The sequence below is a fragment of the Dryobates pubescens genome, chromosome 28 (assembly GCF_014839835.1).
Source record: "Dryobates pubescens isolate bDryPub1 chromosome 28, bDryPub1.pri, whole genome shotgun sequence".
Lineage (NCBI taxonomy): Eukaryota > Metazoa > Chordata > Aves > Piciformes > Picidae > Dryobates > Dryobates pubescens.
In genome coordinates this window covers 5,972,627-6,091,643 of record NC_071639.1, presented here as the reverse complement: position 1 = coordinate 6,091,643, position 119,017 = coordinate 5,972,627, and the positions used below count along the sequence as shown (strand labels likewise).

The 119,017-nt window shown below is 44.6% G+C and overlaps 3 protein-coding genes across 4 annotated transcripts; all 3 read left to right on the top strand.

Annotated features, from left to right (window-relative positions):
• The first annotated feature begins 19,421 nt into the window (after window positions 1–19,421).
• On the top strand, window positions 19,422–68,259 carry PKIB (cAMP-dependent protein kinase inhibitor beta). 2 transcript variants are annotated; one of them, XM_054174045.1, is made up of 3 exons: window positions 19,422–19,558; window positions 63,929–64,103; window positions 67,386–68,259. In XM_054174045.1, the coding sequence occupies exons 2-3, from the start codon at window positions 63,956–63,958 to the stop codon at window positions 67,469–67,471; spliced, it is 234 nt and encodes a 77-aa protein (XP_054030020.1). In that variant the 5' UTR covers window positions 19,422–19,558; window positions 63,929–63,955; the 3' UTR covers window positions 67,472–68,259. The 2 variants fall into 2 exon arrangements, with proteins under 2 accessions (XP_054030020.1, XP_054030019.1); XM_054174044.1 differs by lacking the exon at window positions 19,422–19,558 and adding an exon at window positions 19,588–19,737.
• Window positions 68,260–84,096: 15,837 nt separating this feature from the next.
• FABP7 (fatty acid binding protein 7) lies at window positions 84,097–87,576 on the top strand. Its single transcript, XM_009909527.2, has 4 exons — window positions 84,097–84,195; window positions 85,071–85,243; window positions 85,834–85,935; window positions 87,318–87,576. The coding sequence occupies exons 1-4, from the start codon at window positions 84,123–84,125 to the stop codon at window positions 87,366–87,368; spliced, it is 399 nt and encodes a 132-aa protein (XP_009907829.1). The 5' UTR covers window positions 84,097–84,122; the 3' UTR covers window positions 87,369–87,576.
• Window positions 87,577–90,084: 2,508 nt separating this feature from the next.
• Window positions 90,085–105,529, top strand: SMPDL3A (sphingomyelin phosphodiesterase acid like 3A). The gene is made up of 8 exons (XM_054174118.1): window positions 90,085–90,265; window positions 91,698–91,911; window positions 93,303–93,447; window positions 97,151–97,247; window positions 99,035–99,213; window positions 101,737–101,917; window positions 103,767–103,891; window positions 105,052–105,529. The coding sequence occupies exons 1-8, from the start codon at window positions 90,160–90,162 to the stop codon at window positions 105,361–105,363; spliced, it is 1,359 nt and encodes a 452-aa protein (XP_054030093.1). The 5' UTR covers window positions 90,085–90,159; the 3' UTR covers window positions 105,364–105,529.
• The last annotated feature ends 13,488 nt before the right edge of the window (window positions 105,530–119,017 follow it).

Sequence of the window (119,017 nt, the reverse complement as noted above, 5' to 3'; positions counted from 1 at the left end):
GGCCTCTATTGACTGCAGGGAGGCTGGGCAAGATGACTTTTGACAGTCCCATCCAACCTGATGCAATCTGTGATTCATCAAGTCCAACCATTATCTACTAAGCCTGGTGCTAAAGCATGTCCCTCAGCACCACGTCTCTATCTATGCTAAATCTGTCATTTATAGTTTGTTTTAAAGGCAACCCTATTTTCAAAATCAGACATGAAAAGAAAAAGCTAAGAAAGATCTCTTGCAGGCAGAAGGTTTAAGGATCTGATTGTTGTCCAGTGAGAGAGAATGTGAATAATTAACAAGCTGGTTATAGCTGTTAGTTTGAAAGGGAAGTTCACACATGTAATAAACTGAATGCTGAAATAAAATGCAGCATGCCTGTCACTACAAAAAACACCTTTAGAATAGAATTAACCAGGTTGGAAAAGACCTTTGAGATCATTGAGTCCAACCTGTCATCCAACACTAATCAACTAAACCATGGCACCAAGCATGCCATCCAGTCTCTTCCTAAACACCAAAGGTGAAGAAAGCTTTGGAAAGCCTCTAAAAAAGTAAAAGGTACTAAAGTGGAAGTACTTGAGAGTGGGAGATGGAATTGATGCATCTGCTCCTTGGCTAAACAATCTGCTTACCAGTGGCCAGCAGACTCCTTGGTCTGTTCTCAATAAGCATATCTTGGTCCTGCACAGAGACAGCAGCCAAAGTGCAGCTGAGCTCTGATGTGAGCATGGACATGGGAGTCTGAGCCTCAGCCTGGACCATCTTCCCCCACAAGGCTCACTGTCACATAACAGGACCTTCCTCCAAGTTAGGCAGGGTAATGAAAGTCGATTTGCATCTGCAGCAAGGAAGAGAAAAGCCATGGGGAGAGGAAGGCAGACAGTGCTGCTCTCTTCTGCTCCCTGTCACAGGAGCACAAGGCCAGGGCTGACAGCGAAGGAGGATTTGATACCTGTGTCCCATGTCTCCTTAGAAGGGCAATGTAGGGAATAATGTTTGGGCCCCTTTTAGTTGGCCAGTAGGTTCACGACAGTAATCCTTAATGATCACTTTTCCTTATGCGCTAATTTGAGCCAGTAAAGTGTGCTGTGTTCATTTTCTGTATTGCATCACCACAATAGGTCCTGCAGGCTCAGCATCAGTGCACAGCACATCTTTTCCAAAGATGACTTTTCATTAGTTATTGATTTTTTCTGCCTCAATGCACTTTTCCCTTACAAAAACCTCTGAAAGACAAGGCAGACTATTGCTGTCCAGACCAACCTGAACTCTTTTCTTCCAAAATATTAAACCATATCATTGTTCTCTGATTATTTCATTCTCTTTGCTTTCTTATTTGGATCATCTGCTGAGAAAATATCCTGAAGTATTATGTGTGCTTCACTGAACCAAGTCCTCCTGCTTCTTCATTACTCATCTAAGAAATGGTGAGAGAGAAACTACTACAGGAATTTATCTTCTGGAGATTGATTTCACTTTCTAGCCATACAGCATGTGTGACAGCTTTAAATCATATTGTGAAATCTCAATTGCATTACTTTGGGAATCTGGAGGTCTATTCTGACTGTTCATACACCACTGAGGAAACACTTCTGACTTTGCTAACCTTCAGCCATGATGGTAAATACTTTCCTTTGTACTGGTAAATACTTTCCTTTGTACTGGAGTTTCTTTTAACTAGTTGCTGTCAATCTGTTTGCAACTGGAAAAGCCTCTTGCAGTGCTGCTAGGTTTGAGTCCTTTCTTTATTTTCACTGTGGTGCTTCGGTTTTGCTCAATTTGAAGGGAGGGTGGACTCCTTCATACTCAAGACGCCTGTCTCAGCTTCCCCAGCATGATCTCCTGCTTCCTTGTGAGCCTCTTGAGTTTGTGTCAATATGAAAGCCATACTTGGCCATTATTTGACTATTTCTTTGAATCTGTTTTAGAAAACAACAGGATCCCAAATAGCTGAAGTAATTTTAGGTTGGGTTTTTTTTAGTCCTTTGTGTAGGGAGCCTCTTACTGAAAACTACATTTTTGTCAGATGCATATTGGAAAAGGGTTTTTTCCAGACTAGAGACCACCTGTCTGTTTCCATGCTCTGCAAAGCAACTTCCATCAGCTTCTTCAGTGAACACCAGGTCTGCAGAGAGCCCAGAGCTGCATTGTGGGGGATCACAAGCACTGCTACACACACTTTAACCTGCAGCAGAAAAGTCCTGCAGACTATTTTGTCTCTTGCATCCTTAGACCACTGAAAGAAAGGGCAAACTAGACAGAACAAGATACACTGAACAGACTTATGCTTCAGGCAAGGCTTTTCCAAACCATAGTTTTCTGTTAGTGGTTCATGACACTGGTCAACAGCATGAGGGAGAATCCTGAAAATCAGTGTGGATGGGAGGTTGGACAAGTTGTCTGCCTGCCTCACACTGAGTGAGGCTGCACTTCTTGCCATAAATTCCTGCCCTCAGTAATTGAGTTGCCTTTAATTGTATTTGTTCTGTGAAAGAATAAGCAAGTAGGAGGCTGGAAACACAATGCAAATGCTGTACTACATGGTGCACACAAACCCTACAGCTTGCAGGAAACACCCAGTATGCGTAGGGTGACCATGCATGTAGCACATGGACCATAAGCCCAGCAGTTCTCCATATAGTTAGGCAGTGCCCATGTATGCATTAGGAATGTGCACTGTGTAAGGAGAAGTTAAAACATGTGAAAAGAATTGAATCTGATGTTTTCTGTCCACCTCCAGTTGTGTAGAAGCCAAGAGCATGTCTCTCAGGGACCGAGGGCATTGCTTCATGAAGCATTCAGCGCTACAGTACAGCGTCATCACACCTTTCATCATGGAAAGACTACCTTACATTCACAAACCTCCAAAAAGAAGCACCTCCAGGCCTTCCCACACACGATTTCCAAGCACACACACACAAAAAAAGAGAGAAAATGTATAAGGAATAAAGAGCAAATTAAGTTTCACAGAATGCATTGTGGTGGAAGGAACACTCAAAGGTCATCTTGTCCAACCCACCTGCAGTCAGCAGGGACACCTCCAACTAGATCAGGCTGCCCAGGGCCACATCAAATCTGATCTTGAATGTCTCCAGAGATGGAGTCTCAACCACATCCCTGGGTTCCATGCTCATTGTAAAGAACTTCCTCCTTATGTCCAACCTAAACCTACCCTGTGCCACTTTCAAACCATTGCTCCTCTATCACCACAAGCTCTTCTAAACAGTCCCTCCCCAGCTGTCCTGTAGGTCCCCTTCAGATAGTGAAATGTAGCTTTAAGGTCATCCTGGAGTCTTCCCTAGTCTGAACCTAAACCTCTCTCTGTAGTACAATGTCAAAATCATACAAAGCGTTGGCACAAAATTTGGAAGGAGCAAAATGTTCAGCCTTCAAAACTCAAAGGAGAAAAGCGAGGATGCATTTTGTTTTCTGGGTATAGATCTGAAAATCATCTCCCCCAGAGGGCAGTGCAGCTTAAAGAATGGAAATGGATCCCTGGCATGTTTAGCTGGAGATGGGCAATTTGAAGATGTGGGTTTTATATCTCAAGAGTGTTAAGAGAAAAAATAGCCTACAGGGATGTATTTTCTGGAATAAATCTGTATATGCAGCACAACTCTACATTGCACTCACTTGAAGCCATATTTAATTGAAATGGGCAGAAGTGTCCCCCTTTCCTCCTCCCCCTTTCTTCCCCCTCTTAATCCTCTAAATGAAATGTAATATTGAAATAATACCTGTGATATCAGATTATGATACCCAAGGTTGTCTCTACTGTGAGTGAAGTGGAGCCCAAAAGATTAAGGTTCTTGTTTCCAGTGGGCTGTGCAGAGTCTCAGAGCTACCAGAAACGAAATTAAATTCAGAGGCCATATTTAAGGACTGACCTAGATGGCAATCTAATGCTGATTCAAATAAATAGATAAGACTATAGAATAAATAGATTGTAGGATAACTGTTTCTCTTTATCTCTCTCTTACAAGTTGTTTTTCTATTCTAACAATCCCTGTAGATCGAAACCAAAGAATGCAATGTATTCAAAACAGTAAAGCATTAAGCGTGTTTACAACATTATGTCTTTTCAGCCTCCCCAAAATACATTGCTGACTAGAAACTGATTGACAGCATGCATCATTTCTTGGTTTTGGGGTGGGTTTTTTGTGTGTGTAAAGGTGCATGGTTTTAATCTTTGGAAAAGAGTGAATAATCTGAAACTGTTTTGTGCAGCCCCCGTCACGAAGTGAAAACCAAAAACTCGTTGGCTTGTGCAAATTGTTGTCGCTCCACTCATGGCAAGAGAAGATTAAATGCAGATTGGGTCATGAGCATTATTAACGTTCCTATTAAGCCTCATCACAGTCATTGCAAGCCAGAGAGAAAAACTAATTCCTACCTCAGTTGCTATTATTGCTTGGGGGGGGGGGGGGGAACCGCCCTGCGAGGGTAAATTAATGAGACAGTTCCACATCGCCACATAATGCTCCGTGTTCTTAACAGGAAAAGACAGAAATATTTGTAATAACATCAACCCCTTTCAATTTGTACAGCATAGCATGGTTCAGTGTTTCTAAATAATTGCCATTTTGGAGACTGCTGCTAGCACTGTACCAGTGTGTGATGGATGGCTTTAAAATCCGGTACTGACAACTCACTGTCTATCCTCATCTTCTCTAGTGGTCCAGTCGTGAGCAGCTTTGTGTTTGTATTATGCATAGAATCATAGAATCAATAAGGTTGGAAAAGACCTCAAAGATCCTCAAGTCCAACCTGTCACCCAGCACCTCATGACTACTAAACCCTGGCACCAAGTGCCATATCCAGTCCCCTCTTGAACACCTCCAGGGATGGTGACTCCGCCGCCTCCCTGGGCAGCACATTCCAATGGCTAACAGCTCTCTCTGTGAAGAACTTTCTCCTCACCTCCAGCCTAAACTTCCCCTGGCACAGCTTGAGACTGTGTCCTCTTGTTCTGGTGCTGGGTGCCTGGGAGAAGAGATCAACCCCCTCCTGGCTACAACCTCCCTTCAGGTAGTTGTAGACAGCAATAAGGTCTCCCCTGAGCCTCCTCTTCTCCAGGCTGAACAATCCCAGCTCCTTCAGCCTCTCCTCATAGGGCTTGTGCTTGAGGCTCTCACCTTCATCTTGGGGATAAGTCTAAAGAAACCTGTGGAATTCATCAAGGAATAGCTTTTTTCTCCCCCCTTATTTTTCACCAGGCAGTGAGATTTTTAGAAGATCTGGGTCACAGAATGGTGGCAGGTGGAAAGGACCTCTGGAGATCAGCTAGTCCAGCCCCAGCAGGTTCACCTAGATCAGGTTGCACAGGCAATTAAGTTGTGCCAGGAAAGGCTTAGATTGGACATGAGGAAAAACTCCTTTACTGAGAGAGTGGTCATGTGTTGGAACAAGCTGCCCAGGGAGGTGGTGGGCTCACCATCCCTGGAGCTGTGCAAGAAGCATGCAGATGTGGCTCTTCAGGACATGGTTTAGTGGTCATGGTAGTTGGGTTACAGTTGGACTCAGTGATCTTAAAGATCTTTTCCAGCCTTAGAGATTCTGTGAAAACTCCTAGAGAAAGTTAATATATTTTTCAGAAGATATTTTAATTAGTTTTATATTTACTTATTTCCTAGCTGAAGGAGTGTTGTTAGAGCCACACTGGTAGACACCAGCTGTTACTGCTCTGTATGATTAGTAACCATCCTTTGATTGTCAAAGTCGGCGAGGACAAATCTCCCTCAGTTACAGGTTTTGGCAAAACAAAGTTTGCCAGTCAGGAGTGGCAATGCTGACATTCTGATCTTCATAAAACACAATCCTGAGGAGATGAAGCTGCAGGATTTTGTATTTGCTCCCTGAAAACACTTAACCTGTTGCAGCAAGAGGAAAGCAACAGCTAGGGATCATTTTGCTATCAGAGCCGATGTCAGGCACTGTGGCTAATTTCACAGAAATGAGTAACATTGGTGGGAACAGATGCTGTTCGCTGGCTATTTTAAACAAATTAAAGCATGCAATTGCCGAGCTGCTAGCTGTTGTGTAACCGGCGCTGGCAGCTGTCCCAGAAGACAGGGGGCAGCAAACGTGATGCCAGTTTTTACCAAGGCTTTAGGGCACCTGCGCAGCTCTGCCTCCCGGGAACTCAGGCTTCACAACCCTAGTAGCATTCTTGCAGAAAATTAGCCAGCGTCTGAATGAAGGTGATTTGGCTTCTGCAGTGTACCTGGATTGCTAAAAAGCCTTACACAAGGTCCTTACTAAGAGCTTTCAGAGCAGCTAATCAGTCATGAAATGACAAAAGAGGCTTCCTTTTTTTCGATTAATAGCTGCTAGCAAGATCCATCAAGGGCTATTAAACATAATTCTCCAGTTGCAGCCTCTATTCAGGAAATCTTTAAAACGGTAATTGCTGGAACCAGGATGGCAGAGCTGTCACCACCTGCTTGTCCCTCACTTACCTCTTTCCTCTGGCATCTACTACTGGGTGCTGTCAGGAGCATAATGCTGGGCAGCAAGACTTTTACCCTGATCTAATGCAGATTCACACTGTTCAAAGCTAAAAGTTATTGCCCAGTGCATAATGTAACAATCCAGATTTTTCCTCTTTTTCTCCTCCCCCCCTTTTTTTTTTGTGATAAAAAGTGTCTTCCTTACATAACAATTTTATTCTAACATAGACCCAAGTTTCCACATCAGCAGCTGTTTTTTCTGGAAGATATCAAACTTGGAAAATTTCAGCCCTTGTTGTCAGCTGTTTGAATAGCTGTAGGCTAATGTAGCAGAATCCTGTCCTTCCCCTTGGCTTTTAGAAGATTTTGGAGCAAGGAACTTAGTTCTTGCAGTTTGAGAAGCTGCAGTGAGACCTCTGTAAAGGTCTGGGAGACCAACAGGAACAGGTCAGCTGGCCTTCAACCCAAGAGCTGCATTAGAATAGAAATAGAACAGAATGGAATGGAATGGAACGGAATGGAACGGAATGGAATGGAATGGAATGGAATAGACCAAGTTGGAAAAGACCTTTGAGATTTGTGCAGGGAAGGCACATGTGGAGTTTGTGCATATGTGTTTTAGTAGCTTACATGGCCACGAGCACTGCAGTACTGAACACAAGGAAAGGTCAGACTACAACATGCAACTCTGCGTCTGTGTAAACTCATATAGGGAGAGCAACACTATTCCAAGTCAACTTCTGTAAATGTAAGCATTCTCCCTCACTACAGCTTCTTTCCCATTGTGACCATATGCATGCTAGTTCAGCTGGAGAAGCAAGGAATCCTCTCCCTTAAACAAAGCTGTTCTTTATCTGAGTACCAAGCAGGTCTGTACCATCTCCTGGGGAGCTAGAATGGTTCACTGCTGGGCTTTGAGCACAACAAACTGCCTGTGTGCAAGTAGTAGTGAAAACCACCACAGGTACACTAACCACTGTATTCAAAGAAGGAAATCAATGTTTATTTTCAGAATCTTTTGACTTCATACAGAAGCAATTTTTAAATAGAAAAAGAATCAATGTTTTCAGGGATGAATGCCTAAATTAATATGCAATTATGCCCTTTACAGTCCCATGTAATTCAGCTGAGCTTCCTGACTCTCTGGACCATTCAGGCCACCTACAAATCAAGCCTAATTTTAGGTCCCTATTTCAGAAAAAAAAAAAAACCAAACACTAAAAAACCTACCAAGAACCAACCCCAAAAATACACACAAACCCTCTCAACAACAACAACAACAACAAAAACCCCCAAACAACAAAAAAAGGCACAAACAACAGAAAACCCCCAAACAACAACAAAACCACAAACAAACAAAAAAACCAACCACAAAAAAAAACCAAACCCAGAACTTGAAAGAATGCTTAGAGCCAAAATTAATCTTCAACTATGGCTTATTTGTTGTGATGAGCAACTTAATGTGGCAGAAACCAAGGTGAAACTGTTTTAACAGCACAAAAGAGCGGGAAAAAAAACCCCAACACACTGAAAACCAAAAACCTCTTTCTGCCACTTTTCCTCACTGACCTGACAGGCTGGGTTTTCAGTGCTAAATCTGAGTTGCATCATTCCTGCACTGGAGTAACAAATGGCATTGGAGCAGTCACTTTGTGGTAAGGATGCAAGAGCATCATTGCACAGGAGCAATGTAAGTCAATATTTGTCACCTTCCATAGAGCAAGGACAATTTTGTCTTTGGGTTTTAGACTTAGAGGAGCAGCTCTATTGAAAACACATTCAAGTGAGCAAACACTGCATCGATTCTAAATGTCACAGCAAACAAGCATTTCAGTGACAGCCTCCAAATCATTTGGTTATGAATTTGGAAGACCAGCCAGCTCTGCATATTGTGAACTGTCCTTTGGTTTGTCTGGAACTCTGAAGAGGGAATCATGTTTTGTAGAGGACAGTTGAAGGAAACATACCCTTCAGGGACTGTGAGAGTGGGGAAAAAAACCTCTATGTAGTGATGATCTGCAAATTTTGGGTAAACCCCAAGGTTTTTTTTTACTGTTGCTAAATTGTTGTGGCAGGAACTTCACAATGAATTTGAATTATGGAAAGATCCCATGCATCATTTCTGTAGGCATGGAACTTTTGTGTGAATCACTAGTGCTGTTTTCACAATCCTGGAAAGTCTGCAAGCAGAGGTGCTGCTGTGTCACACCAATAATGTAGGCATAAGTTGGAGATACATCCATTCATTGCTTCTGTATGGATATAGGTTTTCTAATTGGTATCATCTGACTACATTCATGAGCTACATGCATACACAAATATGATTCTTGGTGCACCTGTTTTGGTAGCTTTGGTTGGACACCCACATTTTAATTACCACAGGAAGAGAAAGATTTCAGTTCTGCTTCCTAAAAGGTCATCTTTCTTCCCAGTTAACTCTTCACTGATGGTCTCTCTGTTGGCTAGATTCTTGCTCAGACTGCTTGCCTCAGAATTGATCACCTCTCAGATATGTACATCCTTAATTCCTTCTTCCACTGTCTCATTACCTGGTATAATGTTTTGGAGTTCCAAATCCACAGTGATCATTCTCATAATGACTTTTTGAATTATTAATATTCCCATTTTGCAGAAGCCCAGAGAGCCTTGTGCAAGGTTATTTAGGAGGGTAAGCCTGTATCTTCGAATCCATCATCTATGCCCTGATTATGTTCTCTCCTCAAGCTTTCTGAGGAACAAAACTTTTGCTTTCCTGGTATTCTCAGGCAAATATCATTCTGGTTGAGACTAATAAACACAAAGTTAAGAACTTTGATCTTCAAGGCTGCTTAAATTGTAGATTCATCTGGTGACTAGGTGAGGAGTCTTTTTTTTTCAGGGGACAAAGTCTTTTTAAAGCAGAGACTATTTAATGAGGGAGCAAGAATAAGACTATAGGTGATCAGACAGACTGCCTGACAGCTGAATTAGAAAGATTAATTCTCCAGTAATGTTAGAGAGGCACTTTTGAGAAACTTCCTAAAAGAAAAGAATTCACTGATTTCACTGGGTGGTGAATACATAGAAACAGTCTGTTTAGTAAAGCCAACTTGTCACCCTCCAAAGAGCTGATTCATTCTGAGAGGCTCTTTCATGAAACATCTTCTCCTGGCTTTTTTTGTTGTTGTGGCTGTTGTTGTTTTTCTTTTTAAGACAAAATGTCCTTTCATCCCTCTTCAGAACTGGGTTTTTTTCCTGCTTTTCAGTATCCATGTGCTCTCTCCCTGGAGATTTCTCTTGAGCCAGCCGTGAAATGAGTACCCCTCAGAAAGACGTAGTGCGAGTTCATTACTGCTTGCATCATCCATGACATCAAGATCTCCACACCTGAATTGTTAACTCAGGGTCAAGTTCATTCTGTTCTCTGGTGTGTGTGTATGTTTTTTGTAATTCAAAATGACTTGCATTGAGTGGCATCTATATTTGGAACTTTTTTGTCCAGATTACTCAGATGCCAAACTAAAATGACAGCTAGAGCCAAATTAATAGGTAGTCAGGTGCTTGAATGCCTGTAATTATTTTAGTTCTCTGATCACCTTGTGATTTTCATTTGTCTTTTGTCTCTGTACTGATTCGTGCTTCATTCCTTATTAATGTGTCTCAGGGCTTGTTTGCTCTTCTAGCTGTTGCAGCCCCTGGTTTATATCCTTTTGTAAGCTCCAGCTCCTTTATGCAGTGCTCCCCAGTTAGCAAGTATGAGGAAGAGCCTCACTTTTTAACAAGGTAACTTTTGTAACAAAGATAAGCTGGATACCTTCAGGTGGCATTTATGTAGCTGGGACTGGCATTCTGAAAAGAGCAGGGCTCCAAATCCCTGGGAATTTGTACAGCATGACCCCGCAGCCAGTTGTGCAAAACAACTGAGGAGCTGATGCACCATTTCGTGAAGCTAAAATTGACCATCTGTGAAGCAGATGTAGGGAACAGAAGACCCCTTTAACTCAGTGTTGCTGCTAGTGCACTCACATACAGAAAACTCAGTCTAGCTGCCTGTAGTTCAGTATTTCAGTTACAGCATCACAGTTACATGTTTTAGGGCTGGAAGACATTCCACAAAGCTCTGGAGAAGCTTGTGAGCACTGCCACAGAGGGTTTTCTGAGCCTGCACAGTGAAGCTTCTCTTCAGAAGTCTAGCAAGTCATGTTTGAGACTCTGTCTTGCCTTTGCAGTCTTTCTGAGCATTGACTGTGAGTTCTGCTGCTGTGCTTTAGCACTTCTAAACAAGGAAGTATGTCTTTTTATTGATCTGAAGAGGAGATAATTCCTCCCCAGCTGGGTGAAACATGGAAACATAACCTGGGGAATGACTGTGGACACATTCCAATTCTGTACTATTTTTTGGACCTTATCTTTTCTCCCTTATTTTGCATTTTCACCTCAGCTAGCTTCAGTTGTGAGGGTTGGAGTGTTTGTTTCAGAGGTATGCCTTTACTTAGTGTGATGCTTTGTGAAAGAGTCAGCTAAGCATTAATCATCATTTATCCTGTCATTTTGGCTGTGTCTGACATGTATTAAACTGTACCTCAGGATATACACATCTGTCAATGACAGTCATTTGTTAATGGAATGTGACTTTTAATGAACTTCTCACCCAGCAGCCTATGCCAGGGATTTATGAACAACTGTATTTGGTACAAGTGCTTTTGTAATTTTTGGTAGCAAGGATCAAATAAATGTGCAGAGACACTGTAACAGCCACTGCAGTGTGCAGACTTGCAGGTGTTTTGCCTGTTAATCCCCACAGGTACCAGATCCACCAAAGATACAAATGCTTTGATCAATGCCAACTCCTAATGACAGGTGACATACAGCCACTCCCAAATGTGTCATCTGAACGTGGCCATTCATCAACAGCAGGCATCACAGTGAGTAGGCTCCTCCGTGGTAGTATCACCAGTGTGAGTTTTCTTCCCTCTCAGTTCTTTGGAGAGAAGGTTGCTGTTGATGGCAAGTGTGCCTTTGGTCTCCATGGAGGTGACACAGGAACAGCTAGCTGTCCCTTGGAAAGCAGGAACAGGCTTCAAAGGGTAGTGCATGCTTTTAATGTGAAAGAAGTGAGGATGACCAAAATGACAGGACACAAGTCAATTGGATGTGTATCTGCAATGCAAAAATGAACTTTACAGTGGGAATGGACCCTTCCCTGATTCTTTTGGTTCTGTTTCTATTACAGACTTGTCTGTAACAGCTAGCTCAAGAGATGCCTCTTGCTTTATCTCAGTTTCTGATTGCCATTGTTTATATTCTTTGGAAGAAATGGAGATCAAATACAGAACAGGATGAGGGAAGCTCTGGAAATTAGCTATGTATACAGGGACTTGGCAAGAGCAGTAATAGATGCAAAGGAAAACTGCAAAAAGAAGGAAAATCATCTAAATGAAGGCAACTCACAATATGAATATCAAAAGAGAACTAGTGTGGAAATGGAAATACAGCACACTTGGAATTAATGTACACTCATTCTAGGCCTGGCATGATTCATACAGTGCCAACAGGCTGTACAATTTGCATCAGTATCCATGTTTCAATACAGTTTTGTAACCAGGCTATTTAAATGCTCTAATCCTTTTATGAATGTCTGTGGGAGCCTGGGGATGAGGAAGGGCAGGAGGCAAGAGCTGTGTACCTGCAGGGCACATCTCACATGCAACCTGTCAGGGCCAACTCTGGGCTGAAAAAGCAACATCTCTGCTCAGACCCTGGCTTTGTCATTCTGATACAAACACACAATTCAGTTGCAGATCCTCTGGGCAGACATTTCTGAATCTAGGCAATGTAATCTGCTCCCTTCTCCTGAGAATGCTGTAACTCAAAGCCCATACAGAGCTGTCAGTTCTGCTCTAGGCTGCAGCAGGACTTGAAGCCTGATACTGTATCTCAGATGACAAGGCACTTGCATGTGGAAGTTTGCCTCTATTTGGATGCAACCATGTCATCCCATGCTGTAGAAGCTTGATTTTTGCTTCAAACTTGCTTTCAACTTCTGTAGAGTTGATTCTTCATACTAATTCAGAGACTGGTTGCTGGAGGCCAGTACGCTGGAGCCCCCCCTCCTGGTTTTGATCAACGTGAGGGTACAATGGTAACAGGAAAAACACCACAAAGTCATCATTTTGACCCAAACACGAATAACAAGGATGTGTACACTTTAAGAATGAGAATAAACTGAAATTAGATCTGCTGGAATCTCAGCTATGCATCTCCTCCTTGCCATCCTATATGACAAAGCCTGTGTAGATGGAGACATCTCTCAGGTTTGTCTGCTATCAAACACAATAAGCATTACAGTCACTAAAAGTTACAAGTCAATAAGGTAGCTGACTATAGTGGGTTGAAATTTCCCCCACAACATCAAATTTGCCAGACCAGCTCAGCTGGAAGCAAATGAAAGCTGTATTTACAAGCAAAACTACGATGCAATGCAATGACTATATACAAAATATACAATATTTACAGGTATTTACAATGAATAAACAACACAAGGACCTCCCCCTGACCAAAGAGCAGGGGAAACTACTGGCTTCTCCCTCTTTGCCTCACCCTTACCTCCCTGTACAAAAGGGGCAAGAGGCAGAAGCAGACAAGTTAATACCAGTCACAACAAAAGCAAGTGCAGCCAAGGTGGAGCAGAAGCAAGTTAGAATCTCCCAGCCCGAGGAAGCAACAAGAAATTGTTTACATCACTAGCTTAAGTCCCTTATCTTTCCAATCTTTAGCATTATTTTCCTTTTAAACACCCAATAGTGTTTTATTTACATTTTACTACTTCCTGTTCAAGATCTGTGAAAAAAAAATTGAAGGCATAGCCTACAACTACCACACTGACTAACCTCCCCCTGTTATCCAGTGCAACTGTGATAAACCTGCCAAACCTAATGCTGTCACTTAAGAGTAATTGTGCTATGCAAACTAGGTAGGGCTCTGTCCTGGCAGCATTTTAATGACAACATTGGTAAATAAGTAAAGAAAAAATGGAATGTTCCTGCTGCAACACTTTTTCCAGCTGACTTTCTCCCCAAGACAATTTCTGAATGTCTCCAGAGTCTGAGCTTTTCCCCAAGTAGGTACAACATCTGCAGGCCTTAAAGCTGCAAGGAGCTGAAACACAGATGAGGCACTTGCCTCTTTATTTCTGTAGCCTGTTATGAGCCTTGTTGCTTTTGGTCATTTATTAGAGGCCTCACTCATATAAAGAAATGGAAATCTGGATGTTTATGTTTAGTTGCACCTGATGGATATTTATTCCATTATTTGCACCTTTTTACTTGTTTGTGATTTTTGTCTCTGCATCATTCTCTGCTTATGTGGGCAAAGTGTCTTTTAATAATGTGCCACGTGGAACAGGCACTTCCTTTTGTGTGTTTCAAACCGACTGCTTGAGGATTTCATTCACTGCCTCTTGTGTTGTGAGACAGAAGTTACATCTGGACCATTTTCTTTACTATCCCATTATGGGCCTTTATGTAGTTATTAATCCTTTTCATCTCAAGATAGTTAAGATTTTTTTATAAAGGTCTTCACAGATCTTTCCTAAAAGACCTGGACAGAAGCATCAATGGCATTGAAAAGTCCTACATAGACTGGATCATTTACATATGAAGGAGCTTGATGAAGCCTTCACCAGATAGGGAGGAGGCATGGTTTCCTTACACAAAGGGAGGTTCACCGATTAGTTCAGAGTTATTCATGTGTGTCCTGGTTTCAGCTGGGATAGAGTTAATTTGCTTCCTAGGAGCTGGTACAGTGCTGTGGCTTGGCTTTGGTGCGAGAGTAATGTTGATAACACACTGATGTTTTAGTTGTTGCTAAGTAGTACTTGTCCTACATTCAGGAATTTTTTTGTTTTCCCATGCTCTGCCATCAAGCAGGTGCACAGGGAGCTGGGAGGGAGCATGGCCAGGACAGCTGACCTGGACTAGTCACAGGGATCTTCCATCCCATAGGCTGTCATGCCCAGTATATAAACTGGGGAGAGTGGGCTGGGAGGGGTTGATCACTGGGCAAGGAATCTGTCAGTATGTGGTGAGCGATTGAATTGTGCATTGTTTGTCTTCCTTGGGGTTTATTTCTCTATCATTTTGTTCTCTTCCTTGTTATTATCATTGGTGTAGTAGTTATGTTTTACTTTATTTCAATTATAAAACTGGTCTTTTCTCAGCCCATGAGCTTTACTTTTATTCAATTCTCCTCCCCATCCCACCAGGGCAGGAGGAGGAGTGAATGAGTGGCTGCTTGGATCTTAGTTCTCATCTGGGTTTAAACTACAACCATGTGCCAACTAATACTATTCCTTAGGACATTTTAAAGTGGATTTCCTCAAATAAAAATACCCTCTGGAGCCCTTTTCAAGATTTGGTATCTTCTCTTTGGCTGACTTCAAAAACTAGGTGAATAATGAGTTTACACTTCACTTAGTGGAACAGCTGTTCAATATCTGACTTCTCAACCTCTGGGAGAACAGGACTTAGGCCAGCTGATTTTATTATCCATTTTGCTTATCTGACCTATTTATTTTTTTTCCCCTCCAGCCTTTCAGTGTGAGGCAGTTCTTCAGATCTGATTTTTGTAAAGAAAAAGCAAGCTTTTTAGTAGTGAACACTGCAATAAGGAGTTACCACCTCTTCTGTGGCCTGTTTTTTGTGATCCTTCTACTCCTTGGTCATCTCTCAGCTCTGCAAAGCTTAAGGTTTTATCAGTAACTTTTACAATTCCCCTTAGCAAGGTGTTCTTAAAAATCCTTGCTTATAGTTTTAGGCCTGATTTGTTTGGGTTTATGATCTGCCTCCTCTGTACTCAACTTCTACTGTGGGAAAAACAGCTTTTCCCTTCAGATAATGCCTTTTCTTCTACTTAGCTCTGTCATCTTATTTATAGCCCTTTAAGAGCCCTTTTGTGTGTTGTTTTTTTTTACAAGGAATATTCATTTATTCTGGATCTCTTGAGATGATGCTTTTAAGGAGGGCAAAAAGCCAGCTTTCTAAAGCCAGCTCTCTAGACGAAAGGAGACAGCTCAGAAGCCTTTACTCAGGCAAGGTTCTGCCCCTCCAGCTTAAAAAGCAGCCTGAACCTCTGACACAATGCCAGTGGCTGCCCACATCTTATGAAAACCAAATTCAGCACAGGTCTTTTCCCAGTACAGGGGAGGGTCATTGGTAATTGGCAGGAGGTTTGCTAGGTGGCCCATCCAGTGAGATGGCCAAGAGAGAAGGTCCTGCAGCAATTCAGTGCCCCCCAGGTGTGGTCCCCTTCCTCTCCTGGCTGGCACTGCCAGTGCTCACTGTGGCAGGGGCACCACAGAGAGAGCAAAATAATCCTAAAAGTCTGCATTTAGTTTCATTTTTACTTTATTTATATCTTGTTTCTCTCAAAAATTCTAGATGTCAGGTGAAACATGGCAGATGAGCACAGGACTAGCAAGGAGCTGGGCTACTGAATTCTTTCCCTGGCTTCCAGGCATCACAATGCAATATAATCAGCTTTACAAATTTATCAGCTGGAGTTCAAAAGTAGTCATCTACAACATATATTCCTCACTGAGCTGCTGCCTGTGATAGCAGCAATAGATTTAATTAGAAGCTTCTTTGGGATTTCACTTCATATTATGAAAAATCCAACAATATCTAGACTATAACAGAAAGACATGAATGTTATTAAAGTGCAGTAGGGTTTTTCCCCCTGATCCTCCAGATATCTAAAAACATAGAAACTACAGAGCTACAACATGAGAAGTTTCTCAGCAAGCCCTCCAGATATAAAATCTGTTTTGCAGATGACATTGATTTTGCTGTAAGGAGGGAAAAATAGAAAACAAATCAAGGAGACAGCAGTTTATCATAAAGAAAGGGAAGAGAAAGCTTGTTGTGGCTCTAAGTGGGATGTTGCATGTTTCTGTCAAGGCACAGCACACAGCAGAAAATAAGTTTATCCCAGCTGCCTCAAAACAGCTCTCCACAACTGACTGTCACTAAGGTAACTGGTGACAGGTTTGCAGAGAGAATTTTTCTCTCAGTTCCACAGTGGCAGTGTGCACATCCCTGAAGAAGAACTTCTTGCCATACAGTAACCATCTCACTTATGGGTGTTGATGCTTCTTTCCAGGTGTGGAGGCTGCGTCTGATTTAAAATGGGTGTCTGAAGTGCTCCATATCTCACACCACATGTGAAATCCCACCTGCACACAGCGTGCACGGGCAGCGTGAGGAAAAGAGAGCAGCATCTTGCACTGCCTCAGAAGCAATGATACCACTACATCACTCTGAAGGAACAAGCAGGCTGGGTTTGCCCTCAGAAGAGACCTATCTAGGTGGGCTAGAAAGATGTCAAGGCCTTCACATAATCTTTTCTGAAGACACCCTGTGTGTCTTGGCACTGAAGTCTGTAACGGTGTGGTACGCATGGTAGTTGGGTGTATTCTTTCTTTATGCATCTTCACACAAATGAAGCACTGCTGCTGATCATAGAATCTTAGAATCATATTTTGCTTGGAAAAGACTTCTAAGATCATTGAGTCCAACCTGCCACCACCATGTCTTGAAGCACATGTCTACATGGTTTTTGAACACCTCCAGGGACAGTGAGTCCACCACCTCCCTGGGCAGCCTGTTCCAATGCTTGACTACTCTTGCAGTAAAAACATTATTCCTAATTCATGACACAATGCCTCTTGTTCTATCACTTGATAGTGGGGGAAAAGAGACCAATCCCCACCTCACTAGAGCCTCCTTTTAGGCAGTTGTAGACACATGCAGACAATTCCAGTTTCTGCTAGAAAAATGATCTGCTGAATGTAAATCTATACTATAAGTACTAGCTTAATGGGAGAAGGGCAACAAAGCTGGGGAGGGGTTTGGAGCACAAGCCCTATGAGGAGAAGCTGAGGGACCTGGGGTTTCTTAGCCTGGAGAAGAGGAGGCTCAGGGCAGACCTTATTGCTGTCTACAACTACCCGAAGGGAGGTTGTAGCCAGGTGGGGGTTGGTCTCTTCTCCCAGGCAACCAGCACCAGAGCAAGAGGGCACAGTCTCAAGCTGCACCAGGGGAGGTTTAGACTGGATGTTAGGAAGAAATTATTTGTAGAAAGAGTGATTGGCCATTGGAATGTGCTGCCCAGGGAGGTGATGGAGTCCCCATCACTGGAGGTGTTTAGGAAGAGACTGGATGGGGTGCTTGGTGCCATGGTTTAGTTGATTAGATGGTGTTGGACTCAATGATCTCAAAGGTCTCTTCCAACCTGGTTAATTCTATTCTATTCTATTCTATTCTATTCTATTCTATTCCGTTCCATTTTGTTCCATTCTATTCTACTCTATTCTATTCATTCTTCTGAGTAAACCTTTCTCCTAACCCAGAAAGTGGAAGACATCTGCCAGTTATTTTCATCATTAAGCTAAAAATAGAAGTCATAAGGGTTGTTTGAGACATCAAACCATCTGCCCAAATAATAAAATAAGCAGCAAAGAGAGGAATGATTAAAGGAGATATAGTAAATTATATTCTAAGAAAAAGATTTCAGAGGGAGTATTGGCAGGACTCCAAACTACAGCTCTTAGACTTGAAGAGGTCATTTGGAAAGACCTAATAAAAAGGCAAGATAATCAGCCAATTCTAAGCCATCACCTGAGTAATTAGGTGTTTAAATTTCTCATTTTAAATGGGATTACAGCAATAGCATGGCTTAAATAGTCTTAAAAATAGATCCTAAGTATTCGAGATCACACCTGAAAAAAACCCACAACAACAAAAAGTGAGGGATTTTAGGTTTGGGAATGCCAACTGCAGTTTCAAAATGAAATAAAATTCTGAGACTCTCACTCCCCTTCTTTGTCATCATGAACATTGACAGTTTGTAGTAAAAGCAATGAAAAACCCGACTACCATACCCATCTTTCGCTGGATCTGTCCGGTTCTCAGGATATCAGGTACAAGTGGAAAACCCCTTCCCTTGCCATGGGGCTACGACTGGATCTAGGGAAATTAATTGATAAAGGCTCGACTCCATATGGATTTGCTGTTGTGAGGTTTTCAAACCAGTTCAAAGGGATTTCATAATACTGTGTAGAGTCCTTTTGGTACTAAGTGGGGAAAAACAACAGCAACAAAATGTGGTAAAAACCAGTGTTTAAAATGTCTAGATCTTATCAAAAGCTTTCAAAACCAGGCTGATATAATATTGCCCTGTGCATCCAGCTTTAGGGAATGTGCTGATGTCTCCATGCACTCCAAGACACCAGATGTGAACTTCTGTGTTTCCACTGGAATGCAATAACTAAGACAGAGACCTTGCAATATTTTTTTCACGGGGCAACATTTTAAGAGGAAAAATGCACAGACTGCTCATTTCAGGCTCGGGTTGGGCTTTTCCAAGCACCTGCACAAAGGCACATCCCAGAGGTCAGAGCACAGACTTCGTGCAGCTGCCTTTGTGCGGTGTAATAAAGCTTGTCGCCAAAAAAGGGTCACATATGGCTTCATCCAGGTGCCAACTTTCTGTATTGTTTTCACACCAGAATTTGTCAGACACCAGCTGCTTGCGTCGGGCAGGAGCAGGAGGATGTCCTGTGTCATTCTGCTGGTGCAGTTTGAGGGATTGCAGCCAAAAAAAAAAGGGGAAAAAAAAAAAGTGCAACACGAAGAACCGAGACTTAAAATGAGCAAGGCTCCAGGTAAGAGCTGCCGTTTGCCTGCTGTTTGGGGTGAGTGGACTGCAGGATCTGCTCTCTTTAATGCCCTCAGTTTGCAGAGGGACACCCCTCTGCCTTTAGGAAGGCCAAGGAGGACAGGGATCCTCAACGCTTGTTGGAGGTGAGGGGTCGGTGGTAGGTGTTCTCTCCAGGCTGCAGAGGCAAGCTGGACACGGCGGGGAGGGTCAAGCTGTGCCGTCCCACACTCGGTGTGTTGGGGAGTGGTGCCCCACGGCATCGCAAGGGCCAGGCGGGCCGGGCGTGCCGGCGGAGGCGGGAGGTGCGGCTCAGGGCGGGCACGGCAGCCCCGCCGCCTCCAGCCACGGCCGCGGCTCCCGCAGCTGCGTGGGCCGAGGGCAGGGACCCGCCGGCCGCGGGAGCGGCGCCTCTGCACCGGGTGAGTGCGGCGAGAGGGCGGGAGCCAAGCTGGAGGGCGGGCGGAGCGGAGCAGGGCACCGTTCCGCCGGCTGTTGGCTGGACGTCCCCAGGAGCGGAGGCGCGGGGGGAGCCCTCACCCTGTGCCTGCGCTCCCGAGCGGTCCCGGCTAGTCGAGCCCCGCCGGAGCGCAGAGTCCAGGTAACGGGCGCGGCACCCCTGGGTCAGAACCCTGAGTGGCCCTGCAGGGGCCGTTTGTTTTGGGCACCCCTTGGATCGGCTCTTGGGGAGGGGACGGGGAGAAGTTAGAGCAGAGGACGCACAGCCTGGGAGCTGTGGGAGAGGGGAGGTGAAGGCGCTGCTAAGGGCGCTCCACGGGACCCGAGATCCAGTGTTCGACCGTGTGCCAGGTGTCCTGCGTGACCGTGGATATGTCACTAAGTAGTCTGTCCGTGCCTTCCTGTCCTGGGTGCTTCCTTGCGCTTGGACCGAGCGGGTTTGTGTTCGTTGACGTTGGTGGTAACCTTTAGAAAGTGCTCAGGGAAACGGCTGAGAGGTGGCAGAAATTGGCTGCCTCTCATCAGGAAGAAAACTAACACGACTTGTTCTCCGGCAGAAAAGCAATCACGAGTGCTCCAGGTGCAATTGTTATCGATAGCTCCTTTGTGAAATTATGTCTGTACGGTCAAATTAATCAAGAGAGTAAAAACCCCGGCTTTAGTTACATGATGACGGTGCTTAGTTATATTAAAATACATTTCTGCAAAATGTGCGTGAAGTCGGTAATTAAAGTTGCCTGGACAAGATGATGACCAAGTAACACGAAGTTTGTTGATGTTCCTAGAAAATCAGACTGCATCACTGACTTACATCCTTCTGTGATTGCAAGGAGTGTCCTTTACTTTGATTGCTCACAGGGCAGGAGTTTTTCTTTCTGATTAGAACAAAACGTTGGCAGTAAGAGAATTTTTTTCCCCCTTAGTGCAGTTATGAGTGATGCACTTCTGCGCTTGTTAAAAGTTGTTTGTGGACTCTTAAGAGCGAGGCACGAAGTCAAAGGGTATTGAAACTATTCCTGAAGCCCTAGATAAAATGATCTACATCATGCTGTTAGTACAGATACACCCTGCCGAAGGTACAGAGTTCTTCAAGATCTGAACTTTGAAAAGCAGTGAGACTATGGCCATTCCAAGAAAATCTTAGATGCCTGTGGGGGCATTGTGGTCAGAAGTTATGAATGTGAAAATACATAGGGACTATTGATTTCCCCGGCATAACTTCACCTTTTGTAGCTAGCAAAACCCAGTTTGGATTAACTATTTGATTAGAAGAGAGACCTTGAAAACAGCTGAAGGAAAAGTCCATGACGCTTTGTGTATCTTTCCCTCACTGAAGAAGTCAGGGGATGAGAAAGGTCTGGTTGGGATTTTTGTTGTTGTTGTTGGTTTTGCTCGTTTGTTTGGGGGGGTGTGTTATTGTTTTGTGGTTTTATTTCTTTCATTATTAAAATTCTCTTTGAAATGATGAAGTTGAAAATTTGTGTTACAGTGTTTATGAAATGTTACACTGTGGCTGATATAAAAAAACCCTTAGACCAGAGGTGAGGTAAATTGAAGCTTCACTAGGAATAGCCAAAGAACTTCTAAAAGCAGTCACTGTGAGGGTTTAGTTCTGTAGATGAGTTTGGAAATAGATCCTGTGCTAACAGAAACCAGTCTGCTTTGTCTTGGACTTCTCACGAGGGAAACACATTTAATCCAAACGGCATCGCATAGATCAGTGTGTTCTAGAAATGTACATGAACGTCAAAATCAGGACAACTTTTAAAAATACTGCTGCAAACCAGGAGATGCAGAGAGAAAGAGGGACTCAGATCGCGGTGTTCATCTCTCTGGAGGTGCAAAATCGTTCCCCGGTGTCCACTTATTGATCAGTCCTGTTGAAATCTCATTTTCTGTTGCTGTAACGGTGAATGGTTTTAATCGTTGAGAAGGTACCTGCTTCCTTTGATTGCTGAAACCTGAGGTGAAAATCTGTAAGGAATAGTACGTGTGGTGTTCTCCATCAGCTGAGATCACTCATGCGGGAGATCACAAGTTCCTCAAACTCCTGCTGGGCTTTCTGCCGGACTTCATTGATTTCTTTGTCTAGTGCGGATGCTCCAGGACCTTGCTCACTTAACTGGCTTTAGGGGAAGAGTGAGAGAAATTGCTGTGCTCTCCCTCTAAATCTCGACGGCCAAAGAGCCTCTGTGTCACTCTAGCCTGCTCCTTGTTCTCTCCAAATGGTTTTAGGAGCAGTGACAAAATGCAGGGTGTTGTGTTGATGGATTGATTTGTTCCTTTCTGTGGTGTCCAGACTGGCAACTCAGACTCATGGAATTGCCACCAGCACTGAAAAGGGAGAATTACAAAAGTAAATCCAAGCTATCTTGTCTGGGAGAAGTATTTGGACAGTAAAACATCTGTGTTAGAATGGATTAAGATTCTGGCATTTACATTTTTACAAGAGGATCATCCAGATTTTCATTGCAGCCTAAGAGTATGGCTTAGCAGAAATCCTAGAAAGTCAGTGTTTGTGAAAAGCTCCCAAATCTGCCTATCCTCACGTGAAAGAATGTCTTCTGTAGATGACTTAATCATTCTGGGGTTAGAAGTTCTCCTGTTTGAGATTTCTTTTTGCTATTTCTTCCCTTCTGTCCTGACTATATTCCTTGCAACCTGATTTCCTAGGGAGATGAAGCTAAAATAACAATCATGCTATCTGACTGATAGCTCCCCTCATTGCCCTGGAGTAGTATTTTACCCATGGGGATCAATTTCAACCAATATAAACAGAAGACTAGAGAGATCAGAGTGATAAAATTCTTACAAACCTCAAGCCTGCTGGTGACCAGAGAGATGAGAGACATGAGGCTGATGCCCCCACTGAGGGAAGAGCTGTAGCAAGCGATCAGCTTATTAGACATCAGAAAAGTCATGTGAGTGCTCCATAGGATGCTGAGCTGCTTTGCTACAGCCACTCAAAGGCTGGTGATTACATTTTTCAATTTTTCTGCTCCTTGGGAGTGCAGTCTTTGATGCCTTTTCTCCTTCATAGTCTCCTCAAAACAAGCTCTGTTGGTCTGAGATGTTTCTGGTAATGAGCTCTATATAACCGCTGTTGTTCCTCAACTGCATAAACTCACCTCTTGCTTTCCCAGTCCATAATTTAATCCTCCTAGATACTCCTAGTTACCTTGACTGGGTGCAAACAGTGAGTGTGGTCACAGTAAAACCTACCCTCTCCCACTTTCAGTTTCTCTGCACTGCTGGCAATTTTTTACTTAGACTTTAATTTGCTGCTTCCTGCCACTGCCGTTTGCTCTGGTTATGGTCATGTCCAAATGTCCCCTTCTACTTTCTCTACATATTAAGATGCTGTAGCACTCTCCTGGTGTTGTGACAGGAGAAATGTGAGAAAGTACTGGGAGTTTAGCAAGGCCTTTATAAACACCTGATGCTTTTATTGATTTTTCAGTGGTGATTATTGTGCTGATTATTTGTTCTGTTACATAACTGAAGGTAAGAGCTATATTTATGGGTAATTGCTCGTTTGCTCCTCCCTTTCCTTGTCTTTCCACCACAATACTGGTCCTTCCTCTCTGATTCATTACCTCTTAAAAATTGCTTTGGGCTTTTGTTTTCTTTTCTTCTGTTCTGGGTTTGGTTTTTGGTGGGTTTTCAGGGAGCTTTATTGGTGTGGTAACTTGATCTGCCAGGTTTCTTCAGGTTGTAGGAATGATAACAGCTGGACTTGCATTCTGAACATGGATGTATGTATGTAAGTGAAACCAATTTAGTAAAGTGCTTAGTGGCTAATGTTGATTTCTTTTAAAATGCTTGTCTGCATTCAAGTTGTCCAAATCTCTTCTTTACACCTTTTAGAAACTATTATTGAGGCCTGCATTCCTCAGTAAAGCAGAGTGCCATGTTTGTATAGTGATTGTATTTGAATTTATTCTCCCAGTTCATTTTAGCAGAGGGGGAACAAGGTGCACAAGAACATCTTTTTCTCTGGGAACAAGCACATATGTCCTGCCTCATCTTGCTGCTCTTCAATGGAGTCAAGCATTCTTCCTTCCTCTCTGCAAGGACGTATCCTCTCCTGGCAGCCCCACATGCCTCTCCCTGAGCTCTGGGAGTTGCCAATGGGCACACCGGGCTGGATGCCTCCCAGCTGGTTTAAGAGGCAACTCCCACAGCAGTTTCTCACACCCCACCCCTCACCAGCAGTTGCTTTGCTCTCAGAAGTGTGGGATGTGGCAGCATGTGTAGGTGCTACCCAGTCTGTTTCAGTTCAGACAGATCCAAGGGATCTTAAAACCCTGCCAGCAGAAGTGTTTAACTTGACCTGCAGAGTCAGGAGTGGGAGCCCACCACATGGCTTAGCTGCAGCCAAGGCAGTTATCTGACTGCAGCCTAAAAAACCTGCGAGTGAAGGGAGATTACAGTTTTCCCAGCTGGTCAGGTTGGCCCTGCACATGGGAAGACATTTACCTTGAGCAGCCTTTGAGCACAGAGCTGTGTCAGGTGCACCCAGGCTAAGGTATTTGGCTCTTCAGCTAGCTTGCCAGAGCACAGTAAGTGCTGCACAGAGATGACAGAAGCTTTACTGTGGTGGTGTGCACTTGCTCTGGTATGGAGCACACATCTTTCCCTGCTGACACCAAAGGTGGGGACAGTGCCAGGTTATGCTGCAAGGATGCAGCTCTTAATTAAAAGCCTTCCATTTTCTCTGGTGTCCTTAGGAACATTCTAGAGAAGCAATTGCAGATCAGGAAGCACTTCTTGCTTTTTTCTTCTTTAATCCAGATTAAGCAGTATTTGCTGCATGCGTAATGATAGCAACCCATTGCTTTCCTCTCTCTTGGCTTTCCCCATCCTGTCTGCACATTCATTCTGACAGAGGAAGGTGCAGTGGGGTTGGTCGTACACAGTGCTGTTTGTGTTTGGAGAACCTAACACCTGCTGTTGTGGAACAGGGGAATAATCTCTGCTGCTCTCCAGCCTTCATGGGCAAATGGTCAGCCTTTTATTTTAGCCTTTTTCAATTATCTTTGACAACAGTTCTGTGGGAAATGCACCAGTTTGTCCACAGGCTCCTGAGTAACCTCTAACTGTGTTCAGCAGCGCAGCTGCAGAGCTGTTGAAATGCCCTTGGAACATATGCTGCATTCAATGCCTCCTGGGTAGGTACAGCTTCCTTCTCAGCAATGAAAATCCCTCCTTTGGAATCAGCCTTGGATCAGATCAACATCCTGCAACTCAGTTTGTGTAAAGAGAAGCCAGCAGGTCAACAGAAACAAGTATTAAAATTAGAACATCACTGGGGTACACAAGCTGTTCTAACAAGACAAATCCAAATGCCTTCAGATCTCTGGGTGTGGTCTCTGTGATTGTTATTCCTGGTGGAGCAGGCTGAAGGGTTGTTGAAGGATAATGCCACCAGGATACTCTTCACGGTGGTTTGAGTTAGTTGAGAATACAGAACAGCAGTAGCTGTGTGATAGGCTTTGAAAGAAATGGAACCAAGAGAAATGAACATGAGGAGAGCCAGGCTGAAGGTGTGACAGGGGCCTGGGCTTGCCATTGCCAGGACACTTGGAGTAACCACAGAGGTCAGAGGAGCTGAGAGATGGTTCTTGGACTCATCCACCCCAGGAGCTAGAGGAGGACTATGCATCTTCAGTGTGTCCTGTGGCATTGCCCGAGCAGTGCTGCTGTCTCCAGCTGGCCACCATGCTGCATAGGGAAGGGCAGCAGAGCAGCCAGCCCAAGACAGTCCTGTTCCTCCTGTCCCCCAGGGACTGGCATGTGGAGCAGGAGACAGAGAAGCTGAGGGTGGCTGCTGCTCTGCCCCAGCAGAGCTGTCACCTGTTTTGCCTACTGTCCCAGGGGAGCAGGAGCAGATGGGCCAAGAGGATCAGCCAGCCCTCCCAGAACACCTGTTGGAGGGGACTTTTCTCCCACCTGTGAGGCCAGAAGAATCACTGGACAGTAAAAGTAGCCCTTGATGACACCTGACACTCATTGAATCCCACCATTGACCCAGCACTGCCAGGTCACCACTTAAACACAGGCTTTTCCCTGAGGCTAGTGTGGCAGAGGCGCAGGCTGCCCAGACAGGATGTGCCAGCTGGAGTTTTTCCAGCCCTTGTCTGACCTCAGCACTGAGTTTGCTGCAGCAGGGCCAGACCAGGGGCCTCCCAAGCTTCCTGTCCATCCTGAGCTATCCTCCAATCCTATCAACCTAAGTTCAAAGCTGAAAAGTTGCTGCAAAGTCCCTGGTACCATCTATGTGTGAAAATGTAACAGGGAAGAGTGACCCTGCTTTGCCAGACTGAAAGAAGGCCAGTGGCAGTACCCCCAGAAGTAACAAGTAAGTGCTCACAATAGTGGCTTGCAGTCTCTGCCCTACATATCTGGCCAGTATAATCTGGTTTAAGTATGGTTACATTCAAAGCTGTAAAATAGTCTCTTAAGTGTGCTGCATATGCTCTGTTTCAGGCTCCAAGTCTAGCTCAGCTTGCTGCAGCTTTAGTTCACCTAAGCAAAGCTTTGTCCAAGGCCTAATACAGTACCAGAAATAGGCAAGGGTTTCTGCCAACGTGTTTGGCTACAGTTTTAAGATGATATTCATGTTTTGTGTTCAAAAATGAAGGACACTGATCCTATTGCTTTCTTGGAAAGAGGCATCACATGCAGTGGTGTTTTAAAGCAATGCCCCTCAGTGGGGCTGGGGTTCTTCAAGTACATCTGGCTTGCTTTTATTCTTGGGAAGCTCAGGTATTATGAACTCTATGCTACCCTTCACACATTTGCTCTGCATGTCTTCTCAGAAGAGCTGGAGTGCTGTGAAACCTCAAGAGAATGAAGTCTCCAGAGAAGAAAGCCACTCACTAATGTATTATTGAGACTGAGTTGCTTCTGTTTAACCAAAAATAAGTGAAATAAAAGCAATTGCTTCTAAAACATAGACTCACTTAAACATCAAAGCTCCTCTCCACGTTGTCAAAGTTGATTCATAAGCAGTGATTGAGCATGTGTTCCCTGAGTAGTATAAAAGAGCTTGCATTAAGAAGCCAAGAGTGCTTCCAGCCACCTCCTCGCTCTTCCCCAGCATTACTCAGAAACCATCACTAGAAGCACTTGAAAAGCTTCAAAAGAAGTTAAGCATGTCAGGGTTGGAAGAACTTGCATGTGTTTTCTGGAAAAGCTTGAATTGTGGAACTGAACTGAATAAAACTAATTACTAATGGAAGCATCCTCTCGTGGATATGGTTGGAAGCGCTCCACTTAAAGGTGGAAGGCACATAGCACAGAGCCAGAACACGATGTCTTTAGGAAGAAGACTTGCTGAAAAGGCAGTACAAGCTTTTTCTGTTCTGAACTGGTAGTTTTAGAACATCCACCTTGAAAAGAGTGTACAAATTGGCCACACAGTTCTTTATAAGGATACTTCTGTGGTCCTTCTTATCACAGTATATTAAAGCTTGGAAGGGACCTCAGGAGATCATCGGGTCCAACCCCCCTGCCAAAGCAGGATCACTTAGGGTAGTCCACACAGGAATGCATCCAGGTGGGTTTTGAAAGTCTCCAGAGAAGGAGACTCCACAACCTTCCTGGGCAGCCTGTTCCAGTGCTCTGTCACCCTCATTGTAGAGAAGTTTCTCCTCAGGTTGAGGAGAAACCATCTCAGTGCCTCAGTGTTGAGTTTGCACAGCCAGTAGCCTGCTACTGATGCACCAGATATGGCTGAGTGCTCCAAGCTGCTAGAGCAGCTGTTTGGCTCAGAGATGGAAAGGGAAGTGGGAGACTTGGTATCTGGCATCCCAAAGCCTGGATATTTTATTTCTGGATGTTTCTCCAACGTGACAGTTCAAGCTGGACCCATTGAAATACCAGAATAGCTTGTTCACCCAGGGGATTACTTAAAATATCTACAAATTAATAACCTATTCTGCAGTAGCTGTGCTGATTGCTTTCCTTCCCCTCACCCTGCCCCAACAGACAAGGCCACACCTACAGAGATGTGGTGCTAAGGGACATGGTAGCTAGATAATGGTTGGACTCAATGATCTTACAGACCTTTTGCAACCAAAACGGTTCTGTGATTCTGTGATTCTCTCCTTCCAGATTCTCATTGCAGGTAGCTGGAAGTAGCATTTCAGAGTAAAACAGAATGAATGGGATGATGAGTTCCTCACACTGATTTCCCAACAGCCAGTGCATTGCTTCTGTTCTGGCAAGTTTTGAAAGGGAAAGAAATAGTTATCAATTTGTGATACTAATTCGTTTGCCTTCACAGATTATTAAAATACTTCCAAATCACTCCTAGAATCACACTGAAGTAGAGACAATTCCTTGTTCTGAGTATTATGAGGGTGGTGAGACACTGGAATGGGTTGCCCAGAGAGGTTGTGGACCTCTCATCCCTGTAAGCATTTAAGGCCAAGCTGGATGAGGGTTTGAGCAAGCTCATCTAGTGCAGTTCTCCCTCCCCATGGCAGAGGGATTGGAACTAGATGATCTTTAAGGTTCCTTTCAACTCAAGCCATTCTATGAACAATCTTGCCATGGAAACTGAATGTTGTTACAGAAGCTTAGCTATCTTGGATGAGTATACTCAGACATTCAACTGTCTATTCACTGTGCTAATTAAGTGGCTGACTAACAAGCTGTCCTGTGTAGAAAGTTGAATTGTGTCATGTAGAGAGAGAACAAACAAATTTGGATGCCACTTGAGAAAGGAATAGCAATTGATGAAGTGTCTTACAAAGTGGAGAAGAAAGCTTAGCAAATTTACCCATCTGACCTCTTTTGCAAGTCCAGGTGGAGTGATGTCTGCCTCGTGGTTCTGCCTGCTAAAACAGGAAGCCAATTAAAACTTCACACCATAATGAACTTCGAAGCCGATTGTTTCGTTAGCTTTCTGTAAAACCTAGAACCAGCAACTCTATTGCTTCAAATTAAATCAACATTTATCCTCTGGGAGAACTGAAAGCTGAGATTCAGAGATGGACTTTTTAAAAGAGGAAATATTTTTAAGCATGCTGCATGCTTCAATGTTTTAACTTTGTAAGTTCTCTAAGCCTACGTTTTGAAGGGAAACAATAATGTCTTTGTTCAAGTCTGTATCTTGGCCTCTTTTCTCTACCTTATCAGAACTTAGGAAGAAGTGTGTAAGGTTACAAAGAGATCAGTTTCAATTTTGGATGGCACAGAGCCTCTCCACCACCACTCTCCCCATCCTGATGCTGTTGCTTGTTTCCATTTGGTTAAAAGCCATCAAAAAGCTGGGATTTCCAGTTCAGACCTGTCTGTAATTCAGGGTAGGAATGAATGCATGTGTGCCTGCACTATTCCTGAGAGAGAGCTGGTGAGCAGAGATAACAGCCAGCAGACTGCTGTCTCTGGAGCAAAGGACATCTCCCATAATCTCAGTTTCCTAGTTAAGACTTTCCAATGTCAGTATTTCAGAGAAAAGAAAAGTGGGGCTGTCAGCCCGAGCTGCCATCTGATGAGAGTCACATTGGATGCATGAAAAGCAGTGGGTTGGGTAGTTGTGTCTGTGACAAGGGAGCCAGTCCAGCACTTTTAGACTTAGAAAAGCAGGAGCCCATCAAAAGGGGAGCATAATTACCATTTGAAATTAAATTGCTCCCAAAACGGGGATATCCATTCAGATGTCTTACCAGGAGCTGGCAGGGGGATCTGGCTTCCCTCCTCTTGTGCAAATCTGAACTGTTCTGTCAGGCAATCAGCCAGTCTAGACAGTTGAACAAAATACATGCTGGATAAAACCTACTTCTGATTTTCTGCTTCTCATGTTGACCTCCCAAACGTTTTGGGACGAAGGCCTTGATCAGCTCATACATAGAGACATGCTGTTTTGATGGAGGCATTTTTAAGGCTTGATCTCTTAAGAGAGTGTAGGGATCAAAAGCATGAGTGGCATACTGATGGCTCATCACTAAATGGGATGTGATGAGGGGGAAGATGCTCAGCCTGAGGCAGCATGGGAGCTAAAAACAGCTTGGTGGTGTTGGAGCTGTGCTTGCACGGTGCCAGCACAGCCAGTGCCTAACTTGGGAGCGGCTGGAGCTGTTCTGGGTTTGTTCAGAGGAGTGCATCCTCTGCTAGGGGGTGAAACCTGATGCCGAGAAAGGAGATTTATGACATGTTCACGTCTGGTAGCAGTATGGGAGTCTCAAAAATTGTCAAGAAAATAAGCATATGGAGGGTTTAAAAGGCACATGGGCTTATTTTGAGTGAAGAGCAGAGCAGAGGCTCTGTTCCCCATGTTACATCTCTTCAGGAAGCATCTTCACATGTTTCCCTGTAGGTTTGTGTGACTGAATTTAAGGGTGGGAGTGTAAGGGGAAAGGGAAGCTGAGGAGAGAGCTGGGATCTCACAGAGAGGAGCACCAGCTTGTTTGCCAATGGAAGCTGCAGAGGAGCTGCTGCAGGGATGTGTTACATTGTTAATCATGTTTCGGTGGAGAAGCTGCTGCCGCTCGGCAGTAAAAGGCATTCCCAGTGAGAGCTCTGTGGAGTTGTGGATCCTAGGAGAAATGCCACCCTGCCTGAACGCAGCGCTCAGCATCCCCTGGCGAACTGCAACATCTGAAATGCTGCTTCCCTGGATGAAAACAGAGCTTAGCTGTGCTAAACATTGAACAAATGCTTATTGAGAACTCCAATTGGAATGTTTAAACTGTGAACAAAATGCCAGGGGGGGAAAAAAAAACCCACCACTAATTCTGTGGCATCGGCATGCTGCACACTCATTTTCTAAATTAGAGGGGGGAAAACATAACAGTTAATTATTTTGGTGGGTGGGGGTTTTGTTTGTTTGATTGCTGTGTTGGGTTTTTTTTTGTGGGTTTGTTTCCCTCTTCCTCCCCCCTGCCCCCCCCCCCCCCCCCCCCCCCCCCCCCCAGCCTTGTATCATGCTGCATTTGGTAACAAATCGCTGGGAAATAGCTCCTCAACAGCCTGTGCTACTTTCTGGGTGCTTTGTTTGTGGAATGTTCACTTGATCACCTCAGGGAAGGCAGTCACCCGTGGGAGGGAGCAGAGCTGGGGTGAGAGGACAGCGGGTGGCTCAGGATCAAGGTCTGTGGTGTGTGGGAAGGGCTTGAGGACTCCTTGCTGTGCTGTTTGACCACGGGGCTGTGCACCCTGGCTTTGACAATGGGTGTCAAGGATACTGGGCAGAGGAGTGAGATAAAAGGCAGGACTGATCTAAGGAGACCTTGTGAATGCTTTCTTAGCCTCTTGAGGAGAGCAGTGGCTGACTGCATGTGTGTAGGTGACAGCAGTTGTACTCAGTTACCATCTCATGTTTCAGGAGGTGTAGCAGATACCCCAATGCAGGCTACTTTCCTTCTTCAAGGTAGAGGACACTTTGAACAGCCTTTGAAATCTTGGTTTTCCCTCTCCACCCTTGAGAACTGAAGGGATGCTGTAGAAATACCAAGGTTAGAACACGTCCTCTGGCCATAAATTTCCCACAGAAAGACTGCTCCTTGTTCAGCAGTTTAATGCTGGGGCTGGTCCTGATGCTTGGGTTTAATAGAGTTTATTAAAGTATCATAGAATCAATAAGGTTGGAAAAGACCTCAAAGATCATCAAGTCCAACCTGTCACCACAGACCTCATGACTACTAAACCATGGCACCCAGTGCCGCGTCCAATCCCTTTTTGAACACCTCCAGGGATGGTGACTCCACCACCTCCCTGGGCAGCACATTCCAACGGCTAACAGCTCTCTCTGTGAAGAGCTTTTTTCTCACCTCCAGCCTAAACTTCCCCTGGTGCAGCTTGAGACTGTGTCCTCTTGTTCTGGTGCTGGTTGCCTGGGAGAAGAGACCAACCCCCACCTGGCTACAACCTCCTTTCAGGTAGTTGTAGAGAGCAATAAGGTCTCCCCTGAGCCTCCTCTTCTCCAGGCTAAGCAACCCCAGCTCCCTCAGAAGATTTTACTGATGGGTTTGCACTGTTTTGCACTGTGTGTGCAGTACTGAATTGCACTGTGTGAGGCTTCTCCTATTTTGCTGGTAATGACGATTTCATTCTTGTCTCCACAATTCAGGGAGAGCTTTGATGTTGCAGTGTACCAGTGGATCTGTATAACTGGAAAAGATACTGGTAATCAAATGTGGAAATCTGTAGGGAAGGTCATTTTAGTTATCAAATGCCTCTGCCCTTTTCCCATCTACTAACTTGCAGTTTTAATGCTTGTGGTGTAGCACAGATTTGTTACTAATCCTTGCTTTGAATCACCAATGGCTGCTCAGATAATGGAGGAATTGCACAGAGCTTTAGATTGATGGATGGTTCAGATTAAAAACCAAACCAACACAACCAAATGAAAAGAAAAAGCCCCAGCAACCACCAAACAAAAAACCCCCACCAAAACAGCAAACAGATCAAAAGAGCTTTTCTATTACACCTCCAAATTGATAACTTCTAATTCAGAGAGTCATCTAAACCTCTCTTTTTGTCTTTCACAGCTCGATTTTGGAAAGGCATTTTTTGCCATGTAACCCTGATTTTTCACTTGTCTGTTTCTCTGGGACTAAGTAGTGAGAGCAGTTTTCCAGTTAATCCAGAATGAGCTTCAGGAAAGCCTAGATGTTGATGTGTGGCATAGGAGTACCTCCCACGACTGTAGCAAGTACCTCCTTCTCCACATCCAAGACCATGGGATATGCAACTATTTGCCTGATCCTTGTCATATTTCCTCTGTTGAGCGTTCACACTGTTGGCTTTGGCCTCATGCCTCCACCTCAGCTTGGTGGTACCCTGGCCATTTGTGGCATGAGCCTTCCTCCAGCAGCTGCACCATTCTTTGACATTTTCTCCCGCCTGCTGCTGAGTCACATCTGGCTGTTGGAGCAGATCCATGCCAGGGTTTAAGTTGTGATACCCCACACATCCCTTTCATCCCTTTATGCTGTGGGTTGGTGAGGAGGCTTCCACCAGTTGGTTGTGGGGCATTCTGTGTAGGAAGTGTTCCCCTGTGGCTGGAGGCCACCCTTCAGCTGGCACCTGTGAGGAAGGAGTGGATTTTCTCATGAATCCCCTTGCTGGCTCTGCACCATCTGGAGATCTGCACCCAGATCTTTCACATTTTGCTGATTTTGCTGGGATAGTCATAGGGTAGCCATGATATGCAAGCCATTAGCAGTTTGAAGTCAGCCAGGAGCTTAAGCTGGGAAGAATAAAAGTCAGGGCAGCTGCTCCAAGCTGGCTCACAGGTGTATCCCATACCATAAATGTCATACTCATTATAAAGTGGGAAGTTTGCTGAGGACAGGTTTCTCAGGGGTCTTCTGGCTCTTGAGGGTTTTCATCTCTGGAGGGTCTTGCTCATCATTCTGCTCCTGAGAGCTGCTTTCCCACTTACTCTGACTGTTGTGCACTTGCTGGGCTGAGTATAACTCTGTATGCTTTATATGGATACTGCTGTTGATATTAGCTATGCTTTTTCATTAAATCTCTTCATTAAGCCATTAACCTCAGCTCAGGAATCTCCTCTTCAGTGTGAGGGTGGTGAGACTGGAACAGGCTGCCCATGGAGGCTGTGGATGCCTTCTCCCTGGGGGTGTTTAAAGGCAGGTTGGATATGCAGCTGAGTCTAGTTGAGAGGCATCCCTGCCCATGGCAGGGAGGTTGGGGTAGATGATCTCCACGGTCCCTTCCAACCTAAGCCATTCCATGCTTTTCTCTTTTGCCCAGTCCTCTTTCTTGGCTGGGAAGGAGTCACTGGCTGATAGAACAGCTTCTGCAGTTTAGCCACAAATATGGGCTAAATGTAGACCCATGTTCACCTGTCTGCCTCAAACCACTTTTATCCTCTCCCCCCACCCCCTTTTGTTTTTTAATGCTGGAGAAGGAGAGCACAGAGGCCAGGCATACTGGTTTGGGACTCAAGAAAGAGCATTGGCAGCCATCACAATGTCTGTAGAGCAGGCCACTAGAACATGGTTGTGCTTACCAAAGTGTTGGCTTGTCCTCTGATCCATAACACCTCTGCCAATAAAATGAGGTCTGAGGCGAAGCCTTCAAAATGCAGAGCAAGCAACCTGTGTTGCCAGGGAAGTGTCCTGAAAGACCCAAGGAGTCTATGCTCTTGTACTAATGCACACAAGTAACATACTCTGGGTGAAGTTGGGCCAAGTGGTTGGCAATGGAAATTAATTGCTTGTGAAAAAGTTTATGATGCCAGAAAGGCTTCCTGGCGTGTAAAACCTGCTGCACAACGCAAATGTTCTGCTGCTGCACCAGCTGGGCACTTTTGTTTCACTCCATTTGTTTTTCTCTCACAGCCACTGAAACAGTCCAGTTCCATTGCACTATTCCAGGTCACTTAGTAAGCAACCTGAAAAAAAAAAACCCACACTACTTAATCCAGCTCTCCTGGATGTGTGCATTCAGCATATTTTCTTGCTGCATGAAACCTGAGGAAGGGTATTGGTATAGCCTGACTTTGACTTTTATAGTCATGTACAGTTTCAAAGAAAACTTCCAGCTGCACTGGTAAAGGACTTGCTGTGAACTTTCAGCTCATTCTCTGACTAAGGAATTGTGTGCCAGTTTTTGTCCCCAGTCCCCATTTTACAGCCTCCAATTCTGTAGCTGAAAGACTAGAATTCTAGGACAGTAGTTTATTTGTAGGTGTTCCTCCCTTTTGCTTCATCCAGATGTAATTTTCAGGTATATATTTGGTATTTTGACAGCTGCCAGATGTGTGGAAATGCACATCTCTCCAGAATCAAACATGAGCTCATAGAATTCAGTGAGCACACAGTAGGACTGGCTGACCAATGTGTCCTAAGAAGAATGCATGGCATGAAGAGTCTGACCCATAACTATTTGTGGCAGGGTAGCTTTTGTGCTTTGAACAGAGCTGAGGCTACTGTTAAATACCTGCTGTCCTCCCCTCCTTTGTGCTGCCCTGAAGATTCCCTGGAGAAGCAGAAAATTACTGAGGGCAAACAGTGAGAGAAAACTCAAAGGTGTTGTGTGAGAGATTGGCTGTAGAGCCTGGACAGCCCATGGTGGGAAGGGACATGTTTGAATTGCTGTATGAATATTTTTCTTTCTGATGTTGACTAAAACCCCAAAAGGATTTGGCTGAATGCATGAAATGTTGATGCCAATCCCATGTGTCTCTTCACTTCTGTGAGCTGTATCCTACCCTGTTTCCAGTGGGGTTTATGCATTTCTTTGGATGCAAGGCATCTTCAGAAGAACTTTTCAGCAGCTCTTTTAAGAACAGCTTCCTCCCTCAAGTGGTGCTTTTAGCCAGCTTAAACTCACGAATCATCAAAGCCAAAGGAGTGGACCACCCTGGACTTGAGGGGTAGAGTCTTGTAGTGATGCTGGTCTGACTTGTTGAGCTTGACAATGGAATGGAATGGAATGGAATGGAATAGAATAGGCCTTTGAGATCATTGAGTCCAACCTATCATCCAACACCATCTAATCAACTAAACCATGGCACCAAGCACCCTATCAAGTCTCTTCCTAAACACCTCCAGTGATGGCAACTCCACCACCTCCCTGGGCAGCACATTCTGAAGAGTCACTCTCTGAAGAATTTCTTCCTAACATCCAGCCTAAACCTCCCCTGATGCAGCTTGAGACTGTGTCCTCTTGTTCTGGTGCTGGTTGCCTGGGAGAAGAGACCAGCCCCCACCTGGCTCTAACCTCCCTTCAGGTAGTTGTAGAGAGCAATAAGGTCACCCCTGAGCCTCCTCCTCTCCCGGCTAAGCAACCCCAGCTCCCTCAGCCTCTCCTCATAGGGCTTGTGCTCCAAACCTCTCCTCAGCTTTGTTGCCCTCCTCTGGGCATGTTCCAGCAACTCAGAGGGTAAACCAGGGTAAAAGAGGGTGAAAATCTTACTTCCTATACAATTCAGAATGTCTGTTACAGATTGTGCCTGGCTACATTAGCCTCTCAGATGGATCTCTGCAGCCCAGTGGTATGCTGGCTCTGCTTTTTCTTTGGTGGTGTCCTCCACACCAAGGGCAACTAAAAACTCTGCTCATCGCTGTAAGGCTGCGTGGTTGATTGATGTGTGGCCTGGACATACCCTTGTGTGGAGCACTGACGTGAGCTGCGGTCTGAACAAGCCAGTGTGCATTTGTCCTTTTCCTCAGTATGAGTACAGGGAAGATTTAATTCCTGGAATGAAAGGAGCATAATTGAGAGAGAGAGATGGACCAGGAATAATGCCTGGTGAATTAACATCAGAATTATGTTCACTTGTGGGCAGCTAAAAGCTGCATAAGTAGTCTCCCATCATTTCAGTGGTATCCAGAGAAGAGAGAAGAGCAGGATCACCACCAGATTGCCTGAGGTTTGGTTTCACAGCACACTCAATCTGGAGGTGACCTTCAGTTACTATCAATGTGATATCCTTGGATACACAGCGTGCCCAGGCTTCAGTCCTTTGTTGCAGTTCAGGTTTGATCTCAGAGGTACCAGATGTGGTCAGTCACAGCCTGATAGGTTAAAAGAAGTGTTAGCAAATGTGAGGATAGTGCCTGCATGACACAGACCCTTGTGCACAGTTCTTGTTCAGAACTCTTTAGGGGGAAGCAGGAGAAAATACAATAAAAATAGGACATGAAATTGGGGAGGGGGAAAAGTGGTGGATTCAGCAGTGAAGCTGGACATAGGGCAGTAGTTTTTAAACACACTTGCTTCCCTTCAGGCTTATCATCAGGGCTTCAGGCTTATTACCCTTCTGCTATTGACATCAGTTATGCATCTGATTTTTTGTTACTTGCTACATGCAAATCTAAATGCTGTGTTTTCATAGTGTGTAAAATTGTATTCCCCTACTGATAGCACCAAGGAATTTTGCTGGGAGGATTGCAAAGCACTTGGAACAATCCTGTTTGGTGGGTGAAGCTATAAGGGAGTATGCAGAGGTTTGGGTTGAGGTTTAGTGATTCCCTCTTTCCCTCTTCTGCTGCTTGCAGAGATGCTGTTGCTCCAGGCAGAGCTAAGAGGTGCAGTCCTAACCTTCAGAGAACCCCTTGGGCTGCATAGTGCAAGAGCAAAGACTGAGGAAAACCTTTTTTCCACTTTGCTTTTCCTCTCCACCCCTTTAGGGATCAGACATAATTTATTGCCCCTCACCTCCAGCTGTCATTCAGCCTTTGGCAAGCCCTTGTGTGGCAGCAGATTGCTTCAGCTGAACATCAACAAGAGGCCACAAGCTGCAGCTAGGGTGTGCCTGGGCTTCTGACACTTTTCCCTCTAATCACGAGTTTTAAAGAGGAATTTAGTTTTGAAACTGCTGATGTCAGCTCTCACATCTATTCTGCTGCCTTTATCTGCAGCAGATAAAGCACATAAATTGTCATCTCCTGACTGCCCAAGGTCAGGCATTTCTCTGTAGACAAGAGCAGGTGTTGATTCTTTGGGGCATTTGACTTTTAAATTTCCTCTTCATCACCTTGCTTTAAAAAGCACTGCTCCAGGGATTGATTTCTCCTGTTGCTGTCCTTTCAGAAGGACACCCTGCAGCACTTCAGGGCTGCCTCTGTAGCCACCAGTGGAGAGCTGCTGGGCTTCAGGGATGATCAGCATGGAAAAACCTGTGTGTTCATCTCCTTGCTCTGTGAAAGCTCCCATTTAACCCTTCAAGCAGAGTTCAGGACAAGTGGAGGGGTCACAGAGTATCAATAGAAAGACAAAACTGATGATCTTCTGTTCTTTTCTGATTGAGCTTTTTCAATCTTTAGAGTGCCTTTTCATTGTCTAATGCTGCTTTGAAATCAAAACCCTAAACTGAATGAACAGCTAACAGCATCCTTTCCTATTTTCATCAAAAGGCTGTAATGCCTTATTAGCTCAAAATACTCCTGTAATTTTCCACTTTCAGATTCTGCTTTCTACATCTCCCAAATCAGCAGGCACATTTGACTCCTCCATGCCATAGGAGAGACTGGTCCTTCCCTTCTGCAGGGCATTGCTGTGCAGCTAATTGGAGGTGGTCTCACACATCAGCTTCTGGGGGTTGAGGGGGGGTGGAAATCAGAACTGCACATTTTTTTTTTCATAATCTTCTCTTCACTAGAAACTTGATGATGTCCTGCCTTGCCACAGCACCAGGCAGAAAATGCTGGACTAAAAACCTCAGTGTGCTGTGCTTTTCCACTGCTTTGGTGTCCATGAGTGAATGAGTGTTGACTAAACGACTTGGGCTGCTCATAGGTGTGGAAGAGGAGGGAAGCTTTCCATTAGCTTTGAACTGACAGGATGGGGATGTCATATATAGGGGGGCATTTTTACTTTTACATTTTCCTCCAGATCAGAAGAACAGTTGCACAGATTCAGATCAAAAGGCTATCTAGTGTGTAGTGTCTTGCTGCTGAGAGAAGTCAGAAATAAGTCCACATGAAAGTACTTGCCCCTGTAGGTTCACAGAATCACCAAGGTTGGAAGAGACCTCAAAGATCATCAAATCCAACCTGTCACCACAGACCTCATGACTAAACCATGGCACCAAGTGCCACGTCCAGTCCCCTCTTGAACACCTCCAGAGTGGTGACTCCACCACCTCCCTGTGCAGCACATTCCAATGGCGAACGACACTCTCAATGAAGAACTTTCTCCTCACCTTGAGCCTAAACTTCCCCTGGCACAGCTTGAGACTTTGTCCTCTTGTTCTGGTGCTGGTTGCTTGAGAGAAGAGACCAACCCCCTCCTGGCTACAGCCTCCCTTCAGGGAGTTGACAGAATCACAGTATCACCAAGGTTGGAAGAGACCTCAAAGCTCATCAAGTCCAACCTGTCCCCACAGACCTCATGACTAAACCATGGCACCAAGTGCCACGTCCAGTCCCCTCTTGAACACCTCCAGGGGTGTGTCCAGTTCTCAGCAGCTCATGAGTTACTTGAGACAGATGCAGTATCTTTGTGTTTTGTAGCTGTTGATAGATTTTTTGCTTTCTTAATGTATTTATTTTTAAATGACCTTCTCAACATGGTTAATTACCTCCTTGACCTCTCAAATATCTCTTTAGATTGAAGCTGTTTTTCAGACCCAGGATAGATTTAGCACAGATATTCTGAAACTGCTCCCTGAAGCCACCTGCACGACATCAAGCAAGTTGTGTTTTGGAAACAGCTGAGAGTTGATTCTGTAGGCATTTGAAATGTTAAGATCATGTGAGTTGGAAGCAAACCATACATCTGTGGAGGTGTGGGAATCTGCAGGGTGTTGGTTTCTGACAGAGGTCCTGACTGAGGGATACAACATCCAGAGTGAAAATCACTTTCTTCTGAAAGGCAAGCCTCACTGATGCCATGACTCATCTTTCTGTCGAGTGTCACTGCTGTCCCCTCAACATCTCCTTGTCCCTGCCCCAGCTGTAGACATTGTTTTCTTGTCCACTTGAGGTAGAGTCCTTTACAGGGTAAGCAGTTTTGAAGGCAGAAGGATTGGTCATGAGCTATCAGCACACAAAGAAATACTGGGGTGAGAAAAGGTGGTATGTGCAGTGAACACCTTTCAGATCATCTACCTGCTCTTTTGCTTTCAGAAGGTGTATGCAGAGATGTCCCAGAAAAAGGAACAGTCACAGTTCTGGAAGGAACAGAAACAGTCCTGGTAATGTTTAAGGTCCTGCTGAGAAGGAGAGCAGAAGTCCTTAATGTTGTATTTGAAGTTCTGAAGAAATGTGTGTCAACAAAACTTGTCTAATTGAAATGAAAGCCTAATTACAGTAGACCATTTTTACACTGTCTCATTTCAGTTCTTGGAGATCCCACATGAGAAGTGCAGGTATTCAGCAGTTCTGCCAATCAGAAAGTCAGTCAGTAGGTACTTAACAGCCAGGACCATTCAGGGAAAGATGCTTAATCAGACCTCATTAATATAAACAGACTTGGTTATGAAAAAATGTTTGTCTGTTGCTGAAAACAAGCTTGTTTGGGCGGCTCATTCCTGAATGTTTAGAACAGATGTTGAGTTGGAAACACTTATCAATAGGTAATAGAAACACTGGGTATGGAAAAGGTATTTTTCTCTCTGCATCTGTCAAATTTCTTTTGAAAGCTGTAGAATGTCCTTGCTTACCCAAGCTACTTGTAGAGCAAAGAGCTTAGGCAGAAGTTAACCTGCTGTGATCAGCTGTAGACATTTTTATTAACTTGATAAAAGAACTCCTGAAATGTCATTTTTTGTGCATATTTCACTGCAGATAATGCTCATGACACGAGTTGTGTGGCTTAACAGTTTACTGCATGGGATCTGAAATTAAATTAACCTCCTTTATCTGTTCAGATACAGAGCCCACATATCTCTGGGTCTGGGACTGGTGAAAACACGCAAACTGATAAGCTCCATCCATTTTTGGAAGATAAAGTCCTCAAATTTGAATTTACAATGTGGAAGTCAGGCTTGCCAATATCCTTCACGTGCAGCATAGCTTGTATGAGGGGGATTAAATCATTGTGCATCCTCTCAGGTTCAAAGATGCTTTACAGAAGGCAGAATTCACACAGAATCACAGGATCAGCTAGGTTGGAAGAGACCTTCAAGATCATCAAGTCCAACCAGTCACCCAACCCTATCTAATCAACCAGACCATGGCACTAAGTGCCTCACCCAGGCTTTCCTCAGTACTATCACCATTTAAGATCTCTTTTCCCCTCTTCTTTGTCTCAGAGAAGAGCAAAAAGTACTGAGAAAAATAGTACTGAGACTCAGAAAATATAGGTGCCATGGATGTAAGTTTGAATCCAAACAGGAGCTTCATTTTGCCTGCTGGTTCTGCTCTTTTGTTTGCTTTTTATGGACCAAAGTTTTATCATGCATTCAGAACTTGCAGTACTGACAGCTTCTACATCATTGCTGAGTCAGCTGCACAAGGGTGAAAGATTTCTGCTCCTGCTGCCAGCATATGAAGACCTGCAACAGAAGGTAATGAAAATCCTTCTGAAGCTTTTGACCCTCACTGGCTTTTTTTTTTCCTTCCTTTTTATATGGTGACCTCTAGTTTAAAAATGCATGTGGAAAACAAATGGATCATCATTTTCTGGTGGCAAGTATAATGTGGTATGCTGTTCCTTAACTGGGATTTTCCTGGGTGCCTGTGTCCTAAAGCCTTCCAGGCTGAACTGCATGGGTAATTCATTATTCACAACAAAACCCTTTCAGGGTGAGGGTAGACTGAGTTTGTGTGTTTCACTGCACGGATTACCTTACTGTCTTTAAGGATGTGGGAAGAGGGAGGGGGGGTTGAGTTCTTTCCTACAGGCTGACGGAGCACAGGAGGCCACAGGCAGCTTTCTCAATTGCTGTAACAACGCACTTGTGCTTTGCTGCTCTTCCCTTGCCACTTACCTTTGCAAAAGATAAGGGGCATAGTTAAAGTGCAGTCTCTGATCCTTGCCAAAATCAGTGCATCTCTTCTGCGATCGATTCCTATGCTGTTTGAAAAACATAACTGGGCCCTGGTATAGCTTAAAACTGATTGAAATGTCACAGACTTCTTGGGTTTGATTCTGGAGCATTACATTTCTATTGTTGGGGGTCTGTTGCCCTGTCAAACAATAATGGCATTTACTGTGAGACACGTGGCAGAACCACATCTGAATGAATGGCACTTCCACACTATGAAAAGAGGTTAAAGCCTGATTTCTTTGTGTGTAACAAGACTCCATGACTGCTGCTGCATTACAGACAGTACAGATACCTGGTACAGCTGCTAAGAGGTATCTGTATTGTGTGGCAACATGTTGAGGGCAGAAAATAACTGCCACAAACGTTTGCATATCATAATTTCTGGCTTCCAAGCAGCACACATCTATCTCTGCTCCTTGCTTTGCACCTGAGACACACCTGTAGGGTAGAGACCAATATTATAGTAGAATTAGAGGCAACTGGAATGTTTTCCTACCTAAGCAAAGCAAGTACAATACATTCAAAGTGCCATGTATATATATATCTATCTCATAACCAACTAATTATTACACTTTATCTATTACAAAAGAATCTTGGTAGCACTCTTCTTGAGCAGCAATAGTTACAGTTGTTTTTTCTAAGTGGTCATCTAATGATTAGTTAGCCCTGTAGATGACCAGTTCTCTGAGAAAGAGTCCTGAGAGACATTCAAGATCAGGCTTGATGTGGCCCTGGGCAGCCTGATCTAGTTGGAGGTGCCCTGCTGGCTGCAGGGGGGTCGGACAAGATGACCTTTGAGGGTGCTTTCCAACCCCAATTCAATCTGTGAGTTGTGGGAGCATTTTCCTAAGCAATTTTAGTGTACAATCACCCAGATGAGTTCAAACAACCTATGGCAGCAACTGGTGTGCACATAATGTGTTCTGGGGGGTCAGCAGTGAGGGCATTGCAAAGTGGGGCAGGTTCCAGTGACTTCAATGAGCTTAGCAACAAATACCTTATCTCCTTAGACAGTGTCTATTCCTCCATATAGTGTCTGCTGTTGGTTTTAGACATATCTCAAGGTGGTGACAGAATTTCTAAGCATTGCTAGCCTTGTGGCAGTTGAAAATCCAGTGGCATTTACAAATTCTGTGGCTTTCCTGTTCTGAAATCACACCAGACTGTCAGAATAATTTGGACTCGATGATCAGTGCTAGGCCCCATCCTCTTTAACATCTTTATTGATGATATCGATGAGGGCATTGAGTCCATCAGCAGTAAATTTGCTGACAACACCAAGCTGGGGCAGGAGTTGATCTGCTGGAGGATAGAGAGGCTTTGCAGAGGGACCTTGACAGGCTGGACAGATGGGCAGAGTCCAAGGGCAGGAGATTGACCACATCCAAGTGCCAGGTTCTGCACATTGGCCACAACAACCTCATGCAGAGCTACAGGCTGGGGTCAGAGTGGCTGGAGAGCAGCCAGGAAGAGAGGGACCTGGGGGTGCTGATTGATGGTAGGCTGAACATGAGCCTGCAGTGTGCCCAGGCAGCCAAGAGTGCCAATGGCATCCTGGCCTGCATCAGGAACAGTGTGGCCAGCAGGAGCAGCGAGGTCATTGTGCCCCTGTACACTGCACTGGTTAGGCCACACCTTGAGTACTGTGTCCAGTTCTGGGCCTCTCGGTTTAGGAAGCAGGTTGACTTGCTGGAACGAGTCCAGAGAAGGGCAACGAAGCTGGTGAGGGGTTTGGAACACAAGCCCTATGAGGAGAGGCTGAAGGAGCTGGGGTTGCTTACCCTGGAGAGGAGGAAGCTCAGGGGTGCTCTCTACAACTACCTGAAGGGAGGTTGTAGCCAGGTGGAGGTTGGTCTCTTCTCCCAGGCAGCCAGCACCAGAACAAGAGGACACAGTCTCAGGCTGCGTCAGGGGAGGTTTAGGTTGGATGTTAGGAAGAAGTTCTTCATAGAAAGAGAGATTGCCCATTGGAATGGGCTGCCCAGGGAGGTGGTGGAGTCACTGTCATTGGAGGTGTTCAGGAGGAGACTTGATGGGGTGCTTGGTGCCATGGGTTAGTTGTTTAGGTGGTGTTGGATTGGTTGATGGGTTGGATGCGATGATCTTGAAGGTCTCTTCCAACCTGGTCTATTCATTCTATTCTATTCTATTCCATTCCATGCCATTCTATTCCATTCTATCTTTGAGGTCTCTTCCAACCTTGGTGACACTGTGATACTGTAATAAATGATTATAGCTGTGGCTTATTTGAAAAATAGAATACAGAAGGAAGCTGACAAAAGATGGAGGCCATCTGAGCAGAAGCAGTTCTGTTTCAAAGGAAAATTAAGATTTCAAATAAGGAAAGTACTGGTAATTCGGGATAGAATCAAATAGGAAGTATCAAGACTTTCTCAGAAGTACTACTGAGGCTGGTGGAGCTTTGTGCATGAGTTATTTGCTGGGATTATTTTCCTCAAGCTGTAGCAGTGTCCTTGTTGAGATAATGAAATGCAGCAGGCTGTTGAGCAGGCACTGCACAGATAGCTCAAAGGCTGCTGGGGTGGAGGTGAGATCCAAAGGAAAAAAAATCAACCAGCCCACCAAACCCCCTGGAAAAATCGACAGCTTCATCAGCTTTTTGGCTGCTGGATGTGTTTGGAGGGCTGGTGGCAGAATGCATTTCAGGAAGCCACTGTGCCAAGCTAAATGCAGACATCGTTTCCTTAATCATGCTCCTCTTCTTTTCCTCACACAGAGGAGCACAACTCCGACTGACTAAATTGAACTGCAGACTGGGAAAGCAGAAAGGGGGGAAGCAGCTGATGAAATCTGTGGGCTTTAACATTCGAGGGGAGATCTGGTGTCCTGGGAAGGTGGAGGGGCACTGTGGTGGATGTGTTTGTGTTTGGTTTCAGCAAGCAGAGCGTGGCTGTGCTCTCAGAAGTCACAATTAGTTCTCTGGGGTGGGGGAGTGGGAAACGAAACATTATTTACATACCAGTAGTACTTTGTAGTTTGGCACTCTTTTTAGCACAAAATCATGGTCCTTTTAACATTTTCTATCACTTCTACAAGCTGATAAAGGGGGAGAGTCAAATGAGAAGACTATAAGGTAAATTTTCAACAAGAAACCTCCATCTGCAGTTTCCCAGGGGTCTGTTTCTTTAAAAAGATGTTTTCAAGATTGATTGGTATCAGGGGTGCAGTGCCATGTGATTCAGGTGTTACTATGGAGACCACTCTTTTAGGTAGCATGTCAGAGACTGTAATTGTGCTTAAAAAATCCTGTGCACAGCAGGATAGCCTGCATGGAAATCAGCTGTAACCTCCCTCAGACCCAGGTCTGTCTGTGTAAATTTGCTGACTTGTGAGTGCAAACCACTGAAGATTGCATGTGGATGTTTGGGGGAGATTTCTCTCCCCTCTGCCTTTTGTGTGATGAACAGGCAACACTGGCTCTACAGTATCAAAGGCTAAATCCTTTTTGACCATCACCCCTCCCCATCCCCTTTTGAGTTGATGTCTCTGTATCTCAGACCAGGAGAAAATGCTCAGTGGGTGCTCTGCTGATGTCCCAGTATTCCCCTTACCAACTCTGGTCAGTAAGGGGTGGGGAGTGGCCATGTTAAGGTTCAGAACAGGCTAGCCAGGGCAGTGGTGGAGTCCAAATCCCTTGAGGAGGTTCAAAGCTGTGAAAGGAGAAGTTTAGGCTCGAGGTGAGGAGAAAGTTCTCCCCAGAAAGAGTAATTGGCCATTGGAATGTGCTCCCCAGGGAGGTGGTGGAGTCACCTTCCCTGGAGGTGTTCAAAAAAGGATTGGATGTGGCACTTGGAGCCATGGTTCAGTTGTCAGGAGGTGTTAGGTATTAGGTAATAGGTTGGACTTGATGATCTCTGAGGTCTTTTCCACCCTGGTTGTTTCCATGATTCTATGAAAGACTTGTAGCTATAGTGCTGAGGGACATGGTTTGGTGGTGACCTGGCAGTGCTGGGTTAATGGTTGGATGTGATCTAAAATGTCTCTTCCCACCTAAACCATTCTGTGAGTCTATCTGTAGAAGTCAGTGATTCTTAGCACTCTTCAAGAGTTAAGACTACAAAGGTGAGTATTTGGACCTGTTGTGTCCTGATGGTGTCTTTTAAGCCTGCAATTGCTGTTTTGAGAGGTGAGGTCTGATGAAATAAGCACTTTTGGCCCCAGTTGTGTATAGTGCTTCAATAGGTGGTTTTAAGCAGGCAGCTGGGAGAATCAACCACTGGAGTGCTCCTGTGTGTTGGAGCTCTGCAGTGCCATGGTCTGTAGTGCTACAACCCAGAGCTAAAATGGCATTTGATTGTATATTGCACTTCATTGATTTGACATTTCCCATTATTGTATTTGAGTTGTCTTTTGCTAGGGAGTAAGTGGGCTCTAATACAGTAAATAAATGGAACACAGGCAGAGTTAACCATGAGTGTAGTTACCAGTCCTTTAAGCTGACTCTGTCATGTATCAGTGTGTTAAGTATGTTGCCCTTCAGCTTCTTTCAGAAGCCAGAGTTACTCCAGGGTTCAAATTCTTTAACAGAAGTTTCCCATTGACTTTTAATTATATTCATGAATGAATGTGAGATCAAGGAACTGTGAGGAACATTTCCAAAGCTGGAAACAACTGAAGCAGACCCTAATTCAGGCTTGGAGCAGTTGGAAAATTAAATATCAAAAGCAGATAAAGGACAGAAGAAGTCAGACTTTGCCTAGCCCAGAGCACAAACTGGAGACTGGTTAAAGTCTGAGGGGCTGGTTAAACGAGAGCATCTGTCCTTTCAAAGACCATGTTTGTTAATAAAGAAATAACAAGCATCTGGACTGCCTGCTTTGCAGCTAACTGTAGAAACAAGACTAGAAAATGCCAGCCAAAGCTACTACAGGCAGGAGAGTCAAACATTGAATTGTTTGGTGTAACAGTGAGAGCTTCCACAGCTGGTCCCTTGCTTGAGAGAGCTGTGACACAGGAAGTGACTTAACATGCTAAGTATTACCTTGGGTTTTGGTGTGTGTTTACTTCTGTTTTCCTGATTTCATCCTTCTCTGTGGGGAAAGCCTTCCCCTTCTGATTTTGCCTGTGTTCCTCTAAGCAAAAGAAACAGGTGACAGAAAACCATCAGGGAATGACACTTGGTGCCAGCTCTATTTGGAATGACAAAGCATAGCACTGTGATCCAATCGGCATCACAGAGCCATGGTAGAATGGCTCCAGCAATTGGTGTGTTGGATTGGATGGGTACAAGCTCTTCAGGAAGGGCAGGCAGGGAAATGAGGTGAGGCTGTTGCCCTTTATGTCAAAGAACAGCTAGAATACATGGAGCTATACCTGGCAAATGATGATGGGAAGATCAAGTGCCTGTGGGCCAGAGTGAAAGGAAGGGTAGGAGACATGACAGTGGGGGGTTGCTACAGACCACCTGACCAGGAGGACCAAGTGGATGAGGCCCTTCATAGACAGATAGGAGTCACAGCTTGTTCACCTGGTCCTCATGGGGGACTTGAACCACCCCAACATCAATTGGAGACAACACAGCAGAACATAAGCAATCCAGGAGTTTCCTGCAGTGCATTGGTGATAACCTCTTCCTCCAAGCGATAGAGGAACCAGTGAGGAGAGGTTCTGTGCTAGAACTTGTTCTCACCAACAGGGAGGGGCTAGTAGACAATGGTAAGCTCATGGGCAGCCTTGGCTGCAGTGACCATGAGATGGTGGAGTATAAGATCCTAAGGGCAGTGAAGAAGGGAAGCTCAGCAAGCTTGAAACTCTTGACTTCAGAAGATCTGACTTTCACCTCTCCTTTCCAAAGTGTCCACTGCTATATTTGCCTTGGTATCACCAGCAACATGCATCAGGGTACACATGATCCCATGATCCATATGGCTTATGAAGATGTTAATCAGTGTTGGTCCCAGCACGCACCACTTACCAAACCTCTTAAGTGTGAAAGTGTGGTTGCTGAGTCACATTTTGGAAGCTGCAGTAACAGTTCAGAAAACTCTATCCTTTAGTGAGTGGAAACCCTGGAGAGCTGCAAAGATCTATAGTATAAATGCCTTTGAACTTTGAAATAGAAAAGAGAGATCATCAATAGACCTTTTGTATGTGTGTGTTTTCTTCACCTAGGCAATTATAAAGAGCTAGAATCAACACATCAAATGTCAGGTTTGAAAGGGCATGTGAGGAAAGAAAGCATTTGGGGCCATGGATGTGGTTCTGAGCACTGCCTGTACCAACACTTTGTCCAGTAAGACATCAACTGGAGTAAAAACATGGGTTTTGGTCTTCAGGTGAGCAACAGATTTGGAACAAGAGCATTTTAACCTGAGCTAACATTCACAAGTTTATGCTTCCCTGCTGATAGCAGGCATTATTTATTGAAGGGAGGAGGGAGAGAAGGAAAGCAAATAGGTTGGAAAGGGGGTTAATGGGGTTCTAGCCTTACCCAGCATTGTCCCATCTGGGCTGTGTGCACACCAGCATGGTGGCAACCACATGCTTCCTTCCTGCCACTGCAGCACAGGTAGGTGTGACCCTGACAACATTTTTTATCTCTCTTTATTCATCTTCAGATCCTGGTTCTTAATTAGAAACCCATTCTTGCTTTGCCTTGCCAGCTATGCTTGTAAAAGAAATGAAGCACATCTCCTAAGCAATGGCCAAGGACAGTTATGTTATTGAAGTTTCTGCTGGATGGTGTTAATTAAGGAAACCCAATAAAAGAGGCATGATCGACAAGCACAAGAAGAAAACTCGTTTTGCAGATTGCTAAAAGCTTCAGGGAAGATTGCAGTTTCCCCTGTAAATTTATGCTCTTTTCATTTCATCAGTGGCTGCTGCAGAATTGTTGACATGGAGGTTGAGAAGTGTCACACTTGCTTCTGCAGGATTTTGAAATCCAGTACTCTCTCCGTGACAAACCCTTAACTGTTTCAAGATCATAGAATCATAGAATCAATAAGGTTGGAAAAGACCTCAGAGATCATCAAGTCCAACCTGTCACCCAACACCTCATGACTACTAGACCATGGCACTAAGTGCCACATCCAGTCCCCTCTTGAACACCTCCAGGGACAGGGACTCCACCACCTCACTGGACAGCCCATTCCAAGGGCTAACAGCTCCCTCTGGGAAGAACTTTCTCCTCACCTCCAGCCTAAACTTCCCCTGGTACAGCTTGAGACTGTGTCCTCTTGTTCTGGTGCTGGTTGCCTGAGAGAAGAGACCAACCCCCTCCTGGCTACAACCTCCCTTCAGGTAGTTGTAGACAGCAATAAGGGCTCCCCTGAGCCTCCTCTTCTCCAGGCTAAACAATCCCAGCTCCCTCATCCTCTTCTCACAGGGCTGTGCTCAAGGCCTCTCCCCAGCCTTGTTGCCCTTCTCTGGACACGTTCAAGTGTCTCAATGTCCTTCTTAAACTGAGGAGCCCAGATCTGGACACAGGACTCAAGGTGTGGCCTAACCAGTGCTGACTGGTTAGGCAGGGCAGAATGACTTCCCTTCTCCTGCTGGCCACACTATTCTTGATGAATGCCAGGATGCCATTGGCCTTCTTGGCCACCTGGGCACACTGCTGGCTCATGTTCAGCTGCTGTCTACCAGTACCCCCAGGTCCCTTTCTGCCTGGCTGCTCTCCAGCCACTCTGACCCCAGCCTGTAGCACTGCCTGGGGTTGTTGTGGCCAAAGTGCAGCCCCTGGCACTTGGACTTGTTGAATGCCATCATGTTGGACTCTGCCTATCTGTATTATTTTTCTAATAACTTTCTGGAGCAGCATTTTTTCCCCTCTAACTAGTTCCTGTGGAACAAGCAGTGGTTCTCTATGCCCTTTGCAAAGTTTGCACTGGGTGTCATGAAGTTTTATTGCTTAATTTGGAAGTGCAGGGGGAATAATGTTCATCCAAAAGAGAATCTGGAGAAGAAAAGGTTATGCTTGGCAAGTGCTGAACTGTTGGCTAGATTGGGGTAGGCTTTTAGTGTGGTTTCATTCTATGGCCAAATAAATACCTGTGTGATTTGAAGGCTAACTTAATAAAACAAATAATTAAACCTAATTATTTCCTTTTTCCCCCCCTCTTCTTTTTATGTCTAGGTTAAACAATTAAAACAGAGCTGACACTGTACAAACCAGGAATATGCATCTAGGCAAATTAATTTCTGGTTCTGCTACCTGACTTTATGCTCACTCTGCAACTGTCCCATTTTCACTTGAATAACTAAATAATTGGCTGAGGTGAGCAGGTTGTGGTAAGACCCCTACCTCAGTTGCCCTGGTGTACTCCCATGGGTGACTGACCCTTGAGAAATGTCAAGTGGAGACTATCCTAACTGTACAAAACATTGAGTCATTTCCTCAACCAAAAAGTTAATTTCTTCTTCAAGTGTTCCTTTCCTTTTTTTACCCCCTGCTGATGTTCTCGGCACACAAGAAGCTTTTGTTATTTGTATAGCTCCAAATTGTTGCAGCCTTTTGGATGTTTACAAGCAGGGAGGCTTCTCCAGTGGCAATTTGCTTCTCTGCTACTTGTGTGATGGTTGGTTGTTTTTGAGGAGACAGTGGAAGCCAGAGCTACTGGCACATTGCTGGATGTTCCTCTCTGTGACTGAATGGAATAGAATAGGATAGGATAGGATAGGATAGGATAGGATAGGATAGGATAGGAAAGGATAGGATAGGATAGAATTGAATTGAATTGAATTGAATTGAATTGGAGTGGATTGGATTGGATTGGATTGGATTGGATTGGATTGGATTGGATTGACCAGGTTGGAAAAGACCTTCAAGGTCATCAAGTCCAACCTATCACCAAACACCATCTAATCAACCTAACCATGGCACTAAGTGCCTCATCCAGTCTCTTCCTAAACACCTCCAGTGATGGTGACTCCACCACCTCCCTGGGCAGCACGTTCCAATGGCCAAATTGCCCACTGCTGGGGCAGTGGCTTTCTCCTGCAGCTCATTCCCAGCCCCTCTTCAAGAAGGACCATGCTGTGGGGCTGAAAGCATACCTGAACCATGAACTTTAAGGTACTTAGCATTTGGGGGGGGGACAAAACTGGGCATGTTGCCAAGAAGCTATACTAGATGAGCCTCTTCCCTTGCAGGCTGCTCAGTTCTCCATGCAAATCAGCTATCACAGAATTAAGCAGCACAATTATTTCCAGGTAGCTATCTTGTCCAGTGTGAAACTCTGCAGGTGCTGAAATGTTAAGTCTGCTGTGGACATTTTGAAAGCAGATGTGATGAAGCAGTTGGATGTTCCCAAGTCAGATAGCAGAATGCTATTGAACAGACATGGCTTGCTTGCTTACATGGTGTCCAGGCATGTTTGGGGTGACTGCAGCAGCAGTGCTGGTGCAGAGATTCACTTGCCTTTATGGGAAGATGGAGAATTTGGTTCATGACATGATCATTAAGGACTCGATTTTGTAACAGAAATGCCCTGAATGGAAAGGCTGAAGTCCAGAAGTCTTACCTGTAAGGCATGTGCTCCTGTATGTCACTTTGTAGTCTGATTCTTTATTTGAAATATACTCAAGTTTTGTTTCCCTCTTGGCAACAGTTCAGCTTTCCCTTGGCATTTTGTGGTTGTCAGCTGAAAGCCAGACACTGAGATCATGTTCTAGTTGTTTCTGGGTGTCTCTGGTATTCATCAGCCCCTTTCTGCTGTCCTGTAAGTAGCTTTTTTTCTTACCTTCTCGTTTGCTGTATTCAGCTGTTTGTGTTCTCTACCTCTTTTAGGCTGTTAAGAATATTTTAACAGGGTTTCATAAGCGTCTCTCATTCCTAATGAACTTTGGTTAAAGAGCTTTGCTTTGTCTCCATGCTGCCTCAAGCAAATTGAGCTAACAGAGAAGTTCCCCTTTATTTAAACATTTGCAACCTTGCCAATGTTCTCTTGCTTGCTGGACTTTACACTGTGAAAGTTGTCTTTGCCTTTCTAGACTCTCCTTTGAAACAGCAGGGTAGGCATCTTGTTTGCTGTAATAAATGTGGTTACATTAATACCTGAAAAGACCCATAAAGATGCTGCAGGCAGTGGAACATCTCCCTTGTGAGGAAAGGCTGAGGGAGCTGGGACTCTTCAGCTTAGAGAAGAGGAGCCTGAGGGGTACCCTCATCCATGTTTATAATGATGTGCAGGGCAGTGTTGGGAGGATGGAGCCAGGCTCTGCTCAGTGATTCCAATGATAGGACAAGGGGCAACAGGTGCAAGCTGGAGCAGAGGAGGTTTCATGTGAACATATAGAAAACCTTTTTCACTGTGAGGGTGACAGAGCCCTGGAGCAGGCTGCCCAGAGAGGTTGTGGAGTCTCCTTCTCTGGAGACATTCAAAACCCACCTGGATGTGTTCCTGTGTGACCTGCTCTAGGTGATCCTGCTCTGACAGGTGGGTTGGACTAGATGATCCTTTGAGGTCCCTTCCAACCCCTAATATTCTGTGACTGTAGATTATGTGTTCAGATTTTGTTCTTAGGCTGCATCTGTCAGTGCTTTAGGGAGTTCCCTGGTGAGAAGTACAGAAAGGGTTCAGCTTCTCTGTGAGTTCATCTCTTCCTTCTTCAGAGGGGAAGAGTGATTCAGCAGGCAAACCTGTTCCTGTAGCCCTCCAAACACATAAATCTGAGGGACTCTCCAGAGAGTAGTGCTCAAACCTCCAAGGCAGGAACAAATCTTGCTCTTTTTTCCTCCCTTCCTGTGAGAATAAATGAGCAGGGGTTTTGTTGAGGGTTAGCTGCAGAAGTTTCTTTTCTGTCAGCTCTATCCTAAACCTCTGTTTCATTGTACAAATGTGTGGTGGTTTTGTTGATAAGGATCAGAATGTGACCTATAGAGAAGCAAAACGAGTGTAGCATGGCTCTCTGGTTGGTGAAAGGTCATGTCTTTTCAGCTGCAGTCGAGAACATTCAGAAGTACTTCTGCATTTTTTTTGAGTAAAGTGCAAAATCTAAAGCAAACCTTTTTGGGTGCTTGTTTTAAAGTAACCCATGAAAATGTAGCAGAGAAGACCAGAGTTTCCCATGGTGCCTGTAGTCTTTTGTAGCTCTGGAAGAACACAAAAAAAGTCATAGAATCATAGAATCAATAAGGTTGGAAAAGATCTCAAAGATCATCAAGTCCAACCTGTCACCCAACACCTCATGACTACTAAACCATGGCACCAAGTGCCACATCCAATCCCCTCTTGAACACTTCCAGGGATGGTGACTCCACCACCTCCCTGGGCAGCACATTCCAATGGCCAATTAATCTTCCTGGGAAGAACTTTCTCCTCACCTCGAGCCTAAACTTCCCCTGGTGCAGCTTGAGACTGTGTCCTCTTGTTGTGGTGCTGGTTGCCCCCTGAAATCACACCATCTGCAGTTCTCCATGCAATACTCCAGGGAGGAGATGGAAGCTCCACTCATCTCTAGTGCAGAGTGGAGCTTAGAAAGAGGGAATCCACCACCTCTAAGGATCTATCTTTGAGGTCTCTTCCAACCTTGGTGGTGTGTGTGTGTGTGTGTGTATGCTCATCAGGAAAGCATGAAAAGCATCCTTCTTGTTTTTCACCTTTTGAAGATAAAGGGCTTAATGCAGTAGTAAATGCCAGTGCATACAACAAGAAGTGAAAGCTGAGTTCTACAGCAAGAGCAGCATAACCCCCCTCCAAAGATCTGTACTCATCCGTCAGTATCACTTCCAGGGTTTTGGTTTGAAAAGCTCAACTCCAGACTTCCACAAACAAAACTCATGTGGTGTTTCCACTAACCAATACACTTGGGTCTGTGTGCTTCTGGGAAAGATGTGTCATTGTAGAAGGTGTCACTCAAAATGGACTTGGTGTTGATTTTATTTTGTCTAGCAACAGAAGCATCAGTTTGCAAAAACTTTGAGGGACGTTTGATGAGGAGGCTGAAGGGAGACCTCAGGACTCTTTACAACTACCTGAAGGGTGGTTGGAGCGAGGAGGGGGCAGCCTCTTCTTGGTTGCAAGCGACAGGACTAGAGGAAATGGTCGCTGGCTGCACCAGGGGAGGTTTAGGCTGGATGTTAGGACATATTTCTTGACTGGAAGGGTTCTCAGACACTGCAGTGGTCTGTCCAGGGCAGTGGTGGAGTCACCACTGGGGATGTTCAAGCAGTGTGTGCCGCCGGCGCTTAGGGACATGGTTTAGTGTTGACCCTTCAGTGCTGGCTCGAGGGTTGGACTGGCTGATCTTTGAGATCTCTTCCAAGCAGATATATTCTGTGATTCTGTGACAGTGCCTGTGCTTTTCTCCTTCTTTCCCTTTCTGTGGGCAAAATGGGAAACAAATGCACTTATGAAGAATTTGCATAGGGGGAAAAAAAAAAAGAGGGATTAATTTTCACTGCCAGGTGTCAGATAATATAATAATGATAATCAGATAATATAATAATGATAATGATGATAATGATAGTAATAATAATAATAATAATCTTTAGATGTTTTGGTAGCAGGGCATGTTTACTGAAGGATCATTTACCAAAATGGAAAACACTTTTCAAGCTATCTGCCTTAATCAGAGAGATTTTAAACTGAATTCACTTTAAATACAGTAGTGCTATGTGGAAATTATCTCACTGCCAGCCCAGCAGGTGCCTTGGAAGTGACAGTTCGGTGTTTATTCCTGGACAACAGAGAGGCTATATAGGGCAAGGATTTGCTTTTAGAGCTTCCTTTTTTTTTTTTGAGTAATAATTTTCCTCCATTGCCAAGTAAGCTCAGGGAGAACATCAAACAATTTCCTTACTGTATTTTACTAGAATTTTGATCAAAAATAGATCTGTTTTGCCAAACTAGTCTACAACCACGAGGCACTAAGATGGGAAGGTTGCTCCAATGTCTGAGGCTAAGGGCATCAGAAGGTAATAGAGATGATTCATACTTTCATAAAATAGAAGTATATTGAAAGGCTAAAGAAATGAAACCAAATGAATCCCAGGTGTAATTCCCCTGACTTGTTTAGGCTTGTAATTACTATGAATTTCACCTATTAGACCTGTTCTCCTAGGGAAAGAAGAGGCACTCTGCAACAGCATGAAAGTCAGGGAGGTTTATAAATTGCTGTGATCGATGGTATCCTTTCAGCAGAGACAGAGAGGAAACAAATGGAGTCATCTAAAAATAGGAAGGCAAGAGCAAGTCTAGTGCTGCAGAGAAACCCTTCACCTGAAGCGTAAAATTCATCCCAAATAAGTTGCACAGGAAAAGTTCTTCGTGTGTACTGCAGCTAATCGTATAGCCTGTTTCCATTAGTCCTCAAGAGATTGTGGGTTCAGGGTTATTTATTCTTGTTGTTTGTTTATTTGAGACTCTCTTTCATTGGTGCTGTTCAGTGGAACAGGATGGAGCTGGCTTATTCCTGGAAAATTGCAGGACAAGATGCTCTCAGATATTTGTGGCCTCATACTCCCTGTTCTGTGGAAAATTTTGCTGCTTTTGCCCCAGTCTCAGGATTTTCTGGCAGAGGAGTAAATCTGAGATTTGTCTTGCTCTGATGCTTTCTGTCTGTGTGTGCATCACAGAGTCACAGAATATTAGGGCTTGGAAGGAACCTCCAGAGATCATCCAGCCCAACCTGCCTGCCAAAGCAGGGTCACCCAGGGCAGGCCACACAGGAACACATCCAGACTGGGTTTGAAAGTCTCTAGAAAATGAAGTTCCACAACCTCTCTGGGCAGCCTGTTCCAGTGCTCTGACACCCTCCCAGTAAAGAAGTTTCTCCTCATGTTGAGATGGGAATCCACCATCTCTAAGGATGTATGCTCCTCAGGAAAGCATGGCAAGCATCCTTCTGATTTTTCTCCTTTTGAAGATAAAATGCAGTAGTAAATGCCAGTGCATACAAGAAGTAAATGTTTTGAGTTCTACAGCAAGAGCAGCATAACCCCCCAAAGATCTGTACTCACCAGTCAGTATCACTTGCAGGGTTTTGTTTTGAAAAGCTCAACTCCAGACTTCCACAAACATGTGAAAACCCTGCAGCCTCTGACTATCAAGTCACAGACTTTTTGGTGTGGACAAATAATGAGGAACTGTAGCAGCAAGTGTCTTGTCCACTGCAGACAACTTGTAGCTCCAAATCTGAGTGGGACAAATCTGACACAGGGATGTGCTCCTCGAGGTTCAAAGAGCACTTTCCTGGTGCTGTCTGCTGTCTATCTGATCAGATTTCAATGGAAGAAACTGAAGCCTTGCAATTAAAGTTAAGCACTGCATAAGTGCAAGACCAGACTGTAAACCTAAACCATCAGGACATAGAATCACAGAATTATTAGGGTTGGAAGGGACCTCAAGAATCATCCAGTTCCAACCCCACTGCCTTGGGCAGGGTCACCTCACACTAGATCAGGTTGCTCAGAGCCACATCCAGCCTGGCCTTAAAAACCTCCAGGGATGAGGCTTCCTCCACCTCCCTGGGCAACCTGTGCCAGTGTCTCACCACTCTCATAGTGAAGAACTTCTTCCAAACATCCAATCTGAATCTACCCATTCCCATTTTTTTTTTCCACCCCCCTAGTCCTGCCATTCCCTGACATCCTAAAAAGTCCCTCCCCAGCTTTCTTGTAGGCCCCCTTCAGATACTGGAAGGCCACAATAAGGTCTCCTCAGAGCCTGCTCTTCTCCAGACTGAACAGCCCCAACTCTCTCAGTCTGTCCTCATAGGAGAGGTTTCAGTGAATTGAAATTGATTGAATTATTTTTTATTTGAAAGGTGAAGTCTAACATAAATGTGATTGGGAAGTCTTGTGAGTCCAGGTCATTATTTAACATCAATTATAAGCTGAAAGGATGACAGCTTGTCCATCTGTCAGTTTTCATGGTCAGTCATCGTGAGATGGGGCAGATTTTGTTACCTGTGATTCAACTGAAATCAGGGCTACTACCAAGATTGAACAGGTGTGCTCTGGAGTTGTATTAGAGGAAGCATGATGTATGTTGGAGAGTGAAATGAAAATGGAAATCTGTTCTTTCAATATTGAAGAACTATTGTACCTGAAGCAAAAAGACAGATAAAAACACAAATGAAGTAGAAATAATTTGTGTGAAATGGAAAAGAAAAATCTATTGGTAGTAAATATAATGTGTTAGATATAAATATATAGCATACAAGTATATAACATATAAATATATAACATATAAAATGTAAATATATAACATAACTATATAAAATATAGCTATAATATTAAAATATCAATATATAAAATATAGATAGCTATATATAAATAAGTAATACATATATAGAATATATATGGATATATGTGTGTGTGTGTGTGTGTGTGTATATATATATATATATATATATAGTGTCCAGTTCTGGAGCCCCTATTACAAGAGGGATATGGACATGCTGGAACATGTCCAGAGAAGGGCCACAAGGATAATCAGAGGGCTGGAGCACCTCTCCTGTGAGGACAGACTGAAAGAGTTGGGGCTGTTCAGTCTGGAGAAGAGAAGGCTCCGAGGTGACCTCATTGTGGCCTTCCAGTATCTGAAGGGGGCCTACAAGAAGGCTGGGGAGGGACTTCTGAGGGTGTCAGGTAGTGATAGGACTAGGGGGAATGGAATGAAGCTGGAGGTGGGGAGATTCAGGCTGGACATGAGGAAGAAGTTCTTCACTGTGAGAGTGGTGAAGCCCTGGAATGGGTTGTCCAGGGAGGTTGTTGAGGCCCTGTCCCTGGAGGTGTTTAAGACCAGGCTGGATGAGGCTCTGGCCAGCCTGCTGTAGTGTGAGGTGTCCCTGCCCCTGGCAGGGGAGGTAGAACTAGATGATCCTTGTGGTCCCTTCCAACCCTGACTGATTCTATGATTCTATATATAAAATATATATAAAATATAAATACATGTATAAATATGCTGTAGACAAGTGGGGGTTGGTGTCTTCTCCCAGGCAACCAGCACCAGAACAAGAGGACACAGTCTCAAGCTGTGCCAGGGGACGTTTAGGCTGGAGGTGAGGAGAAAGTTCTTCCCAGAAAGAGTGATTGGCCATTGGAATGTGCTGCCCAGGGAGGTGGTGGAGTCACCATCCTTGGAGGTGTTCAAAAAGGGATTGGATGTGGCACTTGGAGCCATGGTTTAGTTAGTCATGAGGTGTTGGGTGACCGGTTGGACTCGATGATCTCTGAGGTCTTTGCCAACCTTATTGATTCCACAATTTTATGAGAATAAAAATAGATAAAATATAAATATACAACATACAAACATACAACATATAAATATATAAAATATAAATATAATATAAAAAGCTATAGAATGTAAACATAATAGATGAAAATATACCTGCAGGGACGTAGGAGTCCAGCTTGTATGAAATATAAAGGCCAAATAAAAAAGTATGAGTTTCAAATATAACATGTACAATAGAAATATAATATGTGCAAGTATGCACAGCAGGGAACTGAGGGTGCAAGATTGAAACTGCAATTTCAGAAGACAGTGCAGAAAAGTCATGTAACACAACTTCTCCAAGTGCAGCTGTCTGTCCTATTGATTTCTCATCTCTGTGAATGTCAAAGCCACCGAGATGTTGAGCACAGCAGAAGGACACTTCAGTGCACCAGGGTGACCTGCAGCTGGGGAGTTAGTTCCATTTTGTTTGTATTAGACTTCATCTGCCAAATGGCTGTTTTCTGGGGCTCCCTTGGAGTCAGCAGCTTACTGTGAATAGCGCAGTGATCTTTACAAAGTGATTGCGAAGAACTTTCCAGTGCCTGCGGTAGCTTAAGGATATGGTGAAGACAAAGATTTTAGGGAGAGAAAATTACTTCTGTTGGTTAGAAAAATGTCCCTGGAAAAAAAAACCACCACCTTTTGGGTAGACCAGCTCTCACTCTAGCCAAGTTGGCTTTATAGAATTATCCTACAATAGTTCTCTTATGTTTGTGAAATAAAAGACCTTTTACTCCCCTTGAACTGAGTTAATAAAGTAATATTTTATTAACTAACTAAACATTTGTTGAGTTGAGCAAACACAATTTTCTTTCCAACATCCTATCCAGTGAAGAATGCCAAATAAAGTATTTTGGATTGAATGTCCAGAAGTGTTAATGAATGAGCCAGAAGAATAGTTCAGGAAACCCAGCTCATTCTCGGAGTAGCAGCAGCAGCTGAAGTGAGAGACAGAGTAACTAACTATGGGGGAAGTAGTTATGCAAAGCATTATGATGAAAGCAAAGAAGGCTGAGACCCCAAGAACCATGTTTGAAGTGTTGAGGTCTACAAAATATCTTACCAGCTCTCCAGAGTGGTCTTTGCTCTTTGTCAACAGGGTGGAAGAGATGCTTGCAACAACAATAAGCACTAGTGAGCCACCTGAAGCTGGCAACTGCTTTAGCTTTCAGGCTGGTGCTGAAGGAAGCTAGTCAGGTAATAAGAACTTGGTGTGTTAGATTTACAAGCTCACTCCTGACAAAGACAATCATAGAATCAATAAGGTTGGAAAAGACCTCAGAGATCATCAAGTCCAACCTATCACCCAGCACCTCATGACTAACTAAACCGTGTCTCCAAGTGCCACGTCCAATCCCTTTTTGAACACCTCCAGGGATGGTGACTCCACCACCTCCCCGGGCAGCACATTCCAGGGGCCAATTACTTTTTCTGGGAAGAACTTTCTCCTCACCTCCAGCCTAAACTTCCCCTGGCACAGCTTGAGACTGTGTCCTCTTGTTCTGGTGCTGGTTGCCTGGAACCACAGCTTGCTGTTTTAAAGAAAATAAAACTGGTTTTTAGTACTACATTAGTACCCTGATTGCTCAGGAAGGAGCTGAGGGTTAAGGTGACTGCTTTGAATGCTATATCCAGACCTCTATGAGAAGGTAGCAATTACTCACTAAGTTTCACTTCAGTTTTCCTCGGTTTGGTTTGGTGTTGTTGGGTTTTGTTGTTTTATTTTTTGTTCAATTTTACTTCTTCAATAAAAGTAAAGCAGAAGAGGATGTGAAAGCATGGCAAGTGCCTAGCAAGGAGATGTGGGTTTCATCTCAGTTGCACAGTGGGAAGCACTTAATTCAATAAGTTTTCTGTTCTCCTTACTTAGAAACTCTTGAATGTGTGGGCTTTTGAAGAAGGTAAAGGTGCTTGGAGAACACTCCTCGCTCACATGTAAATAAAACACAGCTAAGCACAACCAAAAGGGCTAAAGTTCTTTTGGAATAAAGGCAGATGCCGAAATACATCTTACAGAAAGAGACCATCAAGATGCAAAATCAATCAGTCTGAATCTAAAACTCCTGCTTGGCTATTGTGTTTTCCAGGTGTTTGTGAGAGGATTTGATGCTTTCCAGTTTGTTCCTACTGAAGGAACAGTGTTTTGGAAGTGTAGTTTTTCTCCACAGTGCAGACAGGTTATTCATAAGATCTAAGAGAAAAGTTTTTGAGAGGACAGAAGTGCCTGACTAGCAAGGAGTGATGTGTTTGGTCTTCATCTGCTGTGCAGAGTTGCAACAATACCATTGTGAAGAACCTTCTGACATTTCCTGGGGAATAGTTTGTCCTTCCAAGCAGAGCAAAACCAGTGTTTTGTCTCTGTGTTAGACAGCAAAAAGATAAGAAGGAAAAAGGAGCTTTCACAAATACTTATGGTGGTGATTTATCTACTTCCTAACAGAGAGGGTGAGGAAGAGACAGCACTAACAATTTAGCGTCGGCTGTGGCACCTGCTCCAACTGAGCACCATGAAGCATTTTCCCCCCTTGATCCTCCACACAGCTTGTTTCAGGAGACTTATTGTTCTTTTCCTTGGTCATTTATTTAAAGAAACTCTCACCAGCTTCTGTGACTCATTTGCCCCCAAGAGGCTGGCTGTGCTGCCACCAAAAGAAGATTCAAAGATTAACAAACCGGCTGCCTTGCTTAGACAAAATCCCACTGGTAGTTTACCTGCAGTTGCTTTGCCTGAGGATGCTTGAAAGTCTGAGAGATGCAGGAGCTGAGTTTCACTTTTGGTTGTAGCCAGTTTTCACAAGTAGAGGGTTTCCTTCCCCCTGGCACACTTGAGAGGTTTGGTTTGCATTCTGGGTGGTCTAGCTGGGATTTCAGAGGCATATATGAGAAGATTAGCCTAGGACTCCCCAAAATCCCTTAGTGCCCAGTCATGGCTCAGTAGTGAGCTGCAAAGTTAGTCTGGTGCTGGGGTTCTGATGGGGCTAGTCAATAGGATAGGATGCTAGTCAAAGCCTTTAGTCTCTAATTTTAGTAGGTTAGCTTTTCTGGGAGGTCCACCTGCCTTGCTGTTGTTGACTCTCTGCAAACAGTCTGTATCCCTGCTCAACTCTGTTTTCCACCAGGTCCCCTTCTGCTTTTGGGTGGCCTGGTTTTTGGTATGGGGAAAAAAAAAGAAGCAGGCAGGGAAGTACAGAACCTTCTGTTCTGGAAATCTGTCACTATTCTTTTACAGCTGCACACCATTAGTCTGGTGAGCAATGACATGGGAGAAAAATGACAACAGAAGCTGGGAGAAGCAACTGCACGCAGGCATTGGCAAGATGTATCTTTAGCTTGGATAAGGTTACAGCAAAATGAGTTCAGTGAAGCTAAAAGAGATGTTGCCAGCGGGAGGAGGAACTGGGAAACTAGCTGCTGTGCCACTGTCATTGTTATTTACTCTGTGAGGAGGCATGAAAAACACTACACATAACAGATGGGAAAAGATGCCAAAAAGAGAGCTATTTCTTGGTGGATATGTTATGAAAATTAAAGGTAAAAAGAGATGAAGAGAGAACAGATGAAGGAGAATCTCCTTCATCCTTACTTGGATGTAGGCCTTAGAAAATAGTGTTCAAAGAGAGCATCAGAATGAAACTGAAGAAATTCCTTAGAACATGAGAGAATGCAATGCTATTTGATGAACAGCAGCAAACTTTTGCATCTGGTCTGTCATACATTTGGAGGTGGGCTTAGGTTTTGATTTATATGGACCTAAATGGGCTTCATTTTTGATTTGCAATGTTAGTTCCAAGCCTGCTGAAGGTAGTCCCTTGTCTTTCAGATACACTTAAGAGAACATCCTGTGCTAGGGCAGTGGTTAGCCTTTAACTTTTGAGCTCAGTCTTCTCAACCTCTAATACCTTAAGTGTAGTATGGAAAAAAACCAAAGTGAAAACAAAATAGAAACTCTCTCTCTCTCTCTCTCTCTATATATATATATAAAGGATGATGTGGGTTTATTATTTTTAGATAGCTACATTTGAGTTATGGCCACCAGACTGATGGATAATGATTAGCTGGTTTTCTGTCTGATAGATGTTCTAGATTTGTCTCTGCACCCTTTTTTTAATCAAACCCATAAATCAAAAGCATGTCAGACTGTGTCCTTCATCATCTGCCTGGGTTGTCTGGTAGTATGCACTGAAGGGAGATTACATCAGGGGAGAAAGAGCTAGAGAGAAAAGGAGAGATTTGAAACAAGTGCAGAAGATGGATAAGATGGAGCTGTGCTACAGAAAGAGATTAGTTTTGTACAGCATGAGTCGTAGAGAAGATTTTCTCCATTTAACAAGTAACCATTTAGGGACCAAAACATTTGTGCTAGAGAGAAAAAAAACAAAGAACAAGCAACTAAACAGGAGCATAAGACAGGTTTGAGAAAGACTTGGGAGTGTTTCGTTGTTAATGTCATTCTGCAGATCTTTATATGAAGAGCAGTCAGCTCCCAGCAGGTAATTATGACACCCACAAAAAGCCAGGAGGCTGTGTCTGTAAATATGGATGAATTCTCCTTCTTTTGATACTTCTTGTCACATGCTGACCTTACCCATTGTAGTGAATACAGCATAAAGTGCTGTACCTAACCAAGCATGTGGATTCATGTACTGTTGCACATGTTTTCTCAAAGCTGCCTTCCTGAATGGCCATCTGTAGGTTTTTTATGTTATTGATTCATTGGAACTTGACTGTTTTACCACAAGACAGGAACTTACTGCTAAATCCCCAGGTCAGAACTTAACTGTTACTCACTTTAGTTAAAGAAAGCAACCCCTTTACTTGCACCTTCAAGTCATCTTTCAGACTTGCAGGCTTTACTCATGGCTTTGTTTCTCACCAAGAAGGATTCGTTTATTACATTGCAAAGTATTAAGGGATACAGAGAAGCTCAGAATATTCATTCCTCTTGTTGGAGTGACACAGCTGAAAGGCACTTTGAGGGAGGTAAATGTTCTTTGTGGTGGAAATGCCAGGTCAGCATCAGTAATTGAATTTCTGCCCCTCCTTTCCTGCACATCAGAGCCAGTCATGTTTGGTTTCCATTTCCCTTGGTTTGTCTAGCCATGAAATGAGCTTGGTATTTCCCAGCCTTAGCAGAAGTCTAGAACTAGAGAGACTGTGATGCTTTGCTCCTTCCATGAACACCACCCAGCATAACTGAAACTTTCCTTAGCCAATTCTTATTCTAAGTACATCCAATTGTTAACTGGAAGCTGACAGACTTGCATCAGATTGGTCTTCAGCCTTATCTGTGTCCCTTGCCACACGAAGCACTGACCATGCTTAGAGACAACATTCCTCTTCCCTCATTGCACATAGAACTGCATTCATATAAAGCAAGGAAATACTGTTTTTAATTGAACAATTACTGTCCATTTATTCAAATTAACTCTGTTTACTATCAACAATTACTGTGCACAACTCCAATACAGTAGCCTTTTGTGATGCTTAGTACCACAGCTGCTCATGGCAGCTGTAACACCCTATCCCAGTGTGCCCCTTGCAGCTGAGCATCACCTCCTCCTCCTGCTCCAGGTGGTCTCACGAGGGCTGGTGTGATCCTGCAAACACCTCTGTGCCTGATCCAAAGCTCATTTCGGTCAGCAGGAGTTTTCCCACTCAATTCCATGAATTTTGAGACGAGGATAGAGGGCTCAGAGCATTGCTGGTTCTGTTATTTCCAGGATTCAGTTACTTATTAGATAAAAGTCGCATGCAGCGGCTGAGGTTAAACCAAGCCAACAAGGAGCAGAGAAAGACAAATATTTGATATCCACAGGCTAAAGAAATTTTATGAAGAGTTTCAGTTTGGGTTTTTTGAGAGGTCTTTTCTGCACGAATTGCTTCGCTGTGAAAGGAGTTTGTTCTAACGAGATGCTAAACAAGAATCAAAACAAGATTCAACATAAAGGCAAACGTGTGCTACTTCACAGAGACAGGGTGACAAAATAGTTTCAGTTCCCTCCTGAGTGCTTGTGTGGCAGAACCACTTAAAAAGAGGGATCAGGTTATAGAAAGACACACAAGTGGCTGGCAGAAAGAGCTGCTGCTGACTCTGTTCACAGGTTTCTTGTAGGTACAGAGCCGTTCATTGTGCTGGTCTGATGTGTAAACGGCAACCATAAGCAAATGCTCAGAGGCTCTTTTCTCTTCTCCTGGGGCACAACTGAAGCTCAAGCACTCTGTATGGAAATATATGGCTTTTAATAGCAAAGGACCCACGGGGCAAAGCGTTTGGCTATTGTATTGATGAGGAGGTGGGCTGAAAGAGTTGGGGCTGTACAGTCTGGAGAAAAGAAGGCTCTGAGGTGACCTGATTGTGGCCTTCCAGTGTCTGAAGGGGGCCTACAAGAAGGCTGGGGAGGGACTTCTGAGGGTGTCAGGTAGTGATAGGACTAGGGGGAATGGAATGAAGCTGGAGGTGGGGAGATTCAGGCTGGGTGTGAGGAAGAAGTTCTTCACCGTGGGAGAATAGGTTGTCCAGGGAGGTGGTTGAGGCCCCGTCCCTGGAGGTGTTTAAGCCCAGGCTGGATGAGGCTCTGGCCAGCCTGATCTAGTGTGGGGTGTCCCTGCCCATGGCAGGGGGATTGGAACTAGATGATCCTTGTGGTCCCTCCCAACCCTGACTGATTCTATGATTAGCATCCATCCCAGCTACAGCTGTTTCTGTCTTCTCTTTGTTCCACAAGCAGATGTTGCTATGAGGAAAGGAGTCAGCAATGACTGATGTGGAGCCTGTGGTTACAGATTTTGCAGCATCAGGACGGGCAGGCCGCCGCAATGCCTTACCAGATATCCTGGGTTCTCCTGCTGGTGCTGGGACTTCAGACCTGCCACACAAACTGGCTGAGCTCTCCCTTTCAGAAGGTAATGGCTGAGTGTTCAAGAAATGGACGTTTTTATGCCTTTTGCTTTGTCCTTGAGACTTCTGCCACTATACAGTGTTGATGTCAATACTAATATTTCTTTCTTCATTTAGGATTAAATTTAGCCTTCCAAAGAAGTTATCACTTTCACCTCCCAATGAGACAAATCAGTTTTAACCCAAACTAAGTCTGCTGCAAACTGAATTCCAGTTCCCCTGAGGGAATGCAACCATAGTTGCATTGCTAGGAAGCTTGGAAAACTCCAGCTACAAGTTAGGGTCTGCTGCTGCACTGAGATAACTTAGCACAAGGCAGCAAGCTGTGCTGTTAGTCCAACTACAGCTGTCCTGACCCAGACAAATAAACTGAGTAGGGTTTACAGTGATTTACTCCTGCCAGTAGGCTTTCAACTTTGCTGTCTGAGACTAGTGTCCTGTTTTGCCACATCCTGTAATTTGATAAGGTGCTCTGTTGATTTAGCACAGGTCTAATCAACACCTATTTTGCATTTCAGCTCCTTTTAGGAGGATTCCCAGATTCAGAGAAATCTGGTTTCTAATTGCTGTGAAGTGAGAATTACAGGTTAGCCCTGATCAGGAGTTGCCTCTACATTTTTAGGTTCTGATTTGGAAGTAACTTTTTCTTCTTATCATAGAATCATAGAAGCAATAAGGTTGGAAGAGACCTCAAGGATCATAAGTCCAACCTGTCACCCAACACCTCACGACTACTAAACCATGGCACCAAGTGCCACGTCCAATCCCCTCTTGAACACCTCTAGGGATGGTGACTCCACCACCTCCCTGGGCAGCCCAGAACTTCTTCCTAACATCCAGCCTAAACCTCCCCTGGCACAGCTTGAGACTGTGTCCTCTCCTTGTGGTGCTGGTTGCCTGGGAGAAGAGACCAGCCCCCACCTGGCTACAACCTCCCTTCAGGTAGTTGTAGACAGCAATAAGGTCTCCCCTGAGCCTCCTCTTCTCCAGGCTAAGCAACCCCAGCTCCCTCAGCCTCTCCTCACAGGGCTGTGCTCCAGACCCCTCCCCAGCTTTGTTGCCCTTCTCTGGGCACATTCCAGCAAGTCAACATCTTTCCACTGGAAATGGAGCACTGCATCTGTTTCAGCAAAATGTGCTGATGCTTTCTTACACAGACAAGGCCCAGCACTGTCAGGATTTGAAGAACAATTAAGATCATGGAATTACCCTTTGCTCTTGTCATTGACATATGGCTGTGCCAGAGCATGCCTGCAAGGAGCAGTCCCTGTTATCAGCAGTTTGCAACACTGATAATAGGAAATGAACACAGGATACAGTTATGTCCATTCTGACTGCTTGGATGCTTTTTAGGGTTGGGAGTTCTACACGTATCAGATAGGAATTACAGCCTCATTGAGTTATAAGTTAAGCTGTTGTAAGTTAAGCTCATGAAGAGATAGCAAGCAGAGCAAGGAGAATTCATCAAAATGGAAAGAAAGTTTGGAAGTTCAAATGCTGTGGCAGGAAAACAGTTTGTGAAACACTTGGGGCTCTAACTGGCATTCATTTTTTGCCTGTTTCTGGATTTAACAATGAGTTGGTAAGGCCGTTTCCAGCTCAGAACAAAGAAGCTGGGTAGATGAGAGAAGTGGAGAAGATAGAACATGTGGCTATATAAAATATGCCTTTTTTTTTCTCTGCTCTGAAAGGCTCAGTGGAGATTATGGGAAATGGTGAGGAGGACTCTCCATCTTGCTTCAGATTTAACTGAGGCTTCTTGGATCGTGCATTTCTTCTCTTTCTAAAATGCTGTCAGCTGCTGTCGTAGTGAAAGGTCAGGAACAGGATGTGCTAATAGCTTTTGTCTGGCTTGGAAGAGAAAAGAGACTTTGCTTTATGAATACACAAGGATCATAGGTGTGCAATACAAATGTCCATGTACACTGCAAGCTGAACAGCCTCAGGAGATGGACAGGAGAGATTTTGGCACCAGCTGTTTAGCTCAGAGCCCACCTCTGAAATTAAGACCACCTCTATCCTGTCTGATCATCCTCTGGTGGTGCCTAAGTTTTGGAAGGCTGAGACTTTCCGCAGGTGATCTGGTGGGAAGCCATCGTGGAATGATGGTAATCAGTTGATTGGTGTCACTGGTGATCCAAAGACTGAAGAGAAGTCTGCAAGATGTTTGAGACCAAAGAGGCTATACTGGTCTCCCACATTTGGTATTCTACTACATCCAGTTCTGGGGCCCTCAATTTAAGAAGGACATTGAGACACTTGAACATGTCCAGAGAAGAGCAACAAGGCTGGGGAGAGGCCTTGAGCACAGCCCTGTGAGGAGAGGCTGAGGGAGCTGGGGTTGCTTAGCCTGGAACAGAGGAGGCTCAGGGGAGACCTTATTGCTGTCTACAACTACCTGAAGGGTGGTTGTAGCCAGGAGGGGGTTGGTCTCTTCTCCCAGGCAACCAGCACCAGAACAAGAGGACACAGTCTCAAGCTGCACCAGGGGAAGTTTAGGCTGGAGGTGAGGAGAAAGTTCTTCACAGAGAGAGTTGTTAGCCACTGGAATGTGCTGCCCAGGGAGGTGGTGGAGTCCCCATTCCTGGAGTGTTCAAGAGAGGATTGGACATGGCACTTGAAGCCATGGTTTAGTTAGTCATGAGGTGTTGGGTGACAGGTTGGACTTGATGATCTTTGAGGTCTTTTCCAACCTTATTGATTCTATGATTCTTCATCTAGTGCCCACATATGCTGGGGAGCTTTTACTTGTATTAGCCATGTAAGCATTCAGCTCTAACCTAAGGAAGAGCAAACTTCCACATCAGAGTAACAAAAAATCTCCTCACCTTGTGGAGACAGGGTGAATTCTCCTTGGCAAAGGTGGTCAGCCAGAAAACTCTCATGCTCATAAACTGTAATGTTACCTACCTGGAACCAAGCAATGCTCAGAGGAATGCAATATCCAAACCTGACTTTGGAAATGACCCAGAGAAATTGAACAACAATAAACAAAAAGTTAATTCCAATCTGTTTCGTACAGCTGACCTTGATCAGCACACACAAGGAGCAGGCAAAGCAACATCAATAGGCAATTTCTTTTGGAGGCCTGCAAGTTGCAGCTTGCTTTGTAAGTTCTTGATCTTTTTGAGCTAATCTGTCTTTCTGAAGCAGCCATGAATGTGGTAATGAAGAGCCAATCCAAAGAGAGATGATCAGCGAACACAACTGCATGGCTGCTTTAAAAAAAACCCTGAGAAAGTTGTCACTGAAATGTTTAATTCTGTATTTCTTTGGGGTTTTTTTAGATGAAGGAGCAGAGGGTGGAGAAGTGCCATCATCCAAAGCCTTACTGGAAAGTAAAGAGACAGAAGGGAAAAGCAATGACTCCTAACACCTAAGGACTGCTGGATTAATGAAACTCATCGACAGACTTTCCGGTTTCCTTGTGTCACCCCTTCTGAAGCGTGGTAGCAACTTTAGCAGCACAGACAAGATTTTGCAGCACACCTGTACCTAGATGACGTGGAACTACTGTTTTTTCTACTGCCCTACTCCAAAACCAATGCTCTACACATCCAAATGGGAAGAGAAGTGAAGAAGGCATCTCTCGGCGCGGGTTTTCTCATGGTTCTAAGTATTCACCCTCACTAATCTCTTTTCTTTGGTGACAGCCTCAATTAATATACCCAGCAGATGTACCACCAGCTAATGATAGCTTCACAATAAAAACCCTGTTTCTTAATTTCCCAAAACAGCTTCTGTCTCGCTGACACAGAGGTGTAGTCACTCTCCCCACCTTAAAGTGACATTAAGTAAACATTAGATTCCAGACATTAGCTGCAATTTACCTCCTGGGATTAGTATTCTCATTAGGCATATGTAGATGTGTGAGAGAGAGAAGGTAAAAAACCCAAACCCACCGTATTTTTTTTCCTCTCTTCCTGTTTCCAAAATGTTTTGTAAACTACCAAACCACCAGTGTTTGTTTTCAGACTCTGTTTCAAACACTTGTTTGCTTCTCCCTTCTCCCATTTCTTAGCAGTCTTGCTACTTCTGTCATTTTCGGGCTGAACATTGTAGCTGTTCTTGTGTGTATCTAAAAAGAAAGTAGCCCTGTTTGTAAGTGATTGAAAGTGTTTAATCTCACTGTGGAAATTAAACATCTATCCTCTTTTCTGCCTTCTGTTGGTTCCTTGGTGCTTTTCCTGTATGACAAGACTTAAACCCACATGATGCATAGTTCTTGTATTTCATCTGGGGTTTGCTTTGTTGTTGGCTGACAGTGAAGGTGTTTCAACCATTGGGACTTTAACAAAGACTCCAGCAAAGGTTTTTCCCTGCTGAAAGGAATTCTTTTGTTCTGGAGGTCACACACCTGAAAATGCTTAGCATTCATTCCCTCACTGAAGGAGACCTGAGATTCAGGCACTGAGATGCACCTCTACTACAGCCTAGGGCAGCTACTACTTATGTACATCTTGAAACCTACCCAACATGGGCAATGAAATCCTTTTGTTTGCCCATGCGGTGTAGGTAGATGGATGAAGCATCTCTGATGGCTACATTCCACATTCAACTGGTATTTGTCTGTAAAACAGTTGTGTATTTTATAGCTGGCAGAGAGCTTGTAAGAGGCCTCTCTGCACACCTACCATTCCTGCTGTGCATTTTCTTGCACACTGTCTTTTGGGGAACATACAGTAAAGGATTCAGTTTCATCCAACTGAACTGACACTTCGTTCCCTCTGTCTGTATGCCTTTTAACAAGTGCAGCATCCCAGAACCATTTTCCAGCTGGGGAAGGTAAAAAAATTTGCTTCACTGGAGCAAAATAGGTGGCTTAAGAAAGTCTGAGAGACAGAACTAGCTTATGCTGGAGGATCGGGTTTGGAAACTGCAGTGGAGAGGGACTCTGGGCAAACTCTATTTGTGGTACAGGCTCTTGTGCTGGGCTGCAGTCCCATTCTCATACAGCAACCTCCTTTATAGAAGTGTTCCATTTGAAAAAGTTAATGTCATCCCTTGGAAATCAAGTAGCTAAGTATTACTAAACCAGAATTCCTTGCATGTTTTAAGTAGAGCATATACTAAAGTGTTCTTCTGGGTCACAGCCTATATTGAATTCTCTCCTTTCACAGTTGCAGCACTGGATATATTTAGCTGCTTCTCTTACAGATTACAGACACTGACATTTGGGTTACAGGAACAGATATGTAAAGTAAGTATTTTCCTTGAAGTTTTTTCCTATTAAAACACCAATTGTGAACCAACTGAATTTAGCCAAGTTTTTCATGTGCTGAACTCTGGGTAAAAACCATTCCACAGCTGCATACATACATGGAGTTAACTGCTCACAGACATGCAGCTTAGAAGTAGGCCCAGTGCTCTGCACTGGAAAATAAGTGCTTGCTTTGTACTTGAGCTGTATGAACCTGGCACTGGGAAAACACATAAAGTTAGAAAAAAAACCTGCCTAAGAAGTAAAGACTAAGAAGTAAAGACCCTGGAAGTGTTCAAGAGGGGACTGGACGTGGCACTTACTGCCATGGTTTAGTAGTCATGAGGTGTTGGGTGACAGGTTGGACTTGATGATCCTTGAGGTCTTTTCTAACCTCATTGACTCTATGAGTGTAAAGGCTTAACGTGCAACTCAATTAAAGGCAAGGGGAAGGCTTTTGATCCATAATTTCTGGGTCATATATTATACAGTCCTCATTTGCCTGTGTATTATCTAGCTGCAGATTAACCAAGCTGCAGATGCAGAAATGCTTCTTTGCCACAAGCACCTGCAGTTTGTGTCTAAACAATCATTAGTCTAGGCTGCAGAAAGAGCTCTTGTGTAGTACATATATCAAAGAGGAATATCTAGTTATGGATTTTGACAAATAAACCTCTCCAGCTCTGAGCCAGCTGCATATTTCTGACCAGTATCAACAGAACCACAAGCACTGACTGGTGTGGCAGACGTTGTGCCATATAAACTTTGGTCCAGAAGGATTCATTGTGTATTGTGCTTGACTCAGCCAGACAGAAGCTAGCCCCTTAAGAAATGCCTGGGGGTCTCTGTGCCATGCTGCCTGTAGTCTGAGGTTTAGGCAGGGTTGCTAGCTTAAGCACAGCTAAAGCTGGGAAAGCTCTGGTTCATTTTCTTGTTGGGGAGGTTGTAGCCAAGTGGGGCCTGGTTTCTTTTCCCAGGCAACCTGGGACAGAACAAGAGGACACATTCTCAAGCTGCACCAGGGGAGGTTTAGGCTGGATGTTAGGAAGAAGATTGGCCATTGGCATGGGCTGCCCAGGGAGGTGGTGGAGTCACCATCACTGGAGGTGTTTAGGAAAAGGCTAGATGGGGCACTTGTTGCCATGGTTTAGTTGATTAGATGGTGCTGGATGATAGGTTGGACTCAATGATCTCAAAGGTCTCTTCCAACCTGGTTAATTCTATTCTATTCTATTCTATTCTATTCTATTCTATTCTATTCTATTCCTACAAAACTTTGGCTGAGCCTGTACAGAACAAATTAAGTGCTTCTAAATATGTTTCTCAGTGAGCCAGTTTATCCATTTGCAACCATCATCCAGGCTACACCACCCTCCCATTAGCTCAGCTAATGGGTAATTGATGACAGTGCCTTCTCCTCACCCACAGGGTAGCAGTTATGGCCCTGAATCAGATTATTTTAAACCATGCTTAACTTTAAATGCAGGCTAGCCTCGCAGAACTCAGTAGAACTGCTTCATGCATAAAATTAGGTACATACTTAATTACCTTGATAAATGATGGTGATAAACTTTATTAAGGCTAATCTGGTATTATAATGCATTCATCCCAATTTCCATGCCAGCAAGTGTGGCACAGGTAATAGCATCTTTTTCATCACTTTACAGCACTCTTCTGGGCTTTTATAGAGCAAAGAAATTAGTTTTAGTACCAAGCACACACACACACAAAAAAAAAGTAACTCTGTTGTCTCCAAAGGTTAGAACTTAATGAAGCAAGTATTCCTTTTTAGCCACTTGGTGTATTTAAAAGAAATAAAAATAAAACAAAAGAAGCAAGCAGGAAATGTCCTTCTAACTTCAGTGCCCATATAGAAAATCATTTAGGTACTCTGAAAATTTGCCTCAGCCTTTTGCAGATGTCATTAAGAGGTAATTTTCTTTGGGTCAGCCCTTCCTCAGAAGCTTTATGTAGATCATAGAATCATAGAATCAGCAAGGTTGGAAAAGACCTCAAGGATCATCAAGTCCAACCTGTCACCCAAGACCTCATGCCTGCTAGACCATGGCACCAAGTGCCACGTCCAAGCCCCTCTTGAACACCTCCAGGGACAGTGACTCCACCACCTCCCTGGGCAGCATATTCCAATGGCTAACAACTCTCTCTGAGAAGAACTTTCTCCTCACCTCCAGCATAAACTTCCCCTGGCAAAGCTTGAGACTGTGTCCTCTTGTACTGGTGCTGGTTGCCTGGGAGAAGAGACCAACGCCCACCTGGCTACAACCTCCCTTCAGGTAGTTGTAGACAGCAATAAGGTCTCCCCTGAGCCTCCTCTTCTCCAGGCTAAACAATCCCAGCTCCCTCAGCCTCTCCTCACAGGGCTGTGTTCAAGGCCTCTCCCCAGCCTCGTTGCCCTTCTCTGGACACATTCAAGTGTCTTAAACTGAGGGGTCGAGAGCTGGACACAGGACTCAAGGTGTGGCCTAACCAGTGCTGAGTACAAGGCAGAATGACTTCCCTGCTCCTGCTGGCCACACTATTTTTGATGCAGGCCAGGATGCCATTTGCCTTCTTGGCCACCTGGGCACACTGCTGGCTCATGCTCAGCCGGTTGCCAATCAGCACCCCCAGGTCCCTTTCTGTTTGGCCGCCCTCCAGCCATTCTGACCCCAACCTGTAGCCCTGCCTGGGGTTGTTGTGGCCAAAGTGCAGCACCTGGCACTTGGACTTGTTGAATGCCATCCTGTTGGCCTCTGCCCATCTGTCCATCCCATCATGGTCCCTCTGCAGAGCCCTCCTACCCTCTAATTGATCAACACCTGAACGTGCTGAGACACAGCTTATGTTGCAATAAACCAGGAAAGTTCACTTTGTTATCTGAAAGGCAATAAAGGACTAAATAGGGTTTGAGGTAGAGGCCTGATTGTTAGAATGTTCTTATTTAAAGAGATTAAGAGAAGTAATTAAACATTTTTTTTTAAATGAAGCTTTTTTTTTTTGCTGATCCCTTATCTCCCCTTGTGCCATGTGCCATCATTCTGGGGTAATGCTGCACAGGCTGAGCGTGGATGGATGAAACAAGTGGCAAAGCAGTTCACAAATTGGTGCATGTTCAAATCAATTTCCAAATCATTGATAGCACAGCAATGTACAGGCCACATCTTGTTGTGATTGAAGACAAATACTGGTTTCATTCTAACTGCAGTGTGAATTATGCCTCACTTGAGTTTTAAGTCTTGACTTAACAGACGGAACATTCCTCCCAACTCAGTTCATGAACACAAATGCTTGGGGGCAAGGAGGTTAGTCAGTGAAAACATAATATATATGTTTGCTTTATCCAAGACATTATATCTAACTATATGGACCTATGATCTGACCCACAGTGGCCACTTCTCTGTTGTGCCTCTTTCATACAACAGTGATCATACCAAAATGATATAACTGCACTTGCATTAGTTAAAGATGGCAACAGAGCAGTGGCTAGAAGGGGTTTAAACTGCACTTTACTATCTGTATGCCAAGTATCCTTCATGCATCACACATAAAGAGGACTACTTCAAGATGTAGCAAATTACTTAGGACTAGTTGGTGGGTTTCCCTTCTTGCCTGCTCTGTGTATGCCATGGAAAGGGATTGAACAGAGATTTCTGCAGGGATTTCTCCACTGTTTTGGCACAGGCTATGCTTGTTGTTCTCAGCAAGTATAAGCTTTAGACCTACTGTGATGCATGTGGGTTCCCCAGGGTCTGTGTGGCACAGGCCAGTGGGACTGGGCCCACTGAGGTCCCAGGGCACTTGGTTTGGGTAGAAATAGCAAGGGCTTAAGCTGTCCTGCCATCTAGTGGGATCCTCAGCCTGCCAGGGAGTTTGTGCAAATACACGAAGGGAGACAGAGGCCTCAGAAGCTAGGAGGCAGCTGCTTGAGAGCAAAAGTGCAAAGAGGGTGTGAGCTGTTTTAGCAAGATGCAGATTGATCCAGCTGATCTGAGCCGTGCACTTCAAGGGTTCTGCTAAGGGTCCAGCACCTTGGTGCCTCTGTGTATTTGTGATCACAAATGGGATATGTCTCACATTGCTTAGAACTCTGCTCCAATGACTTGAGAAAACACTGGCAGCTGAAGCTTCCCCACCCAAGTGGACTGCCACAGAGATGTGTGGTGCTTTTCCCTACTGCCCCTACAAGGGGCTCTATATCCTCTTCCCCTCAGCAGGAGCACATCACCTGTGTTTTGGAAGCCCGGACCTCTTGGTGAAAACTTACTTATGCTGGGTGAAGGAATGATAACAGACTTGGGCACTGAGGGGTGAAGTAGCCAGAAGCATTTTCAGTCTATAAACTGTCATCAGACAGGTGACTGAGTCTGGATTGCAGCCTGCTCAGCTCTGCAGCTTGGGCCAGGGTGCCAATACTACCAGAGATGACTGGGTTTGACTTTTTGGTTTAGGGAGACCTCAATTTCATCTTCTCCACCTGAAGCTTTTCTGATTTGGAAACTAATTAGCAATAAATGCTGAGAGATTTTGTTTTATCTTATTATTATATTATAGTATAGTATATAGTATATAGTATATATTACATATTACATATTTATTTGATTTGATTATTTTAGTGTATTTCCCTATTCAACCCAGTGGGGGGTCATTTATATTCCAAGATGGTCAGGAGCAACAGGAGGCCTGAAGACTGTCACTTCGCCCTGTCCAGTGCCACATCCTAATGCCAGATCTCCAGATGTTAATGCAAGACTTATGTTTGAAGGCAAATGTGGGGGGTTTTGTCTGTCAATACAAAGCCTGGGTGCTGTGGGCTTTTCTGGATTAAACCTAATTGCTTGCCATGTAAAAGGGCCTTGATGTGAGGATTTAGACAATCCTTCCCAGTGCTTTATTCCTAGGACCCTGCTGTGCAGTGACTGATGCTGTAAATCCATACAGAAAGCCTGTATAGAAAACCTGCTCCCTGTGTCTTCACCTTCCTCTATTTTTTCCCCCCAGACCCCTTGTGCGTGTTTGTAAACTGTAGGTTAAAAAGCAGCAGCATGTAAACTGCTGTTAATCCCTACAGTATTCCAGAAGCAGTGTTTTTGATAGCGCGCTGATTATCCTGAGGGGCAGAAGGAAGGGCTCTGCAGCCTTCATGACAGAGAGGGCACGGACGCTCCCGACCGGGTCTGCAGCAGGCAGGCACCTACTGGCGGCTGGCCACAAGAGGGCGCCCGAGCCCGTGACAGGCACAAAGCTGAGCCCTCTCACGACTCACAGCCTCGCTCCTCTCCGCACCGCGGCTCGCAGCGCCTCGGAAATGGCTGAGTTTGGGCCAAATTCGGTATAAATGGTAACGTGAAAAAGAGCGGGGGGAGCTGTGGCCACACCCCGGACCCCCAGCCTCCCGGTCCCCCGGCGCCGGTGGGACGAGGGACAGGGTTTCCCCGGGGATTCCGGGCGATGCCACCAGAGGGCGCCCCGGACTCGGGCACGCCTCAGCTGCAGCGGCTGCAGCCGACAGAATCATGGAGCCAGCGAATCGCCTGCGTAGATGCAACCATTCTCAAACTCTACCAAGGCTGGTGCTACACCACGTCCCTTAGCACCATCTCTGCGGCTTTTACACGCCTCCAGGGATGAGGATGCAACCACCTCCCTGGACAGGCTGTTCCAGTGCTTTCAGTGAAGAATTTTCTTCTCATATCCAGCCTAAAACTCTCCTGATGCAACTTGTGGTCATTTCTTCTTGTCCTACCAACTGATACTGGGGAGAAAAGACTCACCCCCACCTTTCTACAGTCCCCTTTTCAAGGAGCTGTAGAGAGCCTGAAGGTCTCCCCTCAGCTTCCTCTTCTCCAGGCTGAACAACCCTAGTTCCCTCAGCTCCCTCTGTGGAACCTTCCTTAGCTCAGGCACATCAACACTCTCGCCCCGCTGCTGCCCCTTGAACTGCCCTGATGGCTCCTCCGAGCAGCTTGGTGGTGCCTGAATTCCCTGTGTCTTCAAAAGTATGGTGGAAATAGGTTTGAAATGTGCTGCCCTTTCCCCTCAGCACACCCCCGGGGCATCTCCACTGAGCTGCAGCAGCCAGTGTATGGGCAGTGATCTCCCCTCAGAGGCACCATCCACATAGACCACACCAGTACCCATCTGGACAGTGAAATATGCAGTTTATTCACAAGAATGTTACATTTTGCTCTCCAACATAGCTGTCACTTCTGCATGCCCCCTCCATGGCCCAGCAGCCACCTGCAGACAGCTGCCCAGAATACCAGGGAACCAGGCTTTCCCTGGCAGCCATCGAGGCTTCCAGCAGACATCAGGGGCTCAGAAATATCCATGCACCATGTTAAAAAACACCCTTTAAGTGAAAATCATGAAAGCTGCCACACATGCATTTATGGCAGAGCTACAGGTTTTGAACCTGCTTTTTCCTCCCACTAGTTTTCTGCCCTTCTTCACAGAATCATAGAACAGCTTAGGCTGGAAGAGACCTTAGAGATCATCTAATCCAACCTCCCTGCCATGGGCAGGGATGCCCCTCAACTAGACCAGATTACTCAAGGCCTATGTTCTACTTTAACTGCTCATCAGTCCCATCCCATTCCTTCCATACCTCTAAACTCTTCATCTGACTCCATTCAAAGCTCTCATCCATCTACTTACTTCTTTCTTCAGTGCTGACCCCTTGCTTCGTTCACTTATACCTCCTTATGCCCAATATGAACTGTTGGTGCTTTAAACATCCAAACTAAGAAACTGATCTCTTGGCTTTTTGCTCCATACTTGGCAAAATGAGAAGGTGGAAAGACAACTCATTGCTAGTCCTCCCAACAAGTAGTGAGCAAAGATCCTCTGTATCAGGCAGCCTCATTAAAGAGCCTTGAGCCAGTCCTTGAAGAGTCTTTGTTGTGAGCACTGAGAGAGGGGAATCTTCCCTAGAAAACAAAAAATATCATGTGATTAGGCAAATAGAGAGGAAAGTGCTGAGATAAGTTTCTTTTAGGTATGCTAGCTCAGCCAGCCTTTGAACTCTTGACTTTGCATCTTCTTTTTCTTTCCTTTTTTTGTTTTTAATGTGGACTGCTGTAAGTGGAAACTTCTGGGTACATTTATGAATGATAAAATGAAACTCTGACATGTAAGATGGAGTATATTTAAGGGCAGGGGATGCAAAGGACATTGAGATGGAGCTAAAGGTTTTAAAGCTGTGCCATGTTTCCTCTCTGTAGCCCTTCTTTTAGCAGGATGGCTTTTTAGCAGGCAGGCGGATGCCAGTCATGGTGTGAGCAAGTCAGCCTGCTCCTGCACCCTCCACTGGCTCTGGACTCTGGATGTTAGGAGCTCTGCCTGCAGCACTGATCAGCAGCTTCAGAAAGTTTCAAAGGTCTGAGGAAGATGCCAGTAGAAGCCTTGTTTAACTATTACATGATTAGTTAAGGACTTGCTGTCTACAACTACCTGAAGGAAGGTTGTAGCTAGGAGGGGGTTGGTCTCTCCTCCCAGGCAACCAGCACAAGAAAGAGAGGACAGAGTCTCAAGCTGTGCCAGGGGAAGTTTAGGCTGGAGGTGAGGAGAAAGTTCTTCCCAGAGAGAGCTGCTAGCCATTGGAATGTGCTGCCCAGGGAGGTGGTGGAGTTGCCATCCCTGGAGGTGTTCAAGAGGGGATTGGATGTGACACTTGGTGCCATGGTTTAGTAGTCATGAGGTGTTGGGTGACAGATTGGACTTGATGATCTTTGAGGTCTTTTCCAACCTTGTTGATTCTATGATTCTATGACTTTGTGATAAGCAGAGGGTCTGAGTTGTGTTTACCACCACCAGAGTAAGAGGGAAATCTCTTGGGGCATGTCTGCATGGAGCTATAGTTTTGTATAGCAGACTGGAGAGACCACTCTTCTTGCTGCTTTTCTGGGATGGTGGCCAGGATGACTGAGGTTTTCCCCAAGTTTGTCTTGGTACTAGTCCCTATTTAAAGCCAGCAATGAACTATTTTAACCCTGCAAAGCTTCAACTTGCTCTAGAATTGTGTGTTGCAGGAAGTTTACATATTCAGACTCGTGAAAACTCAGAAATGACTCAATGCTTGCTCACAATCTAGTAAGTAAAGCTGGGATTTAGTTGCAGTCTCGAATGAATCAAGGTAGGTGTGTAATTCTATCTAGGTCACCCAGCAGGAGTTTTCAGTTCAAAAGTACCTCTGCTTGATCTGTGTCAGGCTTTTGTTTTTCTCTTCCATCCACAACAGGCACATAAATTGATAACTTCATTAAATTACTTATCAAGATTGTGGAATTGAAACATTTCTGTAAGCCAGGGAAATTGAGTGGCCCCAGGAGGGAGGTTCTGATCTTGAGGAGATGCACCCAGAGGAGCGTAGTCCAGATGCATCTGAGGGATCACTTCTGACCCCAGCAAGCTGTGATTCTGTCTGTAGCTGAGTGGATCAGAGTAGGATCCTGGGAATACCCAGGTTGGTCTGTTCTCCCAGGCAACCAGCACCAGAACAAGAGGACACAGTCTCAAGCTGTGCCAGGGGAAGTTTAGGCTGGAGGTGAGGAGAAAGTTCTTCCCAGAGAGAGTTGTTAGCCATTGGAATGTGCTGCCCAGGGAGGTGGTGGAGTCACCATCTCTGGAGGTGTTCAAGAGGGGATTGGACGTGGCACTTGGTGCCATGGTTTAGTAGTCATGAGGTGTTGGGGGACAGGTTGGACTTGATCTCTGAGGTCTTTTCCAACCTTGTTGATTCTATGATTCTATGAGGGCAGTTATTAGTTTGAATCTGTTTTCCAAATTCAGTAGTGATTTTCTTAAATTTGTAGTTCAGTCAGACAAAACTGATATTCCCTTCTGTCTGGATCTCAGTGATTTCAGGATATTGCAGCAAATGGAGTGCCTTAGTATGGACAAACAGACCAAAGGTGCATTGAGCTACTCCAAAATTCTCTGAAATCCAGCCCTGCAGACTGCAAAGCTGTCTTTTTCTGTGCAGCAAGGATTTAGCTTGAGATCCAATATATTGAGTCAGATTTATTGTTAGACAGCCTCCATGGCACATACTAAGGCTACAAAGAGACACAATATTACGTGTAGAGGTCACCTGTATCTTTAATACTGTAAAAGTTATATTGATGGTGATAAAAATCATTCAAGCCCTATGAGGAGAGGCTGAGGGAGGTTAGCCTAGGGAAGAGGAGGCTCAGGGGAGACCTTATTGCTGTCTGCAACTACCTGAAGAGAGGCTGTAGCCAGGTGGGGGTTGGTCTCTTCTCCCAGGCAAGCAGCACCAGAACAAGAGGATGCAGTCTCAAGCTGCACCAGGGGAGGTTTAGGCCTCATGTTAGGAAGAAGTTCTTCACAGAAAGAGAGATTGGCCATTGGAATGTGCTGCCCAGGGAGGTGGTGGAGTCCCCATCACTGGAGGTGTTTAGGAAGAGACTGAATGGGGTGCTTGATGCCATGATTTAATTGATTAGATGGTGTTGGGTGATAGGTTGGACTCAATGATCTCAAAGGTCTTTTCCAACCTGGTTAATTCTCTTCTCTTCTCTTCTCTTCTCTTCTCTTCTCTTCTCTTCTCTTCTCTTCTCTTCTCTTCTCTTCTCTTCTCTTCTCTTCTCTTCTCTTCTCTTCTCTTCTCTTCTCTTCTCTTCTCTTCTCTTCTCTTCTCTTCTCTTCTCTTCTCTTCTCTTCTCTTCTCTTCTCTTCTCTTCTTCTCTTCCATTCCATTCCATTCCATTCCATTCCATTCCATTCCATTCCATTCCATTCCATTCCATTCCATTCCTTACCTTTGTTGCAACACAGAATCCTTAACCCTTAATACAGTGTGTTTCTGATCCACTGACACTCTTGCTGGGCTGCTCTGAACACCAAATCTTCCAGAATCCATTGCAACAAGTCAAATGCAAGTCATCTTATCTCCTTCCATCTATGTGCTATAATAAGGATAACTCTAACTTAGTGCATTCAGCTTACCCCTGAAATAGCTGTAATTTATAAGATTGTATTTCCTTCTTCCTCACTGTGTGACCTCACATTGGCCATGCTGAAATTGAAAGTCTGGAAAGCTGATTTCATGTATTGATTTCACATTAACTAGACAGCTATTGTAAGTGACACTTAGTATCAGACGTTGCTGTTACACTTTAGGGACTTTTAAACAGGTTTTCTGCTCTTAATCACAAAAGACAGCAAAGACAACTATTAAAATGGCCAAAGGCCCTAATGGTACAAAGTTAAAACAATTGCTTCTTCAATAAACAGAACTGGGAGACAGGAAGGTGGCTAGCTTTAGCAAAAGCTAATCTCTTCTAGGAGAGCCACTGCCTTGAGTCCTCTAAGTGGTAGACACAGATATTAGATAGCAACAGATAACAACCCCTCACATGACTTTAAGAGGCAGAGAAGACCCTGGAGATATTTAGGACTATTTGCTTCCTTCTTTAAACCATTGCAGACCAGCTGTCCTGGCAGCTTAAAGCAATCCGAGTGAACGTCTAATAGTTCATAATGAGGTATTAGCAGGTACTTACTTTCCAGGACTCTCCTAATCTCATGTCACACCAATTTGTAACCTAAGAGAGAGTCTGCAACAATAAAATGCATGGTCACAGACCACTTCATTCTGACCAATTAGCAAGGGACACCAAAATTAGATCTTAATACGACTTGTGCTCCAATGTTAGCCTGTCCTGGCATCATTTTGGTTGAGCTTTTACAGGAGGAAGCCTGCTGAACATACTCCTAGGCTTTGCCTACAGTATGCCATGCTCTCAGGACAGGGTATAAACACTCTGTCCCTACTCCTGCTTGCATTAGCTTGCCCCTTGCCTGTCATCTGGTCCAGAGTCCCAGCAAAGCCCTTCCCATGGCATTTAGGCAGCACAAGACTGGATTCCTGTATCTACATGTGGCTTCCTTGTGCTGCCACGTAATTTGGTGTCTTCTCCATAAGGCATTTATGTCTTCTGTTTACACTGGGATTCCTGAAGAGCTGCCCATCAATAGAGTAAACCCAGTGATTTTTTGTGACTCACCCACAGTACTGATGTGGTTTATTTTTGTTAGGGGGGATCAGCAAATCTCTTAGATGGTTGGAGGAGACAAGAGATAATTTTAGTTAAGGACATTCTACTGCCCTGTTGGACATTAGTGTTATTTTTCTGCAGCACCAAAATCCAATCACACTCAGCCCTGAAGCAACATCATCCCATCTGACACAGCAGCTCCTAAAATCTGGTCATTTCTGTATTACACTGAGGTCAAAGCTGCACAGAGATCCATAGCAGGGCTTCAAACAAGGTTAAAATGTGCTGAGAACTCCTGGTCTATTGTCCATAAATGGAGGGAATCTCTTCTACTTGTACCTACACATCGTTTTCAATTCCCTTGATTCAAAAGTAACCCCCTGTATGTTTCAGAATGCTAAGAGATTACCAAAATGATTGAGTTAGTACCCTGAATCATAGAATCATGGAATTGTTAGGGCTGGAAGGGACCTCAGGGACCATCTAATTTCAAACCCCCTGCCATGGGCAGGGACACCTCACACTAGATCAGGTTGCTCACAGCCATATCCAGCCTGGTCTCAAAAAAACTCCAGGGATGAGGCTTCTACCACCTCCCTAGGCAACCTGTGCCAGTCTCTCAGCACCCTCATGGCAAAGAATTTCTTCCTAACATCCAATATGAATCTACTCATTTCTATTTTTGTTCCATTGCCCCCAGTTCCATTACCTGACACCCTAAAAGGTCCCTCCCCAACTTTCTTGTAGGCCCCCTTCAGATACTGGAAGGCCACTGGAAGGTCTCAGAGCCTTCTCTTCTCTAGACTGAATCATGCTGGCTTTTGATGCGATTCAATACCTAAAAGGCCTTTGGGTGCCTACATCTTATGCCACAGGAGCTAGGGCCTGGTGTCACTGCTCCCCTCTGTTGCATGCATGGGTACAAGATGCTCTGCAGTTCCATGATCTTTGTTACCCTGAACATAGAAATGCTGATGCATTCATCACTAACTTAACTGAAGGTCTCACAACAACACAGTATCCTCTTAAGTATGGAGTAATATGTCATTCCTGGATGTTGTACTGCAAGGAGAGTTAAAAGTAGAGGTTTAACTGAGCTGGGGTGGCAAGAGTGCCTCTCCTGTGTTAGATCCACAGAGTAATACAGCAGCAAAAGAGAAAAACCTGACTTTAAACATGAGCTGCACTAGTTACACCACATTTCCTAAACCAGAGAACTAAGCCCATAGTGCCTGATTGCAATGATCAGATGCTCAGCAGTTCCTGACAAAGACTATGAGGAATCATCAGACTACAGGAGCCTGGTGACCATCCTGTGGTGATTTTTTTCCCCCTCTCTTTTTCTTTCTGATCAAGTGAGTTTATTTTTTTTCAAGGACTGAGTGCAGGCTGAGAGCCTCATTTTCTGAATGCCTGAAGGCACGTGAAGCAGGGATAGAAAAGGGGGAAAAGATAGTCAAAAGCAGGTTGTGTGTCCTGTATTCAGAGGCTGAAGGTTAGGGCAGTCCCACACTCACCTTGGATGGCCTTTGGAAGAAGGGATTACTTATTACACAAGGATGTCTTGCCACAGCATTTTCATCCTTCAGGCAGGCCGTGCACAGAGAATGCAAACGTGCCTACTGACGCTGCTCAGGTGGTGCACAGAGTTTAGTATAAAAGAGAGTGGGTCCCTGGGTGCTCAGAGAGGAATCTCCAGAGACATCTTTCGTCACACAGGCTTTTAACAGAGGAGTACACAGTCTGTTAAAGCTTTCAAACTCTGCTGACAGCATGAAAGAGACTCCAGGCTGGTCTCCTGTGCAGTAACCCAAAATGCACACCAGGTCAGTGTATTTGACACTGCTGTGGCAAAGCATTTATGTAGATCAGCATGGCTTGTACTAGCTGTTGACATTAACACAACTCTCACTGAGGATTCACAAAGCAAATATAGGGCTTAGGGTGCCATGGAAAACATTTTTGGCTGTGGCTCATCACCCTACAAGGTGTCAATAATGTAACATTTCCCTACTGCTGATTTATCCTGCTCCCAAGTCATCACTAAGAGACAGGTGAGATCTCACCTAGTGTGATGACTTTGGCAATCTATCTAAGCAGCAGAAGGAATGTGAACATTTCAGCAGACCCTGTTTTACACCCAAAGCATGGTGCAAAGTATTAAATATATTTTTTCTTAAGACTACATACTTGTACCTAGGTATGTTGAGAAACCCTGGCAGAACAGAGGTGACAGAGCAGGAATAATGGCTTCAATTATGAAGGCTCTTGAAGTGGGTGCCTCCCACGGTCCAGGTGGCAGCAGTGGCTGGAAGAAGGCAGAAGTGTCCTTGAGGAGTCCAGCTACTGGCAGTAGCATGGAATCTCTTTCATGGGTATTTGAGAGCTGTGTAGATGTGGTGCTTAAGGACATTGTTTAGTGGTGGAACCAGCAGTGACAGATTTACAGTTGGACTTCATCTTAAAGGTCTTTCCCACCCTAAATGATTAATGAACAAGAGTTTGTGATGTGCTGTTCCAAATGATGTTGTTGCTCCCCCTGGATTTCTGAGCACTACCTGAAAAGTCTCAGAAGTGCAGGTCAGAAGTCAGATATAACAGGCTGGCTGCAGGACAGTGCTTTCACAGAATCACCAAGGTTGGAAGAGACCTCAAAGATCATCAAGTCCAACCTGTCACCACAGACCCCATGACTAAACCATGGCACCAAGTGTCTCTCTGTGCTGAAAATTGTGTTGGGTGGTAAAAAGAATTAGGATTATATTCTTGGGGTTAATTCCTTCTGAAAATAAGTGAAGTGGCAGATTAAAATCCCATCAGAAGCATCACTCAAAGAATGTGCCCTACTATAAGCAGCTGAAAGAAAGGCAAGTGCCAGTCAAAACCTGATGTAAGGATATTAGGAAAATATTCATAATTCTTTTTATTTCATGTGGCTGGGCCAGGTAGAAATTTGCTGAGATTTTTTTGCTTAGTTGCTGAAATGTGTTACAAGAGCTGAAGAGCTAGACTTGAGACTTTAGAACCTATGCAAGTCCTAGGTCTGGAAAAGCCAGCACTGTCGGTTGTCCCATGGACACAGGCTGCTTTCTGAAAAACACTCCAGAGACCGGAGAGAATACCTAGGGCTTTCAGTGAATTCCAAAGAACAACTAGAGCAACAAGATTCCCTCTCTAGCAGAAAAACAACACAGCAGATGAAACTAGAGTGTGAAGCTCTCTTCCTTCTTTCCTAGTTTCCAACTGCTGAGAGTTTGTGAGGGCAAAAAGCTGCTTCCAGCGAGCATAGTAGGTACCAGTCTCAGCCAGCATCCGTGTAGCTGCCGCATGATGATAGTGGGGCAAAGTGATGTGCGCTTGGACCAGGTCAAACCTGGTCGAAAATGCTCCCGGGAAATCTTTTCGAGGCGGCGTTCCGCAGCGCGTTGTGTGGCTGCATTCGGTACCTCACGCTCGGTGCCCGTATCTCTTGCCCGTGTTTTTCTGTCAGGACAACAGCGGGGACGAGTGGGCGGCGAGGCCGGGAGGCGGCACACACCCGAGCTGTGCCCGGGCGGAGAGAACCCCGCTCCCCGCCTTACCCTCCCGCTGCCTGCCGGGACCCCCCGCCCTCGCCCCTTCCCCGGCGGGGGCGGGGAGAGGCCGTCCTGCTGCTGCCGCTGGCCCGGCCGGCGGGGGCGGACCGCAGCTGCCTCCCGCCTCCCGGCCCCCCGCCGGGCACCGGCTTTAAAAGCGAGGTAGGGGGACGGTAGCGGTGCTTCCCGCCACCCCCCAGTTACTATTATCGTCATCCGCAGCCGGCCGCCATGGTCGAGGCTTTCTGCGCCACCTGGAAGCTGGTGGACAGCCACAATTTCGACGAGTACATGAAGGCACTGGGTAGGTACGGCCGGGGCGGGGGGAGGAGCAGCGGCAAGCTCGGGAGAGATGGAATTTTCATGGAGCCAGAGAATCGTTTGGGTTGGAAAAGACCTTTAAGATGATCATCAAGTCCAACCATTCTCTAACCCTAGCAAGTCTGGTACTGAACCATGGCCCTCAGCACCGCATCTCTGCAGCTTTTAAACACCTCCAGAGATGGGGATTCAACCACCTCCCTGGGCAGCCTGTGCCAGTGGTTGAGAACCTTTTCAGTGAAGAAGTTTCTTCAAATACTCAACCTAAACCTCCCCTGGTGCAACCTGAGGCCATTTCCTCTCCTACCGTTTACTACTAGGGAGACATTTAGCGCAGTGCTAAAACAAAATAAATAAGAAAATATAAAAAAGTTAAAAGCTGCCCGCTCAGAGGTGTAGGTGAGGGGTTCCGGGGCGGGGGGAGAGGAGTTTGGGCGGCTGTGCTTCTGCCGATAGAGTTAATTTGGTGCGGCTCATCAAAGGAGAGGCTCGGGGAGACGCCCTGGGGTTAGGGAAAGCGTGTGAAAGAAGGGCAAATGCTGCCTGCAGATAAACTGGAAACAAGCAGAAAGGAATCATTGTGCTAGCATGGTGAGGAACTGAAAGGGAGAGACGCAGAAGCCTTTGCCACCCGTTCCGCGGCGCTACCCGGGCACAATCGTTGTCACTGTGCGGAGGTAAGAAAGGGAGAAACTGTGTGGGGCGAGTACCTATGTATGCTTTAGGGATAACGGCGCAAGCGAAGCAGAAACTAGCATTCATTGTGATGGCTTAAAGCTGTAGAGCGGGGAGGAGATTTCCGTACCTCGATGTGTGTCCAAATGTCTGATGGATTTTAATTTTCCCTTGGTGGTCTAGGAGTGGGATTTACAACACGGCAGGTGGGGAATGTGACCAAACCCACTGTGATTATCAGCAGCGAGGGGGACAAAGTAGTGATCAGGACTCAGAGCACTTTCAAGAACACAGAAATCAGCTTTAAACTTGGAGAAGAATTTGATGAAACTACGCCCGATGACAGAAACTGCAAAGTAAGTGAACTGAGCTGCAGTAGCCCCGAGGCTGTATTTTGGTAGGGTCAAACGAAAGAAAATGTAACTTCTGCTATTGCCAGTTGTAGTACTGTCAAGGACAGGGGGGAAAAAAGATTGCATCTTACCTGCCTGCTTACACTATGCCTTGTCTGAAGCAATGCGTTGTGGCCAGCCCTTTGTCTACCTGCCGCTGCCAAGGAATTGTCTTAACTGCCCACTTCTCTTTCTATCCCAGTAATACTTGGTGTAATTATTTCCCCATTTCGATTGCAAAAACCTTCCTCCTTGCAGCTTTGGTGGCTTAATGTTATCCCAAAACACATCAGAGACAGTGGGTCTTGTGAGTCTGGAACTCAAAGGAAACAACTTTGTCATCCTTTGACACAAACAGGAATTGTATGAAATTCACGCTTAAAACTAGGATGATTCATGGGCTTGGCTTTAAAATGGCTGGGACTACTTTATCATTCTAGATCCACATCCATCCATTGAGGAGAATTGAATAGAATAGAGCATGCTGAATGTGTGAGCAGAATCCCAAATACCCCAAATAAATGAATGCCTTTGTGTTTCTTGGTATCTCGCAGTCGGTTGTGACCCTGGATGGAGACAAGCTAGTACACGTACAGAAGTGGGACGGCAAAGAGACAAACTTTGTGAGAGAAATAAAGGATGGCAAAATGGTCATGGTAAGTACAAAAGCAGCTCACTGAGCATTCTCATACACTCTCTTAACACTGCTGACAAGCTTCATGAACAGAGTGTTACTCAGGCATAAACCCTTAAAGCTATCAGAAAGGTTTCAAATATTTCTTTCGTTTGGTGTCTGGTTTTACTGACAACTGAATTGCTAGTGGGTTTAGGCTGGCCAGCCTGTGGATTTCCAGTGTTTATGTTCTTTTGAGAGTTCAAGAAAAACATGCTCAAGCAAAAAAAACCAAAGTCCTGGTGAGCTAGAAAAGATAAAGTTGTTGATTATATAGGTGATGATCAGTTCTAACTTAGATTTTGTAAAACCACTTGTTATGTTGCTTTTATATATGTATGTAACTGCACAGCACAAGTATTTCACTAAGAAAATGAGTATTGCAAGAAGTAATAGCATTTTCAGGTTTAATAATAAAGGGTTTATTTTTCCTGTCTTGCTTAAAAATGATGATACATAGCAATTATGTGGGGAAAAAAGTCTTGTTCTAAGTTCACACTCCGCTCCTGACTTTTCAGAAGCAGGACTATGAGGTGCATAATTGGTCAAGTTACTAATGTCCAGGGTGGCACTTCTCATGCTCATTTTTGACACAGATGTAACTCAAAAACCAAACCTCTTCAGATCTTCTAATCTGTGTGGTTGTTGGAAAAAAATCTGTTTGTTTTCTAAATACTTCAAAGAGTTCTGTGTATGGATGGAGACTTCCAGATAACTAAACCCTTACAGCATACAGTCAGTGCAACACAAGGTGACAAGTAAGTCAAGGGAAAACACAGGCTTTGGAAACAGCCATATGCACATAGAGAAAACCTTTTTTCTTTGGAATTTGAACACAATGAGATGTGCTTTAAAAATGCATCCAAAACTCACATACTGTAGTTAGTGTCCTATAAAACTGCGGCCACTAAAATGTTTGGTCGTTCTAGCTACACAAGTGTTCACAATGCATGTATTTTCGTACAAGGTTCTTAAATATGAGTAGAGAGGACTTGGCTATTTAGATTGCACACCTTGCTGTGTGAACAGCTTTAGGAAAAGAAGTATTAAATCTGTGTTAATGCTGTATTTAAGCAGTGTGTTCATTAAAATTAGAAAAATGGTCATTTCTAGCCACACTTAATTGCCTTGTGCACCACGTGCCTCTTGGGGTTTCAAAGCAGCAAGGAGAGAGTTATGTTTACTGTGGGAACCCTAGCTAATGTCTTGCCTCTTGTTCATTTAAAGTATCAACAATCTAGCCCAATTTGTTTGTTTGTTTGTTCCTATAAGCTACATAACATAAACCAGCCTGGACTTCTAAATATGTTAAGTCATGACAGGAAATGGTCCAACATCTAACGTGTCTTTTCCTTGGACTTGCAGACTCTCACCTTTGGTGATGTGGTTGCTGTTCGCCACTATGAGAAAGCGTAGAGTTCACCTGAGATGTTACTTCTGCTGGATGGATTAATGTACTGTCCCTAAAGGAACGTAGCTAAAACATACATTTCTGGGCATGAATAAAGAGTGTAGGGGCGGAGTGTGCTTTGTTGAAACAACAAACGACTTATGCCATCAAATTGGCAAACTTGTGCTGCATAGTGGAACAAGTTAAACTTGGCATTAAATTTCTGAAACACTTGCCTCCTTCTTTTCCTTTGTTTTTTACACTAAATGGAACATGTTTGAATTGTTTTGGAATGCAGATCAAACATTGATTAAAAAACAAAGTTAATTAAACCTGGGCTCCTTTTGCATTTTAATCAGCTAGTATTCCAGTGGTCTGGAGGGGGTTGTTTAAAGTTCCTTTTTGGGGTTAAACCAACAGAAAAGCAGGTGAAGAATGTTGCTGCCTCTCTGTGGGGTGTAGAGTACAGGGGAAACAAAATTGTCTTCACTCTACTTCAGGGGCTGCTTGTTGCTGGAGAAATCTAAAGGCTCTGTCTTTATACTTGTAGGCAAAGAAGCAAGAGAGTCAAGGAGGTTTCAGCTCTTCTCTTTGCTGGGAACTTATCCAGTGCATGCAAAGGTCAATAGATTGACAGCCTCAGTGTCAGAGGGGGCCTGTAGTTATGGGTTTAATTGCTGTGGGAGTCTTTCATATGGTTTGGGTGGGATTTCCTTTTTTCTAATATGGAAAAGACTGAAGTAAATCAAAGTGCAAAGATTGAAGTGTTTCACAGGGTGGGAAGAAAGGCCTAATATGAGAAAGGGCAGGACTGGGTGAACCTAAAATACAAAGCTTATCTTTCATGAGTCTTCACAGGAGTGGCAGGAAAACAAAGAGAAAACAGTACAAGACAGATTTGAAATTTCCCTCCCTGAGTTGTTTTACATCTCTACAGGAGATAACAATTTGCACTGTGAGCAACTGAAAACAAAATGCTTCTTGAGAGGCATAAATTGTAACTTTTTCTTGAAAAGGTTTTTCCCCTCTAAAAGAGGGGAAAACTGCCTTATTATTAGGAAAATGGAAATGGGTTGCTAGCAGCATAGAGAAAATATTTTAGAGAGTCCAAGTTTTGTGACATACTGACTCAGTGAACCACGTGGAGGTGTAGCTACCTACAGCCCTTCAGACAAAGATCTGAGCTGTGGGTTAGCTGGTCAGTGCTCTGGAGGTGTGTGGCTGCAAAGGGATGTGCAGGAGAGGCTTCCTGCCCAACTTCCCAGGCCTAACACTGCACTGTTGCCAGCCTTTGGATCTACTGTATGGTGGTGTGGGAGCTGGCTTTGTGTTTCCCTGAGTAGCTAAGATAATGTGGGGAGCTCATCTCCCTCATGCAATAAAGCTCAGACTTACCTAACCAACCCAAATAAAAAATGCAATGTTAGTTTTGCTTTTTCACAAAGAAGGCACCTGAAAGGAACGCACAAGTCTTGGTTTTTCTCTCTCTCACTGAGTCTTTATTTGGATATTGATCATTTTAAAATCTAGGAGCTAACTTTTTTCACAAGAGAAACAAAAAGCAGAGCTTGTTCCAGTGGAATGTGGACCTGCCATCTGCTTTGGGGTGCCTCATCTCCTATGGTGCAAGCAGTGTTTAAACAGCATCTTCTGACCTTCAGTTTTATTAGCTCATTTAATCCTCAGCTTCAGTACCTAATAGAGCTTTCATCTTTCTCCCCTCCCTTGTTGCCTGTTTGTCCATGAGTGCATTTGCCACAGGACTGTCCTTTCCAGCCACACCTTCCCAAACAGCTTCAGAACCCCAGTACTAGCATTCATCCTCACAAGTGGTTCATGGGGTCACGAATGAAAACCCCCAAATCCTGACACACAGGACTTCCAGCTGCTGGCAAAACAACTTGGCAAAGACCTGGAAAGTAGATCCAACCAGAACAGCAGAGTGAGCAGCAGGATGTTTGGGGCCAGCTATGGGATCTGTGACATCATTATTCTGGTCTGCTCCTGAAACTGCCACGGAGCACTCTTCCTCACCGGATACAACTCTGACTTCAGCAATAAACGGCAGCTCTGCTGCATGAAACCTTAGCGATTGGGAATTGCACTTAACAGCACATAGCCCTATTGTCCTTAAGCTGCATTAGAGGTATACTCGATAGCATATTTCATCAGCTTTTTAAACTTTTAAGCATGTTAAGTAACCAGGATCCATTCTCACATGAACACTGTGAGGAAACCTTCCTTCCAGAAGATGACCGAGCCTCCCGTGAGGCGTCCAAGCACAACCTGCTGAGGGCAAGGTTAGGCTGTGCCCCCGGGCTGGCCCTCCGAAGGGGGTTTCATGCCCCAGCTCTGCCGGTCGGTAGCACCGGAGGGGCCACGAAGGAAAGATCTTCAGCCACAGGTCCCAAAAGTTTCGGGGAAGAGACTCCTGCCTTCCCTGTGCCAGCCTCGCCTTCCTCCGAGCCTCAGACCTGCCACCGCCGTGGCTGGCTTCTACGAGGTGCTCAGCGGCTCAGTGCAGGCCTGGGGGTGGCACCTCCTGAAGGTCACCCCGAGTCGCGGCAGAGGCGACAGCTGCTGCCCTCGTTGCCCATTTCGGACGCTGCCATACGGCAGCGAGCGCACTGCCCGGGCCAGAGGCGGCTTTTGGCCCCCGGGGCTGCGGGCGGGGCGCGGTGGTGGTTTCCGCCTGCCCCGGGGAGGCAGCGAAGGGCCGGGGCTTGCACAAGCAACCCCGGGCTCGCCCCTTTCCTCCGTGCCAGGGCGGTCACATGAACGCCGGTCGTCGGGCTGGGCGCTCCCGGTACGGCCGACATGGAGCTACGGTGGGGGTGCGCCGCCTGCTCGGCCCTCGGCCTGGCGCTGCTCTGCTCCACGCTGGAGGCGGCGCCGGCCGGGCCGCAGCCCCGCTCTGCCGTGGGTGAGTCCAGCGCGGGGGGAGGGCTGAGCAGCGTGAGTGCGGGCAGGGGCCTGGCCGGGCTCGCCCATGGAGGACGGGGGAGTGCGGGAGGCTTGACTGAAGGAGGCCCGGCGAAGGGACGGCGCTTGCCCCGCCGTGCTGTGGGGGAGGCTGTGGGTACGTGCTCGCCTCAAGTTGCTTCTTTCCTCCCGCCTCGCTGTGGCCCGCGCATAGACAGCTGCAGTGGTACTCCCTGTCCCAGCCGGCTTCGGCAGCGTGTGGCTCTGTAGATAAGGGGTACTAGCGGTACAGGTGGTGGTGGTGGGGTTTACACAGATTCAGTTAGCCAGGGCAGGCCGGCGCCCCGGACAGTAGTGGGCGAGGTGAGCCCAGCCTTTGGCAGGTGTCCCGAGATACGCACTGCAAACGTGAAATTCAGCAAGCATACTCTTCCTGATGTGATTAATGTACAGCAGCGTGTGCAGGTGAGTGCTGAGCATGGCTTCCACAGGATTTTCATCCCCGTGACTCAGACGTGCCTCAGAGCAAACAGCAGCGTCCAGGTGTCTTTCTGTCTCCTGTTTGTGGGAGTCACGGTGCAGCAGGCTTCAAAGATCGCAGTGGTCTTTGGTTCCTGACATAAAATTCCACGGGGTCTGTTGAGGGTATCTGCTGTGTCACCGTTTCACAACTAGCAGATACCACATGCCTTCGAAACCCACAGGGAGAAACAACTATTATTATACATGAAATTTGACACCTGGTAGTCTTAATACAAGCTTAAAGCACCTCGTTCACCATATTCCTACACTTCTCATCTCCTTTTTCCCATGCAGTGCTAAATAGCAATGGCTGAGAATGTGTCAGCCTGGAAGGCAGTGAGTAGGTAAGGCTGACACCTTCTCACCTGAGTGAGAATGGTCTCTTTGCTACTGCTGCTGTTAGGGAGAAGAAATGCTTTGAAATTTTCTGCACACATGCTGTTTAGTGCTTTTCCTTTTAGACTGCAGTCTTTTATAGTACCTTCCAGCCAGGGAAGGCCTGGAAAAATAATTTAAATGCAAGTCCCTTTCTTTTCAGGTGGTGTGAAGAAGTCCTTCTATTGTCTCCTCTCCTCTTCAATTTCCAGATTGCTATTAATGAAAAGGAGCTGATTTTCCAGCCTCTACTGGTCTCCATTTTTCTTAAATCTACTGAATAGCTTAAACCTATGTCTCTGCTTCTGTCTTCAATTTTTCTAAGCAATCTACATGAAGAACTCTTGTCAGGAAGGCAGAACTCGCCCACACTTGTCAGATGGGCTAATCAACAATTTGTTCAATTTATTCTCCTTTCCAAAATGTGCAAAGGGCAATAGCAGTAGAGAAACTGGAGCAAATCTGGTGTTACCCATGTATATCCAGTTCAAATGCAAATAATACATTTTTGTTTAATCTTTGTTCTCTGCAAACAGGGCAGTTCTGGCATGTGTCTGACCTACATTTAGATCCGACTTACCACATTACCCCCGATCGCACCAAGGTTTGTTCCTCTTCCAAAGGAGCCAATGCCTCCAATCCAGGCCCTTTTGGAGACTTTTTGTGTGATTCCCCGTATCAGCTTATTTTGTCAGCATTTGCCTTCATGAAGGATTCCAAACAGCAGGCTTCATTCATAATTTGGACAGGGTAAGTGCTCAGGACACTCTGCAGTTGAAGCTTTAGGCAGCTGAATTAACTGTAACTCAGACGTTTATATTTGCACCAACAGATCTCATTTTAATATCTCACAGGTCCTACTTTTAAATAGTCCCTTTACTTGTCCAGATGGCTAATTAGTGGGAGACTGAGTGAGAAAATAAGACTTCAGGAACGGATTTTGATCTCTGTCATAATTTCTGGGTATTGTTGGACGGTCATTGGGACATTTACCACATGACTGGATTAGTGTGAGCTAATAGAAATGGTGCAGGGAAAGCAAAAAAAGAAAGGTCAGAGGAATAGCTGACTGGAACAAGTCATTATGGGAAGTACTGGATTTTGTAAGTCTTAAGGTCACTAACCCTAAAGTACATTCCCTTTTTAGAAAATAGCCAGATTTTCCCTGGTTCTGTAAGAGGTAATTAGAATCATGCTATGTTTTTGGATGGTTTTTGGGTTTTGTTTTAAGTGTATAAAATCATTCAGGTTGGGTGCCTATATGAATTCTAGCTCAGGGGCTGAAGGAGGAGGAGAACAGCGTCATAGATGCTGTTTCAATTACTACCCCTCCTAGATGTGTGTGCTCCTAAAGTGCTGTTTCACAGTCCCTCACTGCATTACTTTGTATGTGTGCAGTCTCTGCTGAGTAAAACATTTCCCCTTTCTGTTCTGATTTTCCTGACTAATAAATGGGCATCATAATAATACTCTGTCATACAGAGGTGTTACTGTGAGGTTTTGTGTGCCTTAGCAGTGGGACTGGAGAAAGAAGTGCGAAAGGGAGGCACATGAGTACCTCAGTAGTACCATGCCCTGTTATTTTGTCAGTATTCATTAGTTTACCCTTGTGCCATAGTGAAGTCCTCCATTCTACCATTGTGTGGGTTTTTTCTGTGGTATACATCAGGGGATAATCTATCAGATTAGTGTCTTGGAGTGGCTGTGAGAACTAGTATGTTAGTGAATGACTGGGGCTTTTTTGCTGGAGAGGTTATATGTGTTATGTTGCTTGGTTTTCCTGGGAGAAGATATTTAACCCAGACTGCACAACAGCTCAAAGTGGTGGAGCTGAATTCATTTAATGCCTAAGAAATCTTAGTTATGATAAATGTGAATCATAGGACCAACGTTAGTCTGTTTGGTTTGGTTTTGTTGTCCAAAAAAAGCCCTGCAGGGAGCCTTTTAGACAATTCTGTTCTTTTCATTTATAGTAGTATTGCATGCTACAATGGAAATGTGCTTGCAGATATTTTTTTTAACCTTTCCTTAGAACCATAGAATCCTTTTGGTTGGAAGAGATCATCAAGTTCAACCATTATCTAACTCTACAAAGTCTGGTGCTAATGGACCTTTCTTATTAAAGCCTTTTCCTTTTTCAGAGATAGCCCTCCTCATGTTCCAGTGCAAGAACTCTCCACAAAGTTGGTCATCAGCATAATTGGCAATATGAGTGCTACCATTCGTCATTTCTTTCCAGATCTTCAGGTTTTTCCAGCTTTGGGCAATCATGACTACTGGCCACAGGTAAAACAAGTTAGGAATTAGTTTATGTGTCATATTGAGTGTGTTCCTAACCCCTCAGAAAGCAGATGTGAACAATAAGAGTTACATTTGTGTCCCTCAAAGCTTAGAACTACCAGATCTCATTACAGTTAATACACATTTTGTCTTTCTGTGTTAAGTCATGTACATGTGTGCAATAACTTAGTCTAACACCAGTGACATCCTCATGGATCTGCTAAGATTCAAGGCCTACTGCTAATGTTTCTGCTGGCATCATGAGCTGGCAGTGTGCTCATGCAGCCCAGAAGGCAAATTGTATTCTAGGCTGCATCAAGAGGAGTGTGGCCAGCAGGTCAAGAGAGGGGATTCTGCCCCTTGACTCTGCTCTGGTGAGACCCTACCTCCAATGCTGCATCTAGTTCTGGTGTCCCCAGTATAAGACACAGAGCTGTTGGAGCAAGTCCAGAGGAGGGCCACAAAGACAACCCAAGGGCTGGAGCACCTCTGCTATGAGGACAGGCTGAGGGAGCTGGGATTGTTTATCCTGGAGAAGAAAAGACTCTTGGGGGGACCTTAGAGCTGTCTTCCAATAGCTGAAGGGATCCTACAGGAAGGCTGCAAAGTGACTTTTTGTAAGGGTGTCTAGCAATAGGACAAGGGGCAGCGGTTTTAAGCTGAGGGAGAGTAGGGTTAGACTGGATCTTAGGAAGTTCTTTAGTACAAGGATGGTGGAACTCTGGAACAGGTTGCCCAGAGAGATTCATTCAAAGGCAGGTTGGATGAGCCTAGTTGAGAGATGTCCATGCCCATGGCAGGGAGGTTGGAGTAGATGAGGTCACTTCCAACCTAAGCCATTCTATGATTCTGTGATTTTTCTCACCATGGCAGAATTTGAGTTTACATTCTCATGGTTTTGCCACTGCTCTGAAATATATGCCTTTTTTTTTCCCCCCCCTTTCCTTTTTGGACACTTAGAAATACTTTCATTGATGATTTACTGGCTATGTGGGTGATTGCAGCTGAGGACAGTGCTTTTTCACTTGTAGTGTTCTGTGACTATTGTTCTTGGCATAGCTCAAAAGTAAACAGTTGCTTCATGTGTCTGTCCTTTAAAGCATATCGTGGGTTGATCTGGCAGCATGGAGGACTGAGAGGCAAATCCTGTCACTGGGTCTGAGGGAATCAGAAGGATCAGGTCAGCTAAAGTTTTGTTTGAAATACCTAATGGGAATTCAGTAACATCCTTTCCACACCCTCAAAGACTTTTATTCCAGCTTTCTGGGTTATTCATTAGGCCTGCCAGGTAATTGTAATTAGTGGTTGTGTCATTGCTGGACTTAGAGGTTCCCAAATCAGGGAGTGACAGAGGTGCTTAGAGAGAGGAAAGGGAAATGTGAGAGGCAAAAGAAGACCTAAACATACCTTGGAAATGTAAGCACACAAAGCAAGCTGCTTTCTTCATTTTGTTGTGTTCTTAACTCTGGTAGTGGAGCTTCAGCTTGACACAGGCACTGATAGGGAGCAGATTGATTCACCAGAAACCACTGGTAAAGTTATTTTGATAAATAACAGCTTAACTGAAATCTCAGTCAGTGGTTTAGTGTTTGGTTGGCTGGTGGGTGTTTGGTTTGGGTTTTGGTTTGTTTTCTTTTGAAGTCTTAACAGAGACTAGTGGTCATTGAGCAGTCTGATACGGAAGGGAAAAAAATCTCTGTGCATTAACCTTGCAGACAGACAATGTAGTATTTCTTTCCAGCAAATTTGACTTCTGTTTGATGATCAGGAGGGGCAGATGGGCAGCGAATAGTATTGGGAAGCAGGCTTGTGGCTGGAATAACTGTTGCCATTCTCTCTGCACGAAACCACCCGGGAGTGTTTCTCTGATACTTGGGCGCAGGCTTCACCGAAGTGCAAACCTGAGATACTTTCTGTTACTGTTTCAAAAAGCCCATGAGATCACAAATTCCCCACTATTGGGTCATTTCAGGTTCTTGGATTTTTTTGTGATGACATTGCTGGTTTTCATAGCCATGTGCTTGGCAAATGTCCTATGGGCTGGAAGCGACGTGGATCAAGCCACACGCTGCAGGCCGTTGCACAGCAAGGAGTAAAGCTTTGTGCTCACCATGTACCAAAGAACTTTATTGCTCTCTGTTGTGTTCTGACCTGTCCCATCTAAACAGTTTAACAGTCCTGGGTGATTTTTCTTGCAGAGCCTAAAAGTACTACTCAGGGTAATCAAGCCTTGGGGTACCTTTCAGGTCATGTTGTAACCTCTGTCTTTTTGAATAGTCTTACTTGTTTCACACCCTTACCCCTGCTTAAAATGAATTCCCAAACTGCTGCCTAATCCACAAGTTCACAGAGCACTTGATGTGCCTGGGTCTAGACCACCTTCAGGCCATAGTGTGGCCTCTTATCTGAAATCAGGTTTTGCTCTGTCTGTGAGTGAGTGTTAGCTGTGGCAAGCAGAAAACATCTGAACAGCCTTCGGATTGCACTGCTCCTAGACACAGACTTGGTGCCTAAGCCTCTAACAACGTAGGGGTAGTTTCAAAGTTCTTAGAAAGGTCAAATTTTATGTTTAAGAAAACATGCACTGTAATACTGCTCCTATTTTTTGACCTCTGTGTTTTATTTTGTGGCCCTAAGAATCCAAGCAGGTATTTTAGGAAAAGCAAGGACAGACTGGCATCTCTCTTTTGGGGTTAGATGAGAATATGGTTCTTGGGCTGAAGAGTGCTACAGGTGGGGAAAAAACATTGACAAAGCTCTTATTTTATGTTTTAGATTCTTTGTTGCTAGAAGTACAAGATAGGGATGTGGCTCTGAGCAACCTGATCTAGTGTGAGGGGTCCCTGTCCATGGCAGGGAGGGGTTGGAGCTAGATGATCCTTGAGGTCCCTTCCAACCCTGGCAATTCTATGATTCTATATCCTGGAGATAGTTGGAAATTTCACCAGAATGTATCTGAAGGCTGTTAGTGGAGTTTTGGGCAGCTGCTGTGAACCCCAAGTTGCTTGAAAAATTCACTTGCTGCAAAAGACTTTGTTTTTAGTCTTTGAAACTGAAGTGTATATATGTATTAATATTGCAGAATGCATGGTTTTCCACTCTGCTATGCTCCCAGGGGTTGAAGTATTTGTGGCCTTAGTTTATCAGTGCATTATCAAAGCCATGCAGTCAGTTGGGATTAAATTTAGGCATTTAATAGAATAGAATAGAATAGAATTGTTTAATAGAATAAACCAGGTTGGAAGAGACCTTCAAGATCATCGCGTCCAACCCATCAACCAATCCAACACCACCTAAACAACTAAACCATGGCACCAAGCACCCCATCAAGTCTCCTCCTGAACACCTCCAATGATGGTGACTCCACCACCTCCCCAGGCAGCCCATTCCAATGGGCAATCTCTCTCTCTGTATAGAACTTCTTCCTAACATCCAGCCTAAACCTCCCCTGGTGCAGCCTGAGACTGTGTCCTCTTGTTCTGGTACTGGCTGCCTGGGAGAAGAGACCAACATCCATTTGTTCCTGATCAGCAATACTGGATGTTCAGGAACTTTTTCTTCCTTTCTTGAGTTCCTCCTGGTGGTGACTGGATTCACTTAGATGTATGTAAGAGGGAGGGGGACATAATTTAGTGATTTTGTTTGTTGGTTGGTTTTTTTGTTTGCATGTTTGAATGCTAAGACTTAGACAGGTTCTACTCTGTCACAGGATCAGCTTCCTGTAACCACCAGTGAAGTTTACAATGCTGTAGCAGATTTCTGGAAACCTTGGCTGACTGATGAAGCAATCAATACCTTGAGAAAAGGTAAAATATGCCAGTGAAGCATTGCAAAGCTAGGGCTTAGAAAAACTCATGTTTCTATAGATCTGTCCCATTTGTTTAACTAAGTCTCCTGGAATGAATCACCACAATGGATTATCTGTAATGCTTCTCCTGGAAGAAGTTACTTGTCTTCAGGGTACATTTATTCTCTTCTCATTTATCCTCTTCTTGCAGTGTTACTGGGTTTGTACCAATGCATGTGAAAGATTCTACTGCCTTCAAGACCTCATAATACTCTTTAGATAAAGGCATGAGATGCATGGTTGTTAAAAAATTGATGAAATATTGGTTCTGTTTTGCTATTTACTATATTTCAGGGCATACTGATTAGGCACATGCTTGATTCAAGTTAGGATAGCACATAGTCTTGATGATTATACTGTTAATTGAATCATACTTGTGTCCAACTTACTAACCTGGGAGAATATTGACATCATAATTATGATGTCAATATTATTATGACATTATTATTATGATCATTATTTCAATCATAATGATTGCAAAGTTCAACCCATTTCCAATCCACTCAAACATTAGGGATTTAGGTGTTTAATACAGGGTGGTGTATCCTGAATGAGAAGGAACAGTGAGTAAGAATGGAAGGACAAACTCAAATAGGAAACATAAAACTCAAAGGGGCAGACCTGAAGTTAAGGTCTGCTGTTATAGCTTTATTGCCATGGCTCCACTGAAGTCCCTGTACTAAGAAAATTGCACCCATGAGGAAGCTCTGTATAGGAGACTTTCAAGAGCTTGGATCACAAACCATGATCTTTTCTTCATATCCCACTCTGAAGTTTAATGAATTTCACAGAATCACCAAGGTTGGAAGAGACCTCAAAGATCATTGAGTCCAACCTGTCACCACAGACCTCATGACTACTAAACCATGGCACCAAGTGCCACATCCAATCCCCTCTTGAACACCTCCAGGGATGGTGACTCCACCACCTCCCTGGCAGCACATTCCAATGGCAAACAACTCTCTCTGTGAAGAGCTTTCTCCTCACCTCGAGCCTAAACTTCCCCTGGCACAGCTTGAGACTGTGTCCTCTTGTTCTGGTGCTGGTTTCTTGGGGGAGGAGACCAACCCCCTCCTGGCTACAACCCCCCTTCAGGTAGTTGTAGAGAGCAATAAGGTCTCCCCTGAGCCTCCAGGCTAAGCAACCCCAGCTCCCTCAGCCTCTCCTCACAGGGCTGTGCTCAAGGCCTCTCCCCAGCCTTGTTGCCCTTCTCTGGACACGTTCAAGAGTCTCAATGCCCTTCTTAAACTGAGGGGACCAGAACTGGACACAGTACTCAAGGTGTGGCCTACAGTTCTTCTTTAGTAGAGACAGAGGATAATTGGACGTGATCTTAAAAATTTTTTCCAAGCAAAATAATTCTGTGAGTCTGTGAATTCCTGGAGGAACCAATGTGTCTGCAGCATTTCAAGAAATGTGCATTTCCTAACAATTGTCTCTCAGTGTGGAAGAAATGTTACAGGTCACTTTTTGTGTGTTAGCTGGATAATGGCATCTGCAAACTGCCAGATAAACACAAAGACCAGCTACAGGCAAGAACTCATAAAAAATTCAGCGTTAACTTCTACTAAAATGCTGTGAAAAACAGATTCTTAAGATGTTCTGTTGTGATAAGGTGCTGCATGCCTTGAATAAACATGCCCTGTTCCATTTGATCAGAATGATTAGGCTGCACACTTGGTCAGTGCTGTGCTTGCATGCTAAAGTTGTGCCTTTTTTCAGGTGATGTTGGTTTTATTTTCACAGGTGGCTTCTACACTCAACTGTTTGAATCCAGTGATCTCTCTCAACCACTCAGGATAATCAGTCTGAACACAAATTTATATTACAGCCCCAACACTGTGACTGTGAATATCACTGACCCAGCCAACCAGTTTGCCTGGCTGGAGGGAATACTAGAAACCTCTTCACAAAAGAAGGAAAAGGTAGGGACTGTGAGGTTAGGGACTGTGAGGTTTAGGTTGGACTTGATGATCTCAAAGGTCTTTTCCAACCTGGTTTGTTCTGTTCTGTTCTGTTCCATTCTGTTCTATTCTGAGCCCATGAGCATTATTGGTTTAAACTTTGAAAAGGAAAAAAAAAAACATGTAAGAAGGAATAGAATAAAATAGAATAGAATAGACCAGGTTGGAAGAGACCTTCAAGATCATCGTGTCCAACCTATCATCCAACACCACCTAATCAACTAAACCATGCAACAAAGCACCCTATCAAGTCTCCTCCTGAACACCTCCAGTGATGATGACTCCATTACCTCCTTGGGCAGCACATTCCAATGGGCAATCACTCTCTCTGTGTAGAACTTCCTCCTAACCTCCAGCCTAAACCTCCCCTGGCACAGCCTGAGACTGTGTCCTTTTGTTCTGGTGCTTGTTGCCTGGGAGAAGAGCCCAACCTCTGCCTGTCTACAACCTCCCTTAAGGTAGCTGTAGAGAGCAATAAGGTCACCCTGAGTCTCCTCTTCTCCAGGATAAGCAACCCCAGCTCCCTCAGTCTCTCCTCACAGGGCTGTGTTCCAAGCCCCTCACCAACTTTGTTGTGCTTCCCTGGACATGCTCCAGCAAGACAACCTCCTTCCTGAACTGAGGGGCCCAAAACTGGACACAGTACTCAAGGTGTGGCCTAACCACTGAAAATATAAACATGATTTTAGAAGAATCTTACTGCTGACAGAGATACTACAAAGTAAAAAAATCTCATTTTTGACAGAATATTTTCTTGCACATTATACTGCAACAATTAATGAGAGTTGATTGCAGCTTCACACATTATACAGCAAAATATCTTTGCTTTCTTCCAGTGTAAATACTGTAGAAATCAGGATGAGAATGCTTAACAGTTTCACTTTGTTTCTGCCTCTTTTTACTTATAGCCTTTAATTTTAAAATCAAAATATGCACCCTTGGTCTGAGACAAAAGCTACCATATGTGATTCATATTGTTATGTACCAAAAGTAGGAATTGGGAAGGAGTTTGTCAACCACAAAACCTATCCAAGCTGCAGCAGTTGCTATGATTTGAGTATTAAGTTGTCTTGGGTTTTGAAGGGAGGACATAAATTGTTGGCTCATGTTTGTTTGATTGGGCAGGGATTGGATTGGCCAGAAGAAGTGTTTAATTTGAACCATGCTTACATTGTGCTGCAGTGGTGCCATTTAAAACAGTTGGGAGAAAGAGGAGGTTTCCCTTCCTTATACAACCCTGAAGCATGTTAGCTGGCGTCTGCAGCTGAAACCCAGTCTTGACATCAGACAGAAGGGTTTTAACCAGTTCTGTGTTTCTGGTGACTCTCACCATGCAGGCTCTCTGATTTTCTAAATGAAGTTTTGATTACCATCCCCTTGAGATGCCAAATAAGTCTTGCCCTAGGAGCTTCTTTTTTTACATGTGAAATAATTGATCCATTTTTCCTTTTGGCCTAAAATCATAGAATCAGTCAGGGTTGGAAGGGACCACAAGGATCATCTAGTTCCAACCCCCCTGCTATGGGCAGGGACACCTCACACTAGATCAGGCTGGCCAAAGCCTCATCCAGCCTGGTCTTAAACACCTGCAGGGATGGGGCCTCAACCACCTCCCTGGACAACCCATTCCAGGGCTTCACCACTCTCATGGTAAAGAACTTCTTCCTCACATCCAGCCTGAATCACATATAGACTTCTCAGAACTCTTTCCCAAGAATATACTGAACTCACTAAAAACATCTATTCAGTTTGTCCTGTTAGGAATTTAAATGTTCTTTTGTATAACAAAACTGTGGTGATTCATAGCTTTCAGAATGCCATTTCTAGGACAGCATTATTATGCTCTGCTCTTGTGAGGCCTTGCCTCGAATGCTGTGTCCAGTTCTGGTGTCCTCAGCATAAGGAGGACACAGAGCTGTTGGAGTGAGTCCAGAGGAGGCCACAAAGGTGATCCAAGGGATGGAACACTTCTGCTATTAGGGTAGGCTGTGGGAGCTGGGGTTCAGCCTAGGGAGGAGAAAACTCTGGGGGGACCTAAGGTCTGCTTTCCTATACCTGAAGGCATCCTACAAGAAGGCTGGAGAGGGACTTTTTATAAGGACATCTAGTGATAGGACAAGGGAGAATGGCTTTAAGCTGAGGGAGGAGAGTAGCTTTGGACTGGATCTTAGGAAGAAGTTCTTCAGTGTGAGCATGGTGAGACTCTGAAACGGATTGCCTAGAGAAGTTGTGGATGCCCCTTCCCTGAAGCTGTTCAAGACCAGGTTGGATGAGGCCTCAAGCAGCCAAGTTTAGTGGAGAGGTGTCCCTGCCCATGGCAGGAAGGTTGGAGTAGATGATCTCTGAGGTCCCCTCCAACTTAAGCTACCCTATGATTATTGCAGAGTTTCGGTCCTATGATTATTAGGAAGGTTTGGTAGCCATTTCTAAGTTACAGCTCTAAGTAGAGGTTGCTAACTGTGCTTCCTGTGCCTAATTCCATAGGTGTATATAATAGGACACGTGCCAGTAGGGTACCTGCCGTTTGCCAAGAACATCACAGCTATGAGGGAGCACTACAACGAGAGGCTGGTAAAGATCTTCCGCAAGTACAGCAGCGTCATCGCGGGGCAGTTCTTTGGACACACACACCGAGACAGTGTCATGGTCCTCCTGGATGAGGAAGGTAATGATGCTTGCTGAGCCCTTCATCTGTTTGTCTTCAGTGAAAGCAAATGAGTTCTTTCTTGCATGTGCTTACTAGTTAGCCTCTGTAAACAAATAACTGAAGAAAGAAACTGGGAAATCCTGCTGTTTATCCACAAGAGCTCAAGCCTCACACATGCCCTGCTTTTTCCAGAGATAAGCTTGCAAGGCAGCCTGGCTTTTTGTTGAGCTCAGAAGAGACTTCCCCAAGCTACCTCTTTCTTTTTTTAAAATTTTATTTTAATGAATGCTTATGCCTAGACAAGAATTCTTGCTCTTTCCTCTCCACTCTCTCAGTGACATGGGCAAATTATACTAGCCAGTTGCTATTGTGTAATGTGTCAAAGGGAATGTTCTCAGGCCAACTAGACATGCTCTGTGTTCTTGTGTTTCCTGCATCATTACTGTGCCTCTCTGCTGAGCTCCCTGCTGCTTCAAAGTTAATTAAGATAAGGGTAAGCAGGAGGCAGGGGAAAGAAAGTCTCTGCCTGTTGCATCTCTTAGATCAGCTAATTTCCCTTCAAGAAAAGCACCCAGGTTTGAAAATGTTGTTTATTGCTTTGACATTCCTTTGTTTTAAGCATGGGCATGGCTGTGTGGAAGACTCTAACAGAAGATCTCTAACAGGTAACTGGATAGGAATTTGTGTCTGTACCATGGAAAAGTGAGAAGTCCATTGTTTTGGTTTGTGAAAATACCCAAATGGCTCTTTTGCTAATAGTTTTATATGAACACATGAAAGCAATGCCCAAAAGGCTGACTGGAGTGACAGCATTCTAAATCATTTACCTTTTGACATGGAATAGGGATCCAGCCCTAGTGAAGGAACTGCCATTTTATTAGATGGTGTTCAGGGTGGTCTTATACCTACGTATTTTTGGTGCCTTGTCCTAGCTGTGCATGAAATCATCATCTCCACTGCAAATTTCACTGAGGCCAGTCTGATCTTGGTGCCCTGCATTACAGTTGGCACATGCAAGTAACTGCTTCTAAATAATAATTTTGCATGATTTCACAAAATGTGAGCAGTGACATTGCAGGGTTCCCAGGATCTGAATGCAGTTTGTGTTTATCTGTGTGTTTTTAGGCTGTCTTCTCTTGGTGCCGTTCTCCTCTTGATAAAATGCCAGGGAATTCAGGATAAGTGTGAAATTGTAGCCAGCATCAGTGTGCTGAGATACAGAGCTAAGTTTTATCTTCCCCAGAAGAATCCACTGATTCCCAAGCTTTCAGAGCTTCTGTGGAGGCTGACCTTGTGGTTTTCACTGCTGTGATGCTGCTGAGAAATGAATAGTTAGGGCTTCCTTTTTGTTCCACAGAGAGCCTGCATATTCTAATTAAAACCTGTGTACATCTTCACGTTTCATTGCTGCAGGGATTTTTCACATGCTAGGTGCTGGGCAGGTCTAGATGACTGAAATCAGTGTCAGGTGATGATAGTTTGTTGTTTCCAGTAGCATTCTACATACAGAAAGCACCATGTAAATTGCAGCAATTAAAAGTTGTGAATATTTCTTCAGCAGAAATATGCCAAGTACTGAGATCTCCCATATAAGCAAGACCATTCTGCACAGGTAATGGATTTGATGGGAAGCCTCTAGTACAGATAAACTTAACTGGCTCACAGTGGAATGTATGCTGGGGTATCTTAGACAGATTTTGGTCTATCCAGTGGAAGTACAGAAGGAATTCACAGCGGTGTAACTAACACAGGGGAAATAATGCTATGCCGGTCACTCTGGTTCATGCTGTGTTGGTTCTCTGCAAAAATATTTGTTTGAGAAAGAAATGATTGAAAGGAAACCATTTCCTCCTCCCTCTTCCCACAGGCAAGCCAGTAAATTCCCTGTTTGTGGCACCTGCTGTAACCCCAGTGAAGAATGTATGGCAGATGGAGTCCAATAACCCTGGTGTCAGATTGTATCAATATGATCTTCTTGATTATAGCTTGCTGGTAAGTGAAGATTCTGGGGCCTTGTTTAGTGTCATTCAAAATTACACCAAGTTGTCAGCCTCAGTCACACTGTGATTATTGGTGGAACTTTGCTCACTCTTGGTTTTCTTTCTGGGCAAAGGAAAGGAAATCGGAAAGAGAATTTGGTCAGACTTTCTGTGCCTGCAGGACTGCCCAGCACTTCCCGTTCTCTATGGAATATTCTTACAACATAGAATCAAAGACAGAAATTTTCTGGGCAGTATACTAAAACTATTTAGAGGGAACTCTGCAAAGGCTAAAGAGGCCTGAGCTTGTGAACATTCCAGTGTTGTTTGCTGATGGTAACCTAAGCTTTGGGATGGATTTCCTGAAATGCTTCTAAAGGGATGTAGAGGAACAGAGGAAGGAGAGCACTTTTAACCATGTGATGCCTTTCTTAATCATGCATCTTCCTATATAAAGTTCATCATTTTTATAGGAAGTTATAGATAAGGAAAATTACAGAAGGAAAATTGAAGACTTCTGTAGTGTCATGTGATTTTTTATTTTTTTTTTTGAGACAAAGTGACTCCAATCTAATTATTTTGGCTCTGAATGACTGGGATACTCTTGCTGTCATTCAAGGTAAAATCTTGACCTTGCTGACTTCAGTGATGGTGCATCCTGCAGCTGGAACTGGGCTCTCTCCCTGGAGACCTGTGCTAATGCAGGCTGCTCCTTTCTTGTGCACATTTCACTCCATTTCCATCTCTGTTTCCCTTAAATTCTGTCTGGGCCATTTTGACTCTGTGTCCTTTCTGCCCCACAGCAGCGCCCACAGAAAACAAGCTTCAGATTTTCACTCTTTTGCCATGTTCCTAACACAGCCATGAGGATAGTCAAGTTTGGTTAGGGTTTGGACAGGCAAGCCCTCAAACATTGCCTCTGCTACCTTTGTGGCTCCCTTTGCCTTCTTCTCCCCATCCCCCCACCATTACTGCACTGCAAGTACCAGTGCTGGGTGTAAGCCCAGCTCTCGGGGTGGGACATGACCTTCTATTCAGTTGTGATTAATGAGGAGTGACAGCTTCCTAATCAATATTTCACTCTAGAGACTTAATGAAGCAGGGAAGAAAGCAATACAGCCATGCCTATTTTTTCCCTTTCTTTCCTTTTTTTTTTTTTGTTTTAAACTGTAGGATCTTTGGCAGTTTTACTTGGACCTCAGAGATGCAAACAAGAGAAATGAATCAGAGTGGAAATTGGAATACATCCTGACTAAAGCTTATGGCATCGAAGACTTGAAGCCAGAAAGCCTATATGAAATGGCCAAGAAGTTGTCTCTGCCACACAGCACACTGTTTGAGCAGTATTACAGTAACTTCATTGTAAGTTATGACAAAACCATGGTCTGTGAAGAGGGGTGCAAGACCTGCCAAATCTGTGCCATCCAGTATTTGGATTACTCCTCATACATAGATTGTATCAACCAAAAAGAAGTGTGGAGATGAAGTCTCCATGCAGTTGATGCTGATACTGACTTTAGTCTGTGATTTGAAGAACCTCATCCTTTTGCTCAAGCACTGGCATGCTGTGAGACTTCTGTGAATTTCAGGGGAGCCACAAATCTCCCTAGATCTTTCTTCTTGCAAACATGTTTTCCTTCCACACCTAAATAAAAGTTTATTGGCTGTGTAATAGTGGCCATATACTTTGCTGTTGTTTCAAGTATCCTCTGCTCTCTGTAACAGGCATCCCAGTATGTGGGAATGGAAGTTACTCACACCCTTCTCTGGAAATCAAAGTCTCTTTGCTCAGGCTGTGTAAATGTAGGCAATGCCATTTCAGGCATGGGATTTGTATGGGGGCAGGTTCCAGCCATCTGCTGTCACAATTTGCAAACTGAAATCTGCAAACCCCACACTTGCTGAGACTGGAGTGCAGTTATGCAGTTGAAGTGAAGCCAGCATTAGCTGTCTCCCTGTGCCAAGTTTTCTTCTTAACCCCTTAAACACACCTCTGCTTAGGGGCATATTCTAACAACAGCATGACACTTACTTAAAGGAGCACAAACCTCCATCCTGTGAATACTTCATGCATTTTGTATTTCAGAATGTGTGTGTTTGCCCAGCACAAAGTCCTTTTGTTAGACCATGTACATTGGTACTGCTGTCAAGCAGTGTCCTGGTAGGAGATTCTGCATCAGACCATGGATGAGGTTTCAGTTGATCAGCATCATTCATCACATAGAACATTCACTGTGCAGCACAGCTACTTGTGCACTTGTCATGGTGTTTCTCAGGTTTCTTTTCTCACAGAGCAGTCTAGCACATACTGTGAAGTTTATCACATGTATGAATTAGCAACTGCACAGACCATTTCTTCATCATCTTGCACACTTGTTTCACCACCAGAAGATGTTAAGAAGGCTGTTTGTCTGGTGTGTATAACAAGAAGGACCTGTGCACATTTTTCTGTCACATCCAGAGCTATACTCCTGGAACCCGTGGTCAATGTAATATCATAAATATCCTACTCTGGGTAGTACTATCCCAGAGTAACTGGAGCTGTAGAAATGGTTATGAGACAAATCCATTTGCTAACTGCTTTGCTGTAGCTGTCGAGGAGCTTTCTGGTTTTTAGGAGCTTTCTGGTTTTTGTTTCCACCCAAGCTTGAAATATTTAGCAGAGTATTTATGGACAAATTTTCTAAGTCTGTAACACTCAGCTCTAGATGCAGAGACCTTAGACTTGTCATGCATCAATTATCCACACAGGAAATGGTTTGTTATATTTGCATTCAGAAACAACTCTTCCAGTGGCACTGATGTTTAGAAATGCCATTAATAGAGCAGAGTAGGCAGCCTTGTATTTTAAGTTCTGGGCTTGGTGACATGTAAACTCTATCAAGCTGATCTCAGCTATATCTGGATTTGTAAATAACCTGAATTCACCTGCCTGCTGTCCAAACTGTGACTGTCAGGAATCATAGACTTGTTGGGGCTGGAAGGGACCTCAAGGATCATCCAGTTCCAACCCCCCTGCCGTGGGCAGGGACACCTCACACTACAGCAGGGTGCTCAGAGCCCCATCCAGCCTGGCCATAAAAACCTCCCTCCCTGGGAAACCTGTTCCATTGTCACACCACCCTCATGGGGAAGAATTTCTTCCTAACATCCATTCTGAATCTACCCACCTCTAGTTTTGCTCCATCCCTCCTAGTCCCCCCCCTTACCTGACACTCTCAAAAGTCCCTCCCCAGCTTTCTTGTAGCCCCCTTCAGATACTGGAAGGCCACAATAAGGTCTCCTTAGAGCCTTCTCCAGACAACAGCCTCAAGTGTCTCAGTCTGTCTCCATAGCAGAGGAGCTCCAGGCCTCTGCTCATTCTTCTGGCCCTTCTCTGGACATGCTGCAGCACATCCAGATCCTTCTTGTAATAGGAGCAGCAGAAAGTTTCAGCACTGAATGCTGATGGCTCACACTGGGTAGGGTGTATTTCCTGGTTGCATTCCTCATGGATTTGTTCATGAAAAACTACCAATTGTTACCAATATCTGTTCTTCAAGGGGGCAAGCAAGCAAAGCTGTGGGCAGACAACATAAGGACAACTGGAGCTCCCTCTGTTTGTCATGTGGGGTTTGTTCAGTTCAGTTTTGTGCTTTGAACAGCTCTCTCTCTTTTAATACTGGCTTGTTTCTGTGAGTCTTTTGACTTCTGTTTAAGCTTAATACCTACCAGACATCCCAGAAACACTATAAAAAATTATCTCCTTGTATCCTTCCATGAAGACTTCTTTAGAGCTGAACTATAGGGAGAGCTGAACCCTGTTGCAGATTAGTAGCTACAGAACTCTTAAGACAGTGGTTGCTGCTGATGGGTTGTTGAATATTTTGCTTGCTTCCTGGATTTCCTTTCTTTGCCTGTGTCAGTAGATTTATTTAGTGAGCATGAACATGGAAATGCCTTTTTGATTTTCAAATCTGGACTTCAGATGAAGCCAAGAGTTGGATGCTGTCAGCCAAGGAGGTTTTTATTTCAGCCAGAGGGAGATATGCACCAGGGTTACACCTAGCCAGAGTATATCCTCCCAAGTCACACCCAGTTCTGCAGGCTAGCATTCTCTGCCTCTCCTGTTGGTAACTATGCTCATGCTAGTGCAGGGCCAAGCTCTAGGAGCATGACTGTGTCAGGGGAAAGTTTAGGCTCGAGGTGAGGAGAAGGTTCTTCACTGAGAGACTCGTTCGCCATTGGAATGTGCTGCCCAGGGAGGTGGTGGAGTCACCATCCCTGGAGGTGTTCAAGAGGGGATTGGATGTGGCACTTGGTGCCATGGTTTAGTCATGAGGTCTGTGGTGACAGGTTGGACTTGATGATCTTTGAGGTCCCTTCCAACCTTGGTGATTCCGTGTGGTTCTGTGATCATCTTGTAACTCAGACAAAACCCATGGAGATTGTTTCTAGGGATGTTACACTGTAAATACCATCAGATAAATCAAAGAACAGCTTAGATGGCACCTGGGTGTAAGGGAAATAGAAGGTGACCATGTTTGGTTTGGGTTTTTTATGTTGTTTCTGTTTCTTACTTTATTCGTTCATGGATATGGGAATGTTCTAAAGGTAAGTTATCATTTCCCAGCAGAAGGGTTTGGAAGTAATCCTAGAAGATGCCAAGGAGGTGTGACCCAAAGAGGTTGCTGGCTCCTGGGGACCAGACTCCCCTTTCACTTTTCATGCATTTTGTGGCCCCATCCAGAATGGAGGCTTAGGGGGGATGTTTGCCAGTCCACATCTGACTGGAAGACAAATTACCCCACCTAGTGGAGTAAGAAACTTCATTTACAATTGAACGTGGGGCATACAGACACGGAGAGAAATGTCTCCAATATTCTGGGATTTATCTTCAGGTCTTTGAAGGTAAATAGTTTCTGAAGGAAGTTCTGCTCCTGTGTAGCAGTCCTGCCATGTAGCACAATTCCTCTGGGTATTAGATGATTGCTGGTTACTAGAAGCTGTGACAGTTGATGTATCCTGAAACCTGTTGCAGGTGCAGGTCTCAGCTGACATCCAGGGAAGAGCTGTGGAGTCTACCTCTGGAGATATTCAAGACCCACCTGGATATGTTCTTGTGTGATCTGCTCTAGGTGGTCCTGATATGGCAAAAGGGTTGGACTGGGTGGTCTTTTGAGGTCCCTTCCAGCTCCTTCTGTTCTGTGATTCTGTGAAGAACTGTAGCCTGTGAAGGGTTCCCCAGAATTCAGCTCAGCTAGCCAGCAGAAAAGGGACTGACAGAAACCGAAGGCGTCAGGCTGGTGTCTTTCCAATTAGTTTCTGTGCTTTAATTCTCTCCTGGAGTTAACTGGCTGAGCTGACTTCTACCTTAACAGGTACTGCAGCCTAATAGGAGTGCTTTTTTCAACAGGAAAATTGGTGCTGAGGAGCTGATGTGACTGCTTCACATTTCATTAGCAATTGAAGGGTGGTAAGATATACCCTTGAAGTACAGCTGCCAGCTGCCTTGCATCTGAACGAGTTGCACTCTCCAAGAGCACTCTGCAGCATGAATAAAAGCCCAGCAGTGGAGGTGATCAGTAAACTCTTCAAACTGTGCTCCTGGTGCAAACTGAAGTGAGGGTGCACCCGGAGGCCAACGTTAATTGTTTTAGATTGGAGCACTCAGTAGTGTCTGGGTGTGATCTCATAATGTCTATTGTTTTTCACTCGTCAGCCTGAAGAAATCGAAATGACTGGAGGAGATGGGCAGTGAGTGAACTTATTGTTTAGTAAAACCAAAGTGCTGAACTGAAGTTGTCTAAGGACAGAAGTAGATAACTAAGTATACATAGTCCCTTGTGGTGCATTTCCTGTGCAGACAAATGATGAGCACAGGGCATCTTCAAGGATAAATACCTAGTTTGACACTGCCCTGTGAGTTCTCTCTTTGGAAAGAAGGTGAGCTGTCACATTTTTCTAAGAATAAAACCTCTTTGAAGTTCCTCTCAGGCCCAGTCCAAAGGAACTAAGACAATCTCAATGAAGAAAGGAACTGTAAATGTCTAAACAAGAGGAGCTGCTTTCCTTCCTTATTTTCCAGAAGCTGAAGACTTGCTTTTATCTGCTTACCACTACAGCTTTCAACAACAAAATATTGCTTTAGATAATTCACTTTGTCATCTGTCAGCCCCAGCTTCCTTGTTCTGCTGGAGGAACTTCCCACCTAGGGATTCTACCAGTTCAGCAAAGAAGCCAGTGTAAAAGGAATGTTTTCATACTATCTGTGGAATGGGAAAGAAAACACTTAGGGAACAAATAAACAAAAATGTTAACCATCATGTCTGTGCTTAGTTAGTTTCTGATGGCCGTGGGGATGGCAAAGGTGCTGTGCTGAATGAACACTAGTGATGTGCTATAGAACACCAGGCATAAGCCCTGCGAACGCAGGAATCAGGGAAGTGGTCACAGGTAGGGTGGAACATGCAGGGGGTGGATGACTGAAATCACAACAAGGCAGTCATTTAAAACCAAGACTGCTGAAAGCAAAACTACTGAAATGTGGCAAACTCCAGCCCCAAGCACTTAGTGAAGCAGTGGGAAAAGCAGTGATGTGCTTACAGGTGTGGCCAAACGAGAGCTTTTCAGTTATTACTTCAGTTGCCTTCAGTGGTAGAGATGTATTGAAAGGCTGGCTGGAAAACTCCTTCTCTTATCTGCATTGAGAAAAGAAGGCTGCAAGGTGAACCTTATTGTGGCCTTCAAGTATCTGAAGGGGGCCTACAAGAAGGCTGGGGAGTGACTTCTTAGGATATCAGGTAATGACAGGACTAGGGGGAATGGAATGAAGCTGGAGGTGGGGAGATTCAGGCTGGAGGTGAGGAGGAAGTTCTTCACTGTGAGAGTGGTGAAGCCCTGGAATGGGTTGTCCAGGGAGGTGGTTGAGGCCCCATCCCTGCAGGTGTTTAAGACCAGGCTGGATGAGGCTCTGGCCAGCCTGATCTAGTGTGAGGTGTCCCTGCCCATGGCAGGGGGATTGGAACTAGATGATCCTTGTGGTCCCTCCCAACCCTGACTGATTCTATGATTCTATGGTTACTTTGGGGTTGTGATCTGATGACCTGTCAAATGTGTTACAGCTAGTTACTGAAACTAATCACTATACTTCCCCATTGCATCTTCCGGCTTGTACTAAGCAAACTGAACACTGTTCTTGTACTCTGTAAACTCTGCTGGATTTTAAAGCAACCACTCAGACATCAGCAGGAGTGAAACTGGAGAAGTTTCAAATGTGAGCTAGGCAAGAAAAGTCATCCTGAGATTTCAGTATTTCCCACTGGAACAAAGCCAAGCCCTTACTGAGGTTTTAGGCAGGGAGATATGCAAGATGGGGGGGTGGCTGCACCTGAGCCTGCCACCTTCTTCCTTAAGCACTTGCGGTGCCTCTGTCAAGGTGTTGACAACGTGCTCTGCTTCTACCTTGGAACTGAACAACTTTCTAAATCAGAATTTCATTGGAACAGTTACACTTGTACAAAAGGTTCAGATATTGACACAGTGGGTATTTTATGCCTTGTAAAATGGGGAGCATCCATTTTTAGAGACATTGAAAAGCCTTCCCTGGCCAACTTCTCCTTTCTGTTTTATTGGACATTACAAGCAGAACCTGTCCCATCTATGAGAGTATTTCACGCCCATGAAAACTGCCATCTGCCACAAAGCACTCTGAAACCAGTTGAATCTGGAGACTGGTAAAACACCCCGCTCACAGGTTCTGATGTTGCTGCACCTGACTGCAGTGAAGCAAGCATTTTACCTAGCCTTAATTGAGTGACTGCAAGGAACACCTAACATGGTCTCACAGGAAGGGGTATTTGATGCTGTTTTCACATCAGCCTAGCTGAAGCCTTCTAACATTTCTCACAGTTTGTTGATGGCTAACAAGACACGGCTCAAGCTGTCTGCTCTGAACAAAGTCTCCTCATTTGTATTTTTGGTGGGAGTTTGGGACATTTATTTATTTATTTATTTCAAAATCTAATTGAAAGCATTTATACAGAGCTTGAAATTCCAGACAGGCACGGGATTTTGCTCAGAGCAATTGTCAGTGTACAATGGAGGACTTTTCTATATATTTGTTGTGTTTCCCCCCTCCTCCGATCCCCCTTGGCCAAAGCAAATTTCTGCTAGCGGTGTCAAAAAACCATAGCAACTATCTGGTGACAGAGCTGAGGAGGTTTTGTTCTGCAGAGGACTCATTAATCACTTATGCTGCCCCCAGCCCCTGGTCCCATCCAATGTGATTCTGGGAATTTTCTGCTGGAAACTGGCACGGGTGAAGCAGTCCCCTCAGCGCAACCTATGGGGGAAGCAGAGTTTGTGCTTCGTAGTGTGTGTGGCTGTGGGAGGCTCTAGGGATGGATGGATGGAGGCAATCCTGAAACCAGGAGCGTTCTCTTCAGTTCTCTGTCAGGGGATGGAGAAGCAGGAGAAGGGTGTTTTCCTGGGGAGCAGCTTGGAGGCTGGCTGGTGGAGCAGCAGGGGAGAGCAGAACATGTTCAGTGGGCTGATCACAGCCTGCATCCGGGCGGCTTTCCATGGAGTGTGGGCGCTGGTGCTGGAGACCTGCTGGTTGCTCAGAAGGTGCCTCTGCTTATCTCAGTAACACAAGCTCCCCATGCTCAGCAGCTCACTGGGCAGCCACCAGCCCTCTCCTCAGCCCATGTCTCAGCTCAGGTTTATTAATGTTACCCCTCTAAGGTCCAGTTTTAGAATCAGACTCGGTCATCTGAAAAAGACTTCTAAGATCATTGAGTCCAGCTGTTGACCTGACTCCATTAAACCATTTGTCAAAGCACCATGTGTCAAAGTACCATGTCTACATGTTTTTTGAACATCTCCATTGACAGTGACTCCATCACCTCCCTGGGCAGCCTATTCTGATGCCTGACCACTCTATCAGCAAAGAAGGTTTTTCTAATACCTAATCTAAATCTCCCCTGGTGCAGCTTGAGCCATTTCCTCTCATTCTATCACCTGATACTAGGTAGATGAGACCAATCCCTACCTCACTACAATCTCCTTTCAGGGGATTGTAGAAAGCAATGAGGTATCTCCTCAGCCTCTTTTTCTCCAGACTAAACAACCCCAGTTCCCTAAGCTGCTTTTCACCAGCCCTGTTCTCCAGACCCTTCACCAGCTTTGTTACCCTTCTCTGGACATTCTCCAGCACCTCAGTGTCCTTCTTGTAGTGAGGGGCCCAAAACTGAGGACAGTACTCAAAGTGTGGAGTCACCAGTGCTGACTACAGGGGAAAGGTACAGTGCTCCTCCCTGTCACAGAATTCTATTTCCTTTTCCATTTCATTGCTGAATTTCAGCTACTACTTGTTGATTTTTGCATAGTGTGAGTACAAATGAAGTTTTCAGCAGAGTGGCTTGTCCAGAATGTGCCAGCAATTGAACCTGGACCTATCAAAACAGTCAGAAAGATCCTACTCACTCACTGCCTTTACTTGCTCAGTCCATGAGACCTCCCAGGTGCAGCAGAAATCCACCCCACTGGAATTTGTGTTCCTGAATACATACATTAACCACCTATGGTGGTGATTTTTATCTGTATTAATATATATGTATATTAATATAGATATTAATCAATGGTTAATAGATATATTAACCCCTTATGAAACAAACAGTGCCTCAATGAACTCTGGGAGCTCATAGTCCAGAAAAATGAGTAATTAGGAAATCTGAATGTGCCTCTTCCTGTATCCTGATTGTCAGTATTTACCCCAGATACAAAATCAAGCACCACCTTAGAACAGAATTTTTGTATCCTCATCATATTTGCTTGTTTGATATCCTCATAGGGCAAAGCAGTTGCTGTATGATCAGCTGGGCAGAGGCAGAAATGGTTGTTTATGCGTGGAAAGAGGAGTGGCCCTCAGCTCCTCTTGTCTTCTGGAGTGCTGTTTGGATGGAAAATAGGATCCTGTCTTACCTAATGATTTATGTGAAAACATGTCATGCTCCTCAATGCCTCTGAGGGGTGTTTTCCCACAGAAATTTGCATATCTGCTCTTGGTGCTGCCTTCACATCTTTACACCAGGCCATGTTTGGCTGCCACTGCTCTTCATGGGACAAAGATGGTATTAACAGTCAGGGCCCCATAGTGTGCCCTTTCCTTTGCAGATCCGTTGGTTCCCCTGTGAGGCCCCTGACTGCATTCAGGGTCTCCTTGCTTTGCTTTCCCTTCTGAAGTAGAGCTGAGGCTGTCTGAGAGAGACCCTGCCTCTCTAAGCTGGGCTAAGCTGTATCTTGAGCAGGGGAGGTGAAAATCTCATCTTTCAGCTGCTGTTTAACAACTGTTCTTACACTGCTGCTAAACAGCACCTCATAACAGGGGGGTTTTTTTGGTGTGTGTCTCTGATACCCCTCTTCTTGTGTTTCTTTACAGCTGATAAATGTTTCTAACATTTTGTGCATGTGTAGGTGACACAAAAGTGCCCTTACATTGCAAATGGGTTTAGCTCTGTTGGTGTATTGCATGTCAGCTGGAAGAAAATCTCCATGCACTTCCTTTGCTTTGGCATGAAACCCACTTCTCAGTTTATACCACCCTGGGGAGTCCTTGACCTCATCTGGAAATCAGGACTTCAGGTTGGGAGGGTAATCTTCAAGACATAGTTCCTGGAAAAGAAAGTGAGGTGTGGTGAAAAATGCAAACTAACTGCTGCTAAATGGTTAGGTGGGAACTAGGTTGGCATGCTTAGAACCTCCTGCAGCTCCAGTGAGAACAGGATGAAATGTGCATCTACATCATTTAAACTCAGGGTATGAGAAGATGAATAAGATGTAGACTGCAAACTATGTTTTCTGTTCATTTGCTGGGATGGAAAAAAAGCCTTCATATAGATGCCACATGTTGAACTAGAAGTAATATGATTTTTTTCCCCATGGTGTAATGAGGTAGGTCCTGTACTTGTCAAATTCATTGCTTACATAGGATGTTAGGGAAAATTTATGTCCTGAAAGAGTGGTCAGGCATTGGAACAGGCTGCCCAGGGAGGTGATGAAGTCATCATTCCTGGAGGTGTTCAAGAAACATGTAAACATGGCACTCTGGGACATGGTTTAATGGGCTTGGTGGTGTTGGGTTGATGGTTGGACTTGATGATCTTAGAGGGCTTCTCCAGCCTTAATGATTGTATGATTCAGTGCCTGCTCTTGTGGTTTTTAGCACCTGGCCATCTTTCATTTCAAGAATACCCTCTTGTTTTTGTCCATCCACACTTTGGCACCTACTGGTGTTGCAGAATTATAAACCACTTGAATGTAGTGGTAAGGGAATAGATTCTAAACTTTATCTGCTCTACACAATGCATGTCAAATAATGAAAAATTCCTTCTCTTTTTCCACTGCAGACCTCTGGGTGCTCAGAATCAGGAAGAGTTTTGGAACTAATCACCTGGTCTCACTTTTTCACTCCTGCTCTCCCTATCCTGCCTCCATCCCTCTCCCAGTTATGAATTACTAGCATTATGAAGAAGGCACACTCTTGGTTTTGTTGAAAGTTGTAAAATATTCACTAGAATCATATAAGAATTTGTCCTGCTGCTGGCAGAGAGCAGCCCTATAAACAATGTGCTCCTTTGTTTGCTCGAAGCATAGTACCAAATGGATTATGTGTAACAGCCATCTATAGAGCTTTTATTTCATCTCCATTCAGGCTCTGTGTGTTTTGCACCGCTTTTAATGAGTCTGCCTGAACTGTGGTAACCCCATGGCACATTTGTAAGCAAGAGATATTAGATGAATCAGCCCCTTCCAGGACTGCATTATGAGGAGACGTGCTTTCATTACAGGATTTATTTTATAGGTGCTAGACCCCAGCGAGAGGATGCTGTGGGCACAAGCAGCACTTATCTGCTCTCTAAGGCCAAGTTCAGGGTCTGTGAATCTCCTTTCCCACAGTCAAATCTCCATTCGCTGCGTGGCTTGAAACACAACCTGTATTTATTTTGTGCATGACCCCTCCGTTGCTCCCCTTCTGCTTCACACTCATACTGCAATGATTGATAGCTCTTTATAAAATACTCCATAAAGAACTATTTTACTTCCCCATCACCACCAAAGCTTGGGTTGCGCCCCCCCCCCCCCCCCCCCAAACAAGTACCAACGCCAGCATCTCGCAGCAGAGTGAAAAGCCTCTTCCTCCTTCTGCCTTTCTGATGTGTGAAGGTTTCCTTTCCGGCACAGGAAATGTTTATTCACCAGCAATAGAGCTCTCTGTTGTCAAAACCGAAACACATATTCATATAAGCACCAAAAGATGCCCTGTTTTTTCCTGTGGAGGCCTCTGAAGGTTTTACTTTCTTTCTTTCTTTCTCTTCCTTCCTTTCTTTCTTTCTTTCCTTCTTTCTTTCTTTCTTTCTTTCTTTCTTTCTTTCTTTCTTTCTTTCTTTCTTTCTTTCTTTCTTTCTTTTTCTTTCTTTCTTTTTTCTTTCTTTCTTTCTTTCTTTCTTTCTTTCTTTCTTTCTTTCTTTCTCTCTTTCTTTCCTTTCTTCCTCTCTTTCTTTCTTTCTTTCTCTCTTTCTTTCTTTCTCTCTTTCTTTCTTTCTCTCTTTCTTTCTTTCTCTCTTTCTTTCTTTCTCTTTTTCTCTCTTTCTCTCTCTCTTTCTTTCTCCCTCTCTCTTTGTTTCTTTCTCTCTTTCTCTCTTTTTCTCTTTCTTTCCCTGTTTTAACATAGTTTACAAATGTTACCAGAGCAAACCAGGATTCACAAGTGGCACAGTGCTCTATTTAAGTCATTTATGGCTTGTTTGACTGGAATCTTTTCTCAAGACCTTTTGTTTGTACTGCTGCTCTGCCATCACTATCAGAATCAGAACTGGGTGGGGGTTGCACTGGAAGTACTGTAACAAAACAGAAGCCAACTGCCAGCACAGTTACAAAGTAGATAAATACAAAGCCACGTGCTGGCTTAGAAGCCTCATCTTCCTCCTTTCTGTGTGTTTCTTGAAGTGTTTAGTTGTTTAAATATTATAGCTCAGGCAAGTCTTGGCTTCCTAAATAGAGGACCTAGTGGAAAAACTGGGGATGGTGAAAGAAATACAAGAGATGCCATTGCTTTGGATAACCCCCAGAAGAGCTAGAGATTCAGGTCTGGAAGAAGTCACTGTTAAGGTTGTAAATTCCATGGTTGGAAGGTGGCTTTGGCAAGCAATTACAGGCAGTAAGGAAAAAACAGGTTGAAGTGTGAGGCGCTGAGTCTTAACGAGAACAGCCCAGGGCTGCAAGTATCACCTTGTGCTAATTGCAGTCTCTGCTAGCTAGCAGCAGTGGAGAGCAATGCCCAGGAATTCAGAGTACCATGAAGAAAAAGGCAGAGAGGTCATAAAACATAGCTTGTTATTACAGGAACAGGAAGAAGTCTAATGGTGAAGACAAATTAATTAGCAAAGAAAACTACTTGGGGGAATATTTTCTAATTTTCTAGGCTGTGGGTTTGTTTATTTTTTAATTCCAGTAGCAAATCATCTCCCCAGCCCCAGTTTGTGCAAAAACACACAGTGGCAGACTCTTTTATTCGTAGCTTTACTTTCTAATAAAGAAATCCTTTCCTGTTGGGTGTGAAGCTGCATGTTTTTCACTCGGGGTGTTTTTCACTCTGTTCTTCCTTTGTGTGAGAACCTGCCCTCTGCATTTCTTAGATGAATTTTGGGTTGGGTTATGGAAAAGTACTGGGGCAGCTTTGCCTGCAATCCTATAGCTGTCTAAGGCTACAAAGCCTTGTATTCTTACAATAAGTAGTAGTTATAAAGGGTCCTGCCTTCTTAAGCTATCCACGGAGTCAAGTTTCTCCCTCTCTCTCCTCTCAGAGACACCGATCGGGGTCCGTGCCCTGTGCCACACTTGCCCTTTTCCACACACTTTTCATTTCTGATTTTAGTAGTGCAGCCACAGTCCCTCTACTGTGTTTGATGCTGTCATAAACATGTGTGTGTGCATGCATGAGATACACCAAGGTAAAGAGAGACAGACCCTGAATGTAGTAGTGGATGTATGGGTTTGCTGCAGCATCTCTGTTTTGGCTTCAAAGGATCACAGTATGCCAGGGTTGGAAGGGACCTCTGAAGATCATTGAGTCCAACCCCCCTGCCAGAGCAGGACCATAGAATCTAGCACAGGTCACACAGGAACACACCCAGATGGGTCTCTTGAAAGTCTCCAGGGAAGAAGACTCCACTACCTCTTTGGGGAGCCTGCTCCATTGCTTTGTGACCCTCAGAGTGAAAAAATTCCTCCTCAGGTTGAGGTGGAACCTCCTGTGCTGTAGTTTATATCATTGCCCCTTGTTCTGTCACAGGGTGCAAGTGAGCAGAGCCTGTCCCCTCTCTCTTGACACCCACCCCTCAGATATTTGTAAACATTTGTCAAATCCCCTCTCAGTCTTCCCTTCTCCAGACTAACCAGCCCCAGGTCTCTCAGCCTCTCTTCACAAGGCAGTCCCTTCATCATTCTTGTAGCTCTCCGTTGGACTCTCTCCAACAGATCCCTGTCCCTCTTGAACCAGGGAGTCCAAAACTGGATGCAATATTCCAGGTGAGGTCTCAGCAGGGCAGAGTAGAGGGGGAGGAGAACCTCCCTTGATCTGCTGGACACACTGCTCTTAATGCAACCCAGGATCCCATTGGCCCTCTTGTCCACAAGGGCACATTGCTGTCCCATGCAGCACTTGTTGTCCACCAGCACTCCTTCTCCACAGGGCTGCTCTCCTGCAGATCACCTCCCAGCCTGTACTGGTGCAGTTTGTTAGTCCTTCCCAGATGAAGGACTCTGCACTTATCCTCACTAGGTTCCTCTTTGCCCATCTCTTCAGTCTGTTTGCTTCACTTTTTACATGTCAGTCTTCAAATACCAATACCTGACAGTGAGAGACTGTCAGTGAGAGACTGAACTGCCCTGAAGACAGCTTCTGATCGGAATGAAAATGTCCATCACGCTTGATGTGCCTGCACTCTGTGTCACTGAGCTGCAAAAACAAGCAGCACCTGCACACTCCTGAGGAGGGGACTGAAATAGAAAGAAGATTACAAAAGTATTTGGAAGCACTTAAAAAGGCTGATGGAGCACTTGAGGGGAGGGCTTGCTTTAATGAATATTTGTGTTGCTG

Coding starts and splice junctions, on each gene's coding strand:
- PKIB (XM_054174045.1), top strand. CDS start 63,956: ATGACTGATGTGGAGCCTGTGGTTACAGATTTTGCAGCATCAGGACGG. Junction 64,104..67,385: donor TGAGCTCTCCCTTTCAGAAG/GTAATGGCTGAG, acceptor GGGTTTTTTTAG/ATGAAGGAGCAGAGGGTGGA.
- FABP7 (XM_009909527.2), top strand. CDS start 84,123: ATGGTCGAGGCTTTCTGCGCCACCTGGAAGCTGGTGGACAGCCACAAT. Junction 85,244..85,833: donor CCGATGACAGAAACTGCAAA/GTAAGTGAACTG, acceptor GGTATCTCGCAG/TCGGTTGTGACCCTGGATGG. Junction 85,936..87,317: donor AGGATGGCAAAATGGTCATG/GTAAGTACAAAA, acceptor TTGGACTTGCAG/ACTCTCACCTTTGGTGATGT.
- SMPDL3A (XM_054174118.1), top strand. CDS start 90,160: ATGGAGCTACGGTGGGGGTGCGCCGCCTGCTCGGCCCTCGGCCTGGCG. Junction 97,248..99,034: donor AATCAATACCTTGAGAAAAG/GTAAAATATGCC, acceptor TTATTTTCACAG/GTGGCTTCTACACTCAACTG. Junction 99,214..101,736: donor CTTCACAAAAGAAGGAAAAG/GTAGGGACTGTG, acceptor CTAATTCCATAG/GTGTATATAATAGGACACGT.